Source organism: Monodelphis domestica, chromosome 8 (assembly GCF_027887165.1).
Source record: "Monodelphis domestica isolate mMonDom1 chromosome 8, mMonDom1.pri, whole genome shotgun sequence".
Taxonomy (NCBI): domain Eukaryota; kingdom Metazoa; phylum Chordata; class Mammalia; order Didelphimorphia; family Didelphidae; genus Monodelphis; species Monodelphis domestica.
This window is the reverse complement of record NC_077234.1, coordinates 120778801-120922979: the sequence shown is the minus strand read 5'-3', so window position 1 is coordinate 120922979 and position 144179 is coordinate 120778801. Positions and strand designations below refer to the sequence as shown.

At 34.1% G+C, this 144179-nt stretch overlaps 1 long non-coding RNA gene across 4 annotated transcripts; it reads right to left on the bottom strand.

Moving 5' to 3' along the window:
* Positions 1-33909: 33909 nt before the first annotated feature.
* Positions 33910-81846, bottom strand: LOC103097863 (uncharacterized). Of its 4 annotated transcripts, none has more exons than XR_001624199.2 (3): positions 81773-81846; positions 38031-38120; positions 33910-34017 (listed from the first exon to the last, which is right to left on the bottom strand). It is a non-coding gene; the product is annotated as an uncharacterized LOC103097863 (long non-coding RNA). The 4 variants fall into 4 exon arrangements; XR_008913873.1 differs by having other exon boundaries at positions 38031-38170; positions 81773-81836; XR_001624198.2 differs by having other exon boundaries at positions 81764-81826.
* Between the last annotated feature and the right edge of the window lie 62333 nt (positions 81847-144179).

The window sequence follows — 144179 nt, the reverse complement described above, 5'->3', positions numbered from 1 at the left end:
TATTTTAGCTCTTCCTTTATTGTGAAGATTAAATTGTAATCCCCTGTCTATTTTTAGATTTTAATCCCCAAAGTGTAAACCCAGTATTTAATGTAGATCTACCAATTTTGACCACAAAAGGTAAGAACTAACCAAAAAAGGTGTGAACTAATACAGAATGTGTGAACACCCATTTCATACATTGAGTGGGAGGTCTGTTACCCAGGTGTGAAGAGTCGGCAGTCCTGGTGTGGAGCATTGGCTGTGATTGGTAGACATAAATTTTAGGGGAGGTATCACAAGGGAAAAAGGTCTTTAAAGAGTGGAAACAGACACACAAAGATTCAATCAGTGACTAGAAGTTGAACTGGAAGGCAGATTCTTGGATGGAGTAAATACAGTCATTAGGACTTGGAGTGAAGGCACTTGGTTGTGGAACTGGACCCCTGGAGGAGCTTGTGCAGGAGACCTCAGACTGTTTTCCTTTTAGATGTTCACTGTGGTGAGTGTAAAGGCTCACTTAGTCCCTTGCCCTTTCTGGAGGTGAAACTCCTTTCCCCTGACTGGTGTATTAGAGTTTCTACATGGCTCAGAGGCTCTCTCTCTCTCTCTCTCTCTCTCTCTCTCTCTCTCTCTCTCTCTCTCTCTCTCTCTCTCTCTCTCCCCTCTCCCCCTTTGCTCTCTTCCTTAATACTTTCTCTCTATTGTAAAAATAAACTACCATAAATTCCATTTACATGAGTAATTCATTTTGGGATTTAAAAATTATAAATCCCTGACAACCACAAAAAAAATTAAGTCCAACCATAAATTTAACATCTGTATGAAGATGGTACACACTGTACTTGCTTTGGACTCTAAAACTATGCATGAATGTACCCGTGACTCCCTACACAATAATAATCAGCATTTTTGTAGCAGAGATGAAAGATTCCTTGCAGGTATTCTTTATCCAAATAATGTACAGTATTTTTAAACACCCAGTAGTACTTGCTGAACAAAAAAGAGTGTTTGAGAAGAAGCAATAAGAACTAAAAATCAAATGTAAATGAAATTAGAAGCAAGTAGTTAAGTGATTTTTAGTGTGTGTGAGTGGAGCTAGATTTCCATTTCCTCTGAAGTTTTCCCTGAATCCCCAGCTACTAGTGCTTTTTATTTTTTAAATTTTCTTATCTTATTTCATCTGAATTTCTCCTTTGTTCTTTTCACATTCTCACTGTAGAGTTAGGGACCTAGCTCTCATTTCACTAGTATGAGAAAGTGCCACCTGATAAAATGCCTTATACCAAAGCAGATTAACACATTCTCTTGGATTCACAGTCTTAGAAATTTACCAGTTGCCCTGAAAGTTGGAGTGACTTAACCAAGACAGCACAATTAGTAAATATCAGAGCACTGAAGTATCAGATACAACCAGTTTCCTCCATTTAATAATAAGCAAAATTGGCTTTTTCTCTGATTACCTGCCCTCCTCTCTGGGCCTCTCTGCATGGACAATTCTTATTTTTGTAATACACAATTTCTGTATTACATTTTGCTGCACATAATCTTACTCTTCCTTTAATATACTCAAACACCATCTTCTGCGTGAAGCTTGCATCCCTTTAACTACTAATAAAGTTTCTCCTACATCTAAATTATTTTAACTTCTTATTTATCTGTATTCACTTTATATGTATGCTATATATATATATTTTTTTTTAATATAAAATTCTTGTTGTCCCCATTAAGATGTAAACTTTTGTTAATAGAATTTGTTTCATTCTTTGTATTTTCAAAGTAGGTGCTCTGGAGATTCTTTGATGATTGACTGGTTGGTTCTTGGTTTCAATGCCAATTGCCTCTTTACTATACCACACTGCCCCCTCCATTCTAGCTTGAATAATATTTATACCCATGATTTTTCCAGTCATTACAAAGACTACTCAGGATACTGCCTGTGATACATAATACATGTTCTATAGCTGTCTCTTTAAATTCCTTATATTGAATTGAAATAAGAATAAGATGAATAGAATAAATAAAATTATTTTTATTTTAATAGTCTTGAATTACCTTAATTTCAGTTAACTACTTACATATTCAGTCAGTCAGTCAATAAGAATTCTCAAATATGTACTACCTGCCAGGCACTGTGCTAAAAACTAGGAATATCAAGACAGGCAAAAAATAATCCCTGTGTTAGAGGAGCTCGTATTCTAAAGAGGGAGACAACAAGCAAATAAATATGTCCAAACAAGCCATGTGATGGTTAAATAGGAAACAATTAGCAGAGGGAAGATTCTTAAATTAAGAGGGATTGGAAAAGTTCCTGTGAAAGATAAGATTTTACCTGAGGCTTGAAAAAAGCCGGAGAAGGCAAGACAGCCAGTAAGATGAAAATGAAGAGAAAGAGCATTCAGGGTATGAAAGTCAACCAGAGAAAATGCCTGGAGTCAGAAAGATGGACCTTCTTGTTCAGGGAGCAACAAAGAGGCCAGTGTCAATGAATCAAAGCATAGATGGGAGGCAAGATAATAAGATATAAGAAGACTGGTAAAATTTATGTTGGGGAGTGATATAAAGGTAAGAGGTATGGATTGTGAAGGGCTTTGAATGACAACAGGATTTCTCTATTTGATCCCAGAGATTATAGAATGTCACTAGAGTAGTATGGAGGTGACATGAACAACAAGTTTGCAAGCCTAGAGATTTGAAAGGAGTCATAATGAACTGTAGTGGGAGCAGAGGTCAATGGTTCTTTAGACCTATGTGATTTTTTAATTTATTATTTTAATTTATTATTATTTTCATTATGTTATTGATTATTTTGGTCACTGATAAAACCTACAATTACCTAGATTCCTCAAACAGACAATTTCATCAAGGGCCATGGCAGAAAACATTTACACCTGTGTGGTAAACCAGAAAGAGAGGGACTTCTTTTTTGTGCAGACATAGAAATGTACCTCTGTAGACATTTTGGAAGCCTTATGAGGTTGCCACAGTCTTAATTTTTCAAAGACACCTCCATGTCAGTGAAGCCTCAGAGGAGGTTTAAAAAATAACACATTTTTAGAGAAAAATAAATATAGTAGAAAATTTATTTATATCAATTTTAAAGCATATTCTAAAACTTTTTAATTTTGCAATTTAAAATAATTACAAAAGTCTTGACATGGGACATTCCTTGGGTTCATTATGCCTGTGTATTTATTTAGAGATGATCAATCATTTGACAGAGGAATGAGAATAGGTGGTTTGATCTCTCTGTAGCTTATAAAATTGCTCATTACTCTCTTCTCCTTGAGACTTCTCTCTAGATTCTGGGACATTCATCTCTCCTGGTTCTCCTAAGCCATCAGACCAGAGAGAGGATATCTTTGCTCTGTTTCCTTTGAAGCCTTCTCCAGGTTCTGTTTTGGAATCTCTTCTCTTCTTCCTTTCTTCTTCACTTAGTGATAAACAGCTCCCATAGGTTTAATTACCATTTCTATGCTGATTATTCTCAAATCTACACATTCTCCTTTAACTTCTCTGTCAACCTCCAATCCTGTATTTCCAACTGCTTTTCAGACATGTCAAACTAAATGTCCAATAGCTATAATAAAACCAACATGTCCAGAACTGAAACAGAATCTTTTCCCCTAAACCCTGTCCATCTCCAAACATCCCCATTACTGTTGATGGCACCACCATTCTTTCTCATAACCTAAGTGTAATCATCACCTCCTTGTTGTCTCTCATGCTCCATACCCAATTTATTTGCAAGTCCTGTTAATTTCACCTTTGAAGAATCAGTCAAATGTATCCCATTCTCTCCTCTGATAGTCCCTAAACTGATGCAGGTCCTTGTTACCTTATAACTGGGATATTTTAATAGTATTTTGGTGGGTCTGCTTGCTGAAAGTCTCTCCACTCTACAGTATCTCCTTCATTTAGCTGGCAAAATGATAAAATGATTTTTCCTAAAACATAAGTGAAATCATGTCACATCCCTATTCAGTAAACACCAGTGACTCGCTATGACCTCCAGGAGTAAATAAAAAATTTATTAGGAATTTAAAGCCATTACAAGTTACCTCCATACTCTCTAAATTTTCCATTCTCCTCATACCTCACTCCCATTGGTCCAAGTGTCTTGGCCATTTTGCTGTTCCATGAACAAGATGCTCCATCTTCCTTGACTCTTCCCTATGCCTTGAATACTATCCTTATTCATTTCTATTTTCAGGCTTTCCTGGATTCTTTCAAGTGCCAACTAAAGTCAGTCTTCCACAGGAAATATTTCTCAATGCCTCATATTTCTAATGCCTTCACTCTCTTGATTATTTTTAAAATGTATTGTGTATATCTTTTATTGTGCATATTTATTGTCTCCTCCATTAGTTTATAAGCTCCTTGAAGGTAAGAACTGTCTCTTTATCCCTTTTGTATATCTAGAGATTAGCACAGTACCTGACACCACATAACAGATACTAATTAAAATGAAAATATATATATATATATAACTACATGGGATGCTGCTAGGAAGCATTGCCAAGTAAAGTGCTAAAAGAAATCAACATAAAGCCTCACTGAACTTGTATGGAAAAATCTATTAGATAACAAAAGTCTATCATGTAAAAAATATAGTCTGATTTTCAAGAATAATATGTTTATATGCTATAAAATAATGTATTTCTATGATGACTATATCAATACAAATGAAAAATATATGCATACCCTATCCTCTTAAAATTTTTGTTAGTTGAGGTAAATTCTAAATTTCTTTCTTCTAATGAAATGGATGTAAGGATGATTCTTATTGAATAAAAATAATATTAACATCAAAATAAAGTATGTATATCTGTGATTTTTCAAAACAATGCTTTACAAAGCTATTCAAACAAGGAGTTTTATCTTTTTGAATTTATACTTAATGAAAAGGATAGAGATTGTCTCAATACTTTTTATTTTCCTCCAGTGTAACTTAAATACCTATGGAATGCAAATATGGAATTTAAAGTCTTGGTAAATGCATATTTTGTATGAAATTCTATAAGAAACATTTGGGGAGTCATTTATAGTGTAAACAGGCAGGTGACATTAATTTTTCCTATGTCAACAAACTTTTCTAAACTTGACACATGTAACTATATTTGGTATTCCAATGTAAAATTTAAAAAGAATTATACATTACAATTATGTGTCAATGAAGATATTCTATGAGTATAAGTATAGACAGGCAATAATAATTCTTAATTTTAATGTATTATCCAATTTCATGCACTTCTTAGGTTTCTATTTTATCATGCTCATGCCAATTTCTATTTTTTTTACTTAAGCCTAATTTCAGATTTCCTCATAATTTTTTTCATAATGTTTCATATTTCAAGATGTGCCCCAGATGAGTAGAAGAAAGTATCACTTAGTCAAGGATGGTAGAATATAGAATAAATGCAGCAGAAATGGGCAGTGGAATTGCCAAATTAAAGATAGGAATAATCAGAGCACATATTTAAATGGTTATAGTATTAAGAAAGGAAATGATATGGAGAAATTCAGGGCAGCTTTCTATTCATTTGAGGCTCTGTTCAGTTCAACACTTTAATCTGTGGTCCAGAAGGATGCATAGCTGCATGCTTATCACATTTGCAAATAACACTTAACTGAGAAATGTAGATAACATTATGGAAGCAAAATCCAAAAGGGCATCAACAGACTAGAAAATAATGAGATTAAATTTAATAAAAATAATGTAAAATCATAAGACCATAGCTTTTAGACTGATAAGGAAGGCTAAACCTTTTTTTTTCCCTCAAGACTTCTCAAAACTCTCCAAAATGGGGATTAAAAGTAAAACATAAAGTGATTTTAGTTTTCTCCCCAGATTAGGATACTAACAGCACTAACAAAGCAAAAACTCACTGAGCAAACAATAGAGAAAGCAAATTCTCTAACCTGTAAACCACCTCTGTAGCACCCCCTTTTTATACTGCCTACCATATCATGAGAAGGATGAGCTGAGCTGATCCATGGACTTAAATTAGGACTAAACTCTTTGCCCATCTCACCATTCATACCCTGATACCATGGAAAACCAAATGGCAGAAGCCAGCTTGGCAGTGCCCTATGCTTCAAGGGAATTCAATCAAAGAACTGAGGAAAAGAGGGAACTGGTAAAGGACATGAACATAACTCTGGGGGCATTGATGCACCTAGCTGATACTAGTTCTGTTAACCCTAGATGTTTTTTAGGACAGAAACTATAGCTAGCAAAATATGAATTGCCTAACCAGGAAAATTTCAGAGATGACTTTGAGGTTTAGATCCCAAAGAAAACAAAATGAAAGGCAAAGAGGTCAGGAATGAGCAATAGGGTAATGCAAAGAAATTAAGAAAAAAGACCAAAATTACTAATGATCGAAGGAGACAGAAAACTCCCATAAAGAATATAAGCATACACAGAGGGAAACAAGAGGGAAGAAAACAGTTATAGAAGGGAATATAGTAACCAAGTCAAGTCTAGATATATATGAATAAATATTTCAAGACAAAAGAAAATGAATATCTATAAGGCATAGGGTCCTGTGGGTTGCAAGAGACCACTGAATCCCACAGCAGGATGTCCCTGAATAACTAAGTGAAAAATAAGAAGAGGCAAACCTCACCAAGGAAATAAAGGAGAATCTAATCAGGGATGAAAAAACAAGTGAAGGATAACTTGGAAGAAGAGAAGTGAAAAAACAATACTGTTTTTAAAAAATCACGATCTCCACATAACCAAAACACATTAATCTCAAAAATAGACTGTGTAGAAACAATTTAATGACTGTAAGTCTCCCAGAAAAAATACAAAAATGTGAATTCCTGAATCAAAGAAATAATACAAGAAAACTACCCAGAACTGCTGAGCATAGAAGACATGGCATTAATTAAAACAATCCACTAGAAGGAGAGGGGAAGGTATACACAAAAACACAACATATATGCTACAAATTTCAAGAGACACAGTAGTTAAATCTAACAATGATAAAAACAAACAATAAACTGTGCAAGCAAACAGGATACCTGGTGAAAGACCTTTAAATGGAATGGAAAGGAAATTTGCCTCACACCAGACTATTCTGCATCCTGTAGAAAATACATGAAGGAATGTAATGACATGTTCCAAAGAACAATGGAGTTAGAAACAGTCCAAAGTAACCTATCCTGCAACTCCAAGCATAACCAGAAAAGAAACTAATTAAGCATGGATGTTCAATGGTAAAGAGACATTTGAAGCATTCTAAGGAAAGCATAGCTGAAGAGATTATTGGCCTTTTAGACTCCAAGACAACAAAAATAAATGAAGGGTAAATAAATATGAAAACTAAAAAAGACAACAAAGAAATGACATTAAGAGATCTCTTTTTCATATGTATAGGAGGTTAGTTAGTTAGTTAGTGGTAGTCTCTCGGTGATCGAGAATGACTATTGTCTTTGTGCAGTTTCATCTACGGTGTACCCTCATGTGCCTTTGGAGCCCAAAGGCTGGCTGAGGCGCAAAGTTTGTGGCACATGGGGCATGGGACGCCAGTTGTTACAGGAGGTGCGGTTGTGGCCTGGTGTCGGCATTCACGCGCAGCGGCAAGACGTCAACATCATTCATCTTCAAAGGTGGTGGTGGCATGGTTAGAGAAAGGTGAAAACAGAAGCCAAATAGAAGTGAAGTGGTTCACTTCATAAAGTGAGTCTGGACACTCAGAAATTCAGTTAATGGAACCAATATTCATTTATTAATCTATTGATTAATTATATGTATCTAACTGATCATGGAAACCTTCCTAGTTTATTTTATATACACAATTTGATATTTTTATTCTGATTTTGAATTTTTTTCTTTCCCCCCAAAGTTTAACTTTCTTCCATTTTTCATTATGTTTTTGTTTTTGTTCCCTTTTCTTTTGATAATTGACTCATCTCAACCATGCATCCTGAGCTGAACTGGGTGTTTCTCAAAACCCACTTCAAGGGGAATTGTATTTTCTTTTTTTTATATATATTTTATTTGATCATTTCCAAGCATTATTCATTAAAGACATAGATCATTTTCTTTTCCTCCTCCCCACCCCCCATAGCCGACATGTAAATCCACTGGGCATTACATGTTTTCTTGATTTGAACCCATTTCTATGTTGATAATATTTGCATTAGAGTGTTCATTTAGAGTCTCTCCTCTGTCATGTCGCCTCAACCGCTGTATTCAGGCAGTTGCTTTTCCTAGGTGTTTCTACTCCCATAGTTTATCCTTTGCTTATGAATAGTGTTTTTTTCTCCTAGATCCCTGCAAATTGTTCAGGGACATTACACCGCCAATAATGGAGAAGTCCATTACGTTCAATTATACCACAGTGTATTAGTGTCTGTGTACAATGTTCTCCTGGTTCTGCTCCTCTCACTCTGCATCACTTCCTGGAGGCTGTTCCAGTCTCCATGGAACTCCTCCACTTTATTAGGGAATTGTATTTTCATAAAATCCAAGATTTAAAAATTTTGTTTGAGAAAGATCTTCAAGGAAAGAAGATTGCTAACTCCTAAAACCCAAAAAATGAACTGTTTGCAGAAAGATGCCTGAAAAATATACATCATATCAAGAAGATCCAGAATGAACTTTGGGGTGTGGTTGATTGAACTTAAGGTTGATTAAACATTTATTTTGAATGTGCATTCTAATGCTAAAAGGAGACTGAACCCTAATTGTTTTTTGTCAATGTGCCCAGCAAAGACATTGGTTTTTCTGTCTCTCTCTTCTAGTTCCCTCTTATCTCTAACTATTTTAGTTTCCTCTTAGAAGGTAAAATTTTTTATGTACCTGTAGTTAGAAGATTTAGAGATACAAGATGATTATGTTAAGTGATTAATTGAGGAGACTCGTCTCCCAATCATCATTGGGGGGGATTTTGAATTTTAGATTTACTCCACCCTACTTAGTCTTCAGAATTTTAGCAACCAGGAATGTATACACCCACACTTAAGGATTGAGTGTGGGGGAGGAAAGTCTATGACCCACATGTGCTAACAAGTGTCAAGTCAGAAGCAACTGACTGACCCCCTGGGCTGTCCAAAGCCAAGGTTAAGCCACCATTGGTACATGTGAGACACAGGAAGTGATGTAAATAACTACCTTTATATTTTGCTTCACTTTCTGTGGTAGAACTTAACTTGGAGGAACTCAAGCACGCAACCTCAGACTGCTTCCCTTAGATGACCATCTGGTGAGTGTTAAGGCTGACTCCCCTTTTCCTTAGCTCTTTCTGGAGGCACTAGCCTCCAAGGAGGCCCCTCATCTTGGAGGAGACCTCATGTCTGGAAGCTGAGCTAGATTTAAACTTCTGGGAAGGCCCTTGACAGAGGTATCTGAATTCCCCCTGGCTAAGACCAGGCTGGAGTCAATCTTCTTCCCTGTCTCTCTCTCTCTCATTCTTAATTTCTTCCTTCTATTGTAAATAATCCACCATAAAATTCCATTCTGACTTGAGTTATTGGGATTTAGAATTTAAATCCCTAGTGACCAACTAAAAATATATATTGTCTCAAACCTAAAATTTACCCTTAACACAAGATACAAAGCAAACAATGTTCATTATGAGGCATAACATTGATGGACCAAGCGGCCTCATCATCTAGAAGCTATATTGGTCAGTGGTGTGGGGTACAGAGCATTCCTTGTATATCTTATCCTAGCTGTCCACACTAAGGGAGTTATTTTCTCATGGATTCTAAATATTCTGAGCTGACTGACCTTCACAGGAAAACTCATTTCTGATTTCTACTTTCCCAGGGAAAAAACAGAATTTTCTGGTCAATGACTTAGTTTACCTTATTTTAGAAGTTAGGATGGAGCAGCAAGTCTGAAACATCATGGACGAAACTTCACATCAATCCCTTCAAAAACAAAACAAAACAACACAACAACAACAACAACAACAACAACAAAATCTTACCTTAAATCTTAGAATCAATACTTTGTATTGATTCAAAGGCAGAAAAGCAATATGGGCTAACCAATGGGGGCTAAATGATCTGTCCACAGTCAAAGAACTGTGAAACATCTAAGGCCAGATTTGACTCAGGACCTCCAATCCTGAGATCACAACAACCTTCTCATATGTGACTCAATGTTTTTTGTTTTTTTTTTTTGTAAGACTAAATTTAAAAATGGGATAGGGGAGAAAAGAATATAGAGGGGACTTTTTGATATGCCTTTATAAAGTCAAAGGCTAATAATGAAGGGAAAATAAATCCTGCAGCATCTCAAGAAAAACTGAACCTATTAGAGAATGGCTATGGAGGTAAGGCAGAAATCAAAAAAATTGCCAAAGAACAATTTCAGTGATGAATGATTACTCTAGAAGGAGAAAAGAGATATTCATTGGGTTCTAAAATCAAGATAGAAATCTCTAAGAACCCAAGCAACTTCATAGTAAAAACAGTGGTGTTCACTACATTTCCAAATGGACAGTTTAAAATAATTTATATTATTCTGTCACCATATAAAGCTATAAAATGTAATCAACAACCCGAAAGAATTCAGATTTGATTTTTAATTTTTTTTGTCATCAAAATTATTTATTTTATGTTTTGGGATTTTGTCTAGCTCTTGCTTGGTTTTAAAGCCTTTCCTTTCCAAAAGATCTGACATGTGTACTCTTCTATGCTCACCTAATTTAATTATAGTTTCCTTCTTTATATTCAAGTCATTCACCCATTCTGAATTTATTTTGGTGTGGGGGTGAGATGTTGATCCAAACCTAATCTCTCCTATAGTATCTTTCAAATTTCCCAGCAGTTTTTGTCAAATAGTAGGTTTTGGTTCCCAAAGTTGGGATCTTTGGACTTACATAGACTGTCTTGATGAGGTCACTTACCCCAAGTCTGTTCTATTTATCCTCCTTTCTGACTCTTAGCCAGTACCAAATTGTTTTTATGACTACTGCTTTATAGTATAGTTTGAGGTCTGGGACTGTAAGTCCTTTTTCCTTTGCATTTTTTTTTTCATGATTTCCCTGGATATCCTTGATCATTTGTTCTTCCAAATGAACTTTGTTATGTTTTTTTTCTAATTCAGTAAAAAAGTTTTTTGGTAGTCAAAAACTTTTGAACTTGTTTGCAATGTTTTTATGCCTACATGGTCAATCTTTCTGAATGCCCCATGTGCTGCTGAAAAGAAGTTATATTTCTTTTTGTCCCTATTTATTTTTCTCCACATATCTACTAACTAATTTTTCTAAGATATCATTCACTTCTCTTACCTCTTTCTTATTTATTTTTTTTCATTTGATGTATTTAGTTCTGATAGAGGAAGGTTCAGGTCTCCCATTAGTATAGTTTTTCTATTTCATCCTTGAGCTCACTAGTGTCTCCTTTAGAAATTTGGATGCTATGCCATTTGGTGCATGCATGTTGAATTGTAATATTTCCTCATTGTCTATACTGCCTTTTATCAGGATGTAATTACCTTCCCTATCACTTTTGACTAGATCTATTTTTACTTTGGGTTTGTCAGATGTCATGATTGAGACTTTTGCCTTCTTTTTCTGTTGATTCCCACTAGATTTGCCTCCATCCTCTTACTTTTACCCTATCGAGTGTCTACCTTCCTCATGTGAGTTTCTTGTAGACAGCATTTGGTAGAGTTTTGGTTTCTAATCCACTCTGTTATTTGCTTGCATTTTATGAGAGAAGAATCCAGATTTTAAAAAGAATTTGACATTTAAACACTGTATGTGCCATAGAACAATCTCAAATTCATGTCAAGCATTAATTTTGTCTATAGAACAAACTAGTAAACTAATATCACATAATTACCAAGATGACTGATTTACATACATTTTGTTCCAATCACATTGAAACTTCATAATGAATTATCCAGGAGATTTCTATATCCAATCAATGAGATAACAAGGTAAATGTACAATGCTTATCATATCCCAGGTTCTGTATTTAAACAAGTGACAATAACCAAAATGGCAGTCATAGAATGAATTTTAAACTATTTCAATTATCTCATATTTTAACAGCAAGTAATTAAATTTGGTCAAAATTTGATTTTTATAATTTCTAATAGTAAGGTTTAAAATACCATGAAGAACACATTGCTTTTAGGCTATTTCTAATTCACTATATTTTCTTCTTTATTTTATCTTCTAATTAAAGTGTAATTTTTACTACTGAAATTCCCAACAAAAGAAACATATGAAATCACATATTTCCCATAGATAAAATTTCCTTTAATATTTCTTCTTTTAATAATATATATTCCAATAGCATTTCAAACTAACTAATAGATCTCCAATCAATAGATTTCCTTCCTTATATAGTTACATACTGCCTAACATGCTAATATACATAAAATGCTGTTAAGTTAAATTATTTGTAGTAAAATCTTAAAGCTTTCTTTCTGAAAGTATAGTATCAACCATTTCAACTATTAGATTTTTTAAATTACTGCCAATTCCATTATTTACTATGATATGGAAACACCAAAAATCTTTTAAGATGCTTTTTATCAATTATAAAAATCATTTAAAGAGCAATTTAATTCTGAAATTATTCTCAGAAATAACAAAGAATTTCTCTAAATAAATATCACATTTACGGGGGGCAGCTGGGTAGCTCAGTGGATTGAGAGCCAGTCCTAGAGACGGGAGGTCCTAGGTTCAAATCTGGCCTGAGCCACTTCCCAGCTGTGTGACCCTGGGCAAGTCACTTGACCCCCATTGCCTAGCCCTTACCACTCTTCTGCCTTGGAGCCAATACACAGTATTGACTCCAACACGGAAGGTAAGGGTTTAAAAAAATTAAATAAATAAATAAATATCAAATTTAGTTCTAGTTACTTATTTAAAACAACTCTCCTTTTTGGGGGTCTTTTTTGTAATTTCAAAACATGATTTCTACTCTACTTCAACTTTGGAAAGTATCCAATTTAGTGTCCTAATAACTTACTTACCTTAATATTTAAACCCCAATTTCCACAAATTTTTCTTGAAATATGAGCTATATTCTGGTCAACTTAACCCCACAGTCACATGAATGACCTTGCTTTCTTGGAAGTTGAAACAATAAATCCAACATTCTAAAAGGTACCTTTTATTTCTTCTGTTAAATTTATTTCTCTTAATTTAAAGGTTAAAGAATTTCAACTCAAAATTCACTGTATAATAACTCCAATTGTATAAGATTAATTTAAAGCATAATTTAATTTATATTAATTATAGCATAATTACAGCATCACACAGCTTCTAATTAGTTTTCAATACCCTAAGTTCATTTTATCCTCCTTTATCTCTCAAAACATTCTCAGTATTCAAGAATGACAAGAGTGAGAAAGAAAAAGTTATAAAGAATTATAGATCACTTTGCACACACATTTATTTGAATACAAACATACAAAACACAAATACATGGCCATAATCCATTAAAAATCTCTCTAATTTCCTAGATCAGCCATTTAACTGTTTCCACAAGCTGAAAATAATTTAGATAGACAAGCTAAAAGCTGAAACTTTTTAAACTGGGACCTTGAGTATACAGCTGGCTTTGGTTAAGCAACTATTTTTCTCCTGATAAAAGATTTCCCTTTCTTGTGTCCAACATTTGTGAGGATTATTTTTTATTATCCATTTAAACTAAAGATTTCTCATATAGGCATAACAAAGAACTCTGTTATCTACTGACATTTTCTTTTTTTTTTAAATTTTAATATTATTTTATTTGGTCGTTTTCATACATTATTCACTGGAAACAAAGATCGTTTTCTTTAACTCCTCTCCCCTCCCCCCCCCCCCCCCCCCCCCCGCCTTTCCCTCTCCCATAGCCGACGCATGATTCCACTGGTTATCACATGTGTTCTTGACTCGAACCCATTTCCCTGTTGTTGGAATTTGCATTATAGTGTTCATTTAGAGTCTCTCCTCAGTCTTATCTCCTCCAACCCTGTAGTCAAGCAGTTGCTTTTCAGCGGTGTTTTTACTCCCACAGTTTATCCTCTGCTTGTGGGTAGTATTTTTTTTTTAGATCCTTGCAGATTGTTCAGGGATTGCATTGATACTAATGGAGAAGTCCATCACCTTCGATTGTACCACAATGTATCAGTCTCTGTGTATAATGTTTTCCTGGTTCTGCTCCTCTCGCTCTGCATTACTTCCTGGAGGTTGTTCCAGTCTCCATGGAACTTCTCCACTTTATTATTCCTTTTAGCACAATAGTATTCCATCACCAACATATACCACAATTTGTTCAGCCATTCCCCAATTGAAGGGCATCCCCTCATTTTCCAATTTTTGGCCACCACAAAGAGCGCAGCTATGAATATTTTTGTACAAGTCTTTTTGTCCATTATCTCTTTGGGGTACAAGCCCAGCAGTGCTATGGCTGGATCAAAGGGCAGACAGTCTTTTATCGCCCTTTGGGCATAGTTCCAAATTGCCCTCCAGAATGGTTGGATCAATTCACAACTGTACCAGCAATGAATTAATGTCCCCACTTTGCCACATCCCCTCCAGCATTCATTACTTTGCATAGCTGTGATGTTAGCCAATCCGCTAGGTGTGAGATGATACCTCAGAGTTGTTTTTTTTTTTTTTAATTTTAATATTATTTTATTTGGTCGTTTTCATACATTATTCACTGGAAACAAAGATCGTTTTCTTTTCCTCCCCTCCCCCCCCCCCCCCCCCCCCGCCTTTCCCTCTCCCATAGCCGACGCATGATTCCACTGGTTATCACATGTGTTCTTGACTCGAACCCATTTCCCTGTTGTTGGAGTTTGCATTATAGTGTTCATTTAGAGTCTCTCCTCAGTCTTATCTCCTCCAACCCTGTGGTCGAGCAGTTGCTTTTCAGCGGTGTTTTTACTCCCACAGTTTATCCTCTGCTTGTGGGTAGTATTTTTTTTTTTAGATCCCTGCAGATTGTTCAGGGAAATTGCATTGATACTTATGGAGAAGTCCATCACCTTCGATTGTACCACAATGTATCAGTCTCTGTGTATAATGTTTTCCTGGTTCTGCTCCTTTCGCTCTGCATCACTTCCTGGAGGTTGTTCCAGTTCACATGGAATTCCTCCACTTTATTATTCCTTTTAGCACAATAATATTCCATCACCAACATATACCACAATTTGTTTAGCCATTCCCCAATTGAGGGGCATCCCCTCATTTTCCAATTTTTGGCCACCACAAAGAGCGCAGCTATGAATATTTTTGTACAAGTCTTTTTGTCCATTATCTCTTTGGGGTACAAGCCCAGCAGTGCTATGGCTGGATCAAAGGGCAGACAGTCTTTTATCGCCCTTTGGGCATAGTTCCAAATTGCCCTCCAGAATGGTTGGATCAATTCACAACTCCACCAGCAATGAATTAATGTCCCCACTTTGCCACATCCCCTCCAGCATTCATTACTTTGCATAGCTGTCATGTTAGCCAATCTGCTAGGTGTGAGATGATACCTCAGAGTTGTTTTGATTTGCATCTCTCTGATTATAAGAGATGTAGAGCACTTTTTCATGTGCTTATTAATAGTTTTGATTTCTTTGGCTGAGAATTGCCTGTTCATGTCCCTTGCCCATTTGTCAATTGGAGAATGGCTTGATTTTTTGTACAATTGATTTAGTTCTTTATAAATTTTAGTAATTAAACCTTTGTCAGAGGTTTTTATGAAGATTGTTTCCCAATTTGTTGCTACCCTTCTGATTTTGGTTACATTGGTTTTGTTTGTACAAAAACTTTTTAATTTGATGTAATCCAGATTATTTATTTTGCATTTTGTAATTCTTTCTAATTCTTGCTTGGTTTTGAAGTATTTCCCTTCCCAAAGGTCTGACATGTATACTATTCTGTGTTCGTCTAATTTTCTTATAGTTTCCTTCTTTATGTTCAAGTCATTCATCCATTTTGAATTTATCTTGGTGTAGGGTGTGAGGTGTTGATCTAAGCCTAATCTTTCCCACACTGTCCTCCAATTTTCCCAACAGTTTTTATGAAATAGTGGATTTTTGTCCCAAAAGCTGGGATCTTTGGGTTTGTCATATACTGTCTTGCTGAGGTTGCTTGCCCCCAGTCTATTCCACTGATCCTCCTTTCTGTCTCTTAGCCAGTACCAAATTGTTTTGATGACCGCTGCTTTATAATATAGTCTGAGATCTGGGACTGCAAGACCCCCTTCCTTTGTATTTTTTTTCATTAATTCCCTGGATATCCTTGATCTTTTGTTCTTCCAAATGAACTTTGTTATGTTTTTTTCTAAATCAGTAAAAAAAATTTTTGGAAGTTCCATGGGTATGGCACTAAATAGATAGATGAGTTTGGGTAGGATGGTCATTTTTAATATATTGGCTCGTCCTACCCATGAGCAGTTAATGTTCTTCCAATTGTTCAAGTCTAGTTTTAGTTGTGTGGAAAGTGTTTTGTAGTTGTGTTCATATAGATCCTGTGTTTGTCTCGGGAGATAGATTCCTAAGTATTTTATTTTGTCTTGGGTAATTTTGAATGGGATTTCTCTTTCTAGTTCTTGCTGCTGAGCTGTGTTGGAATTATATAGAAATGCTGATGACTTATGTGGGTTTATTTTGTATCCTGCAACTTTGCTAAAGTTGTTGATTATTTCGATTAGCTTTTTGGTTGAATCTCTAGGATTCTTTAAGTAGACCATCATGTCATCTGCAAAGAGTGATAATTTGGTCTCCTCCTTGCCTATTTTGATGCCTTCAATTTGTTTTTCTTCTCTCATTGCTACTGCTCGAGTTTCTAGTATAATTTTAAATAATAGAGGTGATAATGGGCATCCTTGTTTCACTCCTGATCTTAATGGGAATGGATTTAGTTTATCCCCATTGCAGATGATATTAGCTGATGGTTTTAGATATATACTGTTTATTATTTTTAGGAATGACCCTTCTATTCCTATGCTTTCTAGTGTTTTTAGTAGGAATGGGTGTTGTATTTTATCAAAGGCTTTTTCTGCATCTATTGAGATAATCATGTGGTTCTTGTTGGTTTGCTTGTTGATGTGGTCAATTATGTGGATAGTTTTCCTAATGTTGAACCAGCCCTGCATCCCTGGTATGAATCCTACTTGATCATGGTGGATGACCCTTCTAATCACTTGCTGGAGTCTTTTTGCTAGTATCCTATTTAAGATTTTTGCATCTATATTCATTAGGGAGATTGGCCTATAGTTTTCTTTCTCTGTTTTTGGCCTGCCTGGCTTTGGAATTAGTACCATGCTTGTGTCATAAAAGGAGTTTGGTAGGACTCCCTCTTTGCTTATTATGTCAAATAGTTTGTATAGTATTGGGGTTAACTGTTCTCTGAATGTTTGATAGAATTCACTGGTGAATCCATCAGGCCCTGGGGATTTTTTCTTAGGCAGTTCTTTGATGGCTTGATGGATTTCAATTTCTGATATGGGATTATTTAAGAAAACTATTTCTTCTTCTGTTAGTCTAGGCAATTTATATTTTTGTAAATATTCATCCATATCACCTAAATTGTTGTATTTTTTACCATATAATTGGGCAAAGTAATTTTTAATGATTTCCTTAATTTCCTCTTCATTGGAGGTGAGATCCCCTTTTCATCCTTGATGCTATTAATTTGGCTTTTTTCTTTCCTTTTTTTAATTAAATTAACCAGTACTTTGTCTATTTTGTCTGTTTTTTCAAAGTACCAGCTTCTTGTCTTATTTATTAGCTCAATAGTTCTGTCACTTTCTATTTTATTAATTTCTCCCTTAATTTTTAGGATCTCTAGTATGGTTTTCTTCTGGGGGTTTTTAATTTGTTCATTCTCAAGTTTTTTTTATTTGCATTTCCAATTCCTTGGTCTCTGTCCTCCCTAATTTGTTAATATATGCACTCAGGGATATGAATTTTCCTCTAAGTACTGCCTTGGCTGCATCCCATAAGGTTTGAAAGGATGTTTTGCCATTGTCATTTTCTTCAACGAAATTGTTAATTGTTTCTATGATTTCTTCTCTAACTATCCGATTTTGGAGTATCATGTTATTTAATTTCCAATTAATTTTTGATTTGGGTCTCCATGTACCCTTGCCGATCAATATTTTAATTGCCTTGTGATCTGAAAAGGCTGCAGTTAATATTTCTGCTTTTCTGCATTTAAGTGCCATGTTTCTATGACCTAGTGTATGATCTATTTTTGTGAATGTGCCATGTGGTGCTGAAAAGAAGGTGTATTCTTTTTTGTCCCTATTTATTTTTCTCCATATGTCTATTAATTCTAATTTTTCTAAGATTTCATTCACCTCTTTTACCTCTTTCTTATTTATTTTTTTATTTGATTTATCTAAATTTGATAGTGGTTGGTTCAAGTCTCCCACTAATATGGTTTTACTGTCTATTTCCTCCTTCAATTCTCCTAGTTTCTCTATTAAAAATTTGGATGCTATACCATTTGGTGCATACATGTTGATTAGTGATATTTCCTCATTGTCTATACTTCCTTTTAGCAGAATATATTTACCTTCCCTGTCCCTTTTGATCAGGTCTATTTGTACTTTGGCTTTGTCAGATATCATGATTGCAACTCCTGCCTTCTTTCTATCGGTTGAGGCCCAAAAGGTCTTACTCCAACCTTTAATTCTAACCTTGTGAGTGTCAACCCATCTCATATGTGTTTCTTGAAGACAACATATGGTAGGGTTTTGGGTTCTAATCCAATCTGCTATTTGTCTGCGTTTTATGGGTGAGTTCATCCCATTCACGTTCAAAGTTATGATTGTTATTTGTGGATTCGCTGGCATTTTGATATCTTCCCCTAGTTCTGACCTTTCTTCTTTAGCTTTCTCCTTTTGAACCAGTGATTTACTTTAGGTCAGTCCCCCTAGTCCCCTCCCTTGAGATGCTTCCCTTTCTAGCCCCTCCCTTTTTATGCTCCCTTCCCCTCCCCCCTCTCCTTCCCTCCCTTTTTGTACTCCCTCCCCCTTCCCCCTCCTTAATTTTCCTTTCTTTCTTGCCCTAATGGATAAGATAGAATTCAGGATCCCACTGGATCTAGATGTTCTTCCCTCTCAGATTTGATTTCACTGAGAGTAAGGTTTAAGTAATTCCACTTCACGCTCTCTTCCTCTCCTTCTCATATGAGAGTTCTTCCCCTCCCCTTCCCATGTGTATCTTTATATGGGAAAGTTTATTCTATTGATTCCCCCCCTATTTCTTGAAGTTAATCTTAGTATTATCACGGTTCCTCCCTCCCTTTTCCTTTTTTTGCCCCAACTTTCCCCAAATATTCTTAATTCCCCAATCTTTCCCTATGCATGTTTCTTCTAACTACTCTTATGATGATACAATTTATGAGAGTTACACAAAACATTTTCCCCACATATTAATATATATAATTAGATGTAAATGTAGTCCTTATAGAAGAGAGTTTGACTTAAAGAGAAAGATAAGATTTATCTCCTTTTCCCTTTCTTTTATATTTACCTTTTCATGTTTCTCTTGCTTTCTGTGCTTGGATATCGAACTTTCCACAGAGCTCTGGTCTTTTCTTAGCAAATGCTTGGAAATCTTCTATTTTGTTGAATGCCCATACTTTCCCCTGGAAGTATATAGTCAGTTTTGCTGGGTAGTTGATTCTTGGTTGGAGACCCAGCTCTCTTGCCTTTCTAAATATCGTGTTCCATGCTTTGCGGTCTCTTAGTGTATTAGCCGCTAAGTCATGTGTGATTCTTATGGGAGCCCCCTTATATCTGAAGCTCTTCTTCTTGGCTTCTTGTAGGATTTTCTCCTTTACTTGGAAGCTCTTGAATTTGGCAATTACATTCCTAGGCGTTGTCTTTTGGGGATTTAGTATAGAAGGTGTTCTATGAATCCTTTCTATTTCTATTTTGCCCCCTTGCTCCAGAACGTGGGGGCAATTTTCTTTTATAATCTCCTGTAGAATAATATCCAATTTGTTGTTTACCTCTGGTTTTTCTGGGAGACCGATGATACGGAGATTTTCTCGTCTTCCTCTGTTCTCCAGGTCCGTGACCTTCTCAGTGAGATATTTTATGTTTTCTTCCAATTCATTAATTATTTGGGTTTGCTTTATTGATTCTTGCTGTTTTATCATCTCACTTTCTTCGAGGTGCTTAATTCTGGTCATTAGGGACTGGTTTTGCTTTTCAGCCTTGTCTGCCCTTCTATTGGATGCTTCGAGTTCTTTTTCCAATTGAGCAGTCTTATCTGTCAGACAGCTGATCTCTTTCTCCCATTTTTCTTTCCAGAAGGTTTCCATCTTTTGGATAAGTTCCAGTTTGAGATCTTCCAGAGCTTGTTGATAGTTTCCATTTTGGGAGGCGTGTTCTGAATTTTTTTGGATTTCCTCCTCATTCTCCTCTTTTCCTTGGGTACTTCCACCATAAAAGTTTTCAATAGTCACTTTTTTCCCTTTCTTCCTGGAGGCTTGATTGTGGGCCATGTGAGCCATCCCTTTGGTGGTTTTATTCCCCTTTCCTTTTTGGTCTGGGGTCTGGGTTATAAGAGCGGTTTTTCTGTGAATTTAGGTTGCTTCAGACTACTTCTTCCCAGCCTCCGAGCCCAGGTATTCAGCTCCGCCCAGATAATCAGCGCGCGTTGTTCAGCGCAGCCCGCCCCAAGTCCAGTTCCGCTGGATTCTCCAGTGAAAGCGCCCTGAGACGTTTTTTCCTGGCAGTCCCCAGATCCCAAGGACCCTGGAGTGCCCCCCCAGACAGAGATGCTCCCCACTCACTCGCTGTCCAGGTGAGCGCTCAGGTAGCTCACTCTGGTTTAGTGGAGGAGGTGGGGTGGGGGAAGGGCGGCTCAGTTCACTTTTCTGTGCAAGCTTTTCCTTCTTATTTTAGTGTGGAAATGTTCAAGCCCCACGTACCTTTGCCTCTGTGGGGTACTGGGGAGTCCTTCTGTTCCTCCAAAGGTGATTTTATGCTCCTTTGATGTAGTCTATTTCGTTTGGTGCTGGGGAGAGGAAGTGTGTGGAGTCTAGATTGCAGCCATGATTACCCGGAAGTTCTACTGACATTTTCTAATGAAGATCTTCCAGGGGTCCATAAACTAAATGCATATGCCCTAGTGCCATGTTCCTTTGGCTCTTCCTTTTTAACCAGATTTCCCATAGTCCAAGGAAAATAACCAGACCAAAGACACCTTTAACCTGAAGCCAAACGTTTCCCAGGAAGAGATGGATTCTAGTTCCATCTTTCATCTTGACATCGAGAATTTAATATCTCACAGCAAAAAAGGTAGCTCTACCACAGAGTTTCAGGAATAAAAATCCAATAATATGTAGATCATTCACTGCTTTCTTCAAGGACCCAAACTGAGGCAAATGCCTCTCCTGTGATAATATACCTCAGCTAGATATTGGAAAGCAGGAAGGGCTTCCTCTTTCTAATTTCACCAATCTGCCACCAATTACCATAAATCCTTAAAAAACCAGAGAGGAATGTTAATCTTGTTCTCTAGGAAAACCAAAGAGCCAAAGGAATTATATCAATTAGTTCTAACAAAACAGTCACACTATACTTGGAAACTTTATTTACTTTGAGAAAGAGAAAGCAAAAAAGTGTGTCGAAGTTGGGATAGAACTGAACCCAGGGAGGACAGAGCAACAAGGGAGAAACTTCTCCCTAGCAATTGGAGATGTATATCAGCAAATTGGGATGTAGGCCAGGTTATAAACTGGATAACATAGAAAACAGCTTTGGTTAACATAGAAAACAGCTTTGGTGTTATTAGAAGGGACTTGGGGATTGTTCAGTGCTGGACTCAACTGCCCTTGTGCAGGAATATTTGCAGATTATCTTCCAGGGCATGGATCATTGCTTTATCAGATTAATTGTCATATTCCTCATGAAGATATAGAAATGAAAGCAATTTTAAATGTCTTTTAAACAAATTCAGAAACTGAGACAGTTTGGAAGTGCATTACATGTATTTTCAGATATTTCTGACATATTGATTAGTTACACTGACTTTTCTCTATCTCTTTTTTTTTGGTCTTTGAAAAAAACCTATTACATTGAATGAATCTCTGAGGAAAGAGGAAGGGCAAGAGAATGAAGGCTATAGGGGATATTTATAGTAATATTAAAAAACAGAAAAAATGGCATTTTAATATACTATAGATTTTTCTAACTTGAAAGAAATTTGGAGTTTATTTATTCAATATTCCTTACTTTATAGATGAGGACACAGAGGATAAATTTAATACCACTTGCATGTGACCAAGACATGATCTCTATAAATTCCATCTAAGGAAAGACATGATAAGATAACAATGGATGCAAAGTACCTTAGTGAACCTTAAGTTCAATATGAGCAGGATAGAGCAGCTAAATAGCTGATGTAATTTGGGACTGAATTAACTAAAGTTTGATATGCAGACAAAGGAAGTTATAGTATGTCTTTACTCGTACTTGGTTATATCACATCTGGATTATTTTTTTCAAAACTTGACTGTTCTGCTTTTTCAGAGATGTTAACCAGGTGGCTGTCATCCAGAAGAGATGATCAATATGTTGAGGGAGCACAAAACCAAGTCATTTGGGGATCATTTGAAGGATGAAGAGAAATGTAGCTCAAAGCAGGTCGCTGAAGCTGGAGACTGGAGCACTTTCAAACTGGTTAAATATTGAAAATGCAAAGATTAAGCACTGAATCCCAGGACCATCACTAATTCCATTAATTTCTGTCCTGCCAGTGGACATCAATGACTCTGGATGAAAAGTGAGTCCAGTGACTTTGAAAAAACTTCCTCACTTAAATCTAACTTGAGCAAGTCATTTGATCCTCTTAAAAAAAAAAAAGGACAAAGAACCCAAGGGAAGACCTAGAAGGTATAGGGATGAGCTGAAAAATGAGATCTTTTCAAGGTTTTTTAAAGGATTCCATACTGTATAGGAAATTGACTCTTTTGTTTAAAGCTTGAACCCAGAACATAGAACTAGGAACAAATATTGGAAAAAAGAGAGGCAGAATTCATCTTTATATAAAGAAAATTTTCCAAAAAATTTAACAGTGCAAAAATGGAATGGATTATTTTGGGAAACAGTTCTATCAGTATTCATCTTTAAACTGAAGCAGAATGGAAGATGACCATTTTTCAGAGGAAATAATAAAGGAGAACCTTTTTCAAGTATATTTATATATACATATATAAATGAATCTAAGTTATATATGGAGAACATAGTTTCATTTATAAACAATGCTTCTATAGTAAAGAATATGTAGAAGTAGAATAAAGATGTAATATAGGTCAGTAAGGGAAGTTACTCTCCCCTACACTGGTGATTTGGAGAGAGGGAGAGAAAGGGCTGAGAAAATGAGAGGGGAGAAGAGGTTGATATTCCCCTCTCTTTCTCTTGGTGAAGGAAACCTGAGGTTGTCTCTCTGAGTGACAGAGTATGTCTCCTCAGAGAATGGAGTTGGGAGGACTGGAGGAGACAGCTTTACAGAAATAACTCACTGCCTCCCTTCTAGGTCTTAGCTCTTGTTGAGAGGAAGGTTAGATCTTCCTGCCTCTGAATCCTCCCAATATCCCAATTACTCCCTTTCCCATTGAGAACTGGGTTCACTCCTCAAACCTAGTCTTGAGCTAATCCTCCTCTTTGGAGAGAAATATGATACTACCCAAATCTTCAGTCACCTTCTTTGGTGTCAGAAATTAGGCAGAACTGATCTAATAGTAACACTTTAATAGAGAACCACTCAGGGAAGGGAAAATTAATGTTTGGGGAAGGAAAATAGATAGCAGGAATCCCTAAAAGCTGGAAGAATGACCTCCTCCCTCAAATCTAAGGGAGTCCAGGCTCTCAGCCTCAACCACTTTTCTGGTTAGCTGCTGATTGTCTTTATTCCTGTGCTACTCTGGAATTGCTGTGCTACTCTGGACCCAAATTGCTGGGGTCCAGAACATGTTGGGTAGAGGGAGGTAGAGAAAATTCTTGGAAAGGATATTCTCAATAGATAGCATTTTTTTTTCAAAAGCCCAATCATTAATACTTGAGTTGAACAAAATTCAGGGGTTCACTAGGAAGCTGTCAACGTCCAGGGGGGATTAAAAGCCACTGAGATCCTCAAATCTGGCTCTCAGCTAAAGGAGTCAGAGCTGAAGTGGCAGTTCTCAGCCTCTGTTCTCTTTGGAATCCTGGGACTCTTTCTTTCTCCCCTCCTCCAAGTGGGCTGCTTCTTGCTTCACTGGATTTAATTTCTCTCTTTTCATTTCTTCTTTTTGCATATTCCTCTCTCTTACAAAGCGAATGTCCCCAGTCCTCATAAAATAAAATATTTTAGAAGCCTGATTTCAATAAGAAACTCAAATAAGACTGAGCTCAAATTTTTTGTATCATAAATGACTTTGTTTACATGAACTAATGATTCTTGACTCTACATATTTTTCCTGAATAATACAACCAAGCTTCCCCACCTCTTATTATACCTCTAATTTTATTGGTATCACTTAATTCTTTGATTTGAAGACTCCTAGCAATTTCATAGCTTGACAACTTGTTTGCAACTAGTATATCTAAAATGCTGGGTAGCTCAGTGGATTGAGAGTCAAGCCTAGAGACAGGAGGTCCTAGGTTCAAATCTGGCCTCAGATACCTCCCAGGTGAGTGACCCTGGGCAAGTCACTTGACCCCCATTGCCTATCCCTTACCACTCTTCTTCCTTGGAGCCAATACACAGTATTGACTTCAAGACAGAAGGTAAGGGTTTAAAGAAAAATAAAATAAAACCTTGTTTGAAGCACTAAAGAGAACTAAAAGAGGTTTCCAGTTTCATACAGCTCTCATAGACAGACCTGTATGTCTTTCCAACTTAAGATGTTCACCAGGAGGCGGAGTCAAGATGGTGGCATAGAGGCAGCAAAAGTTCAGACCTCTGAAAACCTTTCCTCACCGATTACAAACTAAATGTGCCTAGGGGACTGAAAATCAAACCTAACAACAGGACAGAGCTAAGGAACCATCTTGCTAGACTCAACTTAAAACATACGCTCCCTAAAAGCCTGAATTTGAGAACACTTGGGTTTAAAGGGGAAGGAAGAAGGAAAGTCTTAAGACCCCTTCCCCACCAAGATAGCTGAGCATCCAGCAGAAGCTGGAACCTCTGGGTGGGCAAGGGTGCTGGTCTGGAGGGAGTACCTTGTGGGCAAAGCTGTGCCAGGTTCAGAGCATAGAAGACAGGCAGTGGGGAAGCAGTTGGAGAAGAAGTGCAAAGTGGGCAACCTAGTTGCAGCAGCCGAGACACTATATATTGCTCCCCCTTCCCTAGGTTTTGGCCTCAGGACACATCCAGCTCTGCCAGTTCAACTCCCCTGGGCTTAATCTCATCAAAACATTCAGAGAGCAGGGAAGTTAAAACTCCAACAACCGTCCCCCACAGAATGTGCTGAGAAATTTGCTGACTAAGTTCCAAGGGGGAAGGCTAACAGAAAAGCCCAAAACCAGAGATCCAAAACAAAATGAGAGGAGCAAAAGCGTAGGCAACTACAGGAAGTAAAGAAGGGGTAAATATGAGCAAACAAAAGAAAAAGGGAAAAGAAATTACAATCGACAGCTTCTATCCAGGCAATTAACAAAGAGCAAACAGAACAGAGAGGGATAAAGGAAAAGCAAACAAAAAAAAAAAACCACAAACTCCAGTGAATTGGATACAGGCTTTGGAGGAACTTAAAATACAATTCAAAACACAATGAAGAGAGGCTAACGATAAGTAGGAAAAGAAGTTAAAAAGCAAGATAAGTCATCCAGAAACAGAAAATGGTGTCTTGAAAGCCAAAATTTATCAGGTTGAAAATGAGGCAAAGGAGATGAAAAATCAGAAGGAGAAGGATGACCAAAAGGCCAGTGATGAAGTTCAGTCTTTAAAAAAACAGAATACAACAATTAGAAACAAGCAACTTCACAAAGCAGCAGGACACCATAAAACAAAATCAAAAGAATAAAAAATTGAGGAAAATATGAAGCACCTCATTCACAAAACAGAAGATTTAGAAAATTGTTCCAGGAGAGACAACTTAAGAATCATTGGTCTACCAGAAGACCATGACAAAAGGAAAAGCCTGGACATCAACCTACAGGCAATTATCCAAGAGATCTGCCCTGATATTCTAGAACAAGAGGGAAAAGTGGAGATTGAAAGAATTCACAGATCACCTCCTGTACTTAATCCCCAACTGACAACACCCAGGAATGTTATAGCCAAATTCACGTACTATCAGATGAAGGGGAAAATATTACAAGCTGCTGAGAAGAAGTCATTCAGATACCATGGAACTACAGTGAAGATAACACAGGAACAGGCTGCATCTACACTGAAGGAATAAAAGGCATGGAATATGATATTCTGGAAAGCAAGGAAACTAGGTCTACAACCAAGAATCAACTACCCAGCAAAACTGACTATATTCTTACAGGGGAAAGTATGGTCATTTAACAAAATAGAAGAATTACAAGCATTTGTAAAGAAAATGCCAGAACTGAACATAAAATTTGATACCCAAACACAGAACTCAAGAGAATCATCAAAAGGTAATTAAGAAAGAGGGAAAAAAGAAGAAAAACAAACAAACAAAAAACTTTTGTTTAAGAGACCCACTAATTTAAAGTGATATGTATCCTTATAAGAAAAGAGGTCATTGGTAACTCTTATAATTGTTATTATCACCTGGGTAACTAGAAGAATTATACTTAGAGGAAATAATGACAAACTGTATAGGATGAAATGCCAAGACATAAATATGTCTATAGATAAATGTATGCATAAATAAATATATATGTTGTGAAGATTAGATTTAGTTATCTCCTGAATGTAACAATTAAGACACTTAGTTCTACCTTGATTATGAAGATTAAATTGTAATCCCTTGATTGTAACAATGAGGGTACTTAGCTCTTCCTTTATTGGGAAGATTAGATTGTAATCCATAGTCAATTTTTAGATTTTAATCCCCAAAAGGTGGTAACTCAGTATTTGAAGTAGATCCACCTACTTAAACTAACCAAAAAAGGTGTTAACTACCACAAAATTGATAAGTAACCACAAAAAGGTATAAATACCAATTTCATGCATTGAATGGGAGGTCTGTGACCCACATGTTAAAGAATGGGCAGTACTGGAGAGGAACTTCTGCTATGATTGATAGACATGAAATTTAGGGGAGGTGACACAAGAGAAAAAGGTCTTTAAATAGAGGAAACAAAGACTGAAGAGAATCAGTCACTGGGCTTGGAGTGAAGGATCAGTCACTAGGAGCTGGAGGGAAGAAAGACACTTAAGGAGAAACTGGAAGATGGCTACTCAGACTTGGCTGTGGAACTGGATCCCTGGAAGAGCTCATGCAGGAGACCTCAGACTATTTTCTTTTTAGATGGTCACCCTTTGTGAGTGAAAGTCTGATTTAGTGAACCCATCTTTCTGGAGGTGTGAACCTCCAAGAAAGACCCATCATCTTGAGAATTTTTTTCCCTGATTAGGGCCTTAGAATTTCTTCCCTGGCTCAGAGGAAATGAGTTTTCTCTCTCACTTCCTTAATATCTTCCCTATATTGTAAATAAAACTACTATAAATTGCATTCTACTTTAGGAATTCATTTGGAATTTAGAAATTAAAGACCACAAATTTAAATATTAAAGTGAAACAAAAATTAAATTTAACAATATATATATATATATATATATATATATATATATATATATATATATATATATACAACCAGAGCTAAAAAAAGAAGTTAATACTAAAAGAAATGGGAAAAGAAACAAAATGGAGTAAATTTATATGACACAAATAAGCTCAAGATGGGAGGGGGGAGAACACCAATACACTGGAAGGGTAAAGAGGTTGGAGATAGGAAATACTCAATTCTTACATGCATTTAAATTGACTCAAATAGAGAAGAACAATCAAATACATTGGGACAGAGAATTGATTGGCACCCTATAGGGAAGTAGAAGGGTAACCAAAAACAAAACTAGTGGGGAGGGAAGCAGTACAAGGGAGAGAGAGGGTGGGTGGTAGTTTTAGAAGAGTATAAAGAAAATGAGAAGGGAATAAGAAGGAATGGGGGTATAAAGGGAAGTAAAATAATGGTGGGAATTAGGGGGACTGATTAACAACAAAACATTTATGTAGAAGGAAATAGTGAAAAAAGAAAAGGCAGGACTAAGAGTTGAAAGCCAAATGCTGGGAAATACTCAGCTAGTAATCATAACTTTGAATGTGAATGGAATGAACTCACCCATAAAAAGCAAGAGAATAGCAGAGTGCATTAGAGATCAAAACTCTACAAGAAAAACACATTAGGAAGGTAGACACGCATAGGGTAAAAGTAAGAGGATGGAGGCAAATCTATTGGGCATCAACTGATAAAAAGAAGGCAAGAGTCTCAATCATGACATCTGACAAAGCCAAAGTAAAAATAGATCTAATCAAAAGTGATAGGTAAGGTAATTACATCCTTATAAAAAGCAGTATAGACAATGAGGAAAAATATTATGACTCAACATGTACTCACCAAATGGCATAGCATCCAAATTTCTAAATGAGAAAGTAGTTGAGCTCAAGGATGAAATAGATAGAAAAAACTATACTAGTGGGAGACCTGAACTTTCCTCTATCAGAACTAGATAAATCAAACCAAAAAATAAACAAGAAAGAGGTAAGAGAAATGAATGAAATCTTAAAAAAAAAATTAGAGTTAGTAGATATGTGGAGAAAAATAAAAAGGCCAGAAAGGAATGCACCTTCTCAGCAGCACATGATACATAAAAACATTACAAACAAGAGCAAAAGAGCAGAAATAATAAATGCAACCTTCTCACATCACAATGCAATGGAAATAATAATTAGAAAATGTAAATGGAGAGACAAATAAAAAATGAATTGAAAATTAAACAATACAATTCTCCAAAATTATTTAGTTGAAGAACAAATCATAGCCACAATTAATAATTTCATTGAAGACAATGACAATGATGAGACAGTCTTTCAAAGTCTATGGGATGCAACCAAAGCAATACTCAGGGGGAAATTTATATCCTTGAGTTCATTTGGTAACAAATTTACAAAGGGTAGAAGTCAATGAAATGGGCATGCTAATTAAAAAAAAAAACAAAACTAGAAAGTTAACAAATTAAAAATTCTAAGATGAAGACTAAATTAGAGATCCTAAAAATCAAAGGAGAAATTAAGAAAACTGAAAGTCAAAGAACTATTGATTTAATAAAGAAGACTAGAAACTGGTACTTTGAAAAAACAAATAAAATAGACAACATATTAGTCAATCTAATTAAAAAAGGAAAGAAGAAAACCAAAGGGTCAGTATCCAAAATGAAAAGGGAAACCTCACCTCTCATGAAGAGAAAATTAAGGTAATCATTAAACAGTATTATGCCCAATTATATGCATATAAGCAATAAATATGGCAATCTAGTTTATCTGGATGAATATTTACAAAACTATAAATTACCCAGATTAAAAGAGGAAGAAATAGACTAACTAAATTATAATCCTATATCAGAAAAATAAATTGAACAAGCCAACAAAGAACTCCCTAAGAAAAAATCCCCAGGTCCAGATGGATTCACAAATGAAATCTATCAAACATTCAAAGAACAACTAATCCCAATATTATACAAACTATTTTACAGAATAAGCAAAGGAGTTCTACCAAATTCCTTCTATGATACAAATATGGTACTGATTCCAAAGCCAGGCAGGACAAAAACAGAGAAAGAATACTATAAACCAATATCCTTAATGAATTTAGATGCAAAGATCTTAAAGATAGAAAATGGACTGATGGTTATTCACTGACCAGATAGGATTCATACCAGGAATGCAAGTACGGTTCAATATTAGGAAAAACCATCCACATAATTGAAAATATTAACAACCAAACTGACAAAAATCACATGATTATCTCAATAGATGCAGAAAAAGCCTTTGACAAAATACAACACTCATTTCTATTGAAAACACTAGAAAGCGTAGGGATAGAAGGGCCTTTCCTAAAAATAATAAATAATATCTATCCAAAACCATCAGCAAACAGAATATGCAATGGGAACAAATGAGAAGCATTCCCAATAAGATCAGGAGTGAAACAAGGATGCACATTATCACCTCTCTTATTTAGCATTGTATTAGAAACACTAGCTGTTGTGATAAGAGAAGAAAAAGAAAGTGAAGGTATTAAAATAGGCAATGAGGAGACCAAGCTATCACTCTCTGCAGATGATATGATGGTCTATTTAAAGAACCCAAGAGAATCAACCCAAAAGCTAGTCAAAATAATCAACAACTCATCCCAGCAGCAATAGTTAGAAAAATAAATTCCTTTTAAAATCACCACAGACAGTATAAAATACTTAGGAATCTACCTGCCAAGACAAATGCAGGAACTATATGAACACAACTACAAAACACTTTTCACACAATTAAAACAAGATCTAAACAATTGGAAAAACATTGATTGCACATGGGTAGGATGAGCTAACATAATAAAAATGAAAATCCTACCCAAACTAATTTATTTATTTGGTGCCATATCCATCATTCTACCAAAAAACTCTTTTATACAATTAGAAAAAAATAACAAAGTTTATTTGGAAGAACAAAAGTTCAAGAATATCCAGGGAAATAATGTAAAGGAAGGTGTCCTAGCAGTACCAGATCTTAAACTATACTATAAAGCAGTGGTCATCAAAACAATTTGGTACTGGCTAAGAGACATAAAGGAGGATCAGTGGAATAGACTAGGGGTAAGTGACCTCAGCAAGACAGTCTATGATAAGACCAAAGATCCCAGTTTTGGGGACCAAAATCCACTATTTGATAAAAATTGATGGGAATATTGGAAGATAGTATGGGAGAGATTAGGTTTAGATTAACATCTCACATGCCACAACAAGAAAAAATCTGAATGGGTGAATGACTTGAATATAAAGAAGGAAACTATAAGTAAATTAGGTGACCACAGAATAGTATACATGCCAGATCTTTTGGAAAGGAAAGATTTTTAAACCAAGCAAGAACTAGAAAAAAATCACAAAATGTATAATCAATAATTTTGATTATATTAAATATACAAACAAAACGAATGCAACCAAAATTAGAAGGGAAGCAACAAATTGGGAAACAATTTTCATAATAATAACCCCTGACAAAGGTCTAATTACTCAAATTTACAAAGAGCTAAAATCAAGCCATTCTACAACTGATAAATGGGTAAGGGACATGAGTAGGCAATTTTCACTTAAAGAAATCAAAAGTATTAATAAGCACATGAAAAAGTGTTCTAAATCTCTTATAATCAGAGACATGCAAGTCAAAACAACTCTGAGGTATCACCTCAAACCTAGTAAAATGGCTAACATGACAGCAATGGAAAGTAATGAATGCTGGAGGGGATGTGACAAAGTTGGGACATTAATGCATTGCTGGTGGAGTTGTGAATTGATTCAATCATTCTGGAGGGCAATTGGGAACTCAGCCCAAGGGCCACTGAAAGACTGTCTGCCCTTTGATTCAGTCATAGCACTGCTGGTTTTGTACTCCAAAAAGATAATAAGGAAAAAGTCTTGTACAAGAATATTCATAGCTGCACTCTTTGTGGTGGCAAAAAATTGGAAAATGAGGGGATGCCCTTCAATTGGGGAATGTTGGTGATGAAATACTATTGTGCTCAAAGGAATAATAAAGTGGAATGGGAACTGGAACAACCTCCAGGAATTGATGCAGAGTGAAAGGAGCAGAACCAGAGAACATTGTACACAGAAACTGATACACTGTAGTACAATCAAATGTAATGGACTTCTCCATTAGTGGCAATGCAGTGATCCTGAACAACTTGGAGGGATCTACAAGAAAAAACATTATGCACATTCAGAGGAAAAACTATGGAAGCAGAAACCCTGAAGAAAAACAACTGCTCTATTACATGGGTCGAGGGGATATGATTGGAGATGTAGACTCTAAATGATCATACTAATTCAAACATCAACAACATGGAAATAGGTTTCGATCAAGGACACATGTAATATCCAATGAAATTGTGCATTGGCTTAGGGAACGGTGGGGGGAGGGAAGGAAGATGATTCTTGTAACCAAGAAATAATGTTCTAAATTGGCTAAATAAATAACTTACAATGAAAACAAAAAGATGTTCACCATCTTTTCATAACAGTTAAGGAGTATCTCATCCTCAGACATTCAAAATGAATTCTTGCAGTCAAAATAATTAAATAACACATACTCCTCATTTGACTCTTCTCTAAGTTGTCACTGGCTCATTAGTAAGAAAATAAACTTTAATTAAATTGTCATAAGTTCTTGTTGGCTAGATCAATGGTTTACTATAAGAATATTTTGAGGATTCTATGGATATTTTACTTTAAGGTGTCATACTAAAAATTATATTGTATAACAATGATTTTTTAAATTTAAAAAAATAAGTCTAATGTCTACCCAAGATTATTGTAATTTTGCATATGTTACACCATTTAAAAAGAGATTATTACTATTAATCATTACTAGAGGGAAAAAAAAACCCATTAGGAATAAAAGAGCAGTCCCAACCTAGAGTTAACATTTATAAACAAATCATACAAAAACAAGAATGGTATTCTGAACCACAAATAGACCTGAAACAGTAAGAAATAATTGAATTTATCTTTCACATGCTAACCTTGTGACAAGAAGAATTTGATTTATCTTTCACATGCTAACCTTGTGACAATTCACACAACCCTGAAATGGATTATATTGTAACTTAACTTGAATCTTATTATTCTACGAAAAATCTAGAATTTTCTCTTTGTAATATTGAATATATTGTCACTATTAATGGATGATACTGTGATAGCTTTTTAAAAAGGACTATTCAGCTTTATATGATCAACTTTCAATTACTGTGAAGACAATTCTGATGTAAGTATTATTTCATATAAAAAAATTTTCAGAGTACTTAACATGAAAGACAGTAAATTTCAAACAAAAAATATTAATGTTCTTTTATATCTTGTTTTATATCTTGTTGAACGTTCAAGGGTAATTTAATAACAATTTTAAAAATAAATTATTAAAATACTCTTCAAAGAGGGGCAATTAGGCAGCTCAATGAATTGAGAGCCAAATTTAGCGACAAGAGGTCCTGGGTTCAAATTTGATCTCAGAAACTTCCTTGATCTATGATCCTGGGCATGTCACTTAACTCCCATTGCCTAGCCCTTATGGCTCTTCTGCCTTGTAACCAATATGTAGCATTTATTCTAAGACGGAAGGCAAGGGTTTAAAAAAATTGAAGTGAAAAAAAATTTTAAATGTTTTAAATCCACTTCAAGGAATTCATCCTTATTAGAAGAAATTATGGTATTTTTCAGCTAATTCACACATAAACACACACAAGTATTTACTTATTGGAAACATCTAGTAAAATCCTAGTTTGTTTCAAAAACACATGTATATATGTAAGCTTTAAAATAGTTCCATATACAAATAATGTGAGGCTAAGATATATACATGACTAAAACAAAATTAATTGCTACAGAAAAAAAGAGGGACATTGTATTATCTTAAGCTATTTTTCCTTCATGATACTTCTATACACATAGAGTATAAATAACTAGAATGGTGGTATCATGATGGAATATGAGATTGTATAACATAAAGAAATGTTATTTATTTTCTATTATCTTTGCTCTAAACAGTGGTTATCCAGTAATGCATCCTATCATTTCTACAGATTTGTACCCCTCCTCTAATTAAAAATTAGCTTTTTAAAAATCCCCATCATTTATTTGAAGGCACTGGCAAAAACATCAATACAAAATCAGTCACTCAATGAAGAAGCATTTAGTAACTGTCTATTACATTCAAGACAAAATTTTAGACCTAGATACACAGCACAGTCCTGGCACATAGTAGTTACCAAACAAATGTTTAATGAATTGAATTTTATTGCATTATATAGTTTGTCCTTCAAAGTTCTGCATCTCTGTGTTTCTTGGATTAGATTCGATCTTTTCCTTTGCCTATGTCTGGATAGGCTAGTAAAAATAAGAAAAAAAGGAGAGGGAACAAGAATGGCAAGAAATCAGTTTTCTCCCTTAAGCTTCTATCACATCCATGAAACATTTATTTAGAAAATTTTAATTTTAGTATCCCTGTAAATTCATTCTCTGAGTATCACAACTTCTTGTCTTGGGAGCACTGACCTTGTCAAATGCTTTATCATGTGTCAGGAAATGGCAAGGCAATTAATGATTAATTTTGACTATCTTCCATCTTATGTTCTGAATTCATTCATTTGTGTTCTTAATCAAGTAGGGTGTTCACTTGTGGGTGACATAGAAATAGCTTCTGAGACTATCAGTGATTTGCATTTATATAACACTGTAATTTTCAAAGCATTTTCACAAATAATATCTCATTTTTTTGTAAAAATAAACCTTTGCCACATGTTTTTTATTGGTTTTGTGGCTAAAATATCCATTGTTGATTTATCTGTGCCTTTATTTTGCTATTTGTTTTATTTATTCTTTTAAAACTCAAAACTAATACACAAAACAAAAATAAGGAGGCATTAAAATAAACTTAGTTTTTTTTAATGTTCAATAAGATTGATAACAACAATGCTTTTTTTTCTCTTCTATTTCCAATTTGAAACTTTTTTCCCTTTTGGCATAAGTTAGTATAGTGCAGTTTTTAATATGTATATTCTCACATATTTATAGTGAGTAAATACATTACTTTTCTTATTCTGTTTTCTTTACTCTGCATGACTGTCATATAAGTGTTCCCATATTTCTTTGATTTTCATACTTGCCATTTCTTATAAAACCATTATATTACTTTTCATCCATATAACAATTTTTTAAAATATTCATTTCATATAACTTTGACATTGTTCTACTTTTTTCCCCAATTAGACAGCTTTTCTATTCTGTCATTTCTCCCCCCTTCCTTTATTTCCTCCTTCATTGGTAAAATAAATCACAACAAAACAAAACATTTTTAACAAATATGGATAGCATAATAAAATAATTTTATATATTGGCCATATCTGACAATCTCTATCTAATTCTGCATTTTTAGCTATTAAGACAGGAGGTTTATTGCATGATCTATCAACTGTATGTTATCAGACCTTGTTAATGTACAGATTATAATTCTTTAGTCTTTCAGTATTCTTTACTTTTACTGTAGGATTGCTATGTTACGCTGTACTCTTCCCTTTGCTTTCTTTCCTCTTTATTAGTTCATTTTAGTAGTCCTAGATTTTTTAAGCCATTCTTTTATTTATAATAATGAGAACACTAATATGTTGCATTTATATTAAACTTTAAGGTTCAAAAAATGTTTACAAATTTTTAATTTATTTATTCCTCACAACAACCGAATGAAGTTAGATCCTATTATTACTCCCATCATATTGAAGAGGAAACTTTGTCTCAAAGAAAATTGTGATTGTTCTATTGTCATACAACTTGAGTGTATCTGAGACAGAATTCAAATTTAGGTCTTTCTGACTCCAAATCCTCAGATCAAAGTTAACTGCATTTACATATCATTTTAACTCATCAATTCCATTAATTACAATTGAATTTTTGCACAGGGTATCCTGGATTTACTGACTTTTGTGTTCTCAGCCCCACAACTATTGGATTAGTGTGCCTCTTTTCCCTCTATTCCTTCTGGTTTTTTTTTCCTTTTTTTTTTAATTTGTCAATCTGATAGGTGTGAAGAAGATCAAAGTTCCTTTATTTTACCTTAATCTTATTAGTAGTAATTAGAATTATTTTTAAATATCTGTTGATTTTTTGACTTCTTCCTTTGAAAATAGCCTGCTCACCCATATCCTTTTGACCATTACCAGGTAGTAAATAGCTCATAACTATATAAATTTGAATCAATTACTTATATATGGAAATGAGATATTTATCAGAGAAATTCACAGTGAACTTTGTTATGATTTTCTGGAGAAAGACACCAATGTCCTCCTCTTGTATTAAAGTTTTGAGTTGCTTTGTCCATATGTGTCCCCTACCTGTGTCTTACAATCATTATTGTTTTATTTATTTATTTTTATGAGTGCCATCTATTCTCTTCTCTTCGGTGTGTTTGTGATCATGTTCCCCTATCTAAATATCTTGAGGAAATGTTTTGTAACTACTGTATTTGCTATGCTACATTAGTAATTATCTTTGCTAAAGAACTAATTTAGTCTACTTGATGATAAAGCAGAGTCACACTAGTGAGAGTTCACAAGCTAATATTTAGGGGAAAACTTGCTCAGAAGTTAGTCCTAGAATTTAGAATCCAAGTAGATGTATTCATTTACAACCCCTTAACACCCCTCCCACCACCATGATGGAGACAAATCAGCAGTTGTAGTGTGTAAAGGGGAAGTGAGTCTTGGGGAGAGAGAGTTCAGTATAAAATTCAAAATATATTTTGTTGCATGTTACATTTGACTAATGATATACTTCCATGCTAAAAAACATTGTTTTCCTTTGGTGCAATTTTTACCGACTTTAAAAAGTATGGAAGTACCTTCAAAAAATCTAAAGAATTATAGCTTTACTACTGGTCAATATGCTAGTAGAAGGAACTAAGTCAGAGTTTGCAGAAAGATATTTAAATCTAAATGGTAATTATTTTCTGCATTTATTCATCCTATCAGTTATTCAAATGATACTTTACTGAGCATTCAAACAAGCATTTATTGAACACTTACTATAGATCAGAAACTGCTAAGCATTGGCAGAGAAAGATAGATTTACTGATATATTTGTTTTCCTTTCCAGGCTAAACTCTGAGAAAGGTGTCTACAATTATGTTTTTCATAGCTACTCTCACTTTATTTTTAAATTCTCTGCAATCTCATTTGTGACCTCATTGTTCAACTGAAATATTCTTTCCAAAGTTACCAATTATCTTTTAATTTCCAAGACAATTGTCCTTCCAATAATCCTCATCCTACATGATTTTTCTTCAGTCTTCAACACTACTTATTACTCCCTTATTATGGATGTTCTCTCCTGTCTAGATTTTTGTGACATTGTGCTTTCTCTTGTAGTTGTACCAGTCACAAATATCACATCTCTGTTTCATTTTCTGGATCTTTATTCACATCACTTACATGTTTGCCAGTAACATAGTGAATAGGTATCATCCAGATATTTGTCACTGACTTATGTATCTCTCTACTCTAGTCCATCTATCCTAAAAGCTTCCACACTGATCATTGCAAAACTTAAGTTTCACAATGTCACTTTTCAATTCTTTGAACTTCCTATGAGTTTAAACTCTCCTGAACAAATATGCAATTCTGAATATGAGTAAACAACTTGTTTTGATGCCATGACATTTGACAACTCATGTTACTTTGGCTTTTTTTCTGATGAATTTTGATTGTCATAATTTTTCAAAGTGGTCATCCCAACTGTTGAATCCTTGTGCCTCCTGTTTATAATAAATACATATCATGGAAAAGTTATTTTTTGCTTTCATAGTTCTACTGGCAAGAGATTTCTCAGTGTATGCAATATTGATGTTCATGATTTTAGGGATCCCTCTTTAATTTCATTTACATATAGTGTTTAATCTACTGGTTAAAGATTTGTATGGGGTCCTTAAGAAATTTAACTTTGATTCAATCAAGAAGCAAAATTTGAAGTGTTCATTATTGTCTTCATAATAAATGGATTCCATAATATATAATTTAGAAGATTCTCCAATTTCAATGTTGAGAAATGACATCATTTTATGATACCTTTATTATCTTTGGGATAGCCAATCTTTGAATCATAAAGTTAGCTGGATGTGTAAGGTAAGGTAAGCTGGATGTCTATAAGGTATGGAAAATGAGAAATCTTATTATGGCATACATTTAGGCTCCTAAAATACCAGAATCATAATTTTATGGTCTTTTTACTTGTTTACTTGAAGATATTGACAGTCATTGGTTAGAAGAATTCCATGAAGTTTGCTTCAATAGAGCAATTATTTTAAGTAGAGATCTTAGTGTGCAGAGTAGTAGGCAAAATAAATTACTTACTAGGGATTTCCAGGAGGATTTACAGTGTCTATGGCAATTCAAATTTAATACAATTTCATCCTTGTTGCCAGAATAACATTGTGTTGAAATCTGCAGCAGGCAACAGAAAGAACAGACTTTCAATCTCTTGACCTTTGTAACTGTTAAAAAAAAAACATCTTATAATCACATTTTTGGACTGCCATTATGGTTACTCAGAGTCAAAAGTACTAAGAAAGTAAGAGCAAAAAACATTACTGCAATGTATCACAGTGCTACCTATTGAAAATAAAATGTGTACAAATGATTATGTAAAATACTGGTTACTAATGTAAAAATGATGCAATTACTACACTCAGAGAATTTATGATCTCATGAGAGAATATGATAGATATACCGATACATGTTATAGAGTATAATAATGGTAAGGAAAAATTCCAGAGGGATTTAAGACAACTTTAAGAGATCAAGATCATTTTTAGCTTGTTTGAGGTAAGCTGATCTTACTGATGCCATTCTACTTTCCAAGTCAATTTAGATCAGAAAAAATTATTAAATATCTCCTGTAGAGAAGACATTGGACAAGGAAACAAAATTAGAAATTATAAAGATAAATATTCTTTGCTTTCAAGGGATTGTAATTTACAGGGAAATGATGCATATCTATTCATACAGATGTATAATACAAGGTAGGGTGTTAAGGGCAAGAAAGAGATTGGATAAAATGCTTTCAGAAATTCATGAAACCATATGGAACTTCAGGAAAAGCTTCACATGGCAGACAGCACCTAAACAGAGCTTCAGTGGCAGAAACTGATTCTGAAAAATAAGGATGAACAGAAAATGAGTTTGGGACAGGGAGAATTATATATGCAAATAAAAAGAGGTGAAATATAGTATATTTTAAGGAAGTAATACTAGTTAGGATAGGATAGAATGTAAGGATTCTTCCTAATGTGGGGATGAAATAAGACTAGAAAATTAAAATGGAACCAGATTATAGAAGGATTTAAATGATAGTTTGATAAATTTGCATTCAATCTGGAAGATAACATAGAACCACTTTTTTATACAGGGAAATGTGATGGTCCTTTTCTTTGTCTTTGGAGGATGATTATGTGAATGGATAAATTAAGAAAATAGAAAATGGATATAGGGAAAATGTTTAAAACACTTTGAGTATAGTCCAAAATAGCTTACTAAAGTCATGGAAGTGAATTGACAAAGGGAACAAATGCTATGAAAACAAAAGTAAAAAATGCTATGAAGGCATAATCTATAGGATTTGGTGCCTGATTAGGAGAAATATGTGATGAGACAAAAAAGAGTTAAAGTGAAATAAGTTAAAATCTATCAATATCTCCAAATTAGAAAATGGGAACTATATCCAAAGCAACTTAAGCTGTTTCTACAATCTAAGATACCAGTAACCCTAAAAAAGTAAAAACCATTATTTAATAAAAGCAGAGAAGACCAATACTTCTCAGTTTCTACCAAGACCTTATTTAGCACCCTTTCTTCCACAGCCAATCAAGCTTTTAATAGCAAGGCTGCACAAGTCAATTAGTTTAAAAACTAATTTAGCTTCACACTCTCAATGCTGTAGAAATCTAAATCCACTTAGCAGACATTTTCTCTGGCTGAAATAGCCCCATAGAAACATTCTCTGCTGCCAGAGAACATGGACCAATGGGAAGAATAGAGGGAATAAGGTTGGACTGATATACAGGCTTATAGTAGAGAGTAAATCTTCCCTTACTATGCCTTCTAATTCTCCCAGTTGCACAGAGATATAAACTCCATATGGCAAAAATTTTCTCAGTCTCTGCATAAGAGAACTGATGAACAAAGACAATAAGACAAAACATGTAAATTGGACACTGTAAACATTTCACTAAGTCTTAGGGAAAGAAGCCACCTTAGATATGAAACTAGTTGTTTTTTTTTTTTTTTGTCCTGAATATCACTTGGGACAGATACTTAGTTGGAATGTGAATTGCTGAGAAGGTGGGGCAAGTTGAGAAACTTTAAGATCCAAATCCCAATAAAAACTGCTATTGGAGAGAGGGAAACAAAGTGAACAATAGCAGAAAATGAGGAAATTATAACATTGAAATTACCAAAGATCTCAAGAAGAAGAAAACATAAAGACCCTCAGTATAAGAGAAACCACAAATAGACATAAACAATAGAAGGAAATATGGACTTCAGGTCTAATAAATGAGTCCAAGAATCTATGAATAAATATTACTAAAACAGAGGAAAATTATTCAACATTTGATGAGGTGGGACTATGGATTTTGATAACACTGTAAATGGTTTAAACGATAAATAATAATTCTGAAAAAAATGTATTTACTATACATCTGAAATAATAGGCAAAATAGAAAAAATGAAACAAAACTTGAGTCTGCACAGTTACATCTCCCAAAGAAACAGAAAAGTGGATAACTGATTGGGAATGAAAATATTGTTGTTCATCCCCCTATTTTCAAAAAGGATCAATGACATAAAAAGGTGCTGTCTCATAGATGAATTGGATTTAAGTAAGGAAGAGTTGTACAAAATCATCAGTGTCACTCTTTCCTCCAGAATCATTGAGGTGCACTGACAGACAAAACTCAGAAAGTCTGATCATGTTCTGAGTGTTAATGGAAGATCTTGGCATCTTTGAGGTCAGACACAGCTCTAAGTACTCCTTAAGTACTCTAAAGTACTAAGTACTTCATGATTTTCAGCCTCTGGAGGCCTTTCTCATAGAATATTCACCACCCCCTCTCTAGACTCATTCTAGTTCTAGGTATTTCCCATAATTTGTCTCCCATCCTTATACATAATGCAACATACCTTACATAAAATTATATATGTGTGTATATAGACAAAATATGGATATAGAAATAGGGATTGCATTCATAAACTATTTATTATCTTTCCTCAAAGAAAATAAGGTCCTGTAGTTCAAGGGTTATTTCGTTTTTCTTTGTCTACCTAGCGTGTAGTCTCAAATGTAAGAAAGCACTTAATAAATCTTGTTTTGTTAATTGATTAACTGATTGGTTACTGTCAGAGAGAGCATCAATATGTGGCCTTTACCTTGAATATTTTTCTCTTCCTCTGATGCTCATACACATTTAGATAAATATAACTGCCATTTTCTCTTTGACTTCTCTATTTCTGTGAAAGCTAACTTGAAAGTTTAGGGAGAAAAAAGGCTTTGGGGACCAGCTAGAATGAGAAATATCCATATAGCCATTATTGGCATTAAAATGATTAATTTCATAGTACAAAGTCCATAGTATATTTACAAAGGGACATTGTACTTTCAAAGTAAACTTCATAGTACAAAGAACACACATTTCTTTCTCCAGAAATTGACATTTTTCTCATGTGAAGGTTTTATATTCATAGATAAAATAATTTTAGACCTGAAAAGGAGGTTAAAATCATTTACTCCAATCCTTTCATCTCTTTTTTCAGAAGAGAAAACTAAGACTCAGTGAGGGAATTAACTTTTTGAAGTTCAAATTTTCCTAATAAGCTTCTTGAATATTCAGAAAAACAGCAATTTGTTTCTTTAATTTCAAGAAAATACTTGTACAAAAAATTAGTTCCATCAATGTAGATTGCAACTTCTCAGGGACTTATGAAATACGTCCTATGAAATTTCTTGGGGTATTTAGAGATAAAGTGTCTTGTCGAGGCTACATAACTAGTGAGTGTTAGAGGTAAGATTTGCCTGTTGAATTTTGTTTTCATGCTCTCTGTGGGTTTGCTGGGTGGCATCATAATGCATAGAGTGCCAGACATAGAGTCAGGAAGACCTAAGTTTACAAATCCAGCCTCAAACATTTCTACCTGTGTGACTCTAGGCAAGTAGTTTAACCATATTTGCCTCAGTTTCCTCATCTGTAAAATGAGCTGGAGAAGGAAATGGCAAAATATTCTTGTATCTCTGCTGAGAAAATCTCAAATAGGGTTGTTTAGAGTCAGACACAACTGAAATGACTAAACAACAATTTGAACAACTCAGAGTTTTTCTTTTGTTTTGATAATATTGTATGTATAAATATTAGTGACCTTCCTCTTTGGTTAACAAGAGTAGATTCTAATTACAAAAAACAATATCTACTCTTAATATCATTCTTTAATGAAGCCATTGCATTTGTTTTTCTTCTCACTTCATTTAATATTCTATAAATACCTTGTGGTCTTTTGTTTACTTCATTACATCTCTCAAACGTGCCAGATATTTCTAGTCCTAACTCTACCATGTAAAAATATATAAGTTAAGGTAAATCACAGTTTCACTGGACCTCAGTTTTATCACAATTTTAAATGAAGTGATTGAACTAAAGGATTTCCAAGGTCCCTTCCATCTAGCTCTAAAAATTGGTGGCCTTTGACACTCATCATGTCCTTTCCTTTATTATATTCTTTGTTTCAACTGTGTTCATAGAGTGCTCCTTAAACTGGAATGTCTAATAAAATAATGGCAATTGCTGACATTTATTTAACATCTTAAGGTTTGTAAAGTGTTGTAAAAAATAAAATTAATTCTTTCAAATATTATATTTTAAGATATATATTAATGATCATTAGAAGTAAAGGAATGAAAAGGTAACAAAATAAAAGAACCACGCGCCCATAGCTAACCTCCCAATTTAAAAACCCTTCTGACTACCGTGGTCTCAACCCAGCAAGCAAAGAGGCCAGGACCAGCAACCCCACTGAATTTATCCCTCTGTCTACAGGAAGTATGTAATGACAGGAAGTCAGTGGGCTCCTGGGAAATGCAGTTTTTAGAATAACAGATTTCCACTTACACAGTGTACTACATATATTAACTCCATTACTGGAGAAACTTTTTATAAAACATACTTTAATAGCATTTTTGTTTGTTACCTGGTTTTTTCCCTAGTGTTTTATTAATATTGTAATATTAAAGTAATGTATTGCAGAACATAAATATATCCAATGAGAATATAAATAATATCAACATTACTCAAAGTTGGTCCTTGAGACAAATTAAATAAAGTAATTTATGCATATTTTTGGTTCTTTGGTTCTTATCATTTACCAAACCATACAGCATTGTGAATTCATTTATATTAAATATCATTAATTAGAAAAATATTCTCTTTTTTTAAATTAGGGAAATTTACCATCTTGAACCTTCAGTTTTACAGTGGATTTTTATGTTCTAATCTCCAACAGGATCTAATTCTTCTGATCTCCAAAGCAAAAGTCACTGTAGTCTCTTCAGCAAGAGTCTTAACAGCTCAAAAGCAATTTCCAATGCAGAAGTCCAAGGCAGAAGAATCCCTCCAATGCAGAAGAGCCTCCAACACAGAGACAACACAGAAGACTTCCCTCTGCAAGAGCTACCAAGGCAGCAGAAGTCCTCCAAGGCAGTTGAGTGAATTAGAATGCACTTGGTTGGCTTTTATAAGCAGTTTTCTCCAATTCACTTCCTGTCTCTGTGGTTTCTCCTTCCTTTCACAGTGGGCTGGTCTATCATATCTCGGGAACCAATCAAAGTCTCTGGATTTGCTGCCTGGGGGGTGCAGTGCTGGTGGTCTTTTATGACTAAGTGTTAATGACTAAGTAAGTGTGAACTCTCTGTTAAGTAGTAGTACTTCAAGTTCCTGATTGATTAACTTAAAAAAGACAAAGGGAATGAAAAATTCTGTTTCACATTGTAAATGTCCAGGAAATCTTAATTGACTTGCATTTCTAAGAAAAATATAAATATTGGAAATCCAGTCATGTTTTATAAGTGTAATCCTAACTTTTCTATGTATTTAAACAAAAAGGGAAAGAGTTCCATATAGGCAGGTCTTCAGTTAAATAATCCAAATATTCTGGATTCTTCTACTTTTTGATACAGTCATGGATCTTTGGGAAATATCCCTGTGCTACATTTAAATTTGGTATTAAAAAGTTAACTTGGTGCATAAGTCAGATTTATGACCTTTTGGGTAACTTTGGTGACTCACTACAGCTTAGTGTATTCTGCAGAAGACCCTAGGATATTTCTTCTGATTAAATCATATTGTTAAAGGTCACTTCTTTTTCCATAACATGAAATATCAATATGTTATATTGAACTTATTTTAAAATCAATTTTAGCAAACCATTTTCAGGCTCCAGAGGTCAACTACACAAGAAATGAGAGAAGTTATTAACAATATCCAATTTCTTAAAATAATTCCAGTCAATCATATTACATAATTAAAGAATACCCATTCCTATAAGTATCATTCTTTAAAATACTACCTATTTTCCTATTTCTTGAGCATACTTTATTTTAGGGCAAACAATGAAATAACAGACAGTGAGAGAGAGAGAGAGAGTGAAGGAGAAATGATAAAAATTAAATATAGAGATAATAGATGAACCTAGAATTATAGATTTAGTAATATATTTGTATCTTTGTAAAGTATATCCAAATAGGATATTCTCTGTATTAATGAAGTACATCTGATCAAATTAGAAGAATATCTAATGAGGAGTAATGCTCATGACCTCAGATGTCTATGTAATAAGGCATCTAATACTTATTACGTTAAATTAGTTTTCTGATTCAACTCTATCATATTCTCTAATAAAAATAGAAATCAGATTGCTCTGACTCAGACAGAATTCTGTGAGCTAGCTGTTATCACTGAATTTTGGATTTCAGATGTTCCAGTAGCAAGATGCCACCACCTTTATTTCTCTCACCTAAGAGCCCTGACTGGTCCAAGAATATATTGTCCAGCAGGGCTTCACTATAGAACCCCAATCTCCAAAGGACTACGATTTCAAGAAAACATTGTTTTCTGTGAGGAGCCATAGGTCTTGAATCTGGGCTGGGAATATGAACTTTACATGACAAAGGTAGAAAGTATTGGTCACATGAAGGTACAAGACATGACCTGGCATTAAATCATACTTCAAGTATTATTTAGACTTAGGGCTAGTAAGCTAAGGGATATGGATAACTCAAAAATAATAACAAGCAATGGATAAACCAAGAATTGCTCAAATATGGGGATTTTTACATTTTTATACTATGGACTCTTCTGACACTGGCTAAGTTTATTCACTCTTTTCAGAATAAAGTTTTCACATAATTAAAGGAAATTCTGACTTTCACTGAGAAGTCAAAATAAAGATTTTTTCCCCATTCAAATTCATTGACCCCCTGAAATCTACCCAGAGAGACTACGTGGAAAAACTCCTGTTCTAATAGATACTACCAGGGGGCAGAGCTTTTGCGTTCTCTGAAAAGTTTACTTCTGTTTCCTTTATATCCTGCCTGTCCTTGTTTCAAAGTCCCCACACAACTAAATACATTTTGTTAGTTATGTAGCAGTAGGGGCCTTAAAGGAAGGCAGGGAATGTTTCAATAAAAATACAGAAGAGCCCAAACACCTGGGAGAATCAAATGAGGCTCATGGAAAAGGCAGCATTTTATCTAAACCTTGAAGAACAACGGATTTAGAAGTGGTGTTGAAGAATTGCTGTATTACATGTCTAGGAGAAAGCCTGTTAAATGCAGAGGAGGAAGTTAGCATATTGAATTCAAGGAATAGCAAGAAGCTATGTGTTTTGGTCTTTCATTTCTGAAACATGATTTGTAAAGAGAGTACTGTGAAATAAAGCTAGCAAGGCTTCCCCCCCCTTTTTTGCAATATATCTAATGAGGAAATACATTTTGCATAACTTCATATATGTATAATGGATATCATATTGCTCATCTCCTCAGTGGATAAGAGAAAGGGTAGAGAAGAAGAATATTGAAAGAGAAAACAAAATTTTCAAAAAAAAAAAAAAGAATAGGAGCCAGGTTATGGATTGCTTTAAAGGTGAAGCTGAAAAATTTGTATTTTATTCTTGTAACAAAAACTTCAAAGACATCAAAAGGAACACAGATCAAGGAAAGGACATTTCATTTTCCTTTTTTATAGGGACTCTGGAAGGAACAATCAAGGAGAGGCAAATGTTTTGCTGTGCAGTAGGGAGGACTCATTTCAGATTAAATAACTACTTTATAGTGGATCCATTCTGTGAAGTTCTGTGACCCTCTTCCAGTGTGTTCTGTTAGAAGCTCAGCAGTATGATCCAGGAAAGGGAGGAAAAGATGGGTGGGAGAGACAGACAGACAGACAGACAGAGCCAGAGACAGAGACAGACAGAGAGAGCCAGAGACAGAGACAGAGAGAGACAGAGAGAGACAGAGAGAGAGAGACAGAGAGAGAGAGAGAGAGAGAGAGAGAGAGAGAGAGAGAGAGAGAGAGAGAGAGAGAGAGAGAGAGAGAGAGAGAAACAGAGCATTAAGTACTTTCATGCTTTTTGTATTCCAGGCAGTATGTTAAGGACTCAGGATAAAAATATAAGTAAATTAGATAGTACATGCTCTCAAGAAGTTTACATTCTAATAATGAAAGATAACACATAAAAAGGAACTGGAAAAGATGAGATGTATAGGCATTTTATTTTCATGGTGAAGAGATGGTAGAGAAGAGGCATGTATACCTGATGATTCTGGTATGTGTGTGTAATTATATATATATATATATATATAAATATATGTATATTCCTATGAGAAGGCAGTGAGGTTAGAAGTCATAGGAATTAAAGAATTGATAAACCAGGAAATCAAAGTTTTTGAATCTATTAGTCTATTCTTTAAACCACCTAAGTGATTATCTACTAACTTGTTTCTCCCTTTTATTTATTCATGATTTGCCTAGGGCTTTGGGTATGGCTAGGAAGAGAGAAATGGCAGGAAAATTGTCCAGTTGGTACCCATAACTACCCAAAGTACCAAAGTTCATCTAATTATAGTTATCCAAATCACAGGAAAAACTAGTAGATCTCAATCAACAACTTGCAAATAAAGTTATATAAAATATATGTATACTATATATATCACATTAAATAATATTGTCTAAAATATACTTAGACTTATAATGTGTAGTTTAATTACTGTTTTGATTAATGGGTGGTGCTACTAGTTACTTTAAAAATGTTTTCAAGAGCCATAGAAAATATCTACAGTGGTTTACAACAGTGTCTACTTAGGCAATAGTGGTTTTTCCTCCATTTTTCTCTTGTTTCTCTAACAAATATTCTTTATTCAAAGTCAGACATCTTAACTTCAAGAGAATCTCTAAAAATAATACAGTCAAACTGGAAATTACATAGATTAATAAATTTTTTAAATCCCAGAGAACCATCAAAACCTAAACAAATCCTCTAGAAGGTATATTTTTAAAGAAAATATAGATTAAAATTCATTTTTATTTTGCCATTCTCAGGACTGCTATCTACTAGAAAGCTGTATGAAGACTAAACATGTTTGAGAGTTACTGGAAATTGGTCTAGTGTCATAACCTTAACAACGAACCTATGAATAGGATATCATTACCTTGATTAAAATATCCATTTTAGCTTTTCAGCAGAATTAAAATAAGAATTATCCATCAGATGAACAGTACTGTTTGGCATATGCACTCCTGTGAAAGGGTTCAAAGTCATGAGTCAAAGAGACAAACTATGATTTGACAAGCACTGAAAGAGGTTAATTAATCATTACCTATATTTTTAAGTGCATTTTCTTAAAGTTTATAGAAACAGGCTTTTGTTTCCTATTGTGTTCATACTTGTTAAAATGAGAATAGTATAAACAGTGAAGATATCATGTGAAAAAAATTCCTTTCCCTGTTTAAAGATATTTATATTTTTAATGCATGCATTATAATGGATTATAGGGCATGGACAAGTACATCAACTGTTAAGATGACAGAATATCTGTTTTATGGCAACAGCTCATCTCTGCTCTATCCCCTGTGACACAAATTTCAGAATGAAATACCTCACTTGATTTACTTTTTTTTTCAACATTCTTAAAAGTCTATAGGAGGAGGCAACTAGGTGGCTCAGTAGATAGAGCACCAGGCCTAGAGATTGAAAGTCTTATGTTTAAATCCAGCCTCAGACATTTCCTGGGTTACTCTGGACAATACACTTAACCCTCTTCACCTAGTCCTTAAAGCTCTTCTGCCTTAGATCCAATTGATTTCAAACTAAAAAGAAAAGGTGTTTGTTTTTCTTAAATCCATAGGGGGTAATACATGAGTGAAATAGCAACATCATTTTTAATGATTGCATTTAATTATTTCTCTTGTATGACTAATCTTGAATAATTCTATTTTCATTGGTTTCTAATATGAATTCTCCTGTTTTCTTTTATATAATATTACATGTTTTGTTAGGTCAGCTGCCTTTCAATAATTTCAGAACATGTTCAGGATTCATATAAAATAATGGTGTGGAATTGGCCCATTTAATATAACTTAACAGGTTATGAGCTTGCTTTCTTAATTAACAAGAAAAAAGAGAAGAGCCATGGGGGTGGTTTGGTAGTAATCAGGTCAGAATAATGGATTTCATATATTTGGAGTAACTGCTGGTATAGGGGCAGAGAAGCAAAATTCTAAAATATAATTCTTGAAAGATATAATATTATAAACTTTTAATTTATATTCATTATTCAACTTTGAATTTATGTGTTTTTTTCACATGCTGACATGATATTTCAGATGGTATGCCATATAAGGCAAATTTTTAGACATGAGGGTCTATGCTCTATATCAGGGACTCTTATCCTGGGGTCCACAGATCAGGACATCTATGAATAGATTTCATGGGAGGCATCAAATTATAAGAGAGAAAAATTCATCTTTATTTTACCTGACCTGTGGTTTCCTTTATAATTTTAAGTTTTATATTAAATATTGTTCTTCTAATGGGGCCATAAACTTCACCAGATTGCAAAAGAGATCTATGGTATATGAAAAGGGTGAGAATCCACACTCTATACCATTGGATTTCCTTATGAATTTTTACTTGTATAATAGTTTGAAATTAAATGATGAGGTTGCTAGTAGCTTTAATACATCAAAGTAGTGATCATAAAGAGAGGTAAATGTAGGAAATAGGTAGAGAGAAGCTTAACTTACTACCCAATCTGCCATTCTTAGGGACTGAAGCTCATTAGCAAAAGCAGTTCCTTCAACTTTCAAGCTGAAGCAAGAAGAGTGCTCAAGAGAGAGGACAGTGCCTTGGTCTCACCTTATAAATACTTTTCTCCACCCAGTAGCTCTCCCACATCATATCTCAGGAACCAATCATAGTTCCTTAATTTGCCTGGCACAGCCCAGGGGGCAGTGCCTGTGGGATCAGTTTCTCATCTCTTTGGTTTCAACTTCCTTTATCTGAGGGCCTGTCTATACCTGCACATCTCTGCCAATTGCTGATTGATGACATAAAACAAACTGACATAATGGGGAGGGGAATTCCCTTCCTATATTTGAAATGTCCTCTGCCTTCGCAGTCCATTCAATCAATTCAGGATAATTACTATATGTATATTTTTACAATGTATCTGCAAAATAACACTTTCAACAAAACAAAACTGTGTCCTATCCACAATAACAGAAGATTAGAATATTATTTTGGTTTCACTTATTTCAGATGACTCTGTGTCATTTCAGATCCCTCTGTGTCTATCATAACCTGATATACTTGAATATAACACCATATCCTCTTGTCTGTTAAGATTAAATTTTAGTTTCTCTGCTAAAAGTATTATATTTTATGAGGTTTATTAAAGATTAAGAAATAATGAAAATACAAAATAAGAAAGCATGTGCCTAGGAGGGCCAAAAGGCCCATTCTATTTCACTCACTACATCCTGAGAGACACGTGTGCTTGGAAGCAGAAGCAGGAAGAGCACTCCAGTAGGTGGAGAGCTCCTTTAGATAATAATTTGTGATCTTGCACTCAGGGAGATTAGAGAGAATTCTGGGAGCTAGCAAGGACTTCTGGGGATGGAAATCTTGGGTTCAAATCTCCATTTTTTACAGGTCTGACTTGTTTATATTCACATTACTTTAATTCAATACAAAAGTATTTGTTATGTGAAAAATGTATTTAAATCACTATGATGGATTTAGAGATTAAAAAGAAAAATGAATCAGCCATTACTTACCAAAAAACATTGCTAACCCATGTCTACTTCTTTCTTTTTAGATAAGATTTTATTAATATTTTCTGTTTCTTACATCACCATCATTAACTCCAATATCCCTCTTTCTAGACCCCTCCCAAAAAACTATCTTATATGATAAGTAATATTTTAAAGAAGCAAAATCAATGATTTTTTAAATTTATTAATGATTTGAAGCATCTTTTCATGTAGTTTGTGAATACTTTGCATATTTCTGAAAATGTTCATATTCTTTAAACCACCTATTAGGAATGACTTAGTTATATATATTCATTAATTATTTAAGTAGCTTGGAAACCAAACCATTATTAGAGAAATTTCACATGATTCCTCCCCCTTTTGAACACTTCCCATCTTATCCTATCTCTGCAGAAGTTTCTCAGTTTCAAGCAATCAAACTTATCTATTTAATCTTTTTTAATTGCCTCTATCTCTTCTTTGGTTAAAGGTGCATCTTTTACTTGTAGACATGAGATATATGACCTATTTGTGTTGTGATTTTCTAATAGTATGATATTTAATATTAAAATTGAGTGTCCATTTAGAATATATTCTGAAATACCTGGCATATATGGGGAGTTAATGGTGGACTAGCACTTTTATTATGAGAGTTCACATGATCTTTATTAGAGTGATACTCATTGAGCTTTGGTGGCCACCTTTCATCCAGTTCTCTCACTTGTGAGTACAAGAAGCATTTTCAGCAGTCACAATCTGGTAAAACTGTCTTGGCAGATGGGTTAAATCTGCCAGGTTGAGAGAAACCAAAAGGCCTCAAATGACCAGTGAGTTAGGGGCATGTCTACCCCAAGTATGTGAAGATTCCCCTGGCCCAATGGACAGAAGAGAACAATTTGTTCCAGTAGCCATGAAAGTGGCTGGAGTGAGAACTATGGAATGCTTAGAAGTTGGTTAGACATCAAATCATCAACAACATCCACTGAATCCTGATTCACCACCACTCTTCTTGACTTTTGTTCTTTCATTGGTCTTTTATGACTCTGGAAAGGAGAGTGAGACTGATGGTGCATTTTTGCCTCACTTAAATACATCTCACACACAAGTCAAGACATCACTCCTTAATGTCACTAATCCTTTTCAGAAATGAAGGATGAACAACATTATGAAATATAATGTAAGGCAGACTAATTTTTACCAGACTGCTTTCCAGTCTTCCTATCAATTAAAAAAAATTTAATTAATTTAGAACATTTTCCATGGTTGCATGACTCATATTTTTCCCTCCCCTCCTCACTGCCCCCTCCTGAAGCCAAAGAGTAATCCCCTGACTTTTACAGGTATCGTTGTTCAAAACCTATTTCCATATTATTAATATTTGTATTAGAGTGATCATTTAAAGTCAACAGCCCCAATCATATCCCCATCAAACCTGGTGATCAAGCAAATTATTTTCTTCTGAGTTTCTACACCAACAGTTCTTTCTCTGGATGTGGATAGCTTTCTGTCTCCTAAGTCCCTCAGAATTGTCCTGTGTCATTGCATTGCTGCTAGTAGAGAAGACCATTACATTGAATTGTGCCACAGTGTATCAGTCTCTATGAACAAATTCTTCTGGTTCTGTTCCTAGCAGTTTTTAATCAGAGTTGGGTTTTTTTCCATGAATAATTAATATTTTCTACTTTATCAAATATTTGATCACTTGATTCTATTGTTTTTGAATCTCCCTTGTTCAGTATTCTTTTGATCTATATTTTTCAATTTAAACAAAGATCACTTTTATGTCTGCCACTTTATAATATAATTTAAGGTTTAGAAATGGTATTACCCTTTGTCTCTACCTTTTTTCCATTACTTCCTTTGAAATTCTAGATCTTTGTATTTTTAAATATGTTTTTGGCATTATTTAATCAATTTCTCTAAAGCATCGTACTGTTAGTTTGATTGATATAGCATTAAAAGTATAAATTAATTTTTGCAATATTGTTATTTTTATTATATTGACATGGCTTAGCCATGAATACTAAATATTCTTCCAACTACTTAAGTGTTCTTTAAAATTTTAAGAACCACTTTGTAATTGAATCTTTTTTTTTTAAACCCTTACCTTCTGTCTTGGAGTCAATACTGTGTATTGGCTCCAAGGCAGAAGAGTGGTAAGGGCTAGGCAATGGGGGTCAAGTGACTTGTCCAGGGTCACACAGCTGGGAAGTGGCTCAGGCCAGATTTGAACCTAGGACCTCCCATCTCTAGGACTGGCTCTCAATCCACTGAGCTACCCAGCTGATCCCGTAATTGAATCTTTATAAAAACTGTATTTGCTTTTGGATGTTAATTTCTAGATATTATGTGTATTTTGCAGTTATTTGCAATATAGTTTCTCTTTCCATTATTTTTTCATATATTTTGTTTTTTATCATAAAGAATTATTGTTTTTTTATTTTTAAGTTTTTAATTATTTTTAAAGATTTACTTTGTAATATATATATCTCTGCTGAAGCAATCAATTGTATCATTTTGTAGTCTATTTGATTCCCTGGGTTTTTTTTAAGTAAGCCATTATATTATGAACAAAAAAGGATAGTTTCATATCCTTTTTTATTTATCCTTATTTCCTTCAATTTCTTTTTTTTCTTATTACTTTTGCTAGAATTTCCAGAATTATGTAAACTTGGAGAGAAATGCAAATTAAAATGTCCTAACTATTAGATTAGATAACAGAAAATAACAATGCTGGAAAGATGTAGAAAAAATGGGATAGCGTTGGTAAAGTTTTGAACTGATTGAAATATTTTGGACAACAATTTGGAATTATGCTTAAAGAACTATAAGACTGTACATACCCTTTGACACAACTATACCACTACTGAACTGACGCATAATGAAATTAACTAGGAGAACATTGTTCACAGTAAAAACAATATTGTTAGTATGATCAACTGTGAAAGACTTAACAACTCTGATCAACACAATGATCCAAGATAATTCCAAAGGACTCTTCATGAAAAATGCTATCCACCTTCAGATAAAGAACTGATAATCTCTGAATGTCGATTGATGTTGGTTTTTTTAAACCATTTTTTTTCTGAGAGTATGGGGGGGCCGTTTTCTTTTGCAAAATGGCCTATATGGAAATATATTTTGCATGGCTTTACAAGTGTATTTAATATCAAATCACTTGTCTCCTCAAATACAGTGGAAGGGGAAATAAGTTGAGAAAGAATTTAGAATTCTAATTTTAAATGAATGTTAATTTTCATATGAAAGTATGAAATGTGTAAGAAAAGAAGTAAAAGAAATAAAAAGAAACTTATTAATAAAAAGGATCTAGGACTTAAAAAATATATGTATTCCATCTAAAAAAGGTTTCTTAACATTTTTTGTGTGACCTAAACTTCTTTAACAATTCGATGAGAACCATATTCTTCTCAAAATGTCATTGTTTTTAATCATAAATAAATATAGTTCAGTTAGATGCTAGTGAAAATGAATTTCCCCCATTCAAGATCATTAACCCTTAAAATCTATTTAAGAACCTTAATTAATGTATTCCTGCTGTGATGATTGCAAATCTCCTTTGCTAAATTTAGTAGATGATTTTTATAAGTTATTGTCCCCTTTCCCCCAATACACACATACAGACACATTACCCCAAACAATCTAATCATAAGCTAGTTTAGTTAAATTTGTTCCCTTCATTGCAAACATATTAAACACTACAGGAACAGAGAGTGGTTGCAATTTGCTGGAATAGTCTTCATCCTTCATCCTAGGACAATTCATTCATATCTATAACTATAATTATATATAATGTTATATACTATAAACAATCCAAAATGCCATGAAAATTGTGTTTGACAGATTACTCTATTTACTTATATTGCTCAGTAAACATATATCCATTAAAAGAATGTAAATTTTATAATATATTGTAGCATTTAAAATATTATAACAAATCAAATTGGGCTGACAGGGATACTTTTGAATATAGTTGGTTCTCTATGAGAGTGTTACCTAAATGTTAGGTAGATGCCACCAAACTATTAATGGTACTATTATAAAAAGCATAAACTAAGCTAAACAAAGGCATGACTAGTTAACTCTTGGTAATCCAATTGGAAGCCAATCATTAGTTTTGGTGTCATTGCTTTAATAAGCTACACAATTATGTCATTATTATTATTAGTATCTGCCTGTCTTATCTATCCATCTATTCAAGCATTCGTAGATAATAAGTGCATGTATACCTAGATAGAATGTCTGTGCATATATGCATGTATAAATTATATATAAATATATAAATAATATATTCTTATATATGTGAAGAGGCTATCAACTGGCAAGCAAGCAAGCACAGATACAAAGAGACATAGAAATAGATCCAGATCTGAGTATCATAGGTATGCCAATTGGAAATATATTTTGCTACTTTATTATGCCACTAGTTTTTCCTACAAAATATATTATAAATTAACTCAGAATGGCTTTTGGGAACACACATTTCCTTGCCTTCCTTACTAAGAAAAAATTACTTTAAATTTTGAGAGTGTAAAAACCTGACATCTCATTACTTTTCTTATAGATGGGAATCCCAGTCTATTAAAGACTTCCTTCCCTCTGCCTTTTCACAGACCATTCATGCCTGGCTTAGATAAGTGTCTGCTTCTTTTCCTTGACCTCAGGACCTTTGCTGGAAGACTTAGTAACTAAATCCAAAAGCTTTTAGAATCACCTTGGTCCCCATGGGAAATACAGAAGGAGCATCCATTCTGCTTTGTCTTTACAATAACTCCAGTGTGACTGTTTTACTTAAAGTTCTTAACCCTTATTTCTCATGGAAGTGTGAACTACTTCTTACCTCATTTTTCTCCCATTCTTGCCATTTTTTAAAGTTCTGTTACTATCTTTTGTTTTTACATTACATTTACAGATTGCTCTCATTTTTGAGGGGTCTTATAAATTTAAATAAGGAAAAGTAAAATTAATAATACTGTAAATTGACCTAAATGCATGTACCAGTTCATTTTATAGTACCAATCTCTCACTCCCTATTTTAAAAAACATTTCATCATTAGTTCTCTGGCACCATGAAGTCATTTTAATGATCAGTATTCTTCTTCCTCCAGTGGTGTTGTCATCACATAAATTGTTCTCCTGATTCAAATAATTTCACTCTTTATTAATTTACAAAAGTCGTTAAAGTTGTTCATTCTTATAATATGGATGCTATAGTATAAATTTCTCTTCTGGATCTACTTACTTTACTCTTATTCACTTCATATAAGCCTTTCTGCCTCTTTGAAATCCTGTTTTCTCCTTTTTTAAAGCTCAATATTACTCCATCACATTCATATACCAGAATTTATTCAGCCATTCTTCAACTGATAGACATCTTCTCAATTTCTATTCAACTTCTATTTTTGACCTAGGTATATTATCTTTGGGAATATAAGAACCCATTTTAGTATTTTAAAAAAGCTCTTAATCTCTCATTTAGTAGCAATTGCACTATCACTTCCCATAATTTGTAAAAATACATAATCAAAAAAGCTACTCAATAATCAATAAATTCAATAGAAACTTTAAAGAAATTGTCATTATTTGAAATTCTAATAACATCTATCTACAATATGTACCTACACTTGTATGTATATATAGAAATAAATAATTATGTAAGTATTTATAGAAGTATAGGAATAAAATGTAAAAGATTATCTTGTGTGAAGATTATCACATTTATCCCACAAAAGATACTTGCTTATTTACTGTATTGAAGCTCACTTTAAATTTTATTAGTATTGAGCACAATGTAGACCATTTGTTATGCTTATGAATTCAAGGATCTCTACTATAATTTAGATAGCTCCTCCATGGTCAATGGATCATATTGACCAAAGGACTCCATCAAATACAGTGACTAGGAACCATTTATATGACAACACCTTGTTCTCTTTAGGTACACTTTAGAAGATTGCAATTTAGCAAAACACATTTAACAGTTGTCCAGTATTAAGAAAACCTTGATGAAACACATATTTTGGGATTTCTATTAATACCACTACTACTACTACAAATATGGAAAATTAATGTCGATTTGTAATAATTTTGATATGAAATCTTTTTTAAACCATTGGTTTTGAAGGTCAGAAAGCTACCAAAATAAAGGAATTTACTTCCAGGACCAAAGGCTTTTCACTGGACTGACTTTTGTTAGAGGCATGATAGAGATCACTTCCTTATTTATCTATAAACAAGAATTCTCTTCAGTAAGGGAAGTGGACACGTTCTAGCTATTAAACTCTGCAACTATGTGGTTGAGAAAAATTTGTGCTGGGGTCTGTCTTGTGATACCTAGCCCTCCTGTGATGAAGCAATAGGGAGAAGTTAGAGTCTCTTAAGTCTACTTCCTTTCTAGAAAGATCTTCAAATGGGAACTGCAGAGGTCACTCTGTTAGACCAATCAAAAAGAGGATGGAACTCTATAAGAGGCAGGACTCACTTGCTTTCTTTTCACTTAGGAGGCTGGTGAGAAAGCTGTTCTTTGTTAACAGACACATGCACCAGTAAATAAATAATGTTATTTCTAGATAAATATCTTCATATTTTTATTGGGTAAAAATTTGAATGTGTAGGATAACGATTGATGACTACTAGTAGTTCTACTTCTATTAGCTAACATTTATATATACTTAAAGATTTATATAGCAAATTGCATTATTTATAAATGTTGACAAGGGTGAGGATCATATTATTTACTGTGCAGTTTATCAGCAGATAAAAGCATTTTTAAAATTCATGTTCCACTATTTCAAATGCGATTGGAATTTAATTATTCAGGGAGATATATTAACTCAGCCATAGAATCATTTTTTATTATTAATTACTCTTATTCAATATGCTCATTATTTAATGTCTTTAGGTCAGAATTTTGAAACTATAAGTTACATGTATTATCATTTAACCTTTTTATTTGTCGACAGGACAAAAAAGTAAAAAAAAGGATGATGACTGCTTAAAACTAAATTATAATTTACACTAATATTTAGTATTAATATATCTACTAATATTGAAAAACTGCATTGGATTGATATTATTTAATTTGTTCATCATTTTTACTATTATAGTATCTGTTTGTCTGAATGAGCAGTAATGGATGTTATCATCCAAAATATATCATTTTTTCTCAAGGGAAGAACTTCCCTAAATTCTGTTAGAGATACACAAAAAGAAACCAAACTTACCCAGTGAAAGACATAGGAAGTTCTTACAATTTTCATTAGAAGTTTATAATTTGGGAATTAAATATATTAACACTTTGGATTGTTTTTACAAGATTCCCTTCAGTTTTTTCATCATAGTCTGTGGTTCTGAGAAACATTATGCAAATGTGAATACAAATTAATTAATTTTTATGTAAAATAGTTTTCATTTAGGAAAGGAGAAAGATTTAGTTTTCTGGTGACAGCACCATACAGTCCAGTTCCTAGTTTAAGCACATATACCCTGGTCTTAGAACATATAGGAGTCTTTGCCACATTTTCCTCTAACAGAGAGAACCATAGAGATATAAAGATGGACCAAAAAAAGTTAAACTATCTAAAAAACTATATTACAATTATTCCAACAAACCTCACATCAACTATTTTATGAAGGGGGCTGTCATTAGACTGAGGAATTTTGCTTTTTTCCCCCTTAAAAGATAAAGGTATTATGGTTTATGCTTGAAGTACCTAAGGGAAAATGGTAGATTCATGGATGCATGGAGAACAGAAATGAACTAGAATGGTATTTATCACATCTGAACTCCTTCAGGATGTCCAGTCTTTGAGTACTTATGACATATAGGAAAGTAGTGACTAATTTCAGAGACATCTGACTATTTTAAACTTTTTCCCTTTAAGAAAACCTAGGGAGATATTAGAGTATTCCATATTTGGCACTTTCTCTTCTCCTATTCTTTATAAACTAAAAAAGAAGAAAATAACCTAAAGCCTAAAACTCTTTTATATCTATTAACACGTTTAGTTCAACTTTTATATTTCATATTTAATTTTCACTTTATAAAATAGTATCACTCTTAATTTTTTTGTCTTTTTAGAAAGGAAGTGTAAATTTCATGATAAAGACCAACTGAATACATAGATTTTTATGGTTCAAAATGTATCTATAACTTGTGAATAAGAGCCTGTCTAGGGACTCAGAGGTTTTATTATAAAAATAAATTATAATGATAAACTCCTGAAAATATCTGCTGGAAACTGAAAACCATGAGCTTACCTAGTATTCCTAATGGCTTTGCACAAAGACCAGTAAGGTAAAATCTACAGCTGTATAATATATGGAGAGGGGATATGGGACAATATGGGGAGAAGAAGAAAATGGAGAGAGGGAAAGTGTGGCCCATAATCAAGGTGAGAGACAGAGTCAGAGATTTTCTTCTAAGTTCTTTCTGAGGAACGGAAGATGTCCTTCTTAGTGAGACTGCATTTCAAAACTATATCTGCTTACCATAGAAATTGAAAATAATTAACATAGTACCATTCAATGATTTGGAGAACACACAGAAAGTATTTCTAGGTAGCTCAAAGGGAGGGGAAAGCCTAGGGAAGAAAGATAAAGTAGGTAAGAGATTTTTTTTTTACATCTTTTACAGATGGGATAGTAATTTAAATTCTAGAAAAAAGTTTTCTTGATCTTATAGGTAGCAGTGAGACTGAAACAAGGTCACAGAGCAGATAAAAAGAGTGGGGAGGGCAATATTCTATAAGGAAGAGGTAAAATTCTAGTTCTGGAGTGAATTTTGAGGTATCCAGAGGCTAAAGAAGAAAGAGGGATTCACTAATTTAAAAATGAGCTATAATTCAATTCAAATAAAGAAAATTCAACAAATATTGATTGATGGTGACTCTTCTGATGGAATTTAAAAAAATCTAACCATGGTGTACCAAATATTTTAAGAATCCACACTAGCAAACTCCTGCCAAGCACTATAAGCATATTCATTATCACTACTGATTCCAGACAAGACCATTAAAATTGTTGAATTTAGAAGTTACAGAAAGAATTATGTGTTGCAAAAATAATTTGTGTAAATTACCACTTAAAGTGGTAAAGTAGTCTTCATTCTAGTTCACACAGAGATTTTAATTTACTGATGCCATCTTTGTGATGACCTTTCTTCTCTTCAGACAGTGCAATTCTAAAACTGGATATAGGGATAAATCAATTGTAAGCTGTTGTTCTCTTAAGATTTGCTACCTTCCAAAACTGGATTGATGGACTAGCAAAAAATGTTTTCCTTTGTGTTAGTACATCCTTAAAAATACATACTGATCTTCCTTAGAATCTTAGAATTAATTATAGGCATATGTATAACCACTTAAACTACAATGACTTTAGTATTTTTGATAGTATATACATAATTTATCATTATGTAGAGAGGCACTTTCAGAAATAGCAAAGGGGAGTTTAATGAATCTATTGCATGATCTCAGACTTCCAATTTAGAATTTTTAGCTAGCCTATCAAAAATATTTAAGTAGAGAAAGAGATCAAGGGCAATAAGAACAAGAATTAAAGTAGTCAGTGATGATTTACAGGATCCTTTGAATTGGAATTTTCTTTTCTGGTTTTTTGGAGTTTTTAGCTAGATTTGATTTAAGGAAGATATGGCTACTGTAATATTTATTGGTAAAAGACTGGGGAAATGAAAACAAGGGATAATGGAAGGTTTGTAGCAGGGTATGGAGGAGTTGATGGGAGAGAGGGAATATTACTGCTGGTGAGGCAAAGGAGGGAGATGCCCCTTGCTGAGAGGAAGCAGCAGGGGCCCTATAAGGACTGTTGTTGTTGAATGACTGAACTGATGTTCAGCTTCCTCTATGCCCCCCAAAAGATAGTCCAATTATCTGACTGCGAATTCAAATAAGATAAAGTTTAATAACCAGTTTGGATTGGAGATGTATCAGGAAAGAAGGGCGAGGGATGTCCCTAAATGAGGTTGGAGTCTTCCTCAGCTTTGGAGCTAAGTCCAGGCCTCACAGGCTGGTGGAAGGTTTCTCCCACTCCCATCCTCTGTGCTAGTTTTTTCAATTTCAGAATCTTAGCAGTAGATAGAAAGAAACAAGACCATCTGACCTTTAGAGTTGATTGGGCCTGAATCTTTGGACTGGACCAAGAAGAGGCACTCCACTACAGAGTGGGCTGAACAAACTCCTCCCACCTCCAACACCATGAAGGAAATAAACCCCGGCAGGAAGGAAATGCTAGTTACCAGACCCAACTGCCACTCCCAGTTGCCCCTTCCCCCACCAACTATCAATCTTGTTTCCTTTCCACTATTATATCCAGCCACTGCAAACTTTCATAGATTCTAAGCAGAAATAAATATAATCTGGAATCTTGACAAAAAATAATCCATGGCAAGTAATAGTTTCTTTGCCATCTTGCATCTTGAAAAGCCTTTTGCAACAGAAAAAAATGTTTTTAAGTCTGGCCCTTTAAGAGTCATTAGCTAGATTTGATTTAAGAAACACAGAAGCTGGTGACATAGACTTAGATCAAAATGCAAAGCCAATATTCTATTCAACATCTGACAAGAATTTACATTGCATTGAGGAGAATCCAAAGAATATAGTGATTGGATTCAGTGATTAAGATTCATATATCTGAAGGAATACAAGAAGTTGTAATCGTAATGACTGAAGATGATGCAGAACAAATGTCTTATCAGTTTTATAAGCTTTATGAAGAGGTAGACAAAGAAGGGGATGTGTGGGATTGTTATTGTTAAGAATGTTAGCTAGATTTCATTTAAGAAAGCTATGGCTATGTATCACTTAACATAGGAGATACTTAAAGACTGTAAGTGACATCTCAATAGTTTTATTGTTCAAAACAAAGGAGCCAGGCTGATTGTATTTTGTATTTAGCCAATAGAGTTGGAAGTTTTATGGAAAATTCTGGGCATCACACTGTAGAGGGAATAATTATTTTTAAAAATCTGAAAAAACTGGTACAAACAAGTTGACATGTGAAATTAAAGATCTGGATATAAGGTAAGGTCATGAGAATTCTTGAGATTTTGAGGTGAGAGGGGGAAAACGTGTTACTTGTCTTCAAATATTTTAAAAAATGTATATTAGAGAGTTAATTTATTCTCTAGCTCTCTAAGGCAGAGAAGTCAGACTATTGAATGGAAGTTACTAATTGGTAAATGTCAGTTCAATATAAGGAAGAGCCTGTGGTTCAACATCTAAGTTTTTTAAGCAAAATCTTGATGACCACTTGTCAAAGGTAGAAAAGAATGAATTCATGCATTATGTAGTGGTTGATCAAAAAAGACCACTAATGCTCCTGCCTATTCCAGGATTGATCATTTTATGGATTCCTCTCTACTATTATCAATCATGAGGATACCTATTATAAACAGCTGGTTGACCCTTGAATATATTCCCAAACACAATTTATTATACTTTTCAATGCTGGAGACATTCTCATTAGAAATGCTAATCAGTGTCAGGCAAAGATGGACTTCATTTTGATACCCATGGGAACTATTATTATAGATTTGTCAAAGAAACTTTGCAAGGTTGTTGAAAGGTGGTAATTGTAAACTCTTCTGGCAATAATTATCTATTATGAAAATGCTAATTAAATATATGAACATAATTTCATGGTTTATACTCCCTATAATCCTCCACAGCTTTGTGTACATTAATCTTTTACTATGTAATGAATTTATCTGTAAATTTAAATATATTGTAATTTAAGTTCTCCTTGTACTTTAACTTTTTTCTCCTCATGTTTGATTACTTTGTTAGTAATGTTTATTCATTAAAATAACTCTTCATTCTTTTATGAAATGTCACTGAATATCCTCTGCATCCCTAAATTCATATTTTAAAGTACTAAGAAATCTCAAATCTAGAAATAGCCAAACTATGTTTTATTATACTCTTGGTTTTATAGTTTTTTGTTTATAAAATGATTCAGAAATTTGATGATGATACATGTAACTTTTAACAAAAGAGATCAAATCTTTATAGTCTTATGTCAAAGATGCTTATTTAATACTGACCGAGTTTTTCTGAGGACTTAGAACATGCAGGAAGTTTTGTCCAATGTTCAGATTATATCATGAATCAAGTCATTGTTTGAAAATCCTTCCTACTTATGTATCCCATCATCACTCACATTGCTGCTTGGGCATTTGCTGATATATATTAGTATCAAAATATCTTTCATCAGGGGAAAAGAGCTAAAGGAATAAGCATTTATATTGCTACTATAATGTGTCAAGTACTCTGTCAAATACTTTACAAATATCATTTGATAAGGTAGATCCTGTTATTTCCCATAATTTTTAATTAAGGACACTGAGGCAAATAAGGCTTAGATGACTTGCCCAGGGTCACACAGCTAAGTGTCTGAGGCAAGGATTGAAATCAAGATTTTATGACTTTAGACCCACTCTGCTTTAGACCCATCCACTCTGCCACCTAAATGATTGCTATTTATTATGTTTTTTGGCAATTTCAGTCATTTCTAACTCTTTGTGATCCTACTTAGAGTTTTCTTGGCAAAAATCCTGGATTGTTTTGACATTTCTTTCTCAAGTTCATTTTATAGATGAGAAAATGGAAATCAACATGGTTTAAGTGACTCTCTGAGTCATACAGCTAGTAAGTGTCTGAGACTGGATTTGAAGTTAGATCTTCCTGACCATGTGTGGCACTCTATCCACTTCACCACCTACTTGCCAAAACTTATACAGAAACTGCAATTATTAACTGGGTTAATACTGCTATATACAGTGGTACTTGATACGCAAGCACCTTAAGACATGACCAATTTGAGATAGAAGCAGTCACAATCAGGATTTTTTTTGCTTTAAGTCAGGAGCAGATATTTGAATCATGAGCTTCTGCCACCCTCCACTAGATAGCCTGCCAAAGGTTTAGTTTCCCAAGTTACAGGATGCTGTCTCGTTTAGTTCAGTGTATATCTAGCACTGCAAGCATCTGTATTAAATTGCTTTTGCTTTCTTCTTTATTTTTGTGTTTATTATCAGTTTTTTGGGCAAATTTCTTAACTTTTAACCCTGTGTCCTTATGATGGAGGAATTAAATCAGTTACAGCAGCAGTAGCAGCACAGAAAGGTTTTGCAGGAAATTAGTGAGGAGGGCTGGAGGTGATTGAGGTAATAATCAGTACAAGCGATATTAAGGAAATGTTGAGGGTTTGGGAAAAAATTAAACAGCCTATTGAAAAGATACACTCAAAAAAAGTTGCAACAGGTCGTGCATTGGAGCTGTGTGATGACACTTGTTTCACACATTATTCTGAAAGGAAGGAAAAAACAAACTTCCCTGGAAAGGTTTTTGCTGAAACTGCCTCTAAGTGAAATGGAGGAAAGTGTGGCCAAACAGTCAAAATTCAGTGAAGAAAATGATGATAATTAAGTAAAGGGAAAAAAATAGCAATTAAGTTGAGCACTAAAGTAACATATCATAAGTAATGTGTAGGTCAATTTTGCAATTAAATCTATCATTATGTGTGTAGAGAGTAAGTTATGTTAAGTGTTAGCACATGAAATGAAAACCTTCTTGGCCAGCTTCTTTGCCTGACCTTGAAGGTAAATAACATTTCGTAAGCAAGTTTATTTCTTTAATTCTTTCTTATTATCTGTAAATATATTTATTTGTTTGTTATTTATAAAGTACATTTTTATATTTAAAAGCATATAAAACAAAAAAATGGATTTTTTTATGGAACTCAAATGGATTGATTGCATTTTCATTCATTTAAATGGGGAAATTTGATTTGACACACAAGCAAATTGAGTTACAAGCTTGGCCATGGAATGAATTAAACTCATATGTCAAGGCATCAGTGTATTTGCTCATTTAAATCCTAATATTGGAATAATTCAGTACTTAAATGGTTGGATGGAACTTATCATCTCACTAATGTGAATATTCCCTCACACACACACACACACACACACACACACACACACACATATATATATATATATATAATATTCTGTCATTTATCAGTAATGTCTGGCTCAGGCATTTGGGATTTTCTCTGCAGAGACTGCGAAGGGTTTGCCATCTTCTTCTCTAGCTCATTTTAGAGATGAAGAAAATTAGGTAAGCAGGGTTAAGTGACTTTTGCAGGGTCACACAATCAGTATCTGAGGCCAGATTTGAACTTGGACTCTCTATCCACCGTGCCACCAAATATATCTATATCTATACTTATATCTGTCTATATCTATATCCTCAGAGTTTGTTTATCTGATTCCAATTTGTTTCCAGTTCTTTGCAAAACACATTGATATACAAATATTGTTGTGTGGGTGCATAATTGTTTCTGCCATTGATATTCATGGAATTTATCCCAGGAGTAGAACTATTTGGTAAAAGAATATGGAGATCTTAGCCATTCTCTTAATGTAATTTCAAATTAATTCCTGGAATTATTGGGTTAATTAAAACTTCACCAAGAAAGCATTTGTTTGCGTGCCTTTCCACAATTCTTCCAAAATTGTTTATTCTTTCTTTGGCAATTTTATCAATATGCTATGCATGAGATAAGAATTCAAGAGCTGTTTCATTTGTATTTATCTTACTTTTAAAATTTTAACTTGGGGTTCTAAACTCTTTCTCTCTCTTCAGATCCCTTCAACCCATTGAGAAATCAAGCCATATGATAGTCATTACAGTCATGAAACAATGCAAAAAAGTATGTTCATATCAGTGCATGTGAAAAAAGAAAGAAAAATAAAGGGACAAGATATTGCATTTATCTTAGTGATTTGGAATATTCTTTCTTAATATCATTAAGACTTTGTAATTCTTGGAATTCCAAGTTAAGATGTCCACATAGTAGAAGCAAGGATCTTCCTCTCCTCACCACCAACCAATATAAGATACCTCAAGAGGACAAAAAAAAATAAGATAAGCAAAGGGGCTTCACTGTAGGACACAGCCTTGCGGGTAGGCAGGTTTGGAGCATTGCCATACCTTTAGATATATAGACAAATAACTCAGACCAAAGTACGAGCTAATCACCCCTCTACCTACCGACAGAGTCAGAGTCTGTGCATCAGAATCAAAATGAGTGCAGGGCAATCTCTAGGTTCTTGGGATTTGGCTGAGAACACCACAGACTTAGCCTGAGAGAAGCAAGACTTGGGATCCCAGGAGACTGAGGTAGCCCTTGGGAGCAGAGATAGGGCACGTCTGCATATAGTAGATGCTTCCCTGGAGACACCATAATGCTTCCCTGGAGACACCATAAATAGCCTCAGTACAATGTAAGGAGTTAGAAATTGTGAGGGGTTTTTTATAAAAGGTTGGACTGATTAATTAAGAGTAGAGTCACCAGGAATTTTATGAAATTTCAAAGAGATTTATTTTAACAATTTATTATAAAATGTTGAAAGAGTGAAAATAAGAAAATCAGAGAGGACAGGGTAAGATATGTATAACTGAAAATCTGTTACACTAAAAAAAAAGAACTACAATTCCCAAATGCCCACTGACTTCCTATCATTACGTACTTCCTGTAGACAGGGAATAAATGTCCAGTGGGAATTCCTACCTGCTTCTTCTTTGGGCATAAAGCCAGCAGTGATGGTGATGAATGGTAATTTTGAAAGTGGCTAACCAGTCATGGACATGTGGTTTTTATTTTGTATCCTCTTTATTCCTTGATTTCTAATGATCATTTAATAAACCTCCTAAATATAATATTTTTACTATTAAGATATAATTTTAATTTTTACAGTTTGGCAACCAGAAGGGAGGAGAAAAACTCTCCATTTTTTTAAAAAGAACCTAGATGAAAAAAAAATTAAGCCACATTTCTCCTGCAAAGGCTTTTCACCCACCCCATCCACCGCCGATCCTCCCAAACTCCAAGAGAACTTGAACTCTCTTTGGAGCTGCTGCCTTTTTCTTTTCCTACTTTTTGCCCGGTTGCTTTTTTTTCCATTTATAGGCAGGGGACTCTTGGCGGAGAAGAGATGAGTCACTTCTCCTGATTCCACTCACTCCTGCTTCTAAATCCCAGTGACTTGCTTCTACTCTTGCTCCTGCTCCTGCTCCAGCTGCCTGCTCCTCTCACCTGGGTTGGACCAGCCTTCTACTCCTGACCTTCTTGACCCCAATTGCTCATTAGGTCCTGGCCCCAACCCAAAGCGCACAGCAAGTCTGCTCCTGATCTCCAGCTTCCAACCCAGATCACTCATTTAACCCCAGGCCCAGCCCTAGGTCCAAGGCTGCTTGTATTTTCCACTAAGTCTTTGGAATCACAAACCAACTGGTAAAAACACCCATTCTTTCCTTAGGCAACAATTAGCCTCCACATGGCATTGGACCTAGGGGGAGGAGAAGGAAGGGAAGAAGTTTTTACTCTTCTAAACAGGAACCTGATTATAAGCATGGAGTACTCTATGAAAGAACAGTACCTTGCCTATTTCAAATAGCTTCTACCATTCATGAGTGCACTGCTACTTTTATTTATTTTGCCTGAGATTCATGGGAGAATCAACCCTTTGAAATTCTGGCCTGCCAGTCTCTAAGATTCATTCAATTTGGGATTCCTTCACACTATGCTCAGCAAGGAGTTCTCCCTCACTATGGGAGATCCCTCTGTACTGACATTAGGAATCTAAATGGATAGAAAAAGGAACTTTAAGGGGTCTGGAGGTAAAATTTCAAGCCCTTTCAGACTCCATTTTTTTTAATGAAAGTCCCTGTATTACATTGTATTTTGCTGATTGTTTTGTTTAAGATTTAATTTTGTTGTTTTAAGTTCATATATTAATGTATTCTATACTATTCTGTTACCTTCCCCTTATGACTATACTGAAAAAATATTATTGAATAAACCCTTATAAAAATAGCTTTTTCTTCTATTTTGACTTTGTAAATTGTCACATAGAAGATGGATGGACTTCATAAAAAACTGATTACAAATGTTTAACAACCTTTGGTAAATTTAATGAGTTAAATATCTCAAACTGATTTTAAGGGCTTTTTAGACATGATTTTTAGATTTTTTCAACAACTGATCATTTTTTCTGCCTCTAACAGAAGGTAAAGTCTATTTTAATAGCTGAAGTGAAGTACAATTATCATCCTCACCTTCCACATTTGTAAAAATGTGAATGGATGGAGCATTGCAGTCTCATACCAATGGAGCTAGGAAGTTGATCCCAGGGCATGGTACCCCTGGATGGCTCCCAAAAGAGGGATATCTCTCAGCTCACTTTACCCTTTCACCAGGATTATCTCTAGATTCTTGATGGTGTTTTTAAGACCAATATTAATAGTAGAGAGTTTGGATTTTCTAGACTCCTGCCACATTTTTGTAATGATGATAGTAATAGAATTTTTTAAAAATATCTCAGCAAAGTTTGAAACATTGCTACACCTGAAAAACTTGTGACAAGTATCCATTAGCATCTAATGTTTTTCTCTTTAAATGTCATACAGCAGATTCATGTAAAATATGATAGTGGGTTTGTTTTCTATTGTCATTGAATGGGTTATGATAATTCTGGGGTTATTGATACTTTTTGAATGTGCATTACATGCTGTACTATTTCTCTTTATAAAAAAAAAAAACCTGTTACTTTGTGAAAATAATTTGCTTGCCCTCACAGTGGATCATGGCCAGGTTTAAAGAGTAAATGGATCTCATTTTTGGTGAAAAATCTTTGTATTCTACCTTTCCTTAGCAGACACAGTGTGTCAATGATTATAAGCTATATATATATTTTTATTTTTAAAACTCTTTTGTTATTGTTTTTGCTTGCATGTGCAATATACTATTTCAGTTTTATTTTTTCTCTCCTTTTTATATTTGAAGCACATGTCACCAGTACAAAGAAGATTTTCTTTAACTTTTTGATTTTGCAGTAATATAAGTTTAAGACACATTTGTCCTAATGTCAAAACATACCCCAAAAGCTTTAGCCTATGAAAACGATGCCATTGATTGGTTAAAAAAAAATATGGGACTTTGCTTAATGATTATGTCTGATTCCAGGACAAGAGAGTACAAAAAGAGCCATTTCACAGTGCCAAAAAAGCACAAAGCTAAATTGCAGAGTGGCAATCGAGCACAAGGTCAAAAAGACCAACCAATCCTAATGACATTGATGATATTTTGAGCCAAGCCAAGAGGACATGAACTTGTTTGGGGTTCGATGTTGTGGTTGTTTTGACATATGTCAAAGGCACATTCCTTGTCCCACATTCTACCAACTATCTCAAATTCAGCTCCTACCTGGATCCTATAATCTAGTCCCTATTCTGTCTTTCTTAATGTGGCAACTTTCTGTAATCCTGGCTATGGATTGGGTAAGTGCATAATTACATATATCACCTTGATTTGGCCCTAATTCAAGGACCTGTTATAGATTTATTTTCTTTAGAATTTTTACACATATAACTTTGTTAATCAATATTTTATCTACAAATTATTTTCTCTTTTATATGGATTTTTTTGATATTTTTATTTCTCTTGCCAAATGATTCATATATCTTAGAAGTTGGCCATACTTCTCTAACTTAGCCCTGTGTTTCTCAATCACCCTCATCAGGGTGTTATGTATAATTATTATTCTAAATTGTGAAATTTAAATTCTTTTTGAGAGTAATTTTAGGTTAAGAAATATGCTACCTCTCTGAATCCAGATTTGTTTGGAGAAGGCAACAAGAAGATGCCTGCACAGACCACATGCTGCACCAGAAGATCCAGAGTGAACTTTGTTATGTGGTGATTGGAATTGTGTGGGGCTGAATGCATTTGTTTTGTATGTATGTGCTTATGTTGAAGGGGACTGCCCCCAAACGGGCTTTTGGTCAATACATCTAGCCATCATTGGTTTTATTCTCTTTTCCTATTATCCTCAAATTATTTTAATTTCAAAGTTGGTATGTTTACAAGACCCACTGGAGAGATTCATCTTCTGTGGGTGTCAGGGGAAAATGAATAATTGAAAAGTTATTACCCTAATAAATAGAACTACAATTCCTAGGAGCCCGCTGACTTCCTGTCATTACGTACTTTCAGTAGACAGGGAATAAATATACAGTGGGCAGGCCTACTTACCTCTTCTTTAAGTATACAGCCAGTGTTGATAGTGGTGAGTAGGAATTTTGAAAATGCCTAACCAGCTATGGGCATGTGGTTTTTATTTTGTATCCTCCTTATTCCTTATTTCTAATGATTATTTAATAAACTTCCTAAAATATAATATTTTTACTATTAAGATATAAATTTAATTTTTACAGTTATGTAGCCTAATTACTAAATATAAGGCAAATTAGTCCTTAGCCAGAGGGGCCTTGACCTTGAGCTGAGGACCTGGGGATGCAGGAAGCCTCTCTCAAGACGGTAGGTCACTCCTGAGTTTGATCCATTCAGAAAGTCCAGGAAAGGAGTCAGTTTTTTTTTTTTAACTTACCCCACATGGTAGTTTTTAATGAGAATAGAAGCAGTCTCAGATAGTCAGAGCTCCTCCAAAGTTAAGGCAAAGACAAAAGACCTAAGAGCCTGCTCCCAGGAAGAGCTTGGAATTTTTAAAGACCATTTCTTTTCATCACTTCCTTTTCTTCCACTTTATGGGTACCAATGATAGCTAAAGCTTTGATTAGTACTGCCCAGAAGCCAGTCAATTTATTCTGATTCATCACCCACTATCACACAGGTGGGTCACAGTCCTCCCCTACTCAAGTATAAGTGGGGTGTTTACATTCTGGTGATTAAATATAAAAATGGTAAGTGGAGAGTTAATTTAATATTCCAGCAAAAACCTCTCTGGAACTAAAAAAAAAAAGACTTGTCTACCCTTGTCACTCAGACTTCTGCTGGCAATCTCTAGGCTCTCAAGGTTCTCAAAAGTTGGCTGAGGACACCACAGATTTACACCTAAGAGCAGAGAGATATACAACACCAATAGGCTGAGGAACATGGAGCTTTGACACAGAGATAGGGCAGGGCTGCAAACAGCAGATGGTGCCACAGAGACTCAAAAAATAGACTCAGAGCAAAAACCACTTATAGCTTTATACACAGTGAGTCTTCCCTTTTCACTAAGACTTCTGACTGGGAAGGGATGGAAAAATCAACAAAGCAATGGCCACCAAAACACAAGAACTACAATCTATAATTACACCCCCAAAATAAGAAAAAGCTTTTGATTCTGAATAATTTCTTAGAGAAACCACATACTGCAGAGGAGATAGCAAAGGGTGGAAAACAAGCAAACACATCCAAAATCCCAAAAAAATTAAAATTGTTCATAAGCTCTCCAAGAAATCAGGCTGTAATTTGAGAACCAAGTTAAAAAGATAAGAGAAACATGGGGAAAAAGTGAGAAATAGTTCAAAAAGAAAATAACAGTTTACCCAAACTTACATATCTATTTAGTGCTATACCCATTGAACTTACAAATTTTTTTTTTACTGAATTAGAAAAAACCATGACAAAGTTCATTTGGAAGAACAAAGGATCAAGGATATCCAGGGAAATAATGAAAAAAAAATACAAAGTAAAGTGGCCTTGCAGTCCCAGATCTCAAACTCTATTATAAAGCAGTGGTCATCAAAACAATTTGGTACTGGCTAAGAGACAGAAAGAAGGATCAGTGGAATAGACTTGGGATAAGTGACTTCAGCAAGTTAGTTTATGACAAACCCAAAGACCCCAGCTTCTGGGACAAAAACCCACTATTTGACAAAATTTGCTGGGAAAACAGGTAGAAAGTGTGGGAGAGATTAGGTTTGGATCAACACCTCACACCCTACACCAAGATAAACACAGAATGGGTGAATGGCTTGAAAATAAAGAAGGACAAAAGTAAATTAGGTGAACACAGAATAGTATACATGTCAGACCTGTGGGAAAGGAAGACTTCAAACCAAGCAAGACATAGAAAGAGTCACAAAATGTAAAATAAACAATTTTGATTATATCAAATTAAAAAGGTTTTGTACAAACAAAACCAATGTAACCAAAATGAGAAGGGAAGCAACCAATTGGGAAACAATCTTCATAACAAAAACCTCTGACAAAGGTCTAATTACTCAAATTTATAAAGAGCTAAATCAATTGTACAAAAAACCAAGCCATTCTCCAATTGATAAATGGTCAAGGGACATGAACAGGCAGTTCTCAGCCAAAGAAATCAAACCTATCAATAAGCACATGAAAAAGTGCTCTAAATCTCTGACAATCAGAGAGATGCAAATCAAAACAACTCTGAGGTATCACCTCACACCTAGCAGATTGGCCAACACAACAGCAAAGGAAAGCAATGAATGCTGGAGGGAATGTGACAAAGTCAGGACATTGATTCATTGCTGGTGGACTTGTGAATTGATCCAACCATTCTGGAGGGCAATTTGGAACTATGCCCAAAGGGCGATAAAAGACTGTCTGCCCTTTGATCCAGCCATAGCACTGCTGGGTTTGTACCCCAAAGAGATAATAAGGAAAAAGACTTGTGCAAGAATATTCATAGCTGCGCTCTTTGTGGTGTCCAAAAATTTGTAAATGAGGGGATGCCCTTCAATTGGGGAATGGCTGAACAAATTGTGGTATCTGTTGGTGATGGAATACTATTGTGCAAAAAGGAATAATAAAGTGGAGGAGTTCCATGGAGACTGGAACAACCTCCAGGAAATGATGCAAAGCAAAAGGAGCAGAACCAGGAAAACATTGTACACAGAGACTGATACACTGTTGTACAATCGAAAGTAATGGACTTCTCCATCAGTGTCAATGCAATGTCCCTGAACAAACTGCAGGGATCAAGAAGAAAAAAACACTATCCACAAGCAGAGGACAAATTGTCAGAGTAAAAACACCAAAGAAAAGCAACTGCTGGACTACAGGGGTTGAGAGGACATGACTGAGGAAAGACGCTAAATAAACACCCTAATGCAAATACCAACAACATGAAAATGGGATCGAATCAAGGACACATGTGATACCCAGTGGAATTATGCATCAGCTATGGGTGTGGTAGTGGGAAGGGGGGAGGAAAAGAAAATGATCTTTGTTTCCAAGGAATAATGTATGAAAATGAACAAATAAAATAATGTTTAAAAGTAAAAAGAAAAAAAGAAAAGAAAATAACAGTTTAAAAGACAGAATCTTCCATTGAAAAGAATCCCAGAAATCAAATGAAATGATAAGTAAATTGAAGACCAGAAATAACCTGCTAAAAGCCATGAAAAGCAAGATAGACCAAAATGAAAAGAAAAAAAAATCATAGACTGAAAACCAGTTTTCAAAAACCAGAATTGGGCAATTAGAAGCTAATTATCTAACAAGACAGCAAACATTAATAAAGCAAAGTGAAATGAATGACAAAATAGAAGGAAACATGAAATATCTCACTGAGAAAATCACTGATCTGGAAAACCAATCTGAAAGAGACAATTTGTGAATCATTGGTCTATCTGAAAACCTAGAAATAAGCAGAAACCTTGACATCATACTACAAGAAAATAACCAAGAAATCTGCCTTGATTTTCTTGAACAGGAGGGCAAAATAGACATTGAAAGAATCCATAGATCACCCTTTACATTAAATCCTCAAAAAGACAACCACAGGAATATAACTGCAAAATTCAAGAGCTTTCAAGCTAAGAAGAAAATATTATTACAAGAAGCCAGAAAGAGACAATTCAGATATCAAGGAGCACCAGTCAGGATTACACAGGATCTATCAACCTCCACACTAAAGGACAACAAGGCTTGGAATATGATATTCCTGAAAGGCAAGAGAATTTGGGTCTACAAGCAAGGATCACCTACTGTGAAAGAGGGAAATGCTAAAATGAATGAAAAAGACTGGATGGAATCCTGCTGCCATCAGGGGGATGGGATGGAATATTAATTCAACTTAAAGCTGGAACACTTGAGAACTGCTGGGTTCTTCTCTGCCTGGCTTGAGGAGAGAAGGAACAAAACTCCTACTGAGAATATAATCTATATCCATTAATCCTTTGCTGAGAAACAGAAGACCCAGTCCATTCATTGGTGATATAATTAGGATAGAGACTTTTCCCTTAGGGGAAGGCAAGAGCTTATCCTGAAGAAGTTATATGCCAACCATATCTTTGAGACAAGAAATACCAATATCTTGAGCTCATGAAGACATTAAATATAGTCTGGGTCCCAGTCTACTGATTCAAACCCCTAAATCCATCTGTAGAGGGGAAATAGTCAGGGACTTCCTGTTCCCTCTACCCTTTTATACCTCAACTCTTTTACACAATAAATAGATATTTTTTGTTTATACTGAAGACTTAACCATCTTCAATGTACTGGGAAGGGGAATTACAAAATACATCAACTAAGAAGGAAGAGACTGAAGAGGATTTTCACTCACCTTTTGGCTCTCGTCTGACCTGACTCCATAGTCAAAGAACTCAGCCTGGGGAAGGGGAGGAAGAAGTGATACTACCTTCTATATATTCCCTCTTTTCCACATATGTGTCCACACATTGGTTCATTCTTGATTTCCCCCACTAGTACACTACCCATCCATCAAAAGTGACTATATGCTTCCAGTGAATAGTATGGGCATTAAAAAGAGGGTTCCAAATATTTGTAAAGAAAAGGCCAGAATTAAATGCAAACTTTGATAACAAATACAAAAATCTAGAGAAACATGAAAAGGTAAATAAGAGAGGGGAATTTTAAACTTTTTTTTCTTTAAGGGCTTGTTTATATTACTATATGAAAAAATACTATTTGTAACTCTCAAAAATTGTATTCATTATTATAGTAGATAGAAGAGGTTGGGGTACTAAGTAGTTTAAGGTGGCATGCAATAAAAGAAAAGGGAAGGAATAGAAGATGGCACCAAGAGAAACTTCAAGGAATAAGATAAATAGGACAATCTATGCAACACAAAGAGATGCAGGGGACAGGGAGGGGAATAATACTATTATAAGAAGGATAGGAAAAGAGTGCTAATAGGTAATGCTTAAACCTTACTCTCAGTGGAATCAATTCTGAGAGGAAAGAGCATCTAGGTCCACTGGGGTATGAAATTCTATCTTACAGTACAGGGAAGTTAAGAGGGAAAAACCAAGGAGGGGAGTGGGGTGAGTGTAGCAGTCCACCCCTAGCTATGGGCAAGGGGAACAGTTGGTATGTGCAGATTGCCTTATGGCTGGGAAGGCCTCTGACCCTTGACCCCAGCTTCTCCTAGGTTAGGCGGGAAAACAAGTTTCTTTGTTCTCGCCTGGTTAAGAGAAACCACACCTATGCCTTGTCATTAACCAATGAGGGTCATCCCTATGTACTGTGTAGCAAAGTGTATAAGTAGGCCAGCAAGCTCCGCCTTCTCTCTCTCTCTCTCTCTCTCTCCTTCTCTTTCAGGCTAGCTGATGGCTGTCCTGGCAGGAGCTTGGCCTCTGGCCAAGCTCCATCTTTAATCTTTCTCTATTCATCTCTCTGACCTGTGTGGTATTAAATATGGATCTCTGGACTGGTAAAAGCCTTCGGAATGGTCCTTTGATCAGAGCTTGGCTGTGGCTCATTGATAATTAATAAAGACTCATTCTGACCACCTCATATCTCTAATTTGACTCCATCATCCCCCTCGTGGTATCTAAAATTTCTATCCTGTCTCTATCTTCCTACCTTGAGGCTTCTCTCCCCTCTGAGAGAGCTACAGTGAGGAATACAAAAAGGAAGAAAAAGGAAGGGAAGGAATTTAATAGACTTAAAAAAAAAGAGGGAAACAAAAAGGGAGGGGGAGGAAAGAATGGGAATTAGAGGGGACTGATTAAAAGCAAACCACTAGTATAGAAGGAAATAGCAAAAGAAGAAAGGGAAGAACTAGGAGAGGAAATCAATATGTTGGGGAATACACAGGTGGTAATCATAAATCTGAATGTGAATTCATCTATTAAATAGAAGCAAATAGCTGAGTGGAGTAAAAACCAAAATCCTATCATATGTTGTCTACAAGAAGCACACATGAGGTAGGTAGACACGCACAGGGTAAAGGTAAGAGGCTGGTGCAAAATATATTGGGCATCAACTGAGAAAAAGAAGGCAGGAGTCACAATCATGATATCTGACAATATCAACATAAAAATAGATCTAATTAAAAGAGATAGGGAAGGTAATTACTTCCTGATAAAAGGCAATATAGATGATGAGGAAAAATCAGTACTCAACATATATTCACCAAATGGTATAACATCCAAATTTCTATAGGAGGAACTAGTGGAGCTCACGGATGAAATAGATAGAAAAAGTACACTAGTGGAAGAACTGAATCTTCCTCTATCAGATCTAGATGAATCAAAACAAAAAATAAATGATAAAGAGTTAAGAGTTGTGAATGAAATCTTAGAAAAAATAGAGTTAAAAATATATGGGGAAAAACAAATAGGGACATAAAGGAACACATCTTCTTTTCAGCAACATATGGTACATTTACAAAGATTGACCATGTACTAGGACAAAAAACCATGTCAAACAAGTGCAAAAGAGCAGAAATAATAAATGTATCCTGTTAAGGTCATAATGCAATAAAAATAATAATTAGTAAGAGTACATGGAGAGGTAAATGAAAAATTAATTTGAAATTAAACGTTACAATTCTCCAAAATCAGATGGCTAAAGAACAAATAAGAGAAAAAAAATAATTTCACTGATGAGAATGACAATGAAGAGATATCCTATCAAATTCTATGGGATGGAGCCAAAGCAGTACTCAGGGAGAATCTTATATCTTTCAGTGCATATATTAACAAATTAGTGAGGGCAAACATCAATGAATTGAGCAAGAAAATAAAAAAAAAAACCTAGAAAGAGAACAACTTTAAATTCCCCAGATTAAAACTAAATTAGAAATCCTGAAAATTAAAGGAGAAATTAATAAAATTGAAAGGTAAAAAATAAAACCTATTGAATTAATAAATAAGACTAGAACCTGGTACTTTGAAAAAACAAATAAAACAGAAAAAATAATGTTTATTATAATAAAAAAAGGAAAGAAGAAACCAAATTAACAGTATCAAGGATGAAAAGGGAGATCTCATGTCTAATGAAGAAGAAATTAAGGCAATCATTAAATTCACATAATTCATATTAACAAGCAAGCCAACAAAAATCACAAGATTATCTCATTATGTGCAGAAAAAGCCTTTGACAAAACACAACACTCAATCCTATTGAAAACACTAGAAATATAGGAATAGAAGGGTCATTCCTAAAAATAATAAACAGTATATATCTAACACCATCAGCAAATATCACCTGCAATAGGATTAATAGAAGCCTTCCCAATAAGATCAGGAGTGAAACAAGGATGCCCAATATCACTTCCATTATTTAACATTTTACTAGAAACACTAGCTGTAGTAATTAGAGAAGAAAAATAAATTGAAGTTACTGAAATAGTCAATGAGGAGAATAAACTAGCATTCTTTGCAGATGATATGATGGTCTACTTAAATAATCCTAGAGAATCAACTAAAAAAATAGTGGAAATAATCAACAACTTCAGCAAAGTTGCAGGATACAAAATAAGCCCACAGAAATCATCAGCATTTCTACATATTTCCAACATGTCCCGACAGCAAGACTTAGAAAGAGAAATTTCATTTAAAATCACCCTAGACAATATAAAATACTTAGGCATCTATCTGCCAGGAAAAACACAGGAATTATATGAAAACAAACTACAAAACACTTTCCACACAATTAAAATCAGATTTAAACAATTGGAAAAATTTTAATTGCTCATGGGTAGGACAAGCTAACATAATAAAAATGACAATCCTAGCCAAATTAATTTACTTATTCTGTGCCATTCCTATCAAACTACCAAGAAATATTTGGAAGAACAAAAGATCAAGAATATTAAGGGAAATAATGAAAAAATTGTGAATGAAGGTAGCCTAGATGTACTAGATCTTAAACTGCACTTTAAAACATTGGTCATCAAAACAATATGCTACTGGCTAATAGACAGAAGGTAGGATCAATGGAATACACTTGGGAAAAATGACCTCAGCAAGACAGTGAATGATAAATCCAAAAATCCCAGCTTTAGGGACAAAAATCCACTATTTGACAAAAAATGCTAGGTAATTGGAAAACATTATGGGATTAAAAGTTTTAGATCAACATCTCATACCCTATACAAGATAAATTCAGAGAGGTGAATGACTAGAATATAAAGAAGGAAACTATAACTTTATAAGCACATGAAAAACTGTTCCAAATCTCTTATAATCAGAGAGAGATAATACAGACATTTTGTGGAGCAAATGAGATAATATTTCTAAAAGTGAAATCATTTAGCATAGTGCCCTGGCACATTGTAAGTAATATATAAATGCTTATTCCCTCTTCATTTTTATGGTATGATAATATTAGGTTTCTGTTTCTATTCTCAATTTATTGTGTTGTAAAATTTCATTCTAAACCTAATTTTTTCTATATCTTTCCAATATTCCTATTAATTTTTGTCAAAGAGGGCTTTATTTCAAGTAATCTATGTTTTCATATTTGTTAAATATTAAGTTATTGAGTAAAATTATTTTGATTCTACCTAGTCTAGTCTATTTCATTATCCTAACCAATACTAAATGTTTTTCATGATTACTGCTATACAATATAGTTTGTTTTTTAGAAGGGAATAAATGAATGAGAAGATAAAATATTTATTAGGCACTTAACAATGTACAAAGTACTATCCTAAGGGCTGGGGATATATAGATATAGATATAGATAAACACACACACAAACACACATGTATTTATGTATATTTGTGTATGTATGTGTATGCATATCTAGATATATGAAATTAAGATAAATTCTGCTCTGACATTTTATATTTCAGTGGAGAAGATGACAAATAAGGAAGATTTTACTGCATATCAGATATAGGTCTTGTGATCCTTGGGGCATACAGACTGCACTAGTATCTCTCTCTTTAATTCAATTTCCACTGATGAAATGAAATGTTTTTAATGTTGAAACATTTGACAGCACCGTAGACTTTTGTGCCCAATACTTTCTTTTCAATTAATCAATCGACAAACATTTATTGAGTGCCTACTATATGCCAAACACAGTACTAAGCATTGGAGATACAAATACAAATAATAATTAAAAAAATAAATACATTCCCTGCTCTTAAGGAGCTAATAAGGAAAGAAGTCCAAAAGCAGTGTAGCTTTTAGAAAATAGGGAGGAATAACCATACCAAGACCCCTCTAAAGAGAAAACCTCTATCCCACGGTCCACTTTTTTAGTCAAATGGCCCAAGCAGAAAGGCCAAAGTAATTAGGGAGATTCCATATTGCATCAATATGAATACTAAACAGATTTGATCTTGCAGCATTTCCCAGGGATGAGTTTCCTGGGGAAGGATGGAATGATGGAGAGATGCAAAGAGTCCAAAAGTAGTGTAACCAATGGCATTAGTGCTATTCTCCATTTATTTTCAATTTCAATTTTATTTTTTTACTTTACATTAAAGATCTTTTGTTCCTCAAAATTATTCATGCGATTATTTTCTCAAATTATTCACTATATGTCTTTGGTAGCTCGGTTTTTACAGAACTACATCAATAAATTACCTTTGTTAGTTTCATCATTTGTGGTGTATTGCCAGGGTCTGGCCATCAGCTCTGAATATTCCTCCGTTTATTTATATCATTATTTAAGTTGGAATGGAAAGCTGCTTCAGATTCCTCTCATATTGTCAAAGTCATGCTTCTTCTCCAAGGTCCTGCCATTAGTAGGTTTTGGTGGAAAGAACACAGGAGCTTAAGACTCCATCCAGATTTCAGTTCCTTTTCCAATCAGACCAGTGTAGTCAGACAAATTTATCTGCAGTCTGGTCCTTTGCCCTTCCTTGGCTCTCTTTTCCCTCTGTGGATGTTCTGATCTGAACATCTGATGTTTTTTGTAGTGTGTGGGGAAAATGGGGAGAATGTTCCAGGCAGAGGCTCTGAAGCCTTGAAGGTATCTTAAATGATAAGCAGCTTAGGGAGGAGGCAGTCCTCTCTGATACCCTTGGATAGAATTAGTGACTGAGAAATGAGGAAAAGCATATTCTACTGATAAAATTTCTCCAACCAAAGTGGACCTAGAGATATGATAGAGTCACCCTTGGATGGATCTTTAAATTTTCAGTGTTAGCATTCATACAGAGACAATCAGCAAATGCTGGGTACATTGTTTTGCTGATTGTCCAGGATTAAGAAAGTGGTGGGGAAGGTATTAACAATGCAAATTAAATTTTAAAATGTGTCTTGTAGATTTTTTTTAAAGAAAGCCACTTGGTAAACATTTACCATGCATTGTTAAACAATTTACCTTGAATGAAACTCAGCATAAGCCCTGAGCAAAAGCCCACAAGTCAGTTTGAACTTTCTGGAAGGGATTATACCTTGATAGGCATCGCTTTTTCCTTCAATAGATTCAGCTGTAATTTCTTTGCACCTGGCATAGAATTCCTCTTTGGGAGAGTTTTTGAGAATAAACAGAATCTAAGGTAACTCCTTTTCCAGATTGTTGGGCCAGTGACACAGCATGTCTTATTATATTACAATTATCTTCATATTTATCTCTTTGCAAATTCTTGTTATAAATTCTGCATTTTTTCTTTTTTTCCTTTATTATGAATAATTTTTTAGGCTGGTAGTCTGATGGCACACAACAAACAATGCCTTTATTTTCCTTTCCCAGCAGAATTCTTTAATCAGACTATCATTTTGCAGCAACTTCCTTTTTATGGTAATATCAGTGCAAAAGTCAAGAATATTTCATTTCAAATTCTACAGACATATGTCCATTCTTTGGACATTAGAACAAAAGGCTATAACATTTAGAGTTCCAAAACTTAAGTGAATATTTATAATTCATCTAAAATCTCTGTAATACTTTGTAATCTCTTCTCTATTTGACATTCAAACACTGACACAGCAAAAGTAGAGAGAATTACCTTCACTGAACCAAAAATTGTTTTGGAGTTTTTCTTTCTTTTTATGAATCTCCATAGCCAAAAAAATTAATGACTAAGTGGCAAGAGTGGAATTTTAAATTTGATATTAATAAAGTTCAATAATATATTGGAATTAGAGATACATCAGTAGTTTGGCTGAATGTCATCTATACTAAGTCTTTTTCAGCTTTTATATTAGTTATAAAATCTTATTCTGCATTATTTAGAATGTTGATGACAATTAATGATTAATGACAAACAATGATGTGTGAAATATTGTTTATTTAGATTTTATAAACTGTAAAGTACTATATGAATGTAATCTATTATTATGACATGTTAAGCAGATTTACATATTTCAGAGGGTGTCCTATAATTTTCTTAATATGGAACATGCTTGTTGAATTTTTCTTCTAATATCACTTTGTTTAAATCATTGAAGACAGGAAAAGAATGGAAAGGTTTTCAATGAGGTCTGACAATTTGGAAGTACAGTTTCATTATTAGGTAATCAAATGTAAAAGGTAATCAGGTAAAATGGATTTGCTCAATACAATTTATATTCTAACTAAATTACCACACAGAGATTTGGAAAAAATGAATTATATAATCTCCAGGAAATTTTCTAAACACCTTGGAAAGAGGTAAAATTTTATGATTTTTATAAGTTGTGACATGTCAGATATTCTATTTTCATGAATTAAAAAGTAGAAAGAAATTAACCAAAAGCATCTTTTAAGTCAAGATTTATCTGGTTATGAAAAGATATCATCTCAACTTCTTTGAGAAAGCATTCATGTTTATGTATGGTTCAACTATGTGATCAAACATATAATAAAATCTTCTTCAGCAATAATAACTTTGTAATATAGAACATATTTTATTCTAAATTCCTGTTACTATTTGAGGAAGAGTTCTCTTACTGGGAATCTTTATTTCATTTTCCTTGCCTATATTTTTTTAACTAGTGTTTTACAGTGTCTATTTTGGGGGCCTAGTAGGCACAGCAATTTAGGTAAGGAAAACATATTGGGGAAATAGCTAAGACACATTAGTTCTTCATCTTACTTCCTCTAACCAAGGAACCATAACAGAAAATGTATGTGAAAACAAATATTCCTTTCTAGAAAAACAGAAGAGTTAATTAATTTTACAAAAGATAATGTTTAAAAAGAGCAAGAAAAAAACCATAAATATTTTAAAAATACTATTTGTATGACTGGGTGAAGTAACAGCTGGTTTGCAATGTCTTTCTATTTTCAGCTATTTTTAAAAGTGCAAATTTTACATCTTTGTATGTACTTAGTATTGTTTAGGACAACACCTGGGGGGGGGGGGGGTTGTAGTGCTGGTGGACCTAAGGATAAGACAAATTATCTAAAAGTGAGCAGTATGTTTAGAAAACCAGAGTTGTTGTCACAAAGGAAGGGTTCAGAATTTTATGGTACAATGGAAAGAGGACTGGAGAAGGCTGGATAAAGATGGCCCCATGAAGAATTCTAGCTTAGTGCATATCCCCTGATAACAACATAGAAAACAAAGAACTACAAAATTATCCCAAGTAATACTGTAACATCTCCAACTGCCTTTTACATAGCACAAATTGGAAACATCCCATGAGAATTTCAACCTCAACATTTCTGATTTATTATGACCCATCCATGAAAGGAGGGCACCTATGGGAGGGGGAAGGAAGACATGGGGTTCCTTTGTCATACCTTATTTACCTGCTTTCTCCTAATACGATTACTGCATCCTGCTTGTCCTCCAGAAGTTGTGGCTGTTAACAAGTAGTCCCAGCCTGGGGAGACCTGTTTTATGTCATAAAGAAAAAGATCACAAAGGGGTCCTCAGGTGGGTTGGGGGAAAATAAGCTGCATTCTTTGGAATCTCTCTGGGAAAGATCACATGAGGAGCAAATAGGATTTAATGCATCAATCACACTTTACTGAGGCAAAGATAGACAGTATGAGGAAGTAATAAGAGTTGGACAAACTCTGGGAATGGAGTTGGGAATATTGCAGTAGCAGTAGAGATTCTGGCAGGTGGAGGATCCTCAAGGGAGCAGAGTTTGGCAGTTCCATTCTAATAGAGTTTTAGGTGGGATAGCCTGACTCTTATTTGCAACCTCTTGGGGTTCACACATGAACATATCAGTATTATCTCAATGTTATCAGTACAAGCATACACTTAGCTCAGTTTGCATAACATTCCTCTGGTTTTGTTGTGTATTTTTGGAGCTTATTTGCAACTCAGAGACTGGGGGAAGTTATAATATTAGAAGCTTTTCCTACTTTAGAACATAGTTTCTGCATATGGCTTTAACTAAATTAGGGAGCTGTTATTAGCCTTTGCTTTCTTAATTCCTAGTTCCTATTTTTTGGGATGTTATACTTTCTATATTTTATATATAGTCTTTATACTTTATAAATGTACTCACTATAGCAACTGGTAGGGCAGTCAGAGGTACCATGACCTAATTTCTTTCTTTATTTTTTTTAAACCCTTACTTTCAATACTGTATATTTCAATACTGCATATATGGTTCCAAGGCAGAATATCAATAAGGGAAAGGAAAAGGACTTAAGTATTTTGTTCAAGTCACACAGCTAAGAAGTGTCCTAGGCCGAATTTGAACCCAGTTCCTCCCCTCTCTAGCCCTGGCTTTCAATACACTGAGTCACTTTGCTGCCACCCTCCAACCCCATGATATAATTTCAACACAACGTCCAAAAGAGAAGATATAACTAGCTGTAAATTAAATAATATATAGAATATAAATTATATATTATATGTAATTAAAATAATTAATTACATTTTCTCTCAACCTCCCCTTCTTCCCAATATTTCCATTACACTCAAGGGTACCACCATTCTTAAAGTCATGTAGTCTCATAACATAGGTGTCATCCTCAAATCATCACTTCCTCTCTACCCATTGTCATATCTTAGTATTCTGACCTTCATAATGTCAATCTTATATTTTGAATTTTTCTGCTACTCACTATCACCTTTCTCATATCTCTAATTCAATCATTAATCACATCATGCCTAGATTATTGCAACGATGTTCTAGCTTTTTTTTTTCTCTTCCTTCAGTCTCTACTCACTTCTATCCATCCTTCCCTCGGATCCCAAAGTTATTTTACTAGAATGCAGGCGTGTAGTTGAGTGGAAGATAAGGGTAAGAAAATTAAAATATGTGGGGTAGATGTAACGTTTTCATTTCTCTGTTGATTAATGGTAGAGTCTAAAAGAAAGTAGAAAGGAAAGGAGTTAGAAAGTTAATGACTAGATATAAAGATATGTACATATATATGTATATATATATATATATATATAATCTGATTTCATAGCTCTTGTTCAATGGCAACTTTCTATGATTCTATTGACTCAAGGCTAATATCCTTTGATCCATAGAATGATGCTATCTCAGTATGAGAAAATTTGATAACTCATGACAAAAGCCCATGATAAGAGTACAAATCCCAAGGTAAATTAATGACAATACAAGTAAGGAAATGTTTAATTCCTTGAGTATTAAACATATAAACAGCTATTAGAGCAAATTAGGGGACTTTTATTTGGTTATGTGAGGTCTTCATCACAAAGAGTCACCAATATCGTGTGCTACTGAATATTTATCTGTTGTAGTTGTAGCAGAGCTAGTTTCTACTCTGGTAATTTTTGGTTTAATTTTTAGTTTTGTGAAAAAAATACAAATTACTGAGACTTTTGGCTATGGGTAGTGCAATACTCCTTTACATGACAAAGAGAGAAAAAGACAGAGAGAGAGAGAGAGAGAGAGAGAGAGAGAGAGAGAGAGAGAGAGAGAGAGAGAGAGAGAAAGAGAGAGAGTATGGATATTCAAAAATGATACTGTAATTAATTAACCTCTTTATGCTTCGTTAATAACTTTAAAAGTATCTAGCAAAAATTAGTAGCTACAGTTGATAAAATAATAGCTTTTTAGCCAGCAAATTCTTGCTCTAGAAGAAAAGAACTGAGGGAGGAAAAAAAATACAGTGTGGGAGTAAAAATGATGAATCAGTGAAACAAAGTGGTTCATACTATGGGATTGCAATTAATGGTATTCTTGGAATTGATTAAAATTGCCCAATTTTTATAAGGGCTTTATTTAAAGAAATTGTTAGTACATTTCATTTACCTCGCTAAGCGGTGAGATTACACAAAGATGGCATTCCATTTAAAGAAAATGTCAAGTAGGTTTGAATTTTATCAGTTTGCTATAAAATTACCTGCTTTTTGAAAGTAATCTTTAAGAGTTCAAAAGACAAAGAACACATTCATGGAAGTATCTTCAGTAAAAGCAGTATTTCTGGCAAGAATAGCATGTACCCTCTTGTCATTTTGTAAAAGAAAAATAAAATAAAATATAAAAACTCTTGTTAATTTCTTTTCTGAGCTTATAATATCAATGTTTTACCTTTCTTATATCTGTATTATTGCTTTATGTTTTATATTATGGGTCCTCACTGGTGATCACATTTAACTTAACTTCTGAACTACCACTCAGCACAACAAGGGTCATAAATACAAAGAAAATGAACCAATGACTAAATAGGTGAAGGCTAAGGATATAACTTTGAATGGAAAACCTTAGCACCATCTCTGAAACCACTAAAATTTCTAAAACTGAAGACAGATGAAGCATAGATAAATCTTGACCCTCCTCTCAATTAGACTTCTTATATTTTACATCCTCCTCATTAGAAGGTCTTCTAGTGACCCAGAGGGGTTGATGACTCTCTTCTCTGCCATTGTCTCAAGGCCACCTCCCATTATCTTCCCTTATATTAGAGATCTAGTGACTAGTGTCCCAATTCCATTTTACCCCTTAAGAGTGGATTTGCTTTTTAAAAGGGACATCATTTACTTCAAACACAGAACAACTACAAAGAGAAAAAAAAAAACACTTGTTACATAAGAAGATATCACCATGCCCAGGCACACCACTCCAGTCTCAGGAAAGGAGTGGAGATGAGAAATAAACTCACATAATGCCTCAAGTTCTAAATAGTATTAGTCTCACTAAGTTCAAATTCAAAGATTTCTGAATCTGCCCTTTGCTACTCCTGACTTTCCTTTACTCCTGGGCTGACTAGGACATCTGCATTTTTGGGCTCTTGGATTCTCATCCACTCACACCCCAAATAATTGAAAAGCTTCACTGATTGAATAAAGGAAAGAAAGGCCGAGCCCCGGGGCCATTTCTAGAGGCTTCAAGGCATAAATGGAAGTAGAGTGAGGTAGACCTCTCCCCTTTCCACTTGTTGGAAAGAAGTCTTTACCTTCAGATAGGAATGCAGGGAAAAATCCATATTGCATAGTCCTAATGTTTTGAAAATAAACAGTTGGAGCTCTAGAACCAATGGTAGAAAATCTGCTCCCAATGATATATTAGACTACTAGAATATCTGACCTTGTGCCAGTTTTCCAGTGGCTCATAACTCTGCATTTATGACTTTATAATCAATGCATTTTAATAAATACATATACTTGGAGATACACACACACACACACACACACACACACACATAATTTTAAAAGTTAGACCTTTAAGTCAGAGGCTATTTACTTTTCTCTGTAACCCCAGCATCTTTCACAGTTCTTGGTGTATAGTTAATGCTTACGACATGCTTATTGTTTAAGTGGCACAGGTTCTAATTTTAAATAAATGTAGAAGAGTCCATACATTAACACCAAAAATATATTCATTCCTAAACAAGGTGAATGGGAATTTACATGTGCAATGGGAGAAATATCTCCTCTCTCCGTTCATGTGGTGGGTAACTGCTGTCAAATCTATATTTACCATAATGCAGAAATTATGGAGGTAAAAACCTAGCTTTTATTATTATGCTCAAGCATATGTTCAGGCCTCAAAAAGAGCCTGAACCATCATGAGGAATTTTAAAAAGCTTTTTCAAGGCAAATTATGTCAGAGTGAGAGAGAAATAATTTATTTACTTGGTGCAAACACATATTTTCTTCTTAGGCCATAAGAATTAAAGAAGAGATAGAGCCATAAATGCATGCTTCCTTCAGTGTCATAAAAGTTGAACAAACTTAAACAGTCATAATCTCATACATCACCTAATGAAGAGAGGTAAACTAAGTCATTGACCAGAAAAATCTGTTTTTCCCCTGGGAAAGTAGAAATCAGAACTGAGGTTTCCTGTGAAGGTCAGTCAGCTCAGAAGAGTTTGAATCCATGAGAAAATAATTCCCTTAGTGTTGGCCGCTGGGATAAGATATACAAGGAATGTCCTGTACTCCATGCCACTGACCAATATAGCTTCTAGATGATGATGCTGCTCGCTCCAACAAAGTTATGTCTCATAATGAACATTGTTTGCTTTGTATCTTACACCCTATAAAAACTACATCGTAATTTAAGTCCAGTGAAGCTTTCACTAGGAAGGTTTTCCTGACCAGTTAGGTATGTGTTATTAATAAATAATATTGGTTCCATTAATTGGACTTCTGGGTGTCCAGACTCACTTTATGAAGTGCACCACTTCACTAAGGAAACAAACTTCGACAAACAAATCCTATGGGTTGTCAACTAGAAAAAAAACGCAGAACTATTAAATAGTCAAAATCACTCTTTAATCAAGGGAAAAGGGGTTAGCGGTACTAATATGACAACAGAGCTGCTTCCCATGACTGCGCAGAGTCAAGACGCCCTGGTCACTAGCCCCTGGGAGTGCCACCGACTCAGGATGGACTCCGGGGAACAAGAGAACTTGGGGAACCTATATACCCTTTGGGAAAATCCAGGGGCAGGGAAAGATGATTGACATCACTATGGCTATAAGGAAAATGGGAGTGTTCAAACTACATGGACAAGATACAATCAAGCTAGGGGAAAGAATCATAGCTAGAAGCTAGGGAGCAAGAGAAGGGGACTGCTTACAATGGTTACTAAAGGATGGTTCAAGCCCAGGTCTGACCTTCCTGAGAAAGGTTCCTAATTGACTCTACCTAAAACAAAGAAAGTCCTTAGCATATGCTTATCTCACCCAACCAGAATTATCATTTCCCTTCAGGGTAGATTCTCATGGGAACAGGGAACAAATACAAGCTTTGGGGTCTCCAATCTACAAGCTAAATCTAAAATTGGGGTTCATCAGATCTCACTAGGTAACAAGTTTGGGATTCCTAAATTCCATGTTGACAGGGTAAAACTAAGTCAGGTTAAAGATTAACTACATTTAGAGGACTTACAAACAGAATGATTGAGGAAGAGGATTTACAAGTCACCAAGGAGTCAGAAACAGTTGAGATTCTTCCTTTGGCTCCTAATTTAAGGAATGTTTAAAGCTCTAAATAAAATTTCATATTCCATAGGAAAAGGTTTGATTAGGTGAAGTTAATATTAAGACAGACTCTTAGTTAATCAAAATTTGCAGGAACAATGGCCCTGAGAACCAATAATAAAAAGAAATCAAACATTACCACAAAAATTATATACATATGTATATATAACATTATATACATATGCATTTATACATTTTTCTTCTCAAAGAAATTTATTTGCCAGTTAATAAAAATATCTTTTTTGTAATATTTTGAGAAAATTCCCCAAACAGATATTTTTGTCTGGTTTCAAAACAAAAAAAAAAGACCTCCAAAGTGTTTATAGAATTGCATACACAAAAGTAAAATTTGAAAACATTCTTTATGATTTAGAAAAGACCCACTTCTGCTCCTGATGCACATTTTTAAACTCAAGAACTAAATTTAGTTCTACAGTTTAGTATATTTCGCTTAGTAATCAGAAAATCATTACTTTAATAATGATATTCCCTATAATATGGTTTGAATTTTTATAGGTGGTTCAGAGGATGCCCCAAGATGCCCACTTTCTTGTTTTCCAACTGGTTGAGACTTCTATCTTTTGATCCACCTCAGATAAATTCAGTGCCCCATAAAAACCTGATACTGCTCATGCAGAACTTAAAGATTTGGAAAATATCTTAAATCTATATCTCTTTTGATTGTCCTTTCAGATGGGTGCTTTTATAACCCATATTTATCAGAAAAGCAAAACTGAGGTATAGGGAACTTAAATGGCTTGTTCATGGTCTACCAGCTAGTGGATATCATGGACATAACAGGGAGTCTAGCCCTTTCTAACCTTAGTAGGTGTACTTTTGTCCTGAAACCTTATCTTATAATATCATTTTTTTCCTTAAGGAGAAAGGAGGGAAGCTGTCTTCATAACCAAAGACCCTGAGAATACTAGGGTCTCTTTGTTGGAGAGTTATATCAGCAAAGGCTTTAATGGCTAGTGAGAATTCCTGGCTATCCCATAAATTTAGGCTAAGACCATAGAACCATTTTTGCTAGAAGCCTCAACCACAGAAACCAAAGTGTTCTTCAAGAAGGATTATACACAAGTAAAAACTTTTTTCAAAAAACAAACAAAAATTTAAAGACAAAAGAAAATGTATTTAAAATATCTATACTCAAATTTAAGACATTAAAAATCAGGTGTTTATAAGGTTATTCATTCTGTTAGCAAAGTAAGGGTGAAAAAAATCATTTTCTGTGCCTTTTTCGTACTCTTTGTTCAGACATTACCCAATCCAATGAAGACCTCTGTGATTCAATCTCCATGAAATCTATCCTCATCACCAGTGGCATAATAACTTTTGGTAAAAAGTATTGTTTATTTAGTACATCCTCTTTGGACCTCAGCTACAATTGCCAAAGACCTCCTCAAGACTATATTTTTTCTTCTGAGTCATTTGTCCTTCAATTTTTTCCATAAATAAATGCAAAGTTTGCACCCATCCCTTTGCAATTCATTTAAGGGCATAAAACAAATGCTATCAACTGCTAATAATACTCAAATGTCTAAAAAAAGAATGGCCAACCATAAATAATGAAAAGTATTAAAGCAAACATTGAAAATTGAACTCTCATTGATATAGCATTACTCATGAATCATACTGAATTCAAAGTACTTTTTAAGCTAATCCTCCTCCAACCTTGTGATCTAGGCAGATACAGAAAATTAATCTCCTTTGATGCATATGATTTAGTAAAAAATAAATTAAATGATATTATTTTAGTCCTCCTCCACCAAATATCTGCACATTTGGCCTGCTAATTATTTTTAAATGGAGACTTAGAAGACCAGCCAATACATTCAATACTTCTTCATTTCTTTTTCGATCCATTTAAGGAATAAATGTACTTAAAGGTTGATATCTGTCATAATTAGTCCTTATTTGCTCCATTTATGTTCTTCAGTGAAGTCAGATGCCAAGTATTTTAAGTATTTTTTTCCTGATTGGATGTTAAAACTATGCAGCCAAATAAAGTCAGTGAAGTGCATACAATCATATTATCCAATGATGTCTGGGAAGCTTTAACTCACTTTGCCTCACAGCTAAAGAAAAATGTGTGCTCATCGTAGGAGTAATAAACATGGGTAATTATGCATAATTATGGAGATTAAGTTCCAATTAAGGTTCAATTTCTGTAATAACCCTATCCAAAAATCTATTCAAGTTTTTGGTGGCACTAATGAAGATCAAGGTAACTCAAGGTACAAAAGCCCTCTCATGGATAGAGATAAAAGTATATTTTTTTAAATCCTGGGTGGTTTATGTGCACACCAATATTCTAGAAGCATTAAGTTTTAGAGCACATACGCCCCTTTGCTTCCACACTTTTAATGCTTCCCTGTAGTAGCATCATTGAGCCAAGAAAGGGTTTTTATATCAGGCAGTTACACTCTGTGAACCACTCTAAGAAAGGTAAAACACTCAGTTTGCATCTACTTATGGCAATAGAAGCATGTTTACTTTTCAGTATTACTTGTATTGCAGGCTCTACAATTCTGTTTTACCTAAATATAGTGCTATCCCCACATAATCATCCTAAGAATACACTTGGAGAAGTTTACATTTTATTTTGTAAAAATAAAATCAATTAATAAGGCAGTGTTCCTCTATCCCTCCCTCCTACATTTCTTTCCCTTCCTTCCTTCCTTCCTTCCTTCCCTCCTCCCCTCCTTCCCTCCTTCCTTCCTTCCCTCCCTCCCTCCTTCCTTCCTTCCCTCCCTCCCTCCCTCCCTCCCTCCCTCCTTCCCTCCCTCCTCCTTCCTTCCTTCCTTCCTTCCTTCCTTCCTTCCTTCCTTCCTTCCTTCCTTCCTTCCTTCCTTCCTTCCTTCCTTCCTTCCTTCCTTCCTTCCTTCCTTCCTTCCTCTCAAAAACAATTCAGAACCCAAATAACCTTTACTTTAAAGCTAAAGTCAATATTTGCAAGAGTTTTAGAGACATGTAATATCTTTAAATAGCCATGTCCAAAGTCTGATAAAAGCATTCACCCTTTCTGTTCTGTTACAGCAGAATGGTACAATTCTTATCTCACACACACACACATACACACACACTTTATTTTTTTATTATTTTTTTTAACAATTACCTGTAATAACAAATTTCTGCTTGAGGTTTCATTTGTTATATGATCCAAATTGTCCCCGATCCTCCCTTCCCTCCCTGCTCCTGGAGCTGGACAGCAATTGGATCTGGGTTATAGATGCATTATCAACATACACACTTTTAAATGAAAGACCTGAAAAAGAAAAGAATTTCATAAATACAAAAGAACTTGCATTCGCAATATTTCTGCAAGTGAAACTTTATTTGAAACTCTGTTGAATAGGTATACTATATGTTTTGTGAATTATAATAACCATGCAATATACAATATTCAATTCCAAGAATACATGGTGGACTCAAGGCTTTTAAAAGGAACACCAAAGGATTAAGACTTAGGTGTCATAATAATTTTTGAGGTTTAGAAATGGCTTCTTCCACGTATAACTGTTTATCTCTGATAGCCAATAATTGGTTCATATTCCTTCACTTGTTTTACTACTCTTACTATTTTCTATGCTAAATAATAATAACCCACATTTCTATAGAGCATTGGAGTTAACAAAGATTTTCTTACAACCCTTTGAGGTAGATTGTGGAAGTTGGATTACACTATTTAACCTGTTGGGAAATTCAAGAGGGGCAGCAAAAGAGCATGATTCCAAAGATCAGATAATCTGAGAAGAAGCAAACTTAAGTTTCCCTTTTCTAGATCTAGGAATCTTTTTACTATATCATAGAAATGAGGACTGGTCCCATTTCTCATAGAGAGAAATTCAAGATGAGAAAACTCCCCATAATAGTGAAAGTGAATCCATTAAAAAAAGACTTTTGTTATTACAAGTTACAGAGTGCCCAGAGTTACAAAGCAGGCATATATTGGAGGTGAGCCTTGAACTCACATCTTCCTGACTCTGTCTATTATGCCACACAGCCCCTCATCATGCCAAATCTGATTACACATAATAATGAGAATTATTAGCAGGGATTGTTAACAGGGAAGCAGGTAGGAAGAAGTATGCATTTTAAAAGAAATTTCAATTGCTGATTTTACTACTTTAAAAAGGAGTATGTTGTCATATGAGGTCTATATTTTCTCTATTGGACTTTAGATGCTCTTCTTGAAATACTATTCCTTTAATATTAAAAAAAAAACAAATCTCCTATTTCTATCTCCTCCTAAAGGGAAGCTAATATAAACTACAAATTAGAAAAAAAATAGCTTTACTTGGATTTCTGGAAAAAATCTAGAATTATTTATTAAAGAGACTATGAAGAAAGTGATGGTCACAAAGAAGCAGCAAACATGACTTCTTGCTATACTGAACTTATTTTTGAATTATCATAATATATAATATAACAATAATATAATATACATTATAAGTATATAATAAGTGATAATAAATTTGTTTATCCAAGAAAAATTCTTACATTAGCTATGTCTAAAAACATATCTCATTCTATTTTTTTAACTCCATCCCATCCTTTCCCTCTCCCCAAGAAAGCAGGTAATATATCAATTGTATGTGTGTATATATATATATATATATATATATATATATATATATATATAATCAATATTTCCCTCTGTTCTGTTGTGAAATAAGACACATATTGCTTAAACTAGAGAAAAATTCACAGAGGAAATAAATTAAAGAGTAATATGTTTCAACCTATATTTGACTCCATCTATTTCTTATATGGTAGTGAATATCATTTTTTCCCCTTTTTTGGGTGGGGTGGGTGGGGTCATGAGTCCTAGATCTTTGATTTGTTGATAATAGTTAAGCCATTCACAGTTGATCATCATTCACTATTGTTGCTGTGTACTACCACATTCTCCTGGTTCTCTACTAACTCCACTTTACATCAGTTCATATATCTTGCCAGGATTTATTGCTGATCATTTTATTTGTCATTTCTTATGTCAAAACAGTATTCCATTACAATCATGTACCACAACTTGTTCAGCCATTCCCCAATTGACAAACATCCCTTCAGTTTCCAGTTCATTGCCACCACATAAAGAACATTTATATACATTTAAGAACATATTTGGTCCTTTACCTTTTCCTTAATTACTTTAAGAAATAAAACTAACAGTGATATTTTTAGAACAAAAGGTATACACAATTTTATAACTCTTTGGGTATAATTACAGATTGCTCCCCAAAATGATAGGATCAATTGATAATTCTACCAGCAATAAATTAATGTTACTGTTTTTCCACATACCCTCCAACATTTGTAATTTTACCCTTTTATTATTTTAGCCAATCTGAGAAGTAAGATATCTCAGAATTGTTTTGATTTCTGTATTTTAATCAGTAATGATATAGAACTTTAAAAAATATAGTTATATATATATATAGCTTTGATTTGTTTATCAAAAACTTCATATTTTTACTAATAATCAATTTTAAATGTCTCATGCTTATATTTTTGGTAATTATTTTTAAAAATGACAGCTCTATCTGATAAAAATTTTAAAGAAATTTTTCATCCAATTAATTGCTTTTCTTCTAATCTTGGTTATATTAATTTTATTTATACAAAAACTCTTCAATTTAATGAGTTCAAATTAACCTTTTTTTCATTTCACAATGTTCTAATTTATTCATAAGTTTTTCTGTCTCTAAATCTGATATTCTCTGTTCTTCTCATTTGTTTAGAATATCCTTTTTTATATATTTGCTATGTATCTCTTTTGATCTTGGTAAATAGTGTAAGATATTGGTCTGTATCTAATTTCTCCTGATTATTTTTACATTTTACCAATAATTTTTCCAAATATTAAATACTCTTAATATTTGGAAACTTTACTTTTGTCAAATACAAGATTGCTATAATCTTTCATGACTATTTGTATATGTTTGTTCTGTTCTATTGATCTACTTTTTTTTTAGCCAGTACCAGGAAATTTATTAATTTTTCCTTCATTATGTATTTCAAAAACCTGGTACTGCTAGACCTCCTTCCTTAACATTTTTTTAATTGTTTTCTTCTGTTTTTCTTTTCTTCCTTCCTTCCTTCCTTCCTTCCTTCCTTCCTTCCTTCCTTCCTTTCTTCCTTCCTTCCTTCCTTCCTTCCTTCCTTCCTTCCTTCCTTCCTTCCTTCCTTCTTTCCTTCCTACTTTCTTTCTTTCCTTCTTTCCTTCTTTCCTTCTTTCCTTCCTTCTTTCTTTCCTTCTTTCTTTCTTTCTTTCTTTCTTTCTTTCTTTCTTTCTTTCTTTCTTTCTTTCTTTCTTTCTTTCTTTCTTTCTTTCTTTCTTTCTTTCTTTCTTTCTTTCTTTCTTTCTTTCTTTCTTTCTTTCTTTCTTTCTTTCTTTCTTTCTTTCTTTCTTTCTTTCTTTCTTTCTTTCTTTCTTTCTTTCTTTCTTTCTTTCTTTCTTTCTTCCCTCCCTTACCTTCTAAGAATCAATACTGTGTATTGGTTCTAAGGCAGAGAAGCCATAAGGGCTAAGCAATGGGGATTAAGTGACCTCCCTAGCTAGGAAGTGTCTAAGAACAGATGTGAACACAGGACCTATTGTCTCTGAGCCTGGTTCAACCCATTGAACCACCCAGCTGCCCCCAACTGTTGTTTTTCTAAAATAATTTCATTATTATTTTTCTAGTTCAATAAAATAAATTTTTGGTGATTTAATTGGGATGGCATTAAATAGAGTAGTTTAGAAAGGATTATAATTTTAATTAAACTGATTCTGCCTCCATGAATAATTAATATTTCTCCAATTTTTGAATCTAATTTTCTTTATATTAATTTTGTTTATAATTATGTTCATATAGTTTCTGGACTTTTTTGGAAAAATATACTCCTAGGTATTATATTCTATGTTTAATTTAAATGAGTTATTTCTTACCTTCTCTTCTTGCAGGACATTGTTAGTAATATATAGAAATGCTGATTACTTATGTGAGTCTATTTTATATCATACTACTTTGTTAAATTTTTTGATAATTTCAATTAATTTTGAGTTTGATCATATAATTATATATGTATGTATTTATATATATAATTATATCATCTATGAAAAGAGTGAATTTTATCACCTCTTTGCCCATTCTCATACCTTCAGTTTCTTTATCTTCTATTATTTTATGCTACAACATTAAATAATGTTGGTTATAATAGATATTCTTGTTTTATACTTATCTTATAGGGAAGGCTTCTAATTTATTCTCATCATAGATATGTTTACTTATAGTTTTAAATATATACTTCTTACTAATCTAAGAAAAAATCCATACCTATCCTTTCAAGTGTTTATAATAGAAATGAGTGTTATATTTTATCAAAATAATTTTCTAAATTTATTGATATAACCATATTATTTTTGATACATTTTTGTTGAAATCAATTATGTTAATAGTTTTCCTAATACTGAAGCATGCCTGAATACTTGGTGAAAATCCTGCTGTATCATTGTATAATCTCTGATATCTTTTTGTAGTCTCCTGGCTAATATTTTATTTAGAATTTTTGCACTTATATTCATTAATAAAACTGGTTTATAATTTTCTTTCTCTCTTTTTGCTCTTTCTGGTTTAAGTCTCTGCATCATACTTATTTCATAAAAGGAGTTTGACAGAACTTCCTTGTCAATTGTTCTAAATAATTTATTTAATATTTTGGACTTGACGATCTTTAAATGTTTGGTAAAATTAACTTGTATATCTATCTGGTCCAAATGCTAAAGATATTGTTTGCCTTATATTTAACAAAATAAAAATCTTATTGTTAAGAGATAAAAAAGAGATTCTGAATTTAGTTGAATAAGCAAATGCAAAAAGTTTTCCCAAATGATTTGATATACACTAGAAGGAAGGGAGGAATTTTAGGAGGAAATAATTCCAAGAATGGGCAAAGATCACCACAAAGAATGGATGTAGAAAATGGAGTATCCTATTTGAGAAACAGAGATAAAACCTAGCTCAGTGCATGGTCCAGAGAAAAAGCTTTATAATGCCTTTTGATTGATTGGTATAATTTAAAAATGTGACAAAATTTCTTTAAATATTTTCCACTTCATCATTTGTGATCAAATTGCTAAATTTTCACATTTAAAACTTCCTATTCCTGAGAAGTCATATTACTAAAGATTAGATTATGAATTTTAAAGAAAGTTTACTCATGTTTAACTTTATTTTTTCGATTATGAGCTGGAAAATTACATTTCCCTTCTTCCCAAGGTTCTCTTCATACACATATCTCTAATCAATTTGACCTCATTGGTCAAAAGTAAGTCTATAGTAGAAATTCTCTGACATTACTTCCTATTTATTGTGAAAGATGAAAATAGGAATAAAAAATTATTAATTTATCAAATTCCATATTTTCATCCGTTGTGTTGGAAAGAATTATGTAAATATTTTCAATAATAATTGACCTACCAAAACTCTTGTACTTTTTAATATTCCTATATTTTTTTAATTATGACCTACTTATACCTATATTTCTTAAACATTAAAAAAATTCTAAATTATCATCAAATTCTCCTTTAAATATAGTTCCATGGGTGCAATGTCCAGGGTTCAAATATTACCTGAAATAGCTGTGGGACTCTAGGTAAGTCATATAATCCCCTTTGTCTAGCCCTTACTGCTTTTCTACCATGGAAGAAACATAGAGTATTTATTCTAATATGGAAGGTAAGGATTTCTTTTTAAATTTAGTAATGAAATATGAAAAAGATTAGAAAGGGAAGACATAGTAATTTCCTTCTGTATCACTGCATTATTTTCATTAGGCTCATTCCAATTTCTATTAAAGCTTGATTATATAGGCCAAAATCTATTTTTTTTTTGACCCACTAGTATTAGGGTAGAAAAGAGGAAATAAAATTACAACTTCTAAAAAGCAAGGTGTATTGCTACTTCAATTCTTATATAAAAAACATTATGAAGATGTAGGTACATGAATATTAGTTTGGTTTTGGGCTGTGATAATTTACTTTTGAGTCATACCATCTTAGATCTAATACTGGCTAATAATAGCAGAGATATTTTCAAACTCATAAATTAGGAAGAGAAGTCACGCTACTTTCTTATAAAGTGATAATGATCTTGAAGATACAAGTCTTGGATGTCCTGCACATTACTAAATGTATATAGTATTTAGCCAATAACAACATATTTGTTTTCTCTCATGAAAAATTAATTAAAATGCCTACACCACCCAAAAGACAAAGTTGTTTTAGAAATCAAAAGAAAAAAATGATGTTAGCAGTAAAGTACTCTTCAAATGTAATTGGTATTAGGATAATTATGGTAATATTGCATACTCTTTCTTGAGTTTGATTCTGCCTTCTTAGAAGGTACGACACATTTATTACCAAAAAAGAGTATGTTAGAAACCCCACCAAAAAAGACCAATTTTATATTTATGTACATATATCTGCATCTTTTATCATTAAGACATTATAAACATTTACAATGAAACACATAAGAAACGGGGGAAAAAGAGAAACAAAAAAATCATACTCCTATGTCTTAAGTATAAGGAATAATACATTATTGATCTGCTGATTCTTGAAAAACCTACTACCTAAAAGCAGCATAGTTTTAATACTACCTATATTTATCTCTGGACCTTCAACTCAGTTGTGTACTTATATAATATCCATTTACACTCATGCATACAAATGTATACACACAAAATATATAAGCCCAAAAAGAATGATTATGGTTCAATTTGCCCTTGGTTAAATATAATATGTGCAGCTATTCCTAGCTTGGTTCCAATAAAAAGTTTGGAATTTTGGAATCTTGTTTACTACTTACAGTGTAGGATCATGATAAAGACTTTTAATTGACTTTAAGGCCAGAAGAGTCATTGACTCAGTTGTTGCTGAATCAGAAGTGTGCACATATAAAAGTTGTTACCCATCACTTTCTTTTCTTTCCTTGCAATAAGAAATGCAGAGCTGCTTTTGGCTGTTAGAAATGGAAAGAAGATTTCTGGATTCCACACCTGACTACCATAAGTCCATAAACACAGGAGGCTTTTGTACCTTTCTTGTTCTTTCCTTTTTATATTGTGTGTAATTTGTGTGTATGTATTCATATTTATTCCTTCCTGACATCAAGTGAATATATATGGTAGTAGTATAGAAACTGTTTGTGTTTTAAAGGTCTAGAATTACTCTAGGAATTACTAGAAGTAACACTAACAACTGGCATTTGAGGTAAAGTCAACCAGAGATATTAGCAATAGACGTCAGGAATTGACCAAACATCAGCCTAGAGATATTTAACGCCCAAGCAGCATCCTTGAAGACATTGTAAGATCTAGAAAATTTTAGGTAAGCACCTGAGTGGTTTAGCACTGTAGTAACTAATTCTGATGACTTTTGGTACCTTTTATTTCCCTGAAACTCAAGCAGCATGGGGTTGGGGATAGGGGCAAGAATGGGCACCAAAAGGATATTATCTGATGACAAAGAAATGAAATAATTGCTAACAGATGTGGAAAGATAGTTATCCAAGAATACTATGTTTCAATATCTAGGAAGAAAGAAAGACCAGCTGCAGACTCTGAAAAAGCTATAAAACCAGCAAGAAATAAGCATAAGAGGAACATCGTAAGACTTGACAAAAGAAAAAAATATATACTTCCCAAATTGTGAATCAGGTGTACCTCTTTGTCAAAAGACATTCAGAAGATTAATTGATCTTCTTAGACCATATACTACACAAATATGTATGTGTGTATTTTATGCATAACAGTAGGTCAACATATATGTATACATACATACATTCACTCACCACATGTGGCTATGTAAGATTAAGTACGTGCATGTATATACACATTATATATGTGTATGTATATACACAGATATATAATCATATGCATATATACACGCTTTGGAAAATTTACATACTCACATTTTTTTTAACAAGTAGACCTCATTTCCCAAATGCAGTAAAGGCTAGCAATAAATGTCATTGAAAGTGGTTTATTTCAATAGCAATAGTCCACCGAATATTAAATATTAAACAATATTAACATATTAATAACCTTTCCTGAAGTCATTTGTATTCAAAACCTATAAAATTTAGAATACAATTATCCTCATAATCATCATCTTCATCACCATGATCATCTAATATGTCTAAGATATGCAATTTTGTCAATCTACTTGGAAATCAATATCCTAATCATATGTCAGTCCAAGACACAATAGTGTCTTGTGGACACACGGCATTCTTGTAACTTGGATGCTCTTTGAGATGAGCTGTGACCAGTACTTACTATATTTTTTTTCCTCTACATACCAGCCTACTTGAATTCAGACACTCATCACCAGAATGCTCATTAGACTGGTGATTTTTTCTAAAACTCTTAAAAACCTTTACATTAGTTTCCACTAAACAATCATGAGTCTTCTCATGCTTATAATTCTTTGTTTTAAATTTAGCCTTTTTCTATCCTGAAACTATGGCAACAAAACTTTACTCAGAGATTAATAAAATATAAGTTATGTTTTTGAGCATTTTTTAGAAAGTTCTATTGGTTCATTCTCTGAGTTCCTCTTCACATCTATAATTTCTCCATGTTTTTAAAGTACAGGTCTAGTCAAATTCCTAAAGCATCACTTGACAATATTTACAGATTTACATCTGTTTTCATGTCAATTGGCATCACTTATGTGGAAGCTAAGAAAACCCTTATACTGGCATGGTACCGTTCATCATTCAACCAGAAAGTACATTATTTCCAGTCACCCTTAATCATTGGAGTATCCAAATGCATTGCAAGCAAAATGTTTTGAGTTTTATATACATTTCCTAGTATTGTTACCTTTTTATTTCCATTCCCCTACAAATTGAGGTATTTGTGAACAGATGTTTTCAAGACCACAACTGTATTTGTAGGGATCATTATCTCTATTACTTAATTATTTGACAATCAAGGAGCTCACATTGTAGCAGAAGATATCAGCTACAAGTCAAATAGATCTTTTCCATGTTCCTAAGGGGTAACAGTGAAACTGATTTAGTACTTCCAACTTAATATTATTTCAATTAATTAAATCATATTAGTTTCTAAAATTTCCTTACTAGATCTTCAGTACCTGTATCTGTAGCACCCCAGGAGTAGTTGCCAGGCTGAATGTTCAAAGAGGTTTGGATAATAACAGAAACTACCAGCCTGGAAGCATTGTCGAAGTCTCTTAATCTCAGAGTTTTAGGAGGTCTTCATAAGAGGCTGAAGAAAGATGGTGGTCAAAATGGTAGAGGCATTTTGATTCATCTAGCATCTGCAATCTCCTATCTCTAAATGCCCTTTAGAGCCTCATTTAGAACAACTTGGGTGTGACAACCGGTTGACATACATCTCTTACTCATCTGAATTTCACATATACATATACAATTTGTCACTTAACAAGTAGCAAAATAGATTATGGGAAAGTCAAGTTCTCATTAAAGTGAAAAGGAAAGAATATAAATCAGTAACATTCATCATTGTTAGGATATTGAATTACTAATTAATTTCTTAATGATATTCATATATTAGATACTGGATTAGGAATTTCACCCTTATTGAGAATTCCCCAGTGAGGAAACTCCTTCTACCAAGTAGTTCAATACCTTATCTCAACTTCATGTTTTAAAGAGTTGCCTAGGGAATTGAGAGGTAAAATGATTTATCCAAAATTGCACAATAAATATGTGTTAGAGGTAGAACTTTAACTATATCTTCTAAGTGCTAAAGTTGACTCACTCTTTACTATACGCTGATGTCCTTCATAAATACTAAAAATATTGATGATAAAAGAAAGAAAAATAAAATATGCAAGGAAAAATGATGTTGGAAATATTACCATTAGAAATCAGTTATTATTAGGGAAATTTTTGAAAACTATAAAAGTGCAATTAGCCATCAGTGTTCATCTACTTTCACTGTTCTTTACTTTCCCAATAGTACAAATATAGTCCATTAGGAAGTTCTCCAAGTTCTAAAATTACCTGTATCCCTTCTCTCCCTTCCTCCCTCTATGAATCAAAACCAGTTTCCTCAGTAAGCTTATCGCTCTTCAATGCTGAAAGCATTTGATTCAAATTAACTTATGAATAAATAACTGATAGTTATTCAGTGCAAAGGGAAGGAAGTGGAAGTTGGAATACCAAAAAAGATAAAGAGTAAAGAGGCTAGTTTGATTATACTGTATAATGCGTCAAAGGTAATAATAATAATATGTGATATAGCTAGGCAATGAGAAGCAGTTAATGAAACATATTTATCCCTTTCAATTAATTCTCATATATTTTGATTGCAATCACTTCACCAAAATGGTCAATCTTTTTTATAAATATTGTTATTTGTCAATATTCTTCCATCGATAATCATTAATTATGATTATATATAAAGATATAAATACAGATATATAATCAGAATTTTCCATCATGCATCTGCTGGTCTGACTTTATAATAAAATATTATGGGAATATATCTTTTCTTGAAACTAGATATATTATAACCTATTGGTACATTTTCTAGTATTGACCTCTATGGCTACTTCAGTGCGTTATGGCTTAAAAGAAGTTTTTTTCCCCTATTTAAATGATGCTAAATCATCATGGTTTTACATTATCAACTTTATTCCTTTATTCACATATATTTACATATTAAAATAAAATTTTGTTTACCATCATCAAAGAAATCATTCTATATTTCCCTCTTCATCCCAGAATGGTGATTTGCAATGATTTGGAAATACTTCATACTTGCTCCTCAAGGAAATATAAAATATCAAAGATTAAAGGGAATTTAGAGGCAATCTAGTCTAAAGTCTTCACATTACAGATAAAGTCTAAGCATCAGAGAAATTAATGACTCATGCAATAATTTCCCAATTCATTACCAAAGTTGAACTATAACCCAAATTTCTTTTTACTGTTTCCAATATACTACACTGCTTCTTTTTGACCAAAGTTTAGTGCATATAAAAGAGATGGCTAGGGTTAAAATAGAGGTACAATAAGTGGTTCAGATAAGAGAATAATCATTTGAATATTAAACATATAACCTGGACCTCATTCAAACGATTTTTCAACCAAGTTTGACTTTTTCTATCTGTATCCCCAGTTCTTAGAAAAGTACTTTACATATAGCAAATAATAGATGTTTCATTAATTAGTCACTCCTTTGTTCATTCTTGGTTATTTAATATCATTTAGAAGCCTTCCTTCTAAGAGGTTTTATAAGCTTTTTTTCATATACATCTTTGATAGTCATGTAAAAGATATCAACCCCTTTTCAGAATAATAGTTAAATGTGTAAATATTAAAATATATAAGCTTACAAAGAAAACCAATTATATTGAAATATAATTATATAAATTATATATGTATATATACATACATAGGTAGGAAGATGTTTATCTATATATACTTATACACACACACACACACACACACACACACACTGGTATAGTAGAACATCCAGCTCAATCTCTCTATTAGCATCTTTGAGAACCTAAAATTATCTCCTTATTGTGCTGATCCCTGAGAGGAGGACTTTTGTATTCAAATCTACATCAAGGGGGCAGCTGGGTGACTCAGTGGATTGAGAGCCAGGCCTAGAGATGGGAGGTCCTAGGTTCAAATCTGGCTTCAGCCACTTCCCAGCTGTGTGACCCTGGACAAGTCACTTGACCCCCATTGCCTAGCCCTTAACACTCTTCTGCCTTAGAACCAATACACAGTATTGACTCCAAGACGGAAGGTAAGGGTTTAAAAAAATTTAGGTCAATAGTGTACTGACCAACAAACTGTTGTTATGTTATTGATATTAATTACAAAAAAATTCAATAATGATAGTGAGGAAAACAAGAACAAGAAAACATGACCAGAACAAAGATGCCAACTCAATCCTCCTGATTCAAATTCTAGATTCATTTCCCTCTATTTCACCAATCTACGATACTTTAAAAATTATAATAAATGTGTTTGGACTTCATGGTCTTATATGCAAGATGACAGATAGCTTGCTGAAATATTAGTGGCTAAGTCTTTGAACCTGGATTCCAGAAGGCTGAATTCATGTCCAATCTCAAACACTTGTTGTATCTCTTAGAAGTCACGTAATATCTATTTACCTTAGTTTTAATTGTGAAACAAGGATAATAACATCAATTACCTACTCCCAAGATTGTTATAAGGCAGTTAGGTGGTGTACTGAATAGAGCATGAAGCTGGAATCAGAAAGACCCGAGTTCAAATCTAATTTCAGATACTTACTGGTTGTGTGACCCTGAGCAACTCATTTAACCTCTGTTTGCCTTAGTTTCCTCATCTGTAAAATGAAGAAAATAAGAGCACCTACCTCCCAGGGTAGTTGTGAAGATTAAGTGAGATAATAAATGTAAAACACTTAGCATGGTGCCTGACACATAGTAACTGGCATCTATATGTACATATAGAATGTTAGTGCTTATTATTTTATTTGTAAAGCACTTAGTACAACTCCTAGAAGAGAATAAGTAATTTTCATAAATGCTTCTCTCCTTACTTTCTAAAAGAAAGAAATCACCAGCCTATTTTCTCATACCTTGCCTATAACCTAGTGGCAATCATTTCCTCAACTACTTGTTTTCAAGATGAACTTCAGTGAACAAAATGAACTTAACCCACATTCTTCAGAGCTAAAATTAATTCAGGCTAACATAGATGAGCCCATTTAACTAATTAGAAAGACATTTTTTCTTAGTTGGTCCATGCAGTTCAACATCATAGAAAATATGAAGATTTCCTATATTTATATTTATTTACCTAGAAAAATTCATTCAGCTCTATTTATTCATTGTAATGCTTACATGATAATTTCCTTGCGACAAATGATTAACATTTTCCACCACCTGAATTAGAATTGTCAATATATATTTTTTAAACCCTTACCTTCCGTCTTGGAGTCAATATTGTGTATTGGCTCCAAGGCAGAAGAGTGGTAAGGGCTAGGCAATGGGGGTCAAGTGACTTGCCCAGGGTCACACAGCTGGGAAGTGTCTGAGGCTATATTTGAACCTAGGATCTCCCATCTCTAGGCCTGGCTCTCAATCCACTGAGCTACCCAGCTGCCCCCAGAATTGTCAATATTTTTATCTACTCTGTTGCCTACTATTCTACCTCCACCACCACACACACACCAGAAAAATAGGTATTTCCACTTGATGGGAGGTAAAACTATATATTCCTACAGTTCATCACTTCAGCCAGTTCTTTAACTCTCAAAGAAAATAACCATAAATCAATAGACCTGTCACGCCATCTCTTCTCTTCCTTCATTCCTTCCTTCCTTCCTTCCTTCCTTCCTTCCTTCCTTCCTTCCTTCCTTCCTTCCTTCCTTCCAGTCTCTTTTTCAAGAAAACTTCAAAAAGGATTATAAAGAGTTCAAAGCAAATGAATAACAATTTCTTTATAATTTTTCTGTCCCCCACCTATATTTTACATCAAGAATTGCAACTCCATATATGTGACTTTCCTTCCTTCCTTCCTTCCTTCCTTCCTTCCTTCCTTCCTTCCTTCCTTCCTTCCTTCCTTCCTTCCTTCCTTCCTTCCTTCCTTCCTTCCTTCCTTCCTTCCTTCCTTCCTTCCTTCTTTTTTTGTACAAATAGGTCCCTTCCCTCTATCTTTGATCTCTTTGGAATACAGACGTATTTATTCCTGGATCAAAAGTTTGGTCTTTTAGCGTGGATCCAAATTTCTCTCTAGAAAAGTTGGATTAGTTCACAGCTCTACCAAAAATGTATCAGTGTCCCACTTTTCCATATCCCTTCCATCATTTGTCATTTTCTTTTTCTATCATATTAGCCAATCTGATAAGTGTGTGGAGTGAGACCTCAGAGTTGCTTTAATTTACATTTTTCTGATTAATAGAAATTTGGGGTAGTTTTCATATGACTAAAGAACAAGCATATCAATTAAGCCCCTACTGTGTGCCTGCCATTATAGAGCTCCTGCCCCCAAACAAGCTTTAGTATAATTCAGTATGAAAAAAAAAAAAAGGAATGAGAGATTATTGCAACTTCACATCTGTAGCCATAGAAAGAAGATGAGAGAATCATACCTCCTTTAGGGTTTGTCAATCTCATTTCAAACCCTAATAGAATCCTCTTTAGCCCGTTCTCTTGGCTAGAGTACTTTCAACTTTGTTCACACTCTGAAGGAGAGAACACACTTTCCTCCTGTGTGTCTCTTTCTCCTAGAGGGAGGTAATGGTTTTGGAAACTTCTTATTTTCACTGTTTACTCTTTTTCAAAAAAGCTGTTTCATCCCACTATTCTTTATAACTAATCAGAATCAGAGAAAGTACTTTCTAATTTTCAGTGTTAAGCATTTTATTTTTCTCATTTAATTAATACCTTGGAAATATCCCTGCTGCTTCCAGTGATCCAATGTCATCAACAACTTTCTTGAAATTGATGGGAAAAATGCATTAAAACCTGTAGTCACAAATCTTGGCTTTCACTTTTGTAACTCAGATATGATCTATCAGCATCCTCTTACAGGAAAGGAAGACTATTAAAAAGGGCTTTTTACATATAAAGCTTTTGTTATATGATCTTTGAAGCAGATTTATTGAGAGAAATAAAAGATACATGAACTGATTAAAAATAAGAATACAATCAATCTGCCAATGAAAATGGAAACTATATTTTAAAAGGTTAGTTTACTTTAAAATCTATGTCTTATAAATGCATATTTTCTTTTCTACCTTTTAAATTACTAAAATATTAGTATTATTTTATACATATATACATATGTATAGATTGACATATGTGATATATACACAGTATTGCCTATCAAAATAAATTGACTAGTTTGCTTAATATCTAAATAGGGAAGGCCTTATATTTGACAAGTGTATTACTAACAGCTGATCTGGCTGGCCATTAAGATTTAGCCTTCTATCCCACATGGAACACGAAGGCAAAAAATATATATCTTATGACTTCATTTCTATAAATGCTTAAAAATAAAATTCCTAAATATCTGCTTTTAAAAAACTACAAATATATAAACACATAGAAACACACATTTAAACATAGAAACATATGCACACACATATACACATGAACATACATATGTACATACACTTAAATGAAATATATACAAACAATTTAATGAAAATTCCCTTAAATTCAGGAAAATTTTGACTTAGCCTTTATTTTTTCCTTATCTAAAATAGAGTCTGGCACACATTTAGCACTGGATAAAGTCTTGTTGGATGAAGAAATGTGTGTATACATACATAGACACCTATATACACATACACATACACACATGTATATATTTATTCTTATGAGTTGTGTGTATGTACCTATGACTAAATCAGGTTATATTCTGCAGCATTTTTAATTTCTATCACTGCCAATCAACATCTTCTTAATTTATAATTTTAGAGCACTGCCTTTACTACTGAGACTAGATGACTCTAATAGCCCATAATCCAAGGTCAGTTGTGTTTCCTATATATTATGCACCTTTTCTGAGATATATGTTTCTATTTTGGTGGACAGAGCAGTTACTATGAACATTTTGACATTTGGTTGACCCTCTCCTATCAAAAACTCAAAGGAATAATTGGTAAAATTGAAAGAAATAGAGTTTTAGACTATGTTGGGTTTTTTTGTTTGTTTGTTTGTTTTTCCTTTCTCCTTTCTTTTACTTTCTTTTCAGTTTTAGTAATCATTTTATGACATTTTGTGATCCATATTTTCTCCCTCTCTCCAGCTCTTCTAGACCTCCTAAGATGACAATTAATATGGTAAAGGCTGTGCATGTATTATCATATAATATGTTTCAATGTTCATCATGTGAAAGAAGACACATTGCTTTTATTAGAGAAAATTCATAGAGGAAATAAAATGAAGACTGGCCTGCTTCTCTCTGTCTTTAGACTGTCAGGTCCTTCTATGGTGGTGCATAGCCTTTTTCATCATGAGACTCTAGGAGTTGGCCTGCACCTTTGCATTGCTGATAATACAGGAGTTGTTCATAGTTGATTATCATACTTTATTGCTGTTACTGTAAAAAAATAGACTGGAATACAGGACTACAATCCCCACAAGCCTTTGCTCCACTTCCCCAAAATGCCTTGTAGTCTCACCTGGGCCGAGATCGAGAAGGTATTTAAGCTGATTCAAAGGCTTTTGACGTCTCTCACTTGTCTCTCGGACTTCCGCTTTGGGACAGGCGTGGCTTTTTTTCATAATGTAGGTGAGGTTGTGTCTAGGCCTCTCTACGGCCTAGACACGTGTTTCTTATCCTGTATTTTCTTTAATCTTTAATCTTCAATAAACCTCTAAAAAAAATATAATACTCCTCGCAGAGAGAAACTAATTTCAGATGCCTCAGTCTCCCCAGTCTCCCATAAATGTTCATCTTTACATTACCGAATACAATATTCTGGTCTTGCTCACTTCACTTTTTATCACTTCATATATGTCATTTCAGACTTTTTTGATGAGCATCTTGTTTGTCATTTCTTACAGTAGTATTTTAACTCTATGTTTCTCAATGATGAGCTTATCTATAATATGGAAAAAATACAAACAATCTGGCCACAAATGATACATTATTGTTGGTCTAGCTACAACTACACACCAAGCAATATTAGCTCATGAATCAATGTAATAAAGAATTTAAGAGCATATAACGTACTACATTAAGTGCCAGATGAAATACGATAGGACCCCCTTATCTGTGGTTTCACTTTCAAAGATTTTAGTCATCTGTGTCAACACAGTAGCATCAGAGGTCCTAGGCTGCTTCAGTCTGTCTCCTTGGCTCTCTTTCTTCATTCACTTTCAGTTTTCTTTCTTTCTTTCTTTCTTTCTTTCTTTCTTTCTTTCTTTCTTTCTTTCTTTCTTTCTTTCTTTCTTTCTTTCTTTCTTTCTTTCTTTCTTTCTTTCTTTCTTTCTTTCTTTCTTTCTTTCTTTCTTTCGATATTTGGTAGAAGGGAAATTTGTGAAATTCTGAGCTAAGGGGAAGAAGCTGGGACATAGAGGTCATTAGGTGTTTGCTTATGTCTTCGGTTTCAGCCAAATGTGGTTGGTCTTGGAATGTAATTACCAATGATATGGGGACCTACTGTACAAAGTTTAGAGATTATATGACCTGGTTTCAGGAACTTTTAGTCACATAGAGGAACATGACATATACAACAAGTAAATAAACAATAATTATTTAATCCTAGTTGACTTAATAAATATTTAGTAAATTTTTTAAGTCCTTGAAAATACAGATAAAATAAATGTCTAGCAGAGTTCAGTATGGGTGAATAAATAAATATTGGGAATTTTATAAATATTGTATAAGTGAGGTTGAGTGGCCTAAGCAGTCAAGAATGAAATAATCATTACAATCTAGGGAAACCATGAAGATTAATTTATAGCTAGTATTTCATGTTGGCTGAGGAAGGAAAAATCTACATATAATACATATTTTTAATATACATTAAAGAGGTTTAGGGAAGGAAGTTAGGAAATTTTGGGTACCTAAAGGGTTATAATTTAATTAACCTGAATATGTCATTATCTCATGCACCTTGAAAGAATATAGAATTATGATTTCAGTAACCAATGCAGTGTTTCTTTCAGCTACTCATGCCTCTATTCCATCTCCATATACATTAGTAAAAGACTATGTACAAATGTGTCACTTTTATTATCTATATTTTTGTTACTTTTGAAATAATCTAGAAATATTGGTTGATAATATACACTTGCCCTGGTAATATGCATAGCATCATTTAAGGTAAGTTATTTGCATTGCCTATTCCTAACATTTAAAATTCAAAATAGTTTAAGGAAATTTTTTAAAAATCAATGTGTTTTAGTAGGTTATCTTTAAGTATGTTAGGATACATTATTTGGCAATGTAGGAAAGGATATCAAGCAGGGCATAGAAAAGCAGACTAACAGCCTGGGATGTTGCAAAACCAGGATTCCACAGAGCAGACTAGGTCAGCATTCTAAGAAAGTTGGGAATCTCTCTCAAGCTAAGTGGTAGACTGAGAGGCTGTGTGCCAAAGGGTCTCCCTGAAGAAACCAATTTAGGAGCTGCCAAGGACTTGGATTATCTTTTAAGGTTGAGTGAGTGCTCCCTTTCACTCTGGTGGACAGTTGTGAATCGGTGTGAACTTCCTCCCTTTCTGAACCTTGTGAGGACCCTACATCTTGATCCTGCTGTTTTAACCTAACCAAGGACTCTGGAGTTTGTAAGAATCTGGCCCTGTGGACATTACTAACCCCTTGTATCTTCTACTAGTTCAGTTAGTTAAGTTAAAGTTTATTTAGAATTACTATCTGGGTGGGTTAATAGTGGTGAGTAATCTCATAATCACCTTCCAATTCCCTTATTCCTGTTTAGTTAAATAAACTAATTTTTATTTATTGTTAATGTGATCCCATCTGTTAACATCCCCCAAACCTCCTTATTACATTTGGCTGAGTCAGTTAGGTAAACCTGGGAAAATAATTTACTTAAGAGAGGGAAAACCTGTTAGAGAGTTGATAGGCAGTTAAGGGCTAACGGGAAGATTCCATTTTCACTCCCATTACTTGGTAGCTTCCAGGGGGGTGGCCACGGAATTCTCTGATGATGGCTGAACTCTGAGGGATATTTAAACATTTAAAGCCCACTAGCACATGTGCTAGGAGAGCATTTTGTGTTTTTTTTTTGTTGATTTTTAAAAAGTGTATTTATGTGATGCTTGGATATCAGTGAATGAAACCATTTATGTGTTTAAATATGCAAACTACATTGTCATATGTGACTTTGATGTGTATATGTTTATTTGTGTTGTATAAGTGTAAATTTGTGATGATAGGTATTGGTTATAGATTTAAAGCTGTTGTGTTGTGGATTACTAAGGACTTAGAGTTAAAACAAATGATCATAAGTATGAAGGAGAAGATAGAAGCAATGGAGACATGCATGAAAGAAATAATGATTGTAGCAAATGATTTTGGAAATGATGTAAAGGATTATGATGGCAAAAGTAAGAATTTAACTAGATTACCACAGGAAGAGGCAGAATGCAATAAAAATCAGGCATCTCTGTTTCCATTAAGGGATATTCCTGTTGTAACTGATGATGAAATATACTAAGTAAAAACACACAAATTGTTTACTCCAGAGAATTTAGAAATGATTAAATGTAGAACTCTGTCCTTTGCCAAAGAACCAAACAATGTTGTGAGGGAATTTCAAAGCGCTATAGACATTTTTAATCCAGATTATGGTAATTTTAATTTATTTATGAAAGAACTATTGACAAAAAGAGAAATAAATAAGTTCATTGATGAGACAAGAAATGATCCATTATTGACACCTTGGCCAGAAACTTTTCAAAATTTGGATATGAATAATAAAGGTGATTATGATCTGATGAAAGAGGTCAGAAAGTCAATCATGGATGTCATGAAGAGGCACACAAAAGGACAACTGCTTGGTCTAAATTTGAAAATATCAAACAAAAAATTAATAAAATCCTACAAACTTTCTGGAAAGAATTACAGACGCAGCCAAAATCTTTTTAGGTCTTAATGTTTTAGAAGAAGGAACAATTTGCTCATATTAAGAGAATTTTTGTGAAAAATGTAATCCCTTAAATCAAATTGCTCTTCAGCAATAATTGCCCTGTTTGGGAAGAAATATGACTAGGGGAATTGAGAAGAAAAGTAATGTGTTTGTGTATTGATAATGGAGATATATATGATTAAGGGACAATGTAATAGAGGGTTTAAAAAAAGAAATTGAGGGATGCAGAAAGTAAAGCTAGGAACAGCAAAATAAAGGAAGTGAAGGCTGTGGCAGATCTAAGATCTATTCAACCTAGCAACCAATATAAGCCTAGGGAAAGGAGATCTGGTCCGCAAATGTGTTTCTTGTGCAATTGTGTTGGACATTTTGTCAGGGACTATAGATACAGAAGCCAAATTTCAAGACAATTAAGTAGAAAGGGAGGGTACAATAGACAGAATAATTGGAATAATAATAATTGGAACAATTATCAAACGAGAAATAATGTTAACACATGCCAAAATGCTTTCTGTCAGGGGGCTTAAGCACCGGATTTAAACACTATGCAGGAGTAGGTTAAATCTGGAACAAGGCCCAAATACAGTCAAGTAGTTAAGGGTGATCAGAACAAAGATGCATGTTCATTATGAATGTGTACCCAGAGTTCTTCTGTATTGAATAATCAAGGGGAAATGGAGATAAGGTTATTGAAGTTATAAATGATGTGATTGAAACAAAGGGTAATGTCATTGGTATTGGTGTTAATAATTGTGAAGAAAAAGAAAATTGTAATGTAAAATTAGTGGAAAATTCTAGTTATTGTGAAATAATGGAAAATAGTGAATAATGTAAACTGAATAATGGTTATGTGATTACAAATGAGAGCAATGATAACAAGGTAGAGATTATAAGGACCAATGAGAATAATGAAAAATCTGATGATGGTATCAAAGATGTAAAATCCTGGGAATATCGTGCAATTCAAGCAGATGTAAATTTGGATGGACAGGAAATGACTGAATTTGTACTGATTTTAATGTGCTAACACCAGATTTGGAAACATTCCAACCACCAAATAGTACAGAAACATATGTGTCTGTAACTATCAGAGACCAGATTTATGATCTTCTGGTTCACATTGGAGCTAGTAAATCCTTTTTGCAAGATCATCCTAGGAATTGTAGAGCTGTTGGTACAATGGAAGTAATAGGAGCTACTGGTAAACCACAGAGAGTAGCAAAATTACAACCAAAAATGACTACTTTAGGTCCCTTATCTGTGTAACATGCATTTCTGCATATGCCAGACTGTTCAATGAATCTTTTAGGTAGAGATGTGGTATGTAAATTAAAATACTGGTGATATCTCATTACATCTACCAGAAGAATCTCTGAAAGCTTTTCCATTGCTGTTCTTAGATTCAGTCAGTATAGAGGATGGCTTAGATTGAATCTATCCTGTAGCTGAGGATATCACTGAAGATCTTTGGTCAAAGTCTTCCACAGATGCAGGTCTATTGAAAACAGCTACTCTTCTAAGGGTGAGAATAAGGATGGCCAGTTCCTTGTGTACCTCAATATCCCTTGACTAAAGAAGTAGTTGAGGATATAAGACCAATCATTGAATCACTAATCCAAAAAGGGATCATAATATCTTTCTTCTCAGAATTAATACACCTATTTTTCCAATTGTGACTGCGAAAATATGGACTTCAAGACTGTGAATTGCCCAAACTGTAAAGATAATTTTTAGCATCTTGATTTTATATAAAAAATAAGTGGTTTCCATGGGAAAATTCCCAAATATGAAATACCCAAGTCATCTGGGTTTTATGGAGATTTTAATTAATATAAATGAAGGAATTAAGGAAAGGGAAACAGACAGAGTAAGAGGAAATAGTAGGAAAAGGTTAGGGCCTAGGTCAATGGCCTAGGCCATTCTCTTTAAGAGAGAAACTAAGTCAGTCTTTAATCACTCACCACAAGATCTTTCCAAGCAAAACTCTAGTGTTCAGAGACCCAGCAGCCTCTTCTGACTCCTGACCTCCAATTCAGCTTCCAAAGCTGAATTAAATGGAACTACTTTGAACTGATTCAGACAGCTCCTTTTAAAGAGAAATTTCTCTTGTGTCACCTCCCCTAAATTTTCACATCTCCCAATCACAGTAGATGCTTTTCCTAGGATAGCACATTCTTAGTTTTTAGTGTTCACCTTCTCTGGGTAGATTATATCTTCTGAGTACCTCACACCTCTTTGTTAGGCTTGCCCCTTGCAAGTTGCCTGTCCTTTTAGTGATTAATTTGATCTTCATAGGTACTTAGCACCTTTTTGTATTAGATCTAAAAATAGACCTAGCTTAAGGTTTTGGCCTCACTATGAGTTAAGTACCTTCATTGTTCACTAAGGAGTTTTACAACTTTATCTTCCCCTATAGTATGCCTAAGTATGGGTAGAGTAATTTTAAAGTTCCCAATACATTCCTTATCAAGTACCTCCATTGTTTAAATGGGGAATAACCTTAACCAAATGGGGAATAACCTTAACCATAACCTTAAGATAATGTTCCAAGGTAGAGTCTGAGAAAATTTAAGATTCACACAATTAAAAAAAAAAAACAAAGTTATATCAGAATGGCAAAGTTGTATATAGTTTTATACAGTATTTAAGAGCAGTCAGTGATCATGAAATCAAGACACCTCCTGTTGTAATTCCAGCTACTATAATTTCTTCATTACCTAGTCAGGCAAGATATTTCACTGCAGTAGATTTATGCTCAACTCAATTCTAATTCATGAGGATTCTCAAAAGATCTTTGCTTTTACCTGGGAAAAAGCCCAGTGGACCTGGAATCTTTGCCCCAGGGACATCCACCAATTTTCTGAGACAATTTTCACAAATTCCGAATAGAGATCTAAAAACTATAACATTCAAAGAAAGTAAATTGGGGCATTTTGTGGGTGATACTCTCCTTGAATCACCAAATGCTAAAGTGTGTCTAAGAGAGAGAAAGATTCTTTTGTTCGAATTATATAGCATGGGCATAAAATCTCCAACGTAAAATACCAGTGGCTTTGCCTTGAGTTAAATATCTTGGTTTTGGGTTATCAGAGGGTTCCAGAAGTATCACATAGAAAAGAATAGCAGATATCCAGAAATTGAGTGTTCATAAGACCAAAAAGCAACTCAGAGCTGTTTTTGGAACAATGTAGACAATGGATACCTAGATATAGTGAATTAACAAAATGTCTAACAGATTTAACCAGGAATACACAACCAGAACCTCTTAAACTAAAGCCTGAACATCTCCAAGCCTTAAGTAAGCTTCTTTTTTATCTGCTCCTGCTTTGGGTATCCTAGACGCTACAAAACCATTCCAACTATTTGCCAATGAAACTAAAAGCATTGCTTCTGGTGTACCGACACAGACTTTAAGGCAAAGTTATCATTCAATTGGATATTATAGTTGTCAACTTGATCCAATAGCTTCTGGTACAGTTCCTTGTCTAAGGGGTGTAGCAGCTGCTGCAGTGTTAATCCAGAAGTCAGCAGATTTAGTTTTCGGGTGTCCACTGTGTATTATTCACATCAAATAGAAGCACTAATGAGGAAAAAATAGAAGCACTAATGAAGAAAAAAATGTTTATGTGTATAGTACACATGTATATATTGTATGTGTGTAGTATATGTATGTGTGTATATATATATGTAAAATTTATGTAACTGGATCACCTACGCTTAATTTTATCTATTGTTAAATGTAGTTTGCATAAGTGAGTTTGATGATTTGGTTTAATTTTCTTTGTAAAACTTAAGCAATGTTTTGTTGATTGTAATTTTCAAAAAATTTTCTCTAAGTTTGATGTTTATGCATTATAATAGTAGAATTTTCTGTATTAGTTGAGAAGAGTAATATTTTATGATTTTAATTTGTTACATGAAAGTTGTGTTTACCTTTGATTTTAATTTTATTTGCTTGTTGTGCTTTTGCATATGTTTGATCTGTATTTTGAACTTGGTAATTTTTCATTGTATACTTTCCCCTTTTTTCCTTTCCTTGATTGAATCCCTAGAATAGGATAGTATTACATAGGATAAGATAAGTGAGTGTAGGCTATTTATTATTTTGGGTAGAAATTGTAGTTTAAGGAATATGTAAGTATGTTAAGTGCACAAATGCCAAAATAGTGTTTTTAACATGATTTTGGCTTTGTGTAAAGGGGGGACTGTAGGAAAGGATTTCTAGCAGGGCATAGAAAAGCAAGCTGACAGTCTGGGATGTTATAAAACTAGGATTCCACAGATCTGACTGGGTCAGCATTCTAAGACAGTTGGGAATCTCTCTCAAATTAGGTGGCAGACTGATAGGCTGTGTGCCAAAGGGTCTCCCTGAAGAAACCAATTTAGGAGCTACAAAGACTTGGATTATTTTTTAAGGTTGAATGAGTGTTCTCCTTTATTATGGTGGACAGTTGTGAATGGGTGTGAACTTCCTCCTTTTGTAACAGTTAAAAGAGTGGTTGCCTTAAACTGTGACCACTAAAATATGGTTTCAAGACAGTGTCTTGAGTTAAATCAAAAATAAAGTGGTTGCCATGGTAAAATTCCCAAATACCAAAGCTGGGTTTTATGGAGATTTTAATTAATACAAATTAAGGAATTAATGAAAGGGAGAGAGAGAGAGAGCAAGATGAAATAATGAGAAAAGGGCTAGGCCAGCCTAGGCCAGCCTAGACCAAGGCCTTAGGAGAGAGATCAGTCAGTCTTTAATCCACTCACCACAAGATTTGTCCCAAGCAAGATTCTAGTGTTCAGAGAGACCCACCAGTTTAGTTCCTCAGTTCAACTAAGTTCAGTCACTGAGCCCTTCAATTCAACTTTGGCAAGCTGAGCTCTCTTCAGAGGCCTTTCTGACCTTTTTTTTAAAGAGAATTTTCTTCTATGTCATCTCCCCTAAGTTCTCACATCTACCAATCACAGTAGACGTTTTCACAGGACTGACCATTCTTAATTCACATCTTCTTTAGTTCTCAACTTTTCTGGGTAGACTAAAACTTCTGAGTAAGTTCACACCTCTTTGCCCCTTGCAAGTTTGCAAGTTGCCTGATGTTTTAGTGATTAATTTGATCTTCATAGGTACTTAGCACCTTTTTGTATTAGATCTAAAAATAGACCTAGCTTAAGGGCTTTTGCCTCACTATAAGTATGGGTTAAGTACTTTTTCATTGTTCAGTAAGGAGTTTACAACTTTATCTTCCCCCAAAGCTTAAGTATGGGTGGAGTAAAGTTAGAGTTCTCACATTCCTGACAAAAGTCCCTTCATTGTTTTAAAATGGGGAATGGTCTTAAGCAAATATTCTAAGGTAGAGTCTGAGAAATTTAACATTCACAAGTCTGAGAAATTTTAAGATTCACACCTTTCTGGACCTTGTGAGAACCCTGCATCTTAATCCTGCTCAAGTACTCTGGAGTTTGTAAGAATCTGGCCCTGTGGACATTACTAACCCCTTGTATCTTCTACTAGATCAGTTAGTTAAGTTAAGTTTTATTTAGAATTAATATCTGAGTGGGTTAGTAGTAGTAATTTCCTAATCCCCTTCCAATTCCCTTATCCTTGTTTAGTTAAATAAACCATTTTTAATGTATTGTTAGTGTGATCCCATCTCTTAACTTCCCCAAAACCTCCTTATTATAGTATGTTAGGATACATTATTCAATGCAAAAATACCAATATGCCTGTCATGGATGGAAAAGATATATATATATATATGAATGAATATAATCTATTCATTGGTGCCTATAGTTTTAAAGTAACTAAGAGTATGGCAAGTCTGTGATATCCCTCTGTATGAGAATTTACCTTGAGATCTTAGGCCTACTTAAAATGTGTGAAATCTTACCTTGCCAAAACAACTATTTATTAACTATATATCTAAATGTATTTGTTTCAATGTAATTGGTAAAGCTGTATTTTTAGTCCTTTTGGGAAATTTTCTATCAAAGAATTAGTAAACTATGGTTGGAATCATATAACAGTGGCTGAGTACTAATAATGAAAGGCTAGGTAACAATTAGTATGTCCAATTTTATTGCTCGCTTAAGAAGTACATGCATAAGATAAATATTCAAAATATTTCATCATTTAAAGGTTAGTTGGAATTATCTTAAACAAAAAGATTTAAGAGTGTCTAATTAACAATCGTTAAATAAATGATTCCTTTGTAAAACAAGGGAGATTCTAAAATATTACCAACAGTTTCAATTAGGAACAGAACAATTTTGTTCCCATTTTGCTGTGACATATACTAGTATATAGAAAAACCATTTTATAAAAATATAAGTACTTTGTGCTGAAATAGACAAATGGTCCATCTAATCTCCTATTCTATTTGAGTCGTCCAAAACCAACAAAAACATTTGAATATATCTTCTGACAGTGAATCATTCTCTCACTCATGCTGCATTACTACATTGAACACTGACTATTTCTAAGAGTCACATAGATGCAAATCTTTTATTATCTCATTGTATAATTGAGTAGATGCTTTAGTTATTGTCATGAAATTCACCCTGTCCACCTAATATATAGTCATTGTATATACATAAAATATCATCATTATTATTTTCATCTATAAAATTAATGTTAAATATTCAGAAACTAATAAATACACTATGTTAAAATGTATTGTTGATAGATACCTATTACAATGAATAAAGACTATAATTACATGGGTATAATACCAACAGATATATAACTATCTTAATACAGTGACTCTAATAATAAATCACTAGAGGTATATTAGATGTAATCATTATAATAACTTGGCCATTTGATAAAACATACACATACATATATAAAGAGGAGAGAGGGGAAAGGGAACATTTTGATTATTAAGTGCCTGTTATATGCTAGGCCCTATCTGAAGAGTTTACAAGTATATCATTTAATCCTCATAACAACCTTAACAATTAGATATTATCATCTCCCTTTTACAGTTGAGGAAACTGAGGTAGTAATTTCCCCACAATGACATAACCTGTATGTTTCTCAGACTGGATTTAAACTCAGATCTTCCTAATGCCAGGCTCAACTCTTTAACCATGACTTTGCCTATTTTTCCCTTCTTTACTTCAGATCCTCCCATTCCTTCATCTCAAGAACAACTCCCCAACTTCATTATGCTTTCCTCCCTATTTAATCCAAATTCTGACTTATTTTATAAATTTTATAAATGGGGAATGGTCTTAAGCAAATATTCTAAGGTAGAGTCTGAGAAATTTAACATTCACAAGTCTGAGAAATTTCACCACCAATTCTACAAATTTGACTAATGTACAAATTTTTTCTATTTAACTTTTCTTATTTCCGTGTCCTGCCAACTTCCTTCTCCATTTATTTCCCTTTAAGACCTTATTAATCCTACTTAATTTTGAATTCTCTTTAACTCTGTTCCTTCTTTTAACTTTCTTTCACAAAAGCTGAAGCAGAATCTGGCCTAGGAAATTTTTCTCTTTGAGTTTTTCCTCAATTTTGTCCATTTTTTCCCCCAAATTAGCATCTCTCTTTCATCTTGAGCCTTCTTTATGAATCCAGTCATATACGTTACCTACACATTACCTGGGCCATTTTATTCTCCTGTTTCAAATAACTTTTTTTTTCTTTTTCTCCTGATCTTTTACCCTAAAGCCTACTTCTAAATAAGTTAGAAATTTACATGAGCAAATTTCAATCCTGTAAGTGCCTTCTCATTGTATGAAATTCTTGTCCATGCTCTCCTATAAATCCTACAGTGAAGATTTACCTAGCAGGTTAGCAATCTTCCTCTAGCTATTTTTTTTTTTTTTGTGGGAATCCCTACTACATTCAGGATGTAATCATTCATCCTCACTACAAAAAAGCTTCATTCCTCTTGTAATATGTATTTACTGCATGATGTTCCTTTTTTTCTTAACCACTTCTTGTCAACATTAGAAAAATGTGTCAGGACACTCACATCTATAATCTAATTTCCCCCTATTATCGATTAGGTTAGCTACAACTTTGATTATCTTGAAACTGTAGAGTTCCATAATTTGTAGTCATATAGCAGCACCAGGATATAATTGGTATTAAAATAAATGGATTTTAGTCTATGGAGTAGCTAAGAATCATTCAAAGCAAGGCACAATTTGCCCAATGCAATCCAGCTTGCTCCATTCCTTCTATTGTATGTTATAATCTCTCCTGGATATATGTACCATATGATAATTTAAGGGACTAGCTATTAAATTCTGTGACATAGCCTGAACATCAGGCATTTTTTCATTCATTTACTAATTTCCTTTATGCATTGTTAGGCTGATTTCTTATGCATAAACATGGAGCTCATTGAAAAAGCCTGGAATGTTCTAGGACTTGATGCAATCAGAACAAATTCCCCAAGAAACAGGAAGATTTAAAGCACCTCACTCATGTATAAGGAAACTCTCTTCATCTGATCCAAGGCCAGAACATCCTCTAAGGCAGTGATGAATTAAACTTCTTCCACTTTTATGCTTCATTTGCCGTTAATAATCAGGGTGTTCATTATGACCATCTTTCTATTTTACTGTGCTATATCTATAGATGTTATGGTGCATTTAAATGAATCCATACTGACTTAACATATACACACTTGAACTTTCATGTATAAATACCTTCTATTTGAAAGCCTAAATCATATACACAATCTGAAAGAATAACAGAAATGGAATACTTTAATTCTTTCTTTAGCTTTAAGATATTTGCTATGTGACCTTGAAGTCGTTTAAATTCTCTATGCCTACATCTATAAAATGAATGGAAACATTTCCTCTCTTATTTATTCTCAAGTCTTATAAGAGTTGAATTGTTTTGAATAACAACTTCATCCAATGATTATTTTTATACATAATGTGATAGAAGTATCCTAAGTCTATTTTGCAGCTTTCATTGTATCTCATGATAGACTATGCAAAGGAATGAGGCACCAATAAAATAAGCAAATTTATGACCTTTGAATGAGAGCATTCTTGGAAAAAACAAGCAAGCAAACAAGCAAGCGTACAAACAAGGTCAACTATAAAACTTGTAAGAGTCACTTAGTAAGTTTGTTAACATGGAAAACACATCTATTTATATTCATCTAGAAAGCTGTTTTTGTGAGATTGGGCAAGAAGGCAATTTAACTTCTCAGTATTCTAGGAAGCTCTGTAAAATTATAAATTATAAAAGTAAAACCTGCATTGGAAGCAAGACTTTCCTTACCTAAGAATTTGCCATATCAATGAAATCACAGATCTAATGCCTATCTCAAACATTGTATCTCATTTGGGATAAAGGAATAAAAATAGTTCTTGAGCTTTCCAATAATTTGCCACATATGATCATCAGGTATTTAAAAATTATGGAAAAAATAACATTTTTGAGAGAAAAATGCAGGATTCCTTTATAGTAAAAATTCTAAACAAACAAGAATGAACAAACTAATAAATTTTGTCAAATGAAATATTTTTAATTCTTTCCTAGAAAGTACAAGTATGAGGAGATTGCTTGCTCTTGTTTTTTTAGAATTTGATTGCTTAAAATCATTAAAAAGAGGTTGTATTTTGCAATTATAAGAAATAGTAGGACTAAATATTTTGACTCATCAGGATTTTTCAGAATTCATCATTCATCTGAATATCAGAAAAAAACCAGACATTTAAAGATGCAAGGCATTCTGGTACAGAAAAATCAAATTTGTACTACAGTGAAGAGAAGCAAGATTGTGAATAAGTATATTACTCATAGTAATGAACTCATTGAGTTTGAGTTCAAATCCTAGTTTTGCCATTTACAACCGCGAGATCTTGGCTAGCACTTAATCTATTTTGCTTTAAATATCCTTATCCTTAGCATATGAGTTAGGATTAAATGTAATCTAAGGCCCTTAACATCTCCAAGACTATAATTTTATGATATTAAAATGGCAAACACTCAGAGAAAGGGAATGAGGTGAAGTTATCAACAATATTTATTTGTAAAGAGATTTTTTAAGCAATAGATTATTTTGGTAATTAAAAGACATTTTATTTTTTGCTTCCATAAGCATTTCTGTTACTATAAAGTTACATTCTATAGTGACAAATATATTTTTTCCTTTTCAGCTGTAAATGTCATGATCAAACATTTCTTTTACTCTATCTGAAACTATAGGTTCTAATTTCCTGCTTATCAAATGGCCTTTGAATTACTTCCATGAATTAGTTTCCCAAGCACATGCATAGGCTAGGTAGGTATCCTCTTATAAACATGAATACTCCAGTCACTGGTAAAGAATAAATATTGTTTGAATGAATAAATTAGCTTCATATCACAAAATGGCCTATGTATTTCTGGCTTTGTGAGTCAGGTATGATTATTGACACATCCCTCTCATGTGATATACTTACAGAAATTTGCAATTAAAGTAATCAACAAATTTTAAGTACTTATTATTAGGCATGAAGTGTATTAGATATTGATAGGGATGAAAATGGGGAAAAATAAAAAAAAAACCTCTTCTCAAAGAGCTAATATTTTATCAAGTCTCCCATGCTGAGACCTGACCATGCACTCTAGTAATCTCATCAAGATGCTCATCAAAGCACCTGTAAAGTTTATCAGTAAAGAGTGAGACTGGCCAGCCTCACTCATTTGATCACTACAGGAGGAAAAACAGTTATGTGGCTTTTCTATGACTTCATCACATTTCATTTTTAATTGAGTCATTTGCCTTAGTTTCACCCCCTCTCACCCTACACACATGATTGGCATTGTTCTAAATTAGTGCATCACTCCACAGTGATCACGGTAGTCCGCTATTGACTGAATGAGACACACTAGTAATTCTCTTCTCTTAATTGCACAGCTAAACAGTGGTAGTTACAGAATGGAACAATGAATATGCAGGATGATGTGTTTGACTCAGATCTGGAAATAGGGATCGGTTTTGGCATCTTTTACAATGGCAAGATAAAAAGTACAAACCCTACACAGAGAGAAGGTGCTTCTCAATAAGATGGCCTTAATATTATTTTTAAAATTCCAAATAGGAAGCCGGTACCCAGATATTTGGTCCCTCAGCTTTTTAGCTGGGGGAGATGGAGGGAAAACAGATGTAGCCTTATTCTATGGAGCACTCAATCAGCATGCTTATCTAAGTAGTTAGTTTCTAAATTATTGACCATGGATTCTAAAAGGAAGGTTTAGAGAATAGGAGAGTTGGTTTATTAATTGGCAACAAAAACAAATTAATTTATAATATTTGCTTTTATAATACAAAACTCCCAGAGGTCCAAATGATGCATTAACATTTTTTTCTAAGAAGATATTTAAAGAATCTATTTTAAAAAATATATTTCTCTAATATGTCCACTTATTGTGGCTCCAGAATATATCTCTTTTAATCAGATATCATTAACAGAAGGATACAACTCTGCCCTAACCTCTTTAAATGGATCACTCCAAAGAAGTCCCTGGTGGAACATCTGTGCTTGGCCACTTTATATCTCAGCAGATGGTTTTGTCAATGTGCAGTGAGTCATGAAATTTCCACTGTGGGTTCCTTGTGCTGCTCTCTCACTAAAGACTAGTGCAAGCTGAAATGGAAAGACTAGTCAATCACACCAGCCATGGTTTATTTAAAAAAAAAGAATGGGAGAGGAAAAGTATTTATTATTGATTAATTCACTGCACTTTCCCCCAATACTTTTTTATTGATTTTTGGTTCTATTTCTTAGAAAACAACACCATATCAATATCTAAAACAGATTATTTCTATATAAATAAAGAAGAATGATTTTGCCAATTTTCAGATGTGATTCATTTTTGCAGCTTATGCCACTTTCCAGGAGAAAAGGAGGTATTTTTGGATACTTTAGTAGTATCTCATGTCAAAGAAGGGACTAGATACTCACAGGAGGACATGTGACTTTTCTGGCTTAAAAAAATCACTGTAGGTGATTAGGAATAGAATATGCCTTAGGCAACTAGGGTTAAATATATAAATTTACAAAATCTGAAGAATTTCAGAATGATTTTATTCATATTTTTAAACACCTGCTTCTGTAAGATAACCTTTTATTGAATATCTGAGCATATATCTTAAGAATAAAGATTAGATAAAAGAATATTTCATAGAACTAAAAAGTCATTTACTAGCAAAATATTTGGTTAAAATTCAGAAAATAACCATAAGAAGAAAGGATTTGTTTTTGGTAGATTGTCACAAGTAGAATCAGAATGTCTAATTTTTTTATGATCCATTGGGGAAAAATGCAAAACAAATGACACTTCTCGTATCCTGGTTTTATTACTAAATGTGCTAAAACCAACTACCTGTGGTACTTACTCAACCCACAGAGCAATGATAGTTTTCATTAACTCATGTAGAAAACAATTTTCTTTCTATTTAGTCCATGACTGACTTTTCCTCTAGCATTATAAAATCATCCTCTTTGGGCTGTCTCTGAAGTCAGGAGGACAAAAAAAAAAATCCCCCTTAGTGCCTCAGTTAAGTCTCCTTACTCTGGCAAATCAATATAAGATATGTGAGGCTGAAAGCCTGATATCATCAACCACATGCTTTCAGTCTCACAGCAGGAAATAAAGCCATTTCCAAATTCATGGCAGCAGTGCATAAGAATGTAGTGTAATACAATTCTGCCACTCAAACTACTTAACTCATGTCATTTTCTCACAATATATTACATCATATAATATCAGATTCAAAACATTTTCCTTGGAAATTTAGCAAGAGGGAAGCCTTATGAATATATATTTCTTTATACTGAAGCTAGAGAAGAGTCACCAAAATGAAATTTAGACCCACATGGTCCAAAATGATTTGGAGCAATTCCAGTTCTTGGCAAAATAGTGTGGAGAAGAATATCTCTGGTACCCTCATTTCCCCTCTTTTCTGCTATAGTGCTGAACTTGGTGGCCTTCTTCCTTCTTTCCTTTGTCTTGCTTCCTTATTGCCTCCCTGGCCAAGAATCTACTGTCCCAGATTTATGCTCCTTGTCTCTGTACCAGCTATGTCCTATGTCAGCACATCACAACTGGCAAGGCAGAAGGAAACCCTCATAGCTTGTTCTCCAGCACCTCTCATGTATCCTATGGAAGTGAGGCTCTAATCCTGGCACCACTCAGATGGGAAATAATTAAACTAAAGCTGAGACTATTTTAGTGTGATGGGCTAAGGACAATGAGTTTAGAGGGCAGCCTCAAGACAGAGTTGCCCAGTACTTAGAGGTGAACAACCATCTCCTTAACACTGAAATGTTTTTTAAGTCTTATTTTTAAGTTAGACATCAGAAATAGGAAAGATCTATGTCTGTAAGGAATCTTCCCTAATGGCTCTAATTCAAATTAGTGTATACATATACATTTCCTTTTTTAATACACACATACACACATAATGATTCAGGCGTATGCTTAGATAATACGTAATCTGTGACCTATAAAATGTAATAAAATATGTTTACTCAAAATAAGATTAAAATAATACAATTTACTTAAAGCAGACCCCTCTCTTTATGCATTCACTAGTTCAACAAAGTTGGATCAGAAAAATATCCTCAAAAGGTGGGGAACTACTGCCAAACAACCTCAGGAATACCAGCCAGAGCTGTTTGCTTGTTTGTTTTTTTGTGGCTAGTATTCCCCCCACCAAATTCCAAGGATAAACACCTTGCTTTTTTTTTAATGTAAACAAATTCAGTTATATAAAATAGATATTTCTCCTACCAAATCTTAACCCTTGGTAAACTTTCAAAAATCCTCCAGAGAACTTTCCACCCCTTAAGTGGCTTTAGGGACGATATTAAACAATTCTAAACTTGGGAAGAAGCCTAGCATAGGCAACATGGGAGGAAGAGTTCAATTCAAATAAAAGAATGTTTATAAACATCAAACAATGTAAAAGATCAATCTATGGAGGGCAGAGAAAATTCATAGTGGGTTTTCTGATGCCAAATAACAGCACCAAAGACAACACACCATTTACTATCACCAATTCCCATTATTGATCATAGATACTTGTAGAAAAATAGCTAAGAAGTACTAAAGCTCTTTAATCATACCTATTATAGGATCTGAACTGATGCCAAGACTCAATCAGCATTCCCTTCTCTAAATATAAATCTCTTCCTTCTCCTACCCTTGCTAAAGCCTTTATTTCTGAGACTAATTTCCATCTAGTCATATATATGTATATATATATGTATATATATGTATATATACATATATATATATATATTCCTAGTTATTTACATGTTATAACCACCATTAGGGTGTGACCTTTTTGAAGACAAGCTTTTTTTTTTTTAAACCTTGAATTGGGACCCACACAATCCTGGTATTGTCAGCCAGTTTCCAATGATATACAAAAAATATTTTTTTAAAAACTCAATTTTTCAAACATCAACAAAAATAGAGATTTCTAAGTACAATAAATGGGGAAAGGGAATTGTATGTTAAACTAATAATCTCTAATATGCCAAAATTAAATTTTATAAAAGAATATAGTAAGTTCAATGTGAGGAACAGAGATAACATGAACTCCTCTCAGAGAAATACATCTGACTGATGAGATAAACCAAGTTTTGTTTTCCTCAAAAGAGCACTATGTATAACCTTCTCCTCCTTTGACTGGTTAAATGGATTTCAGAGAGGATTGAAACAATCTTTATTTTGATTGGTTAAATTCCAATCCTTGTTCTAATTGGTTATACCTGTTACAAGGGAATCACTTTAAAAGACTGATATATATTAATTAAGGTCGCCAAGGAATTCAGCTATGTAATTCCTAAATGAAAAACTCAAGTCAGCCGTCAGCCTTTTTTGGAGTTTAATTACAATAGGAGCAAGAAAGGAATTAGAGATAGAGAGAAAGAAAAATGGAGAGAAGGGAATAGGGCTTAAATACCCCTTCTGTTTAGGCTGGGCCAAAAGGCACAAGCTCTTAGATAGCTGGGGCAAAGAAAAGAGATCAGTCCCTATCACTCACGTGACCAAAATGGAGAAACAGTCTCAGAGGCCCCCACCTTCAGCTTCCTTCAGCCCAAGCTTCTCCGAGTCCACCGCAATCACCCCGACCAAACTCCTCAACCCCCTCAAGTCTCCAGACCCTCCTATCTTTAAGGAAACCCTCCAAGTTCCTCCCCTCAGTTCTCCCATCTACCAATCACTGTTCATCAATTTCCCTGTGCCAATGGAGGCTCTAGCTTAACCCAGGACCTCCCAGAGGTTTCTGGCTTTTGCACATGTCTGTTGAAGGTCATATTTTCAAATGATTAAATCTTTGATCTAGGCTGCAGCCCTTACTCAATCCTGTTAGGACTGAATAGGGTGGAGATTTATTCCAAGTATCTCCATTGTATCAATTCTAAAATCAATCATGATTCAAAGAAATTCCTGTTCTATGCTTAAGCATAGGTCAAAGTCCTTTCCATTGTTCAGCAAAAGGTTTCTGTCCTAAAGTAATCTGAAGAAGGGAAGAGAAGGAACCTCCCATGCCAATGGGGTTCCCATTCCAATAGACTATCAGTAAGAAATTTTCCAAGTATGAAATATCCCAATGGTGAAATTTCCAACATTTATAAGTCTAAGGAATTTAAGGTTTACAATCCCCCCTGATGATCATTGGCAGACTAGTCTCCCCATTGATCATTTAACATAATCATTTTGTAGTTCTAAATTCACTTCTAGCTAAAGATATACACAATATTCATTTTTCTAAGAGAAATTAGAATAGTGAAAGAGGAAATAGAAAAGAAAAGAAAGCAAAACCAATGTTTGCTAGGTGCATTGACAGAAAGCCAAATTAGGGGCAGTCCCTTTTGGCATAAATGTGTACAGTTACAATAAATGTTCAATCAAAAGTTCAGTCCAATCAATCACATCCAAAGTTCATTCTTGATCTTCTTGATGAAGTGTAGGGTTTCGGCATCTTTCTGCAACAGTTTATTCTCTGGATATAAAAGTTTCAAGCTTCTTTCTTGAAGATCTTTTCTCGAACAAAATCAAAATCTTTGAATTTTTTATAAAAGTAAAATCTTAAACAAAATTCTTGGATTTTTTCAAAAATTCAATTCAAAAAATTCTTAGATTTTAAATTAAAATACAATCCCCCCTGAAGTAAGTATTTAAAAAAAATATATCAAGTTTAGCTCAGAATGCAATGTTCAGTTATGGGGGTGTATGTGTCAATTATCAAAAGAATAGAAAAATAATCAAAAACATAAGAAAAATTCAAAATAGACCTTGTATAGGTCCAGTTTAAAGTAATTTCTATCCCACAAGTATGTAGGACAGAATGCAGTAATATTTCACTTAGCCATTTGTATCCAAGACTACAGGAAGTTGCCATAATATAAGAAGGAAAGAATTAGAATTCTATTTTGATGGGGAAATGTCATTCCCTTGTCTGATTTTTTTTCCTTCAGAGATATAGGGAGCCAGCATGATAGTCAAGCTTTGTACTTGTTTGAGTACTTTGAAAAGAGTGTAGATACAAGGAAGTCCTACGACTTAAACATAAGTTAAGCGTCGCAACCTTGAGTCTCACTTTAATATTTCTTGTGTGCTCTATTGGCACTATTCAGGTTTAGTCTGTGCTCCTTGTTTTTATCCCTTTTCCTGGAATCAGACACAAACATTAATCACAGACCTATAATATTTTATCAATAAATGGCAGGTTCCCATAGTTTAAAGCTTTTAGGCATATATTGATATTATAGCAATTGTATATATATTAACTTGTATTACTGCAGGGAAAAATAATATTAATATTAATTATGTGTACCTTCAGTACAAAAAATGATAAAAAAAATAAAAAAGAAAAGAAAAGAAATAAGAAAAATAAGAAAAAAAATCAGTAATTCAATATATTCTTGAGGAAAAAAAACAGCATCCATTTGTCTATGGATTATTATCTCCAATTCTTATGATAAGATAGAGTCACAATTCATATGATAGGATAGAGTCAATCAGTCTCAGCAGAAGATACTTTCTTCACATGTGAGCAGTGAATCCAAGAGTCTCTTTCTCCAATCTTTATAGATGTTGGAGTAGTTAATTATATTTGGAATGGTCCTTCCCATGAAGGTTGAGTTGCTCCAGTTCTCTTGAAATTCTTGATATAAACTTTATCTCCTGGGTTCAGGTCATGCAGAGAAAAGTCTAATGGTCCAGCTTGTACTGTAGCTCTGGATTCATGAAGTTCACGTAGTTTTTGCTGTAACTCCTGTATATAGGAAGCAATAGTAATATCTCCCCCTAATAGCGATGTATAAGCCGGGGAGAAAGGCTTAGCCTGTATAGGTGGATGTCCAAAAAGCATCTCAAATGGTGAAATATGTAAGTCTCCTCTAGGCCTGCTTCTAAGATAAAATAGGGCTAGAGGGAGAATTTCAGGCCATTTTAAATGGGTCTCAGTGCATAATTTGCCAATCATAGTCTTAAGTTCCATATTCATCCTCTCCACTTGGCCTGAGCTCTGGGGGTGATATGGAACATGGAATTTTGGAGTTATCCCCAAGCAAGAATATATTTGATTTAAGACAGAATCGGTAAAATGACTCCCTCTATCGGAGTCAATACGTGCTGGTAGGCCAAAACGAGGAATAATTTCTTTTAAAAGTATCTTTGCAACAAAATCTGCTGTGGCTCGGGTCGTAGGAAATGCTTCCGGCCATCTGGTTAGTTGATCTACAATTACTAGACAAAATTTATAACGTCCAGCCTTTGGCATTGTTACTTGAATAATTAGGATAATTGGGTTTGTAAAGTGCATTAGTTAGCTTTCAGGATAATAGTGTGACTTTCAACAAGCCAGCCAATGGTGAATGAGTGGAAGGACCATCCCTGTGTTGGACCAGGGTAAGAAGAAGGCTGTGAGCACACATACTTCACACTTGCCAGCAGTATGCACCTTAGAAGTGCCCTTTCTCATGAGAATGAAATAAAAGAGGTGGAGCCTAAAAGAGCTTCTTCCATACTGCTAGAGTTTGAGTCAGATGTCCTGCCCCATTCATTCAACACAGTTTCAGAGCTATTCTGCTTTTCCGTTTCTTTATGAACCACTTGTTGTTCTCTTTTGTTCATTAGAATGATCTTCCTTTCTTTTTTCTGTTTTGGGAGGAGAGTTGAGTATCACAATTGCTAGTACCTCTCTACCTTTCAAACTGCATTGGATTAAAAAATGTTTTGTAGTATATATATACATATACATATATATATATATATATATATATATATGTAAAATTGGTGTCATCTAAAAATCCATATCTCAGTCTGCACTTCAAATTCCCCACCTCTCTGTCAGACAGTAGATACCATATTTCACTAATGGTTCTCTGGTTGGTCATTGCATTTATCAGAATCATTAAGTATTTCCAAGTTCTTTGTCTTTTCAATGTTGTAGTTATTGTATCAATTGCTTTCTGATTCTGTCTGTGTCACTATACATCAATTCATAGAAGTCTTCTTGTGCCTCATTAGGTACATTTATTTAATAATTTCTTACCATGCTTTATTAACTAAACCCGGACAGTTCCCAAACTTCAATGGTAATGGTAGTCTCTGGCCTTTTCCATATGGGTAGCCTCTAAAGATGAATAATCAAGGGTAGGAGATTTAAGGTAATCCTAAGTAATGGATGTGATAATAGCACTTGTTGGATTAGAAGGATCTCTTTCACCTTGGGTCAAACTGAGCCAACCAGGAATAAATTGTTGCATTGTCCTCCAGGGCATGTAGTTGGGGAATGATTGGGGCTGAGGGAAGAGAACAGCTACTGAATTATTAAATTGGTCATAGACTTTTGGCTTTCAGAAGGTTCAGTTTATCTACTGAGTTTATCTCAGACACAGGTAAGTAAACCTCAAGGGCACAGAAAGTAGCTACATTATGCGTCTTTTCTATAGAAATTTTCCTGCTTAAGGCAGGTCTCTACATGCTTACCCATGGGAAAGAAGCTGGGGAAGCAATTTGTTGGGTCTGTTTTCTTCCCTTGGGCTATTTTCTTCTCTGGGCTTCTGCATTTTGTAGCGGTGCTAGTTTCTTTCCACAATAAAATGCTACTGGTTTGGGAGCATAAGGACATTAGTGACCCCAAGAACTTGGCTCTTGGTCCTACAAAAGTAGGGAGCTGGCCAGATTTGACCTGTCCGGCTGCAGGTTTTTTTTTTTGTTTTTGTTTGTTTGTTTTTGTCATGCAGTCATGTTTGCCTCTGTGACCCCATTTAGGATTTTCTTGGCAAAGATACTAGAATGACTTGCCATTTCTTTATCCATTTCATTTTATAGATGAGAAAACTGAGGCAAACAGAGTCAACTAACTTGTCTAAGATTACACAGTGAGCAAGTGTTTGAACTCAGGTTGGAACTCATGTCGTTCTGATCTTAGGTCTGGTGGCTGATGTACTGTGCCACCTAGATGCCCTCAGGCTGTAGCTTGTAAGCTGACTAAATGTCTACCCAATCAGGGCCAATTCTGTGTTTGCATTATCAGTTGTTAAGTCTCATAGACCAAATTTTAAACTGAGGCTTTACATATACAGGTAAAGTACTATATAAGCACTGACTTAACTTGAATACCTGAGTGCTAATTTTGCAAATAAGTAGTTGTAAGATAGTGAGTGATTATTCATTTCTGAAGGTAAAAGAAGTTATTTCATTAGACTAGTTTTTCAAAACCCTTTTTTTTGTGTGTCCTGGGTCTGTTTGTATATTCTCAAACAATAGATTCCACTTTAAACTCTCCTTTTAAATGCATAAAATAAAATGCATAGAATTGCAAAGGAAAAATATTGAAATATAATTATTAAAATATTTAAGTTTATGAAAACCAGACAAATAGTCCCTATTTCTATATTTTATATTTCTATATTATTTTATTTTTAAAGTCACTTTAGCTCTAAAAAGATATATAAAGATTCTCAATAAATGAGCTGATTATGTTGAATGAGAACATCTAGCACTTAGCACAGTGTTTAGAATATGTTAGATATATAATTGTTTATTGATTGCCTGATCCAGAATTTAGATGAGGTGACATCTTGCAAACATTTATTATATTTAGAGTTGACTATACATTAAAAAATAATTTTAATTTTATTTTGTATTTATTTTAAAAATATATTTTGAGAGATTTGAAATAGGTGCTGTGGGAAAATGTGATTTCTAAGCAGAAATCATAGATTCTGTGAATTGAAAGTAAAAGCCCACTTTCTGTTTGTCAAATCAGGGAAAACTTTTTACATGAAATTGCTTTGAAGCAAGCATTGAATAGGGGGAGGAAGGTTTGTGCCATCTGAATGAATAGAAAAGGTAGGACACTAAAGGGAGATGACTAAAGCAATATAGACAGCTGTGAACTAACTAATAGAGAATGCTGAAATCCCACTAGAGGTGACTGAAACTGATGGAAAGTGACATGGGGAGCCAGTGGATGGCTTTGAGTAGAGTGATATGATCAAATATGATTGAAGCAAGTATTTTTAGCCAGTGCCTGTTCTCCACAGGTAAGGTTTCAGACAAGAGATTCTCTAAGGAAATTTATTGTTAACATGGGTTTTTCAAAATATTTGCAGCTTTTATTAATTGCAAAACAATGCGATAAAAGACTTGTAATTTGTGTAAGTACTCACAATTTCCTTATAAATTACTTTTTTTGCTGTTAAATGTTTTAATTTATTGTAATAGTAGTGTCTTAAAACCTTCTTCATTCATAATCTCCTAATTCCAATTTAGTTTCCAGTGTTTCTGTTCTTTCAAAAAATAATATAAGAAAAGTTGAAATCCAGAACAAGTAGAGACATATAATAGTAATCCCCAAATATGCTTTTTTGCTCTGTTTTTAGTTAGGTTTTTGAGGTTGGCATCAAAAGATAATCAAAGGAGAAATAGAACCACTTCTGATGTCATCTCTAAAGACAAGGATTTTTGAGAATGGCAAATATCCTCATTTCTTCCTTTCTTTGCTTCTGAGTTAATTATCATGCACAATGATCTTTCATATTGAGAAGGGCAGAATAAAAATGTAGAAGGGAATCAAGACCTAAGATCATAAATTCATGGATGTGGAGAAACTATAAAAGTAATCCTATAAAAAGCTAATGGGTGTTATTTCTAAGTCACTGTCAGTTATTGAAATTTGGATGAAGGAAATGCTTAATTTCTAGAGATTAAAAAAAAAAAACTAACAAACATTTTCCTAATTTAGGGGAAGAAAAGTAAGGGAAGAATGACAGAGAGCATTTAAAATAATTGTACTTTGAGCATGCATTTTTCCCCCAATAAAATTAAAAAATGTATCATTAAAAGATGTCCATAAGTCCATGGAAATGGAACTGGTAACCATTAAAGTTATTTTGGTTAATTAAGAATAGATAATCCTAGAATTATTTTTCTTTATAGAAGGGAAGTCTTTAGAAAGAATGTCCGATATTTAGAAAGGGATTGCCATAGTCTCTTATGCTATCCTTATGAACAATATAGGAAAAAAAATATATATATAAGCTCTATGATAGTATCATTAATTTAATATTAAATTGGTTGAAGAGCAGACCTAAAGAATGCTTACTGGATAATATCTACTCTAAGGGGAAAAGGGGTTAATTTTTAAAGGGTTGGACTGGATTATTTAAGAGTGTGGTTGCCAGGAATTTAATTTATTCCAAAGAGATCTATTTACAATTTATTTACAAAATGTAGAAAGAGTGAAGTAAGAAAATCAGAGAGAGGATAAGGTAAGATGTATAGCCTAAGCACTAAGTAATTTACTCCTGGCCCCTGGCTCAACCTGGGCAGGGAAAGTTAGTCTTTAGGCCTTGGCAAAACCAAGGACCTGGGGAAGTCTCTCTCAAGTGGTAAGTCTCTCCTGAGGCTAGTTTTTGAAAAAGAAAATCTAGCAGTTAAGAGCCAGCTTTTCACTCACCATGTGTTAGTTCAAAGGAAGAGGTTTTAGAACAGCCTCACCAGGAACAGGGTCTCAGGTCCAGCCTCCACTTCAGAAGAATGAAGATCTGTGTCTCTTAGGAAGTGACAGCTCTTTTTAAAGACAATTCTTTTGCTTCACTGCCTGTGTCTTCTCCTAATTTTATGTCGACCAATCACAGTTGAAGCTTTGTTTAAAGACTGCCTAGGGGCTATGTCACCCACTATCGCACACTTGATTCACAGACCTCCCACTTAATGATTAAGTGGGATGTTTACAGTTTTGGTGATTAGATCTAAAAATGAGCAGATCTCCATATTCAACTTTTAAGTAGGATGTTTGCATTTTGGTGATTAAATCTAAAAAATAGGCAGGGGTTACAATTTTAATCTTCATAATCAGGGTAGAGTTGATTTTAATCTTCACAATTTCCCCTGATGATCATTGGAGAGACTAATCTCCCAAATGATTATTTAACGTAATCATCTTGTACCCCTAAAAATGTCTTTAACTACAGATGTATACAATATTTCACCTTCTAAGAGGAAACTACAATAATTAGAGATAAGAAGTAATTAGAAGAAAGAGGAGAAAGCAATAGCAATGTTTTTCTATGTGCATTAACAAAAAAAAACAATTAGGGGGCCATACTGTTTGGCATAAAAATGTACATTTACAATAAATGTTCAACCCCCTTTAGTTCAATCAATTGCACCCAAAAGTACATTCTGGATCTTCTTGATGCAGTGTAGGTTTCTGCAGGCATCTTTCTCCAAACATTTCATTTTCTGGATTCATGGAGTTAGCAAGCTTCTTTCCTAAAATTTTTCTCAAGCAAATTTCTTTTTTCTCCACTACCTGGAGAGAGATCTTTGGTAGAGTATGACAAAATTCTGTCTGTGAGTGAAACATCCCCAGCCCCTTATATGATGATTAGATTTTCATGTTAGTAGTAGTATTAAGTTGATTATAAATTGTAATTCTAAGATAGGTAACTATTGTTAGCATAAGTGTTGATTTTAGTAGACCTTTTGTAGTTGTTTTAGTATAAGTATTAAGGTTTTGAATTAAGTAAATAACTGCTTTAACATAGTTAATAATTGTTAGCATAGGCCTCAGTTTTGGGCCTTAGTCTCAAAATTGCTATATCATGCACCCTCAGCAATTATGGTCTTGAACTTGTGACTGGGTCTCCATTAGCATAGAGACTTTTGCCTCCCTTAGAAGCCTGGTGACATCCCTTCACCTTTGTATACACCCTAGTATACATCATCAGGCTTTTGTCCCTCTTGGGGACCTGATATCTCCTCCTTACCCTGGTCATCTAAGTGTACATTAACCTTGACATCATCAGGTTAAGAAAAGAGAGTTCTGGCTTCCCCACTCTCCCCCTTGTCTGTCTAGCTGTCTAGTGACTTTCAAGTCATCATCAAGTGACTTCTTCTACCAGTGATTCTTTGGGCATAAAATAAAGCCTCTCACAGGGCTTTGAATCTTTTGGTCTTGATCAGAAGTCTGGCTTTATTGAGAGACCAGCTCTCCCCAAATAATCCTATTTCTTTTTGACTTGGAGACTTTGTTTCTCTTATGTGTGTCCCTGTCATTAGAAATTATGTAACACTGTCCTTATTTTACCTCTGTTAAATATTAGTAAAAGTGATATAGATATTGGATAAAGGTAGAGAGAACTTATCAATTATAAATGACACTGAGGTAGAAGGGAAAACCAAGATAGTGCTCCAAATAATTGTCAACAAGGTAGAAGAATAGACTGAAAAAGATGGAAATTGGGATAAATACAAAGCTTTTCCCTAATAATTTATAAAAGGATTAACTTAGAAATCAAGAATGAAAACATGAGACTATAAGAAGAGTTTATAGATAAAAAATCTGGGAATTTTATTAGTCCCTGACCATAAGATACAAGACTAAAAAGGCACATTTAATTATAGACTGCATTAGTAGATTGGTATGCTGAATGAAAGAAATTATTTTATTCTGTATATGGCCTTTTCTGGACAGAGTATAGCAATGCTGAGTGCAGTTCAGAGTGCAAGATTTTGGCGAAGATTTTTATAGGCAAACTGTCAAGCATTCAAATCACTGAAGTGACTGAGAATGATGCCTTTAGGGGAACACGTGATGCAATTGGACTGTTTCAACTTATAGAAGAGAAGACAAGTGAGCACATAATAGTGTTCATTAAGTGTTTTAATTTCTGATATATGGAAAATGGATTAAACTTGTTTTGCTTGGACCCAGAAGTCAGAAAAAAGAAGTGATAAAGGAAATAGGCAGGCAAATTACAGTTTCTATTCAAATGTTTAAAAAGAAAAAAAAAAGCTTCCTGTTTCAAAGTAGAATATGCATTCCTAATCACTGATAGCTTTTGAGTAAAGATGGGATTAAATTTTGTGGGTATGTTGTAGAAGAGACATGGCTAAAGTATATGACTTATGAGAATCCTTTAAATCCCTCCTTCTTTGCTTTTTGTCTTTAATAAAGTCAAACTCAAGAGAATATTGAAGGACATAGACTGCATATATTTCACATCTATGTACAACTAATTTTAACTATTGTATAATGTAAAACCAAGTGCAAGTGATTTTGAAGCTACCTTTTTTGTAATCTTCTTTTCCTCCCTCCATTATGTAAAATCAAAGGTTGATCTAACGCCAATAATACTTGAGTTTATTAGAAATCTAGAAATGACCAGCAGGTTAATTTTGGAAAAAAATCCATGGTGATAAATCAGTTTAATAAAGCTCCAAATTAACCCTTGTCCCTGAAAGCCTGTCTTCTAGAAACCCAATTGCTGACCCTTGACCCAGAATGATTCAAAAACCCTCCTGGTTACTTTAGATAGGATTAGCAGATGTAATCGTTTGTGTTTTCTTAGTTTCTCCTTTTGTAATTTTGGCTACTCCCCAGTACCCTAGCCTTGGGCTATTGTATCTAGGTCTCTCACTTTTCAGTGACTGGGCAAAAGCCCTCCTCCTTTTCCAAAATCTAAATACCCTAAACCGCCTTCATTCTGTAGTTCAATGGAAGTCCCAGGACTGAGGTTCTGTGGCACTTCCCAGATTAAACTTTCTACCTCCATAAAAGACCAAGATTATAACTATTTTGCAGTTTTGTACTTTTTCAGGTTGATAATGGAAATATCTACATGAAATTATGAAAGGTAAAATGAACAGAACCAAGAGAACATTATACACAGCAAGGGAAATATTTTTTTTAAAGAATGACTTGTGCATGTCCACCTCAACAGAAAGAAATGAAATAGAAATAGGCAAGACATAGTTTTATATACATACATATATATCTTTTGGTAAAATGATTTCTCTAATGGAGAAAAGTAGTTAACTGGGTATTTTAATGTAAAAAATTTAAATTACAAAAGAAATTTAGCACATTTATTTTGTGCATATATAGAAAATGTAGTAAACTTCTCACTTTTTATGGAATCATCTACCATTTTTTAATTTTATCGTGAAGTAGTGCAATTATCATACCTGAAAGAAATGTCAGCTTGAGCTAGTGCTTTGTGAGGGAGTAGTGTCTCCAGATGTTTCAAACAATGATTTTCTGTGCAATGATAGAGCATATAACAAGGAATAGTGGGTAAATAGGAAAGATGTACTTGAAATATTGTAATAGACCAAAAATAACACATAATGATTTCTTCCAAATAGGGGGGAAAAATCAACTTGCAAAGAGCTCTCAGCTGTTTAATGTTATTCAGAAGAATGTTTGAATTCTCCTTCGGATTTGAATGCACTGGAATGCTTGCTTAGGAGCAGCCAGATTCTCTCTCAGTAGTCTCTGGACTAGATCCAAGGTACCTGGCAATGGGCCCTGAATGCATACACATTGAAGACTATTGCATTGAAAAGAAAATTTTAAATTAATCTTGACACTCTTTAACAAAGAATTCCTTATTAGTAAATCTTTGTGAAATCTGATTTGTTCCTGTAGAGCTCCTCCCCTGATACTCTGAGCAGCCGGTGTGAAAACAAATCTGATTCTCCCACTTAAAATATGATTCATAATTCATATTTATTAAAACACAAATATTTACAAATTATAATAGATTACGAGTGAAATTAATCAGATAATTAGCAACAAATAGCTTGAATCTAAATTGTAGCTTTTCCTTGAGGCTTCTGAATAATCTCACTAGATAAGTGTCCTGGTAGAAAGGAAATGCCTAGAATAGGGCCAGATTCAAGTCAAGTAATTTCCCTGAAACACAGAGCTCTCATTAATATTGAGAATACTTTACCACCCAGAAAACTCAGAGAATCTTAGACTTAAAGCTTGACAGTGACATGGGCATTATTCCCCCCAAAACTCAGACAAACTATTATCAGGGAAATTCCTTTGCTCCCTTACATCTTTGGCATTCCTAACCCAAACCATCTAATAACTCCTATAAAAACCTGAGAAGATTCTCCTCCTTTCATCCTCCTTTAATTTAAGATGAACAGAGAGATGCACCTCCAGGCAACACCTAGATACTATCCGGCTGTATCTTAGACATCTGTTTGTTCCCTAAAACTAAAGAATCTTTTATGATCTTTTATCATTCCCTATGTCACAAGGCAGACCCCAATCAGATGACCAAAACCCTGACCAAATGCCTGAGGGTTTACTACTCTAGAGTTCCATCCATGCCATGATATAGCATCTGTTGTAACGAGTATAAAATCCCCAGAACTGATGTCGTCTGGGGGACAGCTTTTCCATCCATGCTGTCTTCCTAAGGAGCAGTTTTCCATCTTGCTGTTCCACTTGTACTATCCTCTGGGCCATCATCAATATTACTTTCTAAATTAATAAATTTCACTTTTTATTTTTAAGCTAAGTTTTGGAGTCTTGCATTCTTGCAGAAAGATATCCTTCCCAAACCCAAGGGATGTACCTCTTCACCCCCACAACAAAAGGACTTTACAAATATCTAAACTTACCTGCCTAATTTGAGAGAATATAAAATTGGAACTCAAAAAGGAAAATGACTTGGCTAAGAACAAACATGTATTTAGTAACTAAGTTTCTCTGTCTGCAAGATAACTTTTTTTCTATTGGGCCATACTAATACCCATACAAACTTGTATGAAGAGTGATCCAGATTTATCTTTATATGTTATTTTTTTTGTGTGTTTAATTAAAAGTAATTGTGGGGCAGGAAATTAGATGGATAGAGACAGAGGAATAAAGAAAAAGAGGGAAATAGATTTCCATGTTATTTTAAATGTTAAAATTTATTTTTGCAGATTTGGAGACAAATTATGTTTGAGCTAAACTGCACTGCAAACTATTCAACTCTCATCTAGATGTTCATGAAGCATGGCACAAAATATTAAAAAGGTAACTTAGAAGACCCAAGGTTTTGCTGAATTATTACATGGAATTTACTAAAGTCAGGGTCTAGAACTGTTTTTTTTTTTATCCTCTTAACACTTGATTATTTGTTTCAACCTGAAGCAAGACATAAATACAGTTTGCTTTGAAGTTTATACTAAAGCTCTACTTAAACAACATAATATAGGATTTTGGAATTAAGAATTGAAAGAGCGTTCAGGATCAAACCCTGAATTAAAAAGATATAAAAAAATGAAGGAGACTTCTGGTTCCAAAATGACTGAGTGATGAGGGAATTAGCCTTCTCTCTCCCAAATTCCTCTCCAAACCACTTAAAACAAAACCTCTTACAAAATTTGGGAGAAGTAAAGCAGTTCTCCTACCCAGAAGAGCTCATATAATCAGTAGGAGGTTTGTCTCCTTAGAATGTTGGAAAGCTCAGCCTTGAGTAGGTAGCCAGAGCCAGGCCATGTAGCACCCCAATAGAGAAAGGGCAGAAGCTTCAACCCAAAGCAAGACAATGGTAGGAAGGCAAAATGGAGGTTAGCATGAAGTGTCCTCAACTGGACATTGGCCTAAAGAGGGCCCTGCCACCAGAGATTCCCCCCCCCCTTTTTTTTTTACTATGTAGTAAAGTACTACATTGTAAAGTACTAATAGCCTATTATGTAGGCTAGAAGCAAGTCCATTCCCCAGGTGAAGGTAGCAGGAAGGTTCCACTCCCACAGCAGCAGGGTCTCAACCCTGTACAAACTACCAGGTCAGGCCAATAGCAAGGCAGCTGTGAGGACCTTCATTATAAAAATCAGCAGTTACTGTCTCACAAAACACACACAGAATAAGACATTAGCAATGATCCCCAAGGTTACAAGCCAAAAACAAGACCCATTAAGGGCCCATGAGATAAAAGCAAAGCCCCGTACTCCACAACAAAATGTTTACAACAGTGACTTCTCCAACTCAGGAAGAGAGCTCAAATTTAATATAGAGTGAAAAGTTACATAATAAGCCAAACAAACAAACAAAAAAGAACACAAACTAAAAAAAAAAAGTAATTGTAGAAAATTATTATGGTGACAGGGAGTAATATGGCACAAGTCTAGAAGAGAACAATGTCAAAAAGGCTAAAATTAAAACCTAAAAGAAAACTGTGAATTAGGATCAGATCCAAAAATAACTTCTAAATGAGATTTCAAAAGTTCTTTAAAAATCAGATAAAAGAGTTAGAAGAAAAATTTGGGAAAGGAATGAGAACAATGCAAGAAAATCATGAAAAAAAGGTCAACAATTTGGTAAGGGATAAACAAAAAGATAGGAAAAGATATATAAACTTCCCTGGAGAAAAGAATTTCTTACAAAGAAAAACTAGTCCACTTAATAAGGCAGTTCAGAAGTTCATTGAAGAAAAGAAGCCCATAAAAACTACAATTGGGCAAATGGAAGCCAATAACTCCATGAAATATAATGAAGCAAAAAAAAATATTAAAAATAAATGAAAAATGAATAAATTGTGAAATTTCTCATTATAAAAAACAGCTGACTTAAAAATGGATCAATGAGAGATCATTTAAGAATTATTCGAAACTTCAAATTCATGATCAAAAACAAAACCTGGAGTTCATATTTCCAGAAAATATCAAGAAAAATTGCCCTGACACATTTTAGAATCAGAGGATAAAATAAAAATGGAAAGAATCAATGATCACCTCAAGAATAAGACCCCCAAATGAAAAATTCCAGGGAATAATTCCAGAGTGTCCATGGTAAAGAGAAAATACTTTAAGCAAATAGAAATAAATAGTTCAAATTCATAGAGGGAAAGTCAGGATAATGCAAAATATAGCTTCTCTACTATAAAGGATCAGACAGTTTAGAGTACTATATTCTAAAGGGCAAAAGAGATAAGATTACAACTAATAATTACATACCCCACAAAAATGAGTATAACTTTTCAGTGGAAAAATGGATATTTAATGAAATTGAGAACTTTTAAACATTCCAAATAAAAAGGTCAGAAAGGCACAGAAAAGTTAACATTCAAACAGAAGCTTCGAGGGAAGTACAAGAAGATAAGCAGGGAAGAGAAATCATAAGGGATTCAATAAAATTGAACTGTTTTCATACTTACAAGGGAAAATAATAATTACAGTTCTTAGGAACTATCAATATTAGAGCAATTAGAAGAAATATACAAAGAAAGAAAATATGAATATGAATTAACTACAATGGGTTATGGGGTAGAGGCATGGGGAGAGAGAGGACTTGTAAGCCAAGCATGCAAGAAACAAGCTGGGGACCTGATCTGCAAATTCAAAGAGAAGGTTCTAAACAGAATGTTCCCAGGATAAGGCAGTTGAAGCTGACCAGGGAAGGAACTGGGACTTCTGACTCTCTCTCTGGGGGGTTACTGAACTGAGGAGACCTTGGCTTTGGGCTATCTGACCAAAGGAGGAACTGTTTCTCTCTTTCTCTGGGCTGACTGACCAAGGAGACTTTGGCTCTCTAGGAGTTTTACTGACTAAGAAAGGAGGCAAGTCTGGCTGTATGTGGAAGAAACTGAGAACTATTCTTTAGTTTCTGTCCCAGGCTGAAGGACCTTTGAGGGGGGCTTTTGAAATTAGGCTGAGAGACCTTGATGGCTTTGTGAAGAAGAAAGAAGATTTTAAACAGTTGTCCTCATCTCTCTAACTGTCCTTCTGTCACAATTGTTACTGGACTGATTTCCCAAACCCTCAAATTCTTATTATAGATTAGGGAAACACTCATCCCTCTTTCCTCAGTTTCCCATCCTGTTGTTTTCCAATAAACCTCCTTATATGAGAAAGAGAACCAGAGCAATTTCTCTAAACCTCAGTCACCTTTGAGTTACATAGAAAAGAGACTGACTGAGAAGGGGGAGGGGAAGGAAGGCAGGTGGGAGAGAATGGAAAGGGAGGGAGTGAAGGGAGGAGGAGGTTAGGAAATATATTGATCCATTAGCCATCAGTAGAGATCAGTAGGCAAACCCCAGAGCATTCCCCTGTAGCAACATCCCTCTATCTCTCTTTATCTCTGAAACAGTATCTATAGCAGCATCTCTCTTTATCTCTCTATCTCTGAAGTAGTACCTCTAACTGGGCATTTTAACTAGACAGCCCTCAGGAGTATCCCCATACTAGCTTCTCTAGTCCCAAGCCAGAGTACATCAATCATTAAAACAAGAAATAGTTCACAACATATTAACTCTTTTATTACAGTTATTATCAAAAAACAAGAGAGGAGAAAAAAAAGGGCTTCACTGGGAGAATAGGGAAGGGCAAGATTGAGTGGTATGAAGTGCCCCAAATAACAGGTCCAAAAGAGCTATTATAATGGAGAGGAAGATGGGAGAAGGTAGAAGGAAATTTTTTAACTTTATTGTCATCAGATTTGACTAAAAGAGGAAAACCTGCACTCTTTTGAATTTAGACATCTATCTAAAACTACCAGGATGTAAAAAGTGATAGAAATAAGAGAAGCAAGAGCGGGGGAGTGATAGAAGGGAAGACAGATTTGGAGAGTCATTACTCAGAAGTAAACCACTTATTAGGAAGAACATATTTAAAGGAGAGAGAAAGAGAAGAGTAAATGATAGATTTAACATGGAGGGAAATAAATAGTTCATTATCATAACAATAAATATGAATGGAATGAACTCAACCTTAAAATAGAAGCAGATAACGGAATAGATAAAAAAAACCTGAATCCTAGAGTATCCTATTTAGAGGAAATACATTTGAAGCAGGGAGACTGTGGAAGAGAGAAATTGGAAAGCATGAAAAAGGCAGAAGCAGAGGCTGATGACCTGTCAGTCAAACAAAGTTTGTATTTGGAATGTTACTGGGAAGAGCAGTTGGAAGGAAAGGAATAGACCATCTGAAGGGTTATGTGTTTTAACCTAGAAGACAGATAGGAGTGGTCTCTGGTGACTTTGAAGGCAGAAGAAGGAAGGACAATAGTCCAGATATCTCTCTGACTTGCTCTGTTGATGAAAGACATTTCTCTCAACTTGAATTATATCTCAACATCCTTCAATCGAAAGCTCACTATAGTATTAAGGAAATCCCCAACCTTCTTACCTCCATTCTCTATCTTTTCCTATCTTCCCTAAATAAACCCTTACTTAAGATAAAAGAAGATAAAGAATATTTCATTTGAAACATTATAAACTCACCTTGAGTGGTTTAGAAAGAAGAAGAAGAAAGAGGGAGGGAAGTTTAAGAGGCTGAAGAGAGGGAGGAAATGAGAGGAAGGAGGGTAGACAGAAGAAAAAAGATAAATGCCGGATCTTTAGTTATCAATTATCAATCAACTATAGTCCCTTATTATTATTATTATTTACTACAAGACACACAGAATAAAGGTAAAGGTCTGGCACAGAATCTATTATGCTCCTGTTGAAATTAAAAAGCAAGAATAACAATCATGATTTCAGACAAAGCTAAACCAAAAGTAGATTAATTAAAAGATATAAGGAAGGATTAGATTTTCAAAATGCGTAGTATAGACTAGGAAGTAATATCAATTGTAAACACATGCACCAAATAGTGTTGCATCCAGATTTTTAAAGGACAAGTTAAATGACTTAAAGGAGGTAATATTAAAACTTCTTGTTGGGGAATCTCCATTTTCCTCTCTCTGAATTATATAATTTAACCAAATGACAAACAAGAAAGAAGTTAAAGAGGTGAATAGACTTTTGGAGAAAACTAAATTTAGTATTAGAAAAATAATATAATTTCAGCAGTACATGGAACAAAAAACAAAACAAAACAAAAAAACAAAAATAACCATGTATTAAGGCATAAAAACCTCACAAACAAATGCAGAAGAGAGGAAATATTAGTGGCATCATTTTCAGATGAAAATACAGTTAAATTTCATTCATTAAAGAGCCATGGAAAGACAGATTAAAAATTACAATTGAAAATTCATTGGTAAATAAATAATTCTAAAAAAGGAAAGAATGTGAAAAAGGAAAGAAAAATCAAATTATTGATATCAAAAATAAAAAGGGTGAATTCAGCACCAGTAGAATGGAAATTAAAGCAATTATTAGGAGTTATTTTACCCAATTATATACCAATTAATTTGATAATCTAAATGAAATGGATAAATATTTGCAAAGTGTAAACAGAAGAGGAACTAGAATACTTAATCCCATTTTAGAAAAAGAAATTGAATGATATATCAAATATCCTCCCAAGAAAAAATCCCTGGGCACAATAGAATTCAAAAGTGAATTTTAACAAATATTTAAAGAACAATTAATCACAATAGTATATAAATTATTTAGAAATATAAACAAAAAAGGAGCCCTACCAAATTCCTATAATGGTACAGATATGGTCCTGATACCTAAACTAGGAAGAGCAAAAACAGAGAAGGAAAACTATATGCTAATTTAACTAAGCAATATTGATGCAAAAAAAAAAAAATTAAATAAAAAGCTAGCAAATCTGCTATAAAGATATTTTAGAAGGATCACTCACTTTGACCAGGTGAGTTTTGTATGGAAATACTGGGATGTGTGAAAGAGAGAGATATTGGAAAGGCATGCAGCAAGACAGGAAACAGCTGAGTGAAGACTTATCAGTCAGATGACTATTCTGAATTGGAATGTTACTGGGAAAGGCAGTTGGGAACCAGACCAACTGTGGGGTTACCTGGTGGATCCTGGTTGCCTTGTATCTGGGAAGGAAGAACCTGATTTCTCTCTTGGACTTTGGAGAATCAAGCTGGAGGTGGCCTGGTGACTGTGAAGGCAGAAGAAGAAGGACAATAGTCCAGATATCTCTATGATTTACTCTGTTCATGATACTGACTGAAATCCAGACCTATCAGACATTTCTCTCAACATTCCCCAACCTAAACTCACAGTAGTATTAGGGAAATCCTCAGCCCTCTTAACCTCCATTCTCTGTCTTTTCCTGTTTTCCCCAAATAAACCCCTTACTTAAGATAAAGATAAAGAAGAAAAACAACATGCAACAAAGATTAGAAAAGAAAAGTAGATATCTGGGAGGAAATTGCAGCAAGTATCTCTGATGAAGGATTAATTCCTCAAATATGTGCAGAAGCAAATCAAATTTATAAAATTAAAGGTCATTCTTCAAAGAAGAAAAAGACAATTTCATTTGAAACATCATAGCTCACACTGAGTTATTTAGAAAGAGGAAGGAAGAAAGGGGGGAGGTGGGGCTGAAGAGATTGAAGAAGAGGGAGGCTGGGAGAGAGGGACTAAAAGGAAGGAAGGAAGAGTAGGCAAAAAAAAAGAAGATAACTGCCTGATCTGTTAGTTATCATTAACAATCAAATATAGTCCTTATTATTATCAATTACAGATGATTCAATATTAAGAAAACTATTAGTATATTTGACCACATAAGACATAACAAAAGCAACTACAAAATTATCTCAATTGATGCAGAAAAATCATTTTCAAAATATAACATACATTTCTTCTACAAACACTAGAGAGCAAACAGATGAATGGATTTTTCCTTAAAATGATAAGTGGTATCTATCTTAAGCCAGTATTATCTGGAAAGGAGATAAGTTAGTACGTATCCTTGTAAGACTGGGAGTAAAGCAAGGAAGCCCAAAATTAGCACTGTTATTTAGTATTGTACTTGCAATACTAGCTATAGGAGTAAGAAGAAAAAGAAATTGAAAGCTGAAATAGACAGTGAAGAAAAAAATTATCACTTCACAGATGTTATGATTTTATACTGAGAGTCCTAGAAAATCAGCTAAAATTAGATACACAACTGATACACATTCAAAGTATATGAACAGGTAGTTTCCAGATGAAGAAATCAAAGTTGTAATAGTCATATGAAA